We start from the raw sequence: 144,179 nt of genomic DNA on the forward strand, positions 1-144,179 counted from the left end.
AATGGAATGTTTGGTTTGGTTGGTTTTTTGTGGTACTGAGGAATAACCCAAGGGTCTTCTCATTGACTAATACTGTGTCCTGGTTTTACAATTTTATTTGGAGACAAGATGTTGCTAAGTCACTAAATTGTGCGGGGTAGGATCATGTTTTGATCCTACCCTGCCTCAGCCTCCCAGAAGACTGGGATTGAAGACATTTCCCACCACAGAAGTTTTCAATCCTATTTGCTATTCCTCTGTTCAAACACAGTTCATTGCTTTTTTTAGAATTAGAAAGTAAAAAACCAGAAATGACCCTGACCTGAACTTAGAATTTAAATGATTAAACATCATTAGACGTAATAATTCTGTCATTCTTTTGAGAGGTGTTTTGTTGTGTATTGTTTTGAGTTTGAAATTGAGAACTGACTCTAGGATCCTGGGCATGTGAGGCAACTCCTGTGCTACTGATCTGCACACCCATCACACTAAAGGGTGTTTATGTAGGAATTCCAGCACCGCTCATCAAGGCTGACTGTTGCAGAATACTCCCGAGCAGCTCCAAAGCATGTCTGGCCCTCACCTCAAATAAAAGTGGTTCTCATGCTCATGGCAAAACTTCAAGTGATAGAGTTACTGAACTTAGTGTAGCTCCTGCAAAATTCCCCAAAAAGCTCCAACATAACTGTTTCTTATCTTACGTTTCACTAGATGATGGTGCTTCTTATGTGGCCAGAATCAAAGCTCATCCTCACTTTGACAATGCTGTAGAGCATCAGGAGTGAACAAGCTTGGGAACCACTGCTTCAGACAAGACGTCCAGGGCTCACTGACCTCAGTTTGACCGAGGTATGTGACACTGCAGTGTGGAAGGCAGACATGAGTTCTGCAGAACAAAGATCAAAACCTTCCTGCCAGGCTGTTTTCCCCAGGCAAAGCCCAGCAACACAGGGCTTTTGAGCTGTCACCTTAGTGATAGCCTAGCACTATACAAGTGACTCCACAATCAGCGCAAACGTTGCCCCAGCTCCTGATCATACAATGCAGTTAGTACAATTCATAACCTTTCCTCCTTGCTGCTATGGGAACATTAAGCCTTCTAATGATTCATGTGCTCTAGGCAGTGTTATCAGAAATGAGAAAGAGGAGCCCTACCTTCTCAACATATAATCTAGTTTTTTCTAGGTTTCACCATAGCAAAACTATCTAAAAACCTAGCTCCATGCCAGACCTAGTGTCATACCTTAGAGTCCCAGTTACTCAGGAGTCTGAGACAGGATGATTATGAGTTTGATCCCAGCCTGCTCAACACAGCAAGTTCATGTCTCTTAAAAATAGGTAACTGAAGCGCATGTGTGACAAGCACAATGGTGTGAATTCAATCCCCATTACAAAAGAAAAAAGAAAAGAAAAGAAACTAATAGGAAAACATGCCTCAGTTTTTAGCTCAATAGGAGAGCAAGAATGTACACAAACACTAGTATTAAAGATGGGGCATGAGAAAATGCTTTTAGTATACTTCAGAAAGGAGTCTCTAGACTCAAAAGTAAACACCTGGCATGCTATTTGTATAACATCCTAAAAATACAATTTTAAAAAGTAGTTTTGCATCATTTAGTACAGGAAATTCTACCACTAGGTTATTCTATGACCTCATACTATAGCGTAGGAAAAAGCCCTTCAGTATGTCAGGTGTGTGGAAAGTCTTGTAAAACCAGGAGGTGACCAGAGTCTCCCATGTTCTAAGGATCTAGGGCAGGAATAGACATTTGTACAATGTCCTGACTAAATCTCAGACACTAGTGCAGTCCTGGATAATGGGATGGTGAGCAGTTCTCCCATACCCTCATGCGCAGTGCAGACACATGGGACCCTCAAAAACGATGGGAATTTTTCAGCCACTTGTGTTAAGACTCCCTCCACCATGATCTGACATATTCAGCTACTTGTAGAAGTAAGGAGATGAACATGGTCTTCTCATTACCATCTCAACAGTGTGCAGGCCACTAAAGTAAGTACCTCAACAGAGGGACCCCAGTCCTGATGTACCCCCAAGGAGCCACATATAGGTTGTGGCCACTGAAATTTGAGGATAGGAGCCAAATGAAGAGAGAAGACTCACATAATGATTTGGAAAAGATGGTCATAAGTTTGTCATAAAAGCACTGTTGCAGGATTTAAGATGTTGGAGACACCAATAGGGAAAACAAGAGGACTTTGTGTTAATTATACAGTGGCTCTACTGATCAAAGTGCCTGAGGAAAGGACAGAGGACAGGTGCCAGGTTTTACACATTTGGTCAAGAGAACTGTGGTCTTTTGCATGGAACTTGTAGACAGGCAGAAGAACAAAGGCAGTTTGTCAAGATGTGACACTTTTATTTCTTGGTGGTCCTGCTCAGACATAACAGGATTTTATGGGAAAAAGAATTTATAAAATTAGATATACAGGGACACAATTTACTGTTTTATTTCCCCCATGGATGGTTTCTCTCGATGAGGTTTAACAGAAAGCATCACCATAATTACTATTTAATTTGGTAGTGGGGGCTAGGTTCCCCATTGGGCTAATGGAGAACTATAAGAAAGAGGAAAAGAACTCATGTGGTGGTTGTAACTGCATGACAATCCTCATGTTTTTCCCGTGCCACAACTCATCAGCCTCTGGAATGACCAGAGCAGGGTTGTGGATCCTCAAACTTCTGCGGTGGGTATACTAGTCAGCTTCCGGAATGACTAAAGCAAGGCTGTCATCACTGGTGATGGTCACTCACCCACAGGATCCACAAGTTTGATCAGTCCGGATGCTGTTGGATGGTCCATTTGTCTAGTGATGTTGGTTTCAGCCAGCTGCAGTGTCCAAGGCACAAATGATGCAACTTTAACAGTAGTGTGTATAGATGAGATTACAGTGTGGGGACGAGGCTATATGGCCCAAGGGTGGTAGGATTTAATTTGTTGACTGAGTCTCTCGATTTAAAGAGGTAAATTGGGTGTGTGCAAGTTATAAGCCTGTTTTGCTCTACCCAGCCATGGATAATCTTCATAGTAATTGCCACACTTGCTTTTGTCTCTTAATTTTTATAGTTTGTGGAGATAACTTATAATTTGACTTATAATTGGGATGGCCAGACAAATAAGATTTGATAAAGGAATGTGTGATGGTTTTGTAAAGTTAAATCAGACATGGAGGAGAGCTCAGGGCAGGACTTCATCCTGTCCCTAGGGTGTTTCTTAACAATGGTTTTTTCAATATTGTTTTAGCATCTGCCTCACACATTCTACCTTTCAGAGCTGTGAGCTTGGGAAGTTGTATGTAATTTGTATTTATTTTCTGTATTTTATTTTTAAAATCTGTGTGAGCTCTTGAACTGTCTCAGCCATGAATTCTGGCCCAGTGTCTTATCCCACATTGAGGGCCAGTTCAAATCTTGGGATGACAGCCTTTTCCACTACAATTGTCAGTTTTAGTGCCTTTTCTGTCTGAGTTGGAGGCTTTGGCCTATTAGCGTCAACATACATTTAATACTGTCCCCCTTAGGGCAGTTCAGTGAGGTTCACAAGGAAGTTTTCACACTGGGTGGCACCATATTGAATACCCAGGACCTGTCTATCCCTTATTTTTCAGTGTTTTGTGCACAGGTTACACAAGCAATGTAACAGCTCCAGTCAATGGAGTGAGCCATGTCACACAAATGTGATGATTCAGTGATGTGTCTCATGTGATTTTCTTCATGTGAGACACCCCTCAGAAACCTTGGGGCTATCATTTGGGGTATAGCGAGTCTCCTGTCAGAGAGTCTCCACATCCTTGCTTGATCAAAGTCTCATGTTCCTGGGTGAACTGTTTCTTTTTAAGTGAAGTATAACTTGAGTTCTCTTGGAGTGGGGCTTCTGCGGTGAGGGGTAGTGTGGGGACCCCATTTTTTGCCTTTTGAAGCCAGCATAATACCCCATTTTGTTTCCCTGTGTGCTTTTTGGTTTTCTTAGGCCTCCATCATACCAGCCTGTGGATGTCCCCTGCATGGTACAACAGCTAGTTCTATGGGCGTTCACATAGCATTGAGGAGCTATAACATTTTCTCTTTTGTACCTTTTTTCTTCAGCAGTGAGGATCCCTCCGTCCTTGTATATATCCCATGAACATGAAGCATAGCAAAGGCAGACTTGAAATCAGTACAGACATTAACCTTCTGGTCCTTAGCTAACAACACAGCCGGTTGGCTATTAATTCAGGCCTCTTTGTAGCGGTTCTATTAGGCAAAGGGCCACTACCACAGACTCCAATGTCACCACCATAAAGCCTATTCTTTGCTCCTCTTTCAATGCAAAACTGTTTTCATCTGTAAAATATTCAACATCGGTGTCTCTCAGAAGGTGATTGGTAAAATCTCCATGGCTTGAGGTTAACTCATTCACAATTTCTACTATGAAGAAGGAAGGCTCTTGGTTGGACTGGAAGCCAAGTGGCCACGTTAATTGTGTTTCTTTTCTCTAGATTGATGTCGAAATTTCACATAATAGCTCTAAGTGTGAGCTCTATGTGGGTTTGTGAATGAATTGTGGTTGTGTAGGTGATTGCTGAGGAGCAGCCAAGGTGTTTGGGATAAGGGAGAGATGGTGAGAGAGACGTGGCTGTTGTGCAGTTAATTTGACCCATGTGTTTGCAAAGGTATCTTCCTGAGACATAGAGCCTAATGATATTTGGTGTCCCCTATAGTAAGTGATTGTTACCTGTTTTGGAAATTTTGTTGTCTCAAGCAGTTTGACAAGAGAGATGCATTAGGGATGGGGGTCCTTTGTGTATGTATTTTTTTGGTACCAGGGATTGAACTCACGACCTTATGTTTGCCAAGCAGGGACTTACGTCACAGAGCTAAATCCTGGGCCACAGTCCTTTGTGTATTAATTAGATTTTTTCTGGCAAGTGGTATGACAGTAAAGGATATTAAATGTATATCTGGAATCAGTATACATTTTTATGATTGTGTAATTATGTGAGGGCCCATGTGAAGGCAATTAGTTTTCCTTTTTGTGAAGATGTTTTAGGCGGCAGTGGGCCAATCTACAGGAAATAGGTCCTGTCTGGGGAGGTCATGTACATTGGACAATGGTTATATTACCTTAGAATCATTGATTTTAGTATGTTTTGTTGTCTTTTGAGTGTTTCTGTTGGTTATTTTGGCATCTATGAATTTGGTATCAGAAGCTGTAGGGAGAGGAGTACTGTCAGTGTGAGGGAAGAGAGTAGGAGTCATCTGTGGGACCTCAACATAATTGTGGACAGGGCGTCACATCAGTGATGGGAAGGCAGGTGGCTGGGATGGGGGAGCTGCTGGCAGAGATGGTGATTGAAGGATTTTGTATGAGTATTAAGTCAGCTTGCTGAAGTGTCTGTGTGAAATAAAGTCATGGTTTAAAGGGGTGACTGCATCATAACTGATTGTTACAGGGTGAATTTTTGGCCTCTTGCGTTAGTGTGGCTGCTGAGGCACGTGCTCAAAGGCAGCCAGGTCAGCTCTGTACTGTGTTATCCAATTGTATTGAGAGGTAGCATACTGCTTGGAAAGAAGGGCTTGTTTGTGTGTATGTATGTGTTGGTGTGAGTTTTTTAAAACTCCTACAGCATTATGATCTTGAGAGGCAGAAAACTTGGCTGGGTGAGGGAGAGTAGGGGCTGGGGCCTTTGAAAGGGCCTCTTAGTTTAGAATGTGAGGAGTGTATAGGAGTAGCAGGTTGAGAGGCTTTGATAGGGAATGTTTAGATGTCTTCCAGAGAGGTTGAGCTACTGTAGCAAAATTAGGAACTCAGAAATCAAAGAAGTTTTTTAAACCTAAAAAGAAAAAAAGTTGTTGTTTTGTAGTTGGCACCTGGAGAGCATGGATACAGGCTTTGTGGTTTGAGTTTATAAAGTGAGTGATGGGAGTGAGAGGCAGATCCAGGAATTTAACCTTTGGTGTAATTATTTGGGCTTTACTAGGGACACCCTGTGTTTGTGACTTGAGAGAAAGTTGAGAAGGGTAGGTATGTGTTGTATAGTCAGAGCACAGGATGGAGAACAGAGGAGAAACTATCTGTGTATTGGAGATGATTGTTAGGTTTAAGAGTAAGACCTGTGTGGTCAACAGCAATGGCTTGGCTGAAGAAGTGTCGGCTGTCCCTGAAGCCTTGTGGTAGGACTGTCTAGGGAAGCTGTGTAGACTGCCATGTTTGGATTCGTCCATGTAAAGGCAATCATAGTGTAAGGGAATAGTGAAAAAGTATCTTTAAGGTCTAATACAAGAAGTGAGAGGTACATGGAAGAACAGGAGCAGCGCAGTGTAAGCATTTGGAACCACTGTGTGAATTGGTGTTACCGCACTGTGAATAACTCTGGAATCCTAAACTAGATGACAGGGGTTGTTGGATTTGAAGACAGGGCGAACAGAGCTGTCATAAGGTGAGTGAGTAATTTTCAGAGGCCCATTACTTAAACAGCAAAGTATAGGTTGGAGCCCCCATTGATGTTTAGGGGCTAGTGGGTATTGGGGACAGAAGGGAAGAGTGAGTGTTTGAAGTGAATTAGCAGTGGAGTAATGTGGGTGGCATCAGTGATATTGGAGGTGACTCAGACTGCAGGGTGGAAGAGGAAGGAGGAAAGGGGAAGGGCTGAGTCAGTGGCACATGACAGTTGGGGTTGGAATAGGAGAGCCACGGGGAGACAGAGAGAGAGAGAGAGTATAAGAGAAATTGAGTTTTGGAGGGTTTTTTTTTTTTTGGATCAAAAGAAGGGTACACGACACGTTGAGATAATAAGACAGTTGTATCTAAAGAAAAGGTTTGGAATCTGCAGGGAGTAGGTCCTATCTGGGGACTTCATGGACATTGGCCATCAACTCCCACAGAAAGACTGCAGACGGGGAACATCAGACTGAAAACTCAAGAACACTATAAATTGCCTCCATGTCAAAAAAACATCTAGGGGGTTTTACCTGAGATGTCCAGCGAGAATCAGGGCTCTAAGACAGATGCCTTGGTGTGGGCCGTGGGTCCTGAGTCCCATCAATCCTAGTCAGTAGTGCTACTGAGCCGATCAGCTGGTGATAAGTCCAAGGTGACAGTGTCCTATCCTGTGAGGGCAGGGACAGTGATGACTTCCTAGATCTCTGGAGAAAGGACAGTTGCACTTCCAGAGGCCCTCTTGGTTGCAGATAGGACTGGTTCCCAGTTGTGGCTGCAGGGCAGGGCAGGCTCATGTCCAGTGTCCTTTTTCTACTGCACGTGAAGCATGGTGGTAGGGGTGGGCTGGAGTTTTTTCTCTAGCCTGTGTTTTATCTTAAGCTCTGGTTGCTGCTGCTACTGTAGCTGCTGCTGCAATTGCCAGGAATGTGCCATGGAGTTTAGCTTGGAATGCAGCCTTTTTAAGGTTGTCCTGGAATGTAACTTTTTTGAGGCTGTTTTGTTTTTGCTGTGTTTTCCTCCTGTTGAAGACATGGAAAGGCATATCTAAGAGGTCCCCCCAGGGAGACCAAGGTATGACTTTTTGAATTTAGTATGAATGTCTGTTTCTGCTTCGTAAATAAAATAGAACTGCAATAGTTTGTTGAGGGGACAAGTGGAAGTAAGAATGACATAAATATCTTTGTAGATAGGATTCAATAATGAAGTTAAGCCTTTTTATATAATTGAATGGGTCAGCAACCAAGGATTTTACATAGTGGAAAATATGTGAGATATCAAATAGGGAAAAGGGGACATGAACGGAGACTAAGCCTTGGGTTCCTGTCATCTCACAAAGGGGAAGGAGGAGTTGGGGTGAGCATCATGTGAAAGGCGGTTGGGGAAGGGATACTGCAGACAGCATGTGGAAGGGTTGCCAGGTGGCAGTGAGTGTGAGGGGCCTGGAGACCTGGCGAGAGGGAGGAGTGTGATCCGGAGGTGGAGGCAATGGGGACAGTGGAGTGGAGGAGCAGCAGGAAGCAGGGTGTGTTGGGGGAGAGAAGACAGCAATGGAGGAGTAGTGGGGGAGGCAGGAGGTGACAGTGAAGATGGCGGCAGAGCAGAACAAGGGGCGCTTGGTGGGTGTGGTGGAGGAGGGAGAGCAGAGGTGAGAGCTGTCTGTAAGGTCAGCAGGACTGTCAGGCAAGGGTTTTCACAGTGTGGAGCAGGTCAAAAGCATTTGTGCTGCCCCACATGCCTGAATGAGGAAGGGGGCTGCCCTGAGAGCAAAAAAGTTCTGAAGACAAGGAACCCAACCACTTACTTGCCTTATGATAGCCAACGTGTGTAAATCACAGGCCCATGAGCCCTGTCCCCCTTAGCTGTCTGAGAATCTTCTGCATCACTCTTTGGATACAGTCAGGTAAGCAGATGCCTCAGCTCTGTGGAGGATGGCAGAGAATGTGATGTCACATCCATGTTCTGCATGTGTGCGGCCTTTCATTTAGAAGCCTTGCATCAAGGACCCAGGGCCCAACGAAGTCACCTGTGTGTGGGCCTCAGAAAAGAGAACATGGAAGAACATCCATCCCCTCTGTCCTCCAACTGCCTGAACTTCTTGCCACTAGAAACATGTATGCGAACAAGAACCTAACCCCATGTCCTGGTAACCTCAGGCCTATGTTCAATTCTGAATGATAGGATGTAAACAGAGCTCCTGATGTCCATGTCATGATCATCAAGGCTATACATAGAGCCCTATACAACTTGACAGTAAACAGAGTGCCCCACATAAGGCACCATGTCCCAACTCACACAGCAGTGCATGCAGCCCTCCCCAAGTGAATGTGGGCAGAGCCCTGCCCTTGTCTTAAACACCATGGATGTGCACTCAGCCCTAAAGTGAATGTGAGCAGAGCCTTTCACTATCCTGAAAAACTCAGGCATGTGTGGTGCCTTCTAAGATGTGACTGTGTGCAGAACCTCCCTTGTGTCCTAATGACCTCAGGCACCGGAGGAGCCAGGAAGACTATGGATGTGGATATAGCTCTTCCATGCAACAACAATTTCATGGAAGTGTGGCCCTGCTACAAAGCAGAAGGTAAGCAGAGCCTCATGCTCGACATCAGCATCACACATGGAGCCCTCTACAGGGTGGAGGTGAGTAGAGGCACACCATTTGCTGATCAACTTTCTCAGGTAGGTGGAAACCTTCAGCCACACAGAGGTGAGCACAGCACCGTAGAGGGGTGCTCATCTCGTGCATGTGGAGCCCTTTTCAACATGCAACACACACACAGCGGCCCATTCCATCAATGCCTCAGGGCTGTGTGGAACTCTCTAACAGGAAATGGGCACTGTGTGCCCACACACACAATGACCATCTCAGGCTCCTGGGGAGCCCTGTAGAACTCTGTGGGCAATGCCCTCTCCTGTGCAGACAACCTGAGGCATGGGTGGAGCCAGCCAAGTGGTCATCACCTCTCCAAGTAATGTCAAGAACCTTAGACAAGGAGGAAGTGAACACACTTCCCCATGCAAACTTCTGCTGGAAATGTGAGCCCTCTCCAAGGTAAGTGCAAGCACAGGCCTCACAACTGCGATCCATCAGCTACGTGGGAGACTCTACATTATAGTGTGAGAAATGTCCCATCACATCCTCACAACCTCACATGTTTGTGAGCACTCTATAAAGTGACTCTGAGAACAGCCTCTACCAGTGTACCAACTATATCTCAGCTGTGAGTTGAGCTGGCTTCCATCTACATCTGGCTGGTTCAGCCAAGGATTCAACGACAGAAGAGTCCTGTCGAGAATTTACTATGCAAATGTGGACAGAGGCCTTCAAGAGACTTGAGTTACAAACAACATAGTGAAACTGTCCAGTATAAATGTGAGCCATCACGCAACCTGTCCTTACACACGCGGGCATTTGGGAACACCTGAGCGACATGAATGTGAAGAAGGGGTCTCCATGTCCTTCCAATCTGGGGTCTCCAGTCTCTCTCTGTCAGGTAAGCATAAGCAGGGCCTTTGCATCTCTGTCACCTGTGGAGCCGTGCCGCCGTGGACAGCACAGGAGCTCGACCTACTTCTGACCTTCCCAGAGGAACACAAACTGTAGCCTGCATCATTACCCCAGAGCCATTTCCTGCAGTAATGATCACACCCATGTGCAGAGGCCTCCACAATGAGGTTGTGAACAGAGCTGACAATTTCCTCCATCCCTCAGACACATGTGGAAAGATCTGCAAGGTGAGTATGTGCAAACGCGCATACGCTGACACACACACATAGGCACACACATGTGCATCCTCACCATCCCAGGCAACTGTGCATCCCGGTGCAAACACAGACATGAATAGCATCCTCCTGTGTCCTGAACAACTCAAGCCCATATAGCATGATGGGAGGAGAGCCTGCATGTCCTGCCAGCCATTCCTGTGCATAGACTCGTCTGCACCATGCATGTGAGTAGCACACTTTGCTCCTGACCTCTTGAACTGCTCCCACGTGCACATTCCAGAGTCACAAGGAGGACATGGCCTGGGACTTGCAAGACATGCATGACCACAGAGACAGCCTGGAGAGAACCCTCAAACACCCACCCAAGCAGTACCAAGCCGACTCTTCACCAGCGCTGGTAAGTAGGACTCAGTCATTTTCCTCATTGCCGCTGAGATATGCATGGGAGCAGCACACTGCATGTTCAGCAAAACATCTGCAATTCTCAGGGCATGGGGAACCAGGCTGTGAGCAGAAAACAAACTACCCGACCCACTAAGGGTGAAGACAAGTTGCAAAATACACATGTGACCAGAATCTCCACACATGTACCGAATGTCCAGGGTGGCAGTCACACTCTGGACGATGTACATTTGAGTGGGGTCTCTCACAGGCAGCCAGATTCAGGTACATGTGTGGCCTGCACGATGGGGATGTTAGGAGCACACTGCCACCCCTTGTGTTGACCATCTGTGGCATCTGCAGTGCCTGGTACACTGTGGAGGACAATGCAGCCCCACCCAATCCACATCACAGCAGGGATTTCTTTGTACAAGACCTCCCCATCATCTGTATGGTCAGATCTTCCTCCTATCTGCACCACCTCAGGAATGTGGTATGCTTTTAAATGTGCATCTTGTCTGATACCTTGAGAAAAAGAACATCGTGGGCCTCAGAAGAGTCCTGGAGAACAAGGACATGCACTTCAGTCCCTCTGTAGTGGACCTACCACTGATGCAGTTGTGATTCCTGTCCAATGTCTTGTCCCCTGAGAACCCTATGACCTCAACGGCTGGGGCCCTCTCTACTGTAAACCTGCATCCCCCTGACCTGTCAGCCCTGTCTCAAGCATGTAAAAAACCTTGTGCATTGTGAACCTGACCTCATGTTCCCATCATGTCCTCCCTACTCCCACTTGTCTGATGCTTAGTGCAATGTCACCATCATGTTAGTCACCTGTCCCATGGCATGGAGTCCAGCACAGAGTGGTGAACACACACACTCCTGTTCTGACTCTGCCATGAATGTGTGTAGCACCACACACCACAGATGTGAGCAGGGCCACTCCACCATGTCTTGATGACCTCAGGCACTGCTGGAGCCCTGCAGAATGTGGAAGTGTGTGCAGATCATCCATCTTCTGACCCGCTCTGATGTGTGTGCCCTTTGCAAAGTCAAAGAGAACACAGCACAGACATGGCATATGCATGGTCACCTTGCATGCAGCCCTGTAGGAAAAGCACATGACAAGTGGTGAACCATTTCTGGACCCAGTGCAGACTCTGTGAAAAAACTCTTTCACACAGTTACAGCCAGGGAACAACAGCCTGCCATCATCAGCCTCACTAATGTGTGGCCCTCCCCAAGTGAATGTGAGCAGAACCCTGCCATTGTCTTAAACACCACGGATGTGCACTCAGCTCTAAAGGGAACGTGAGCAGTGCCTCTCACTGTCCTGAACAACTCAGGCATGTGTGGCCCGCTGCATCATTTGACTGACAGCAGAGCCTGCCCTTTGTAGTGACAACCTCACGCCCGGGAGGAGCCCTGGATACAGGGGATTTGGACACAGCCTTTCCATACACCAAAAATCACAGGTAAGTGTGGCCCTGCTATGAAGAGAAGGCAAGCAGAGCCCCACATACTGCAGACCTCAGCATCATGCATGAAGCCTTCTGCAGGGTGGAGGCAAGAGAGGCACACCATTTGCTGACAGACTCTCTCAGGTAGGTAACAAGCCTTCAAGGACACAGAGGTGAGCAGAGCAGTGTAGAGTGGCGCTCATCTCATGCATGTGGAGCCCTTTTCAACAGGCAACACACACACAGTGGCCCATTCCATCAATGCCTCAGGCCTGTGTGGAACTCTCCACCAGGAAATGGGCACCATGTGCCCGCACACACAAAGACCATCTTAGGCTCCTGTGGAGCCGTGAACAATGCTCTATGGGCAAGGCCATCTTGTCTTGTCCAGACAAACTGAGGCACCGTTACAGCCCAGACAGGCGATGATCACCTCTGCAAGACAAGAACCTCAGAAAAAGAGGATGACAACTCACATCCCCCTTGCAAACATCTGCTGGGATTGGGAGCCCTCTCCAAGGTAAGTGGAAGCACAGGACTCATAACTTCAATCCATCAGTTACGTGGGACGCCTCTACATTATGGTGTGACAAATGTCCCATCACATTCTCACAAACTCACATGTTTGTGAGCACTCTATAAAGAGACTCTGGGAACAGCCTCTGCCAACACCTCAGGTACATCTCACCTCTGAGTTGGGCTGGCTTCCATCTGCATCTCTCTAGAGCAGTCCAGGACTCAACTACGGAAGACTCCTGGGGAGAATCTACTTCCCAAATGTGCACAGAGGCATCCAAAGACAGAGAGACTGCACTTACAAACAATATAGAGAACCTGTCCAGTATATATGTGAGCAAGGCCACCCTTCAACCTGTCCTGACACACTCAGGAATTTGGGAACACCTGAGTGACATGAATGTTAAGAAGGGGTCTCTACATCATGCCAATCGGGGTCCTCCAGTCTCTCTACATCAGGTAAGCATAAGCAGGGTCTTTGCATTACTGTCACCTGTGGAGTCCTGCCGCCGTGGACAGCACAGGAGCTCGACCTACTTCTGACCCTCCCAGAGGAATACAAACTGCAGATTGGCTGTGACCAGAGCCATTTCCTCGAGTAATGATCACACTCATGTGCAGAGGCCTCCACAATGTGGTTGTGAACAGAGCTACCGATTTCCTCTGTCACTAACCCACATGTGGAAAGATCTAAAAGGTGAGTATGTGCAAAACCACAGAGGCAGACTGGAGAGAACCCTCAAACACCCACGCAAGCAGTACCAAGCGGACTCTTCACCAGCTCTGGTAAGTAGCACTCAGGCATTTTCTTCATCACTGCTGAGATATGCATGGGAGCAGCGCACTGCATGTTCTGAACAACATCGGCAATTGTCAGGGCCTGGAGGACCAGGCTGTGAGCAGAAATCAAACTACCTGACCCCCTTAAGGGTGAAGACAACTTGGAAAATCTACATGTGACCAGAATCTGCACACATGTACCGACTCTCCAGGGAGGCAGTCAAAATCCGGTGGATGTACATGTGAGTGGGGTCTCTCACAGGCAGACAGATTCAGGTACATGTGTGGCCTGAACGATGGGGATGTTAGGAGCACACTGACAACCCTTGTGTTGACCATCTGGGGCGCCTACAGTGCCTGGTACACTATGGATGACAATGAAGCCCCACCCAATCCTCATCACAGCAGGGATTTCTTTATACAAGACCTCCACATCATCTGAATGGTCAGATCTTCGTCCCATCTGCACCACCACAGGAAAGTGGAATCCTGCAAAATGTGCATTTGTATGATACCTTGAGATAAAGAACATCGTGGGCCTCAGAAGAGTCCTGTAGAACAAGGACATGAACACCAGTCCCCCTGTAGTGGACCTACCACTGATGCAGTTGTGATTCCCGTCCAATGTCTTGTCCCCTGAGAACCCTATGACCTCAATAACCAACTGTAAATGGAGACCTCTCTATTGTAAACCTGTATCCCCCTGACCTGTCAGCCCTGCCTCAAGCATGTATAACATCTTTTGCATTGTGAACCTGACCTCAGGTCCCCATCATGTCCTCCCTACTCCCACTTGTCTGATGCTTAGTGCAATGTCACCATCATGTTAGTCCCCTGTCCCATGGCATGGAGTCCAGCACAGAGTGGTGAACACACACACTCCTGTTCTGACTATGCCATGAATGTGTGTAGCACCACACACCACATATGTGAGCGGGGCCACCACGCTGTGTCTTGATGACCTCAGGCACTGCTGGAGCCCTGCACAATGTGGAAGTGTGTGCAGATCATCCAACTCCTGACCTGCTCTGAAGTGTGTGCCCTTTGTAAAGTCAAAGTGAACACAGCACAGACATGGCATATGCATTGTCACCTTGCATGCAACCCTGTAGGAAGAGGACATGACAAGTGGTGAACCATTTCTGGACCCAGTGCAGACTCTGTGAAAAACCTCTATCACACAGTTACAGCCAGGAAACCACAGCCTGCACTCATCAGCCTCACCATTGTGTGGCCCTCCCCAAGTGAATGTGAGCAGAACCCTGCCATTGTCTTAACACCACGGATGTGCACTCAGCTCTAAAGTGAATGTGAGCAGAGCCTCTCACTGTCCTGAACAACTCAGGCATGTGTGGCCCCCTGCATGATTTGACTGAGAGCAGAGCCTCCCCTTTGTACTGACAACCTCAGGCCCTGGAAGTGCCCTGGACAGGGTGGATTTGGACACAGCCTTTCCATACTCCAAAAATCACAGGTAAGTGTGGCCCCACTATAAAGAGAAGGCAAGCAGAGCCCCACATACTGCAGACCTCAGCATCATGCATGAAGCCTTCTACAAGGTGGAGGCAAAAAGAGGCACACCATTTGCTGACCAACTCTCTCAGGTAAGTACAAGCCTTCAAGGACAGAGATGTGAGCAGAGCAGTGTAGAGTGGCACTCATCTCGGGCATGTGGAGCCCTTTTCAACATTCAACAGGCACACAGTGGCCCATTCCATCAATGCCTCAGGCCTGTGTGGAACTCTCCACCAGGAAATGGGCACCATGTGCCCGCACAAACAAAAACCATCTCAGGCTCCTTTGGAGCCCTGAATAACTCTCTGTGGGCAATGCCGTGTCTTGTCCCGACAACCTGAGGCACGGTTGGTTCCCAGACTGGCGATGATCACCTCTGCAAATCAGAACTTGCATCTCTCTGGAGCAGTCCATGACTCACCCATGGAATACTCCTGGGGAGAATCCACTTTGCAAATGTGGACAGAGGCCTCCAAAGACAGAGAGACTGCACTTACAAACAATATAGGGAACCTGTCCAGTATACATGTGAGCAAGGCCACCCCTCAACCTGTCCTGACACACTCAGGAATTTGGGAACACCTGAGTGACATGAATGTGAAGAAGGGGTCTCCACATCCTGCCAATCGGGGTCCTCCAGTCTCTCTACATCAGGTAAGCATAAGCAGGGCCTTTGCATCTCTGTCACCTGTGGAGCCCTGCCGCCATGGACAGCTCAGGAGCTTGACCTACTTCTGACCCTGCCAGAGGAATACAAACTACAACTTGGCTGTGACCAGAGCCATTTCCTGGGGTAATGATCACACTCATGTGCAGAGGCCTCCACAATGAGGTTGTGAACAGAGCTGCCAATTTCCTCCATCCCTCAGCCACATGTGCAAAGATCTGCAAGGTGAGGATGTGCAAAACCGCACCTCTATCGCAGCACAAAGGCGTACAGGCTCACACACACACACATCTGCACAGACATATGCATCCCCAGCATCCCAGACAGCTGTTCAGCCCTGTGAAAACACAGAGATGAGTAGCATCCTCCTGTGTCCTGAACAATTGAAGCCCATACAGCATGATGGGAGCAGAGTATGAATGTCCTGCCAGCCATTACTGTGCATAGACTCGTCAGCACCATGCATGTAAGTAGCACATTTTCCTCCTGACCTCTTGACCTGCTCCCACATGCACATCGCAGAGTCACAAGAAGGACATGCATGGCCTGTGGCTTGCAAGACATGCATGACCAGAGAGGCAGCCTGGAGAGACCCCTCAAACACCCAAGCAAGCAGTACCAAGCCGACTCTTCACCAGGTATGGTAAGTAGCACTCAAGTCTTTTTTCTCATCACCGCTGAGATATGCATGGGAGCAGTGCACTGCCTGTTCTGAACAACATCGGCAATTGTCAGGCCCTGGAGAACCAGGCTGTGAGAAGAATACAAACTACCCACCCCCTTGAGGGTGAAGACAACCTGCAAAATCTACATGTGACGAGAATCTGAACACATGTACGAACTGTCCAGGGTGGCATTCACACTCTGGTGGATGTACATGTGAGTTGGGTCTCTCACAGGCAGACGGATTCAGGTAAGTGTGTCGCCTGCATGATGGGGATGTTAGAAGCACACTGACAACCCTTGTGTTGACCATCTGGAGCCCTTGCAGTGCCTGGTACACTGTGGATGACAATGAAGCCCCACCCAATCCTCATCACAGCAGGGATTTCTTTATACAAGACCTCCACATCATCTAAATGGTCAGATCTTCATCCCATCTGCACCACCACAGGAAAGTGGAATCCTGCAAAATGTGCATCTTGTATGATACCTTGAGATAAAGAACATCATGGGCCTCAGAAGAGTCCTGTAGAACAAGGACATGAACACCAGTCCCCCTGTGGTGGACCTACGAGTGATGCAGTTGTGATTCCTGTCCAATGTCTTGTGCCCTGAGAACCATGTACCCTGCAACCTCAATAACCAACTGTAAATGGAGACCTCTCAATTGTAAACCTGTATCCCCTGACCTGTCAGCCCTGCCTCAAGCATGTATAAAACCTTGTGTATTGTGAACCTGACCTCATGTCTCCATCATGTCCTCCCTACTCCCACTTGTCTGATGCTTAGTGCAATGTCACCATCATGTTAGTCACCTGTCCCATGGCATGGAGTCCAGCACAGAGTGGTGAGCACACACACTCCTGTTCTGACTATGCCATGAATGTGTGTAGCACCACACACCACAGATGTGAGCAGGGCCACTCCACTGTGTCTTGATGACCTCAGGCACTGCTGGAGCCCTGCAGAATGTGGAAGTGTGTGCAGATCATCCATCTCCTGACCCGCTCTGATGTGTGTGCCCTTTGCAAAGTCAAAGAGAACACAGCACAGACACGTCACATGTATCATCACCTTGCATGCAGCCCTGTAACAAGAGGACATGAGAAGTGGTGCCCCATTTCTTGACCAAGTGTGACTCTGTGAAAAACCTCTATCACACAGTTACAGCCAGGAAACCACAGCCTGCACTCATCAGCCTCAATAATGTGTGGCCCTCCCCAAGTGAGTGTGAGCAGAACTCTGCCATTGTCTTAAACACCACAGATGTGCACTCAGATCTAAAGGGAATGTGAGTAGGGCCTCTCACTGTCCCGAACAACTCAGGCATGTGCAGCCCGCTGTATGATTTGACTGAGAGCAGAGCCTCCCCTTTGTACTGACAACCTCAGGCTCTGGAGGAGCCCTGGACAGGGTGGATGTGGACACAGCCTTTCCATACTTCCAAAATCCCAGGTAAGTGTGGCCCCACTATAAAGAGAAGGAAAGCAGAGCGCCACATACTGCAGAGCTCAGCATCATGCATGAAGCCTTCTACAGGGTGGAGGTAAGAGGAGGCACACTATTTGATGACCAACTCTCTGAGGTAGGTACAATCCTTCAACAACACAGAGGTGAGCAGAGCACTGTGGAGTGGTGCTCATCTTGTGCATGTGGAGCCTTTCAATATGCAACACACACACAGCCCCCAGTTCCATCAATGCCTTGGGACTGTGTGGAACTCTCCACCAGCAAATGGGCACTGTGTGCTCACACACACAATGACCATCTCAGGCTCCTGTGGAGCTCTGTACAACTCTCTGTGAGCAATGCCCTTTCCCGAGAACCTGAGGCATGGGTGGAGCCCAGCCAGGTGGTGATCACCTCTCCGAGTTCTGTCAAGAACCTTACACAAGGGGGACATGAACAGACTTCCCCGTTCATACTTCTGCTGGGAATGTGAGGCCTCTCCAAGGTAAGTGCAATCACAAGCCTCACAACTCCGATCTATCAGCTACGTGGAACACCTCTACATTATAGTATGAGAAATGTCCCATCACATGCTCACAACACATGTTTGTGAGTACTCTATAAAGTGGCTCTGGGAACAGCCTCTGCCAGCGTCCCAACTACATCTCACCTCTGAGTTGAGCTGGCTTCCATCTATGTGTGGCTGGAGCAGCCCAGGAGTCAACCGTGGAAGAATCCTGTCGAGAATCAACTATGCAAATGTGGACAGAGGCCTCCACAGACGAAGAGACTGGACTTACAAACAATATAGGGAACCTGTCCACTGTACATGTGAGCAAGGCCACCCCTCAACATGCCTGCGTCCTGACACGCTCAGGCATTGGCGAACATGTGAGTGACATGAATGTGAAGAAGGGGTCTCCATGTCCTGCCAGTCGGGGGTCTCCAGTCTCTCCTGCTGTAGCAGGTAAGCATAAGCCAGGTCTTTGCATCTCCTATGGAGCCCTGCTGCCATGGACAGCACAGAAGCTCTGCCTACTTCTGACCCAGTCGGAGGAGTTCAATCTGTGCAGCTTGGTTGTGACCAGAGCCATTTCCTGTGGTAATGATCACACCCATGTGTGGAGGTCTCCACAATGAAGTTGTGAACAGAGCTGCCAACATCCTACATCCCGCAGCCACATGTGCAACGATCTGCAACGTGAGTATGTGCATAACAGCACCTTGATCCCAACACAAGCACACATACGCACAACAGACAGATCCGCACACACACATATGCATCCTCACCATCCCAGGCAGCTGTGCAACTCTGTGCAAACCCACACATGAGTAACATCATCCTGTGTCCTGACCATCTCAAGCCCATGCAGCATGATGGGAGCCCAGCCTGCATGTCCTGCCAACCATTCCTGCGAGCAGACTCATCTGTACCATGCACGTGAGTACTACACTATGCTCGTGACCTCTTGACTTTCTCCCACGTGCATACCCCAGAGTCACAAGGAGAACATGGCCTGGGACTTGCAAGACATGCATGACCACAGAGGCACCCTAGAGAGACCCCTCAAACGCCCAAGTAAGCAGCACCAAGCCGAACCTTCACCACCTCTGGTAAGTAGCACCAAGTCATTTTCCTCATTGCCGCTGAGATATGCACAGGGGTAGCGCACTGCATGTTGTGAACAATGCAGGCAATTGTGAGGCCCTGTAGAACCAGGCTGTGAGCAGAAACCAAACTACTCGACCCCCTCAAGTACGAGGACACCTTGCAAATCTTACATGTGACAAGAATCACCCTCATGTTCCGACTTTCTAGGCTGGTAGTCACACTCTGGATGATGTACATGTGATTGGGGTTTCTCAAAGTCAGATGAATTCAGGTACATGTCTGGCCTGCACAATGGGGATGTCACCAACACTGCAACACCCTTTGTGCTGCCCATCTGTTGCCCCTGCAATGCCTGGTACACTGTGGATGAGAATTGAGCCACACCCCATCCCCGTTAGAGTAAGCATTTGTTTATATAAGACCTCCGCATCGACTCGATGGTGAGATCTTGTACCATCTGCATCATCTGATGCATGTGGAAAATGTGCATTTTGTATGATACTTTGAGATAAAGACTATTGTCAGTATCAGCAGAGTTTTGGCAAACAAAGACATGAACACCAGTCCCCCTTTGGTGGACCTACCTCTAATGTGTCTGTCATCCCCATACAATGTAGTTGTTCCCTGAGAGCCCCACCATCTTAGTAACTGGCTCTGTATGTTGCCCTCCAAATATTAAAGTAAGCATAGCTTTGCCTGTTACCTCAGTTGTCATTACCATGGGAGTTACATAGGGAATGTTTTACAAAGTGAAGTAGACCTGAATAGTCCCCATATCCTCATCACCTGTGTGATGCCTTAAAAGATTTGTTAATCTAGCTGCCTTTCTCCTTTGTGGGCAATTCTAGAATGTCATGATCATTAACTTCCCTGTCCTGACCTCCTCAGGAATATGTGGATATCTGCAAGGCTACAGTTCCATATCTTGATGCCCTTATGCCTTGGTGTTGCCTGGCCGATCATGGATATGAGAAGAGACCCTCCATTTCGTGACAGCATCCAGTGGGTTCTACCTTTACACGGTCAGTGTGATCAGAGCTCACATGTTATATGCATCACCATCAGATATGGAGCCCTGTGCAATGAGAAGCGCTGCAATATTCATCCGAACTCGGGCCCTTGGAAAACTTTTGCAGTTTGAATGTGACCAGTAGGACCCCATGTGGTCATTACCTCTTCAATGTGAGGAGCTCTCTTTAGTGTGAAAGGAAACCGCGCAGCCTAAGTTCTCAGGAGCTCAGGAATGTGTGAAATCCTCGGCAGGGGTATGTGACAGCAGCCCCCGTACAAATGCTAGCATCTCAGCCATGGGTGCAGTGCTAGAGAGTACATGGCCTGAGTTGTACCCTTACTATTCTGATGGCACAGATATGGGTCCTCAACATGGATATTCAACAGTTCCCTTAATATCATGGTCAGCTCCATGGTATGGGGATCCCCTATACACCTACACAATGAAAAGGTGAGCATCAGTTCCATGTGTCCCTGTATTACGGACATGTGTGGATCCCTGTGTGTGGACCTGAGGATGTGCTCAGAACCACTGTATCCAGCCCCTCTCAGGTCCTTGGAGCCCTGTCACTAGGAGGAGGTCCTCAGAGCCTTCCATTTCCTGACCATCTGAATTTCCTGACCATCCTGAAATTCTCCAAATCAGGGAACTGAGCACTGCCCCTTGTTTTGACCACATCAGGTACCTAAAGCCTTCTGTAATGCTGTTGTGAATGGAGCACCTGATTTCCCTTCCTCATCTGGCATGTGTCACAGATATAAGTAGGGACCTCAGTATCCAGACCATTTCAGAAATCAACAGAGACCTCTTAACATGGATACTCATCAGTTCCCTTAATATCATGGTCATCTCCATGGTACATGGATCCCCTATTCACCATGAATGTGACTACTGTCGCACCCATGTTCTGCACTACTCAGGTGTGGGTAGACTGCTGTATAACCATGTGTATGTGAGAAGAAACTCACTCATCCATATCCAAGTGTCCTCAGGCTTTTATATCCCGGCCAAGCACCCACTTGACCTACACATGAACAGAGCCTCCCATGTCCAAACCCCTCAGGCTGTATGTAGAGCTGTCCACAATGTAGATAGAAAATACCCACCCTTCTGCCTACTTTCTACAGGTGTGTGTGTGGAGCCATCTACAATGTAGATGAGAGTAGAACCTAACAGTGCCACGCCCCATCCCACATATGGAGCCCTATCCTGAGATGCTGTGAGTAGAGCTCTCTACCACCTCATTCTGATTCTTAGCCTTGTCTCAGCCACTTCAGCAATGCTGTATGGAGGTCACTCCTCCCCAGATAAGAGCAGCACCCCTCCATCATGACTGACCACGTCAGTTGTGTGCACAGCTTCTTCCTCATGGAAGTGAGCAGAGGCCACCCCATGTCCTGACTATCTCAGGTGTGTGAGGAACCCTCCATAATGTGGACGTTCAAAATGCCCAGTCCTGAACATTGCTTAGTGTCTGCTCTTTACAATGGGAATATAGACAAAGGCCTCATCCTGTGACCATCTGAGGTGTACGGAACCTGCTAGAAATTTAGTATAACCAGAATGTCCCCATCTTCATACTCTGGCTACTATAAACACATGTGGAGGTCTCTACAATGTGGGTGTAAGCAGTTGTGTACCACATTTCCTAACCATCCCAGGCATGAGTGTGGGAACAACCATACATTGTTGTGTGTGGATGAGCTCAGAGCTACTCTGTCCTGACCACTGCAAGTGTGTGGGTGTCTCTTGGACGTGGATGTGAGTGGAATTCCCTGTCTTCAGTATTTTACATACATGGACCTTCTCTCAGGTCAGTGTGAACAGAAGGCCCTCCCTCAACCCACATTCCTGGTCATCTCAGGTGTGGGTTGGCTCCTTTAAAATATGCCTGTGAGGAGAGTTCCCCGTGTCCTACAAGGTAGATCACAGCAGAGGTCCCCCACATCCTGACTCTCCATAGGGAAATCTAAGAGCACAACCTAAATAAAGGAAATGAAGTGCAAACGGCAAACAAAACAGAGCTAATGCCACGGCCTGAGCTCTGACTGCTTCGATACTATTGTATAACAAACTGTCTTTGTATCTTTTTAGATCACTTCAGCCAAGTAAAGGATCATCTGTCAAAGTCAACTCAGGACCAGGTGGCTTTCCTGACACACACGTGAGGCACTATAAAGTTGAGAAAAGGTCCAAAGTTTTTACCCTGAAGCTTAACTACAATTAGGCACAGCAAGGCACTGTAAGACTTTTTCAGCCACTGATACAATTTAGAAACAATCAAGTTTGAAGTAGGCTATGACACAGCCTGAATTGAAAAGCTAACTGAATATACCCTCTCTGCACTGTCATCCTGCATGGCCATAGCAGGACTGATGGGCTGCTGCTCAGGATAATGTCAATCCTGATTTCAGCAAAGCCCTCTTGGTGAAATCTTGTGGGACTTCCGGGAGAACATGGTGGACAGATAACAGCAACTACCGGAGGCTCTCTGAAAAACTAGGCTCAGAAGCCAGGTATGGTGCAGACTAAAGAGACATAAGCAGGTGGAGTTATGCTCTGCTGACTCAGGAACGAACTCGGCTGAGAGAAACCAACTTGGAATGCAGTCCTGGTGCTAAAACAGGAACAGAAAAGTCTCGCTGCTGAGGCTGGACCCTGCGCCATTGGAAGCCGCGATTTGGGTTTCCCGCCGCACGGCGGCTGGCTGCCTCTACATCGGCTCGGCAAGGAGAGAGACACGCGGAAACTCTGAGAACAGGAGTCTGCGAACGGAGTCGAAAACAGGACGGGCAAGGAGGCATGTTCTGACTTGTGGCGAGGTGAGTGAGAGAAACTGACACTCCACCACAGTTTGACTCCAGCGGACTTTCTGGGCCCGAGCAGTCCTGCGGGAGCAGGGCGCGGTGGCGACTCCAGCCACACATTCCCCTCTCGGGCAGGATTGGTGAAAAGTGCCTGGCCTGCGTGACGCTGCCGGCAGACCCCGTAGGCTGGCCCAACCCAGATCCCAGAGCCTGATGGAGGCCGGGAGGGGCGGGCCCCCGCGTAGGCTGCCTGGTGCGCAGCGGTGAGTGGGAACACCTAACCGGCGCAATTCGATCAGGCTGTGGCTGACAGGGAGAGAAGCTGGGCCTCTCATATAAGCTTGCATATATAAGGCACAGAGAATATGGAAAGAGGCAGCAACAAGAAAGGCTCCTCGGCCCCCAATTCTGAGAAACAGGCAATAGCAGACACCGCACCAATACACATAAAGCACCATATAGAGAGCCTCATAGACCAATTCAGGAATGAAGTTATCAACGACCTGAAGCTAGAAGTATGCAAAATAGTTAGAGAAATACTAAGCCCCACCCAAGAAAAAACAGATGGTGGATTGGAAGAACAGAAAAAGAGGGGAGAATTGTTTGATGGAGAAAACAGGGAAAGCATAGAATACGTGAAACAGGTTCAAAGGGACTACCAAGAAACTAAGAAGTCTATCGAAGACTGGCATAACAGCTTGAAAGAAACTAAGGACAGACTATCTGAACTGGAGGGCAGACTTGTAATATGGGAGAATGAAATGAAAAACTTCTTAAAAATAACAAAGAAACAAACATCAATAATACAAAGACAAGAAGATGATAAGAGGATCTATAACTTAAGGATTAAGAACATAAAAGAAGAAGGAGGGACACAAACAAATGAACTACAAAAGCTACTCACAGAAATAATCCAGGAGAATTTTCCTAATTTAGCAAAAGGTAAAGATACTCAGATGTATGAGGCATACAGGACCCCAGCTATCTACAACCCAAACAGAGAAACACCCAGGCATATAATAATCAAAATTCCAGAAATTCAATACAAGAACAGAATATTAAAAGCTGTCAGAGACAAGAAACAGACCACTTACAAGGGAGCACCCATCAGAATTACAGCAGATTTCTCTGCACAAACCATCAAATCACGAAGAGCGTGGAGGGAAATAATTCAAGCTTTGAAAGATAATAATCTCCAGCCAAGATTGAGATATCCTGCACAACTGTCCCTGGAAATTGATGGAAAAACAAGGTGCTTCCAAGATAAAGAGGAACTGGGGGAATTTGCAACCACCAATTCAACTCTACAGAGAGTATTGGCGGATATTCTAAAAAAAGAAAAATACAAAGAATCCAGAAATAGTGGAGGCCACAACTAATGGAGCAGAGAACAAAGTGCAGAAGACAAACTGACAGCTACTGACAGAATAAGAGCTCAACAGAAATGAGGCAGAGAAGATTGGATGATAGGAACAGCTATTTTGGAGAAAATGACATCTTAATAGGTAATACTGATTTAGTATCATCTTGTTTTGAAGTCTCATCTAGCTTTTGTCCTTCTGTCTCCAATGGTCTAAATAGGTTGTATCTTACTGGATTTTATTATGTACGATAGTATAAGCAAAAACCTTTTAAAGACAAGGAGATTATACAGAAACCATTATTCATTTTCTGTTAGTCGATTCTAAATACTCTGTAATGCTGTCATTCTCTTAAATGGTTTTACATTGTTTTGATATACTTAATGCTACAGTATACGAAGTTGTACTCAAGGATTTCAAGGAAAGAGACAATATGGTAACTACTTTTAGGTCAGGATTATCTGGTGGTGAAACACTATTCTGCTTAAATGGTTATGTTCTGATCTGCACTGTTTCGTTGTTATGCCCTCTTTTATCTCAATCTCCATTCCATTATTTACTTTTTTAACACTTTTTTAAAATTTTTATCCTTTTAATTAAAGGGAAAAAAATAGCAGGATATATTATAGTAATCCACTTTGACTTTCCATTACCTCGATTTAAAGCCCTGTATTACTCTCACCATCTGGTTTTTAACTGATGTTCCCCTATTCTGTTTTGCTGGATAGTATCAGGTTCGAAAATTTAGGCATCAGCTGTGAAGATAATGAGATTCATTATAACGCCCATTCTCGTTGACTTTTATCTACTTTTGAAGACCTACAATGTTACCAATGTTTTGGTTTTGTCGGTTTTGTTCTTTACTGTTTTGTTAAATTGTATTATAACTAATGGTATAGGCAATTCTACTAGAGATAGCGGGAGGCATTATGGTAACCATTGTTGATCACCTTGTATTATGTTTTCACATTATCTATTATGTCCACCCTTTTGACTTGACCGATTCTGTTCTGTTATGTCACATTTGGTTTTACTCTCTTCCAAAAAAGTAATAAGAACTGTGAGAGCAATGAAACCCAAAATGTGTAATAGTCATTGTACAAAAGAGAGGAAAAGAAAGTGCTCTAAACTATATAACTGCATGTATATTTAAGTATATAAGATAGAATATGGTATCACAGAGTTTTATTGGATCATTGAACAGAACTGTTTGCAGTATCATTGATGGAATGTCCACTTTACAAGCTTTAATTTTGTGACTTGAACAATTATTTCTAAGATGACAATATGTAATCCATTAACTAGTGATTTCCTACTGTTCATTTTTTTTTTGCAAATCTGTATAACTTGTACCCTTTCTCTGCTTTTTTTTTTCTTTTCTCCTTAAATAAAATTAAAAAAAAAAAAGAAATCTTGTGTAAAGGTTCCATAGTGTAGCACTCACAACTGAATGGCAAGTAGGCTGTTTACCAAACCCTCAGCATGGAACACAAGCCTGATTCTGGGCCCCATGCAGAGACAAGCTGGATGTGCTGGTCAGAGCTATACTCAGGACAGTAGGAAAGCACTGAGGCACAGTGACTGTCAGTTTTCTGCAGGGAGATCTGCCTGAGACGCATCAAGCAGCTGAAAATGCATCGATGTCACTGGTTTCAGAAATGTTTGGCATATGCACCCTCGCTTATCACCCACTCCAAACACAGAACCCAAAGCATCTCTGCAAAGTGGAGGGCCACACTATAGTGGTGGGTGCCACTCACCGAAACACAACCACAGTAGGATGTCAGGCACACAGTGACACCCTGGAACTCACTATGAGGGTGACCCCTGGATCTCCCCAACAGTACAACTCTGCTTTATTCTGACTTCACAGCTGTACTTCTCAGTTCATCATGGAGGACACACAGGGCCCATGGTGCAGAAGCTGCTTAGGGGACTCACAGGACAAATGGCATCTCTGCATCACACCGCCTTGCATCTACCTTCCAAGGCCTATCAAAGGCAATGGTAATGGGGTGAAGCTATCTGCTCAAGGTGGCTCACTGGGGGAAAACATCTGGCTTAACCATAATGCTGGCACCTCCAGAGCACTAGCCATCACCCAGTGTTGAAATATATGCACTGAAACTCTCGGGTAACTAGGAAAGCAAATCCTAGAACAGAAGGACAAGATTCAATACTGCTGTCTTTACTGAAAAGTGCATGTAGGGCTGGGGATTTAGCTCAGTGGCATAAGTGCCTGCCTTGCAAGCCTGTGGTCATGAGTTCGATACCTGATACTGGTAAAAAATTTTTAAAAAGTGCATGTAAATCTTTATGCTACACAAGGGATCTTGTACAAATTCCCTATGATGAACATGATGATTATATATCTGAAATATACCAATGAACTTAATTAAGAAATGAAAAAGCATAAAACAGTATTCTCCACAGTATCAAATTTTAAAATGTACCTGGGCTTCCTCAGTCCGTGGGCCTGCTGCAACTTGAGGCCTCCTACACCACTGGGAGCACTTTAACTCACCCATGGCAGTTCCTTCTGGCAGCTTCAACTCGTACAACTGGAAATCAATACAAATGTGGAGCAACTGCGTTTAGTAAAGGTGCACGAATTCCAAGTAAGCTGTTGCCAACTTTTCCCGAGACAAGAAAAAACAAAACCGTTAACAGGTGCTGAAAAGGGTGTGGGGCAACTGACAGAACCAGTGTGTATTTGTGGACAGCAGCTTGGTACACCACTTGCCCCTTCAGGCAACAGGAGACCTCAAAGGGGCCACAGCTGCACAAGGAGTGGGACCCACAAGGCCATGGAGCACCATGCAGCGCTCTGACCAGGCTTCTCAGACTCTAGCAAGATCCTCACAAGAGTCAGAGGGAAAATCAGGTATTGCAGAGCCAGGTGACACCTTGACTTTAAGATGTATTTTTGCCAAAACACAGAAATTTTTGGGTTCAAACACAGTATTTCCTGGACTGTGACTAAGAAGCAGACTTCTTGTGTTCCTTAACTAGACCCTTCTGAGATATCTCAATGTCTTAACCTAGTGCCTAAGGAAAAATATCAAATGAATAGAAAGATCTCAGCCAACAGCTCAGGTCCCACATTAAGAGGTTCCAGGTCAATGTGAGGAAAGAAAAAAGAACATAAGGTCAGGTGTACAATCTCCCATGTACAGTGTCATGTGAGGTGAGATAGCTGGAGCTGGGTGGTGTGGTGCATACCTATAATCCCGCAGTAGAAGGTGAGGCAAGAGGATTTAGGGGTCAGCCCTCACAATGATTGGCAGATATACCTGACAAATAAATACTTGTGTAATCAACCTGTACCATGGCATGATTCTGTAGGTGTGTAACTTATAAAATGAGTTCCACATAAAGTAGAATAACACAACTATCAACACTGCATTGTCACCATTGGATTGTAAGGGCACGTTAGGCCATGTGACACTAAAGCCGAGCTGGATGCTGGTGGCCTCCAGAATTCTCCATGTCAGGCTTCTCCTCAGCCCTCAACCTAATGTATGCACGTGTACAACTACACCTACATGCCTCACACATGCACACACCATCTCACGTCTCACTCCTCACCACCACAACTCCAGATCATCCCTCACAAAGTTCTTTTTCCTTCACTCGGGCACAGGAACACTATGCTGTTTGTAGGTGGGGCCTCAGGACCTGTTTTGGCTACCTGGATGTCGTGGCTACCAATGTTCTCATTTCCTTCACCTGCATCATCCCTCACACTCCATCTCTGTCTTGTTTTTCTCCATGGCATGAATCACTTGCTGTGTGAGCTTCTCATTCATGGGCCTGTCCCTGCTAGATGTAAGCTCACTATATCCCTGTTGCATCTTCAATTTTTTCAGTGTGATTAGAATAATGTCCATGCAAAAGAGGAACCAAGGCACATTTTCTGAATGAAGACAAGAAAGAAAAGATGAATCAAAGTGCAGAATATTCTTAGCATAGAAAGCATTGAAAATCTGCAATAGCTAGCTAGCGCTGCTAGTCCTATGCACAACCATGTAGGAAGACAAAACCTGGAGTTTCTGTCAGGATGGTGGCTGTAAGCACCTGGAGCCGGTCATCCTAAAGTCCCTCAAGCCCAGTTACCACATGTCCCCCGTGCAGACTCTTACCCGCTGCAGTGCACCCAGGAACTCCAAGCAAGGCCCCCCCGCATATCCACATAAAGAGGTGAAGACTAATCTCGGTCAGCACAAGTGGTGCAGTGGGGGCTGCTGATCTCCGTAATCCCCTGATTCCTTGCCCACACCAGTTGTGGCACCAGCACCATGCACTTGTCTGCACTCACCTGTGCTCACATGTGGGTGCCCTTGGGAGCCTCCTGTGTGGAATTCCCTCAGGTCCCACATCTCTGCAAGTGCAGGTGCTACTATTGCTCTAGGGTGCACAGCGCATCCCAATGCCAATGATTTCCTTCACCTTCCAGCTGACCAGTGACAACCAGAGAACACACCAAGGGTATACTGCACCCCTGTGCGACATGGTGGTGCTATGTCCTGGTACCACTGACTGCTGGAGATGTCTCTGATTGCCAGGGCAATTTGACAGTGAGCTGATTCTGTTGGTGTTATTGTTGGTATCCAGCTGGTGCTCAATTTTTAATAACCAAGGTTCAAAAGACAAGTGGTAAAAAACAAAACAACAAAACCAAACCAGAGGATAGGGACTGTAACAGTACAGTTTCTCCTCACTAAAAACCACACAAAGACAGTGAAGATCTGTCTGTGAGGGCACCAGCTGAGGGAAGGGTTAACTTGTCTCTACCAGCTTGTATCCTCAAGGAGGGCCTCTCCTATGTGGTGGTCTGGAGCCACTGAATGTGACTTCAGAACATGTGACAGGGAAGACCAACATTGTATTCAGCCCTTCAACACTTACAAATGATAAGCTATTGGGGTTGGTGGCACAGGCCTATAATCCCAGCCAGAGGCTAAAGCAGTAGCACGGAAACTTCAAGTTTAGCCTGGGCAGATGTGCCATCTCATATAACAATAAAAATAAGGAGTAAGGTACAAGGGCTAGGGATGGAGCTCATTCTGGCATGTGTAAGGCCCTGAGTTCCATCCTGAGCACTAGACAAGGAAATGAGTCCAATTTCCTTCCTTACACAAAAACAAGAGAAAAGGTAGCTCTAATTTATGCCATAAGCGTGGTCCTTTAGTTGTAAAATATCACAAGGCTATAAGCACAAGTAAAAAGAAGCTCAGGAATGTTAGCTTCACACTGAGGACCACTGTCACTCAGGGACCAGTGGGCTCGGAAAGAGGAAGTAGAGAAGCTGCACCCCTGGACAGGGCTCTTCTGACTTGTCTGGAGTCAGTGGACAGGAGAATGGGGGCCCATTCTTAGGTTCTGAGTAGGAAACATGGATGGGCAGGGATTGACTTCAACCAAAAATAAACCACTCTCTGAGGAAATTGATGACATTTTTCTCAATCTCTGATATCGTATTGAAAGGATTCCTTAATATCTATCACTGCTACAAATAGATGGCTGAGAGAAGAAAAATCAAATTTTAGGTGATATCCTAGGACACAAATCATAATCATTTATGGATTACATCCAGTAGCCATAGAAACTAGCTTCATACTTAACAAGACAACAGTTTTATTGGAGACAAAATTCTCACTGTAGTGTCTATGCTGGCTGTGAATTCAACATGTAGCCCAGGTCGGCTTCAAAATCTAGGTTCTCCTGCCTCAACATCCCAAGAGCCAGGACTACAGCAATGTGTCACCACCCTTTCTGAAGACAAGACAGTCAGAAGTCAAGAAAAACAAATTATATTTTCATTGCAAGGCTAGCGGTAACTTATCTACCCATCCTGAAACACTCTGCTTTCACGGGTAATCAAGGGTAGCTTCCTTCCATCACTTGCCAATGTGAGGCCCTATTCTCAGGGTCTCAGTCTCTGCAGGGCCAGTGCCATATGGCTCTCCTTGCATAGCATGAGATCCTGAATGGCAGGATTGTTTCACTCCACAACCTGGGGCTGGTGTTCACCAAGTACCTCTCTAGCATGTTGGATCTTCCAAGTGTAGGGCAGTCAGTACGACACATACGACCTGCTGCAGAGCTTGCTCTTCCATGCACCTAACTCAGAACTCAGAATCAGCTAGATGTGATGGTGCATAACTATAAAACCTGAGGTGAGGCAGGAGACAGCAATTTCAAGGCCAGTGTGGGAAACTTCACAAGAACTGTAGCTTGAGGTGCATGTCAACGCCTGGGTGGCTTCAATCCCCAGTACTGCAAACACTCAACCAATCAGGAATCCAAACTACTCAATACATTGGTGGAGGTCATATATAAGATGACATGGGTGATCTTGATATCCAAAGACACTAATTAAGCAATGCTCCTCCACATTGGTAAAAGATTGTAGTTTGTTCTATTTCTGCATCACAATGACACCAAGTCATTGGCAATCAAGAACGTTAATTTTCTCCCTACCCGTCTGTCAGGTTTAGCTGTATGCCTCTGCCTATGTATCTGCCACATGCCAAGGCATAGGCAGACTCCTATGGATACATCAGGAGCCTTATCTATGTTCACTCACACAAACTGAGTCACGTGGGTATGAGGAGAATTTATTCCTCTTTGGGCATTGACTTAAGGCTTCAGTTTCAACTGCCTGGTTACCAAGGGCTTCTCTATTGGGTGGCATAGGATACAGCAGATGGAGTCCGAGGTAGTGATCTGGAAGCGACATACGCAAGGCCCAACTATAGACTCTTTTGAATCTCCTCTCACAAATGACTTCCCACCGTTTCTGCTGTGTCCTGTTCACAAGGTCTGCTCACCTACAGTGCGCGATCAATAAAAACTGTGCACGATGAGGGACCACAAGAGAGGCATCCTGCCTCCAGGATGAAGGGTCTGACAACATATGCCAACACTGGAGAAACATTCTGTCATGACCAGAGCCTTAGACACAATTCTGGGCTCGGGCTCGTTCTCCAATGGGATACAAGATAAAAGAAAGACAGAAAAAAGTAAAATATAAAATCTGGTAACGGTATACAAGTGGTATTATAGTAGTAAAATATCCTAGGGCGTGCAATTAGGCCAAAAAGGAAACAGGAATAACATTTAGGGCCATTTTCACTCAGGCATCAGTGGATTCTGGAAGAGGCAGCTGAGAAGCCAAAATCCCAGACAGGGATTCTGACAGGTCTGAGGTTCCACAGACTTGCAATTAATGTCCCATTTTTTAAAAATTTTATTTAAGAGGAAAAAGAGAAAAACACAAAACAAAACAAAGCAGTGCAAGGGTACACATAATACAGAACTACAAAAAAAAAACATAACAGTAAGAAATCACCTGTTAATAGATTACATATTATCATCTTGGAAATAGTTGCTCAAATCACAGTATCAAAGAATACAAAGTGGACATTCAAACAGAGAGACTGCAAACAGCTGTGTTCAATGATCCAAAAACATTAATATAGTCAGCTATTTAACACCCCTAAACACACTTGCTGTTATATCCATTAGAGCTCTTTTTTTTCCCCCTCTCTTTTTTACACATTTTGGATTTTATTACTCCTTAATTCTTATTACTTTTTGGGGGGGAGAGAGAATAGACACTGCTAGTTCTCCCCCTGGAGGGGCTGCAGTGGGCTAAACTACCGCCGCTTACCAGGGAGGGGAGGTGCTGGCTTGGATTCCCAGAGTCCTAAGCTCCAACATGGCGTGGATCTCAGGAGACACTGCTAGTTCTCCCCCTGGAAGGGCTGCAGGCTGCCACCCTGCCTCCCCTTACAGGGAGGGGAGATGCTGGCTTGGCTTCCCAGAGTCCTAAGCTCCAGCATGGCGTGGATCTCAGGAGACACTGCTAGTTCTCCCCCTGGAGGGGCTGCAGTGGGCTAAACTACCGCTGCTTACCAGGGAGGGGAGGTGCTGGCTTGGATTCCCAGAGTCCTAAGTTCCAGCATGGCGTGGATCTCAGGAGACACTGCTAGTTCTCCCCCTGGAGGGGCTGCAGGCTGCCACCCTGCCTCCGCTTACAGGGAGGGGAGATGCTGGCTTGGCTTCCCAGAGTCCTAAGCTCCAGCATGGCGTGGATCTCAGGAGACACTGCTAGTTCTCCCCCTGGAGGGGCTGCAGTGGGCTAAACTACCGCTGCTTACCAGGGAGGGGAGGTGCTGGCTTGGATTCCCAGAGTCCTAAGCTCCAGCATGGCTTGGATCTCAGGAGACACTATTTCTCCCCCTGGAAGGGCTGCAGTGGGCTAAAATACCGCCGCTTACCAGGGAGGGGAGATGCTGGCTTGGCTTCCCAGAGTCCTAAGCTCCAGCATGGCTTGGATCTCAGGAGACACTGCTAGTTCTCCCCCTGGAAGGGCTGCAGGCTGCCACCCTGCCTCCGCTTACAGGGAGGGGAGATGCTGGCTTGGCTTCCCAGAGTCCTAAGCTCCAGCATGGCTTGGATCTCAGGAGACACTGCTAGTTCTCCCCCTGGAAGGGCTGCAGGCTGCCACCCTGCCTCCGCTTACAGGGAGGGGAGATGCTGGCTTGGCTTCCCAGAGTCCTAATCTCCAACATGGCGTGGATCTCAGGAGACACTGCTAGTTCTCCCCCTGGAAGGGCTGCAGGCTGCCACCCTACCTCCGCTTACAGGGAGGGGAGATGCTGGCTTGGCTTCCCAAATGTCCCATTTTTGAGAGGGACAGCGTAGCTGTAGACTAGGGGTAATTAGAAGCAGTAGTATACTACCCTCTTTGGGCACATAATGAAATTCACCTGAATATCTGAAACTCCATTTCAGTGAGCAAAGATGTATTACTAATACTGCTACTTAGGCATGACAAAAAAAAAAGGCAGATTCTAGAATGTGATATGGCTTGCTTCAAATTATAATTGCTGATGAATTACATCCAGCATCCCATAGAAATGAATTGTGTACCAAAAAAGACAACTTTTTTTGTTGGTTTTCATTTTCTTTTGAGAAAAGTCTTGCTGTATTTTCCTGGCTGGCCTTTAACTTGAGATCCTCCTACATTATCCTATTGAGGGCTGAGACAACAAAGATGTGCCACCATTCCTGGAATAAGAACACTGTCAAAAATCCGGAAAAATACCATATGGTTTTCTTGCCCAAAGCATTGGTAACTCACCCAACGCTTACTGGAAACAGTGTGATTTCATGTGACTAGAGGGGCAGCTTCAATCACTTATCAATATAAGGCCCAATGGTCAGGCTCTCAGCCAGTGCAGGGCCAGTAGCTCATGGCCTTCCTTGCATGGGCTGTCACCCTGCACAGCTGGAGGCCTGGCTTCATTCCTCAACCTGGGCCTCTTGATGTTTCATACGCAAGGCACATTGGGTCTTCCAACTGTAGGGCAGCCTGCATTATAGATCCAGTGTGCTACAGAGCCTTCTCTTGCTGGGCACTGCCCTCAGAACCCATCTTTTACATCAAGGCTGTCCATGAAGCTTGGCTCTGTACGTTTGCCACCAGGTCTGTCACAGGCCAAGACATAGGCAGAATGTCTGCCAGTGTTATGGTTTAATCTGAAGGTGGGTCCTCTGCCGTCTACTCCCAAGCTCACTCACTCAGGTAGCAGGATTCATTCCTGAGGGCAGTGCACTGGGGCCTCCGAAGTCTGGACTGCTAGGTTATCAAGGACCTCTCCATAGAGCAGTTTAAAACATATCACATGGTGTCCCTTTAAGTGAGCAGGAGAAGGCACATGCAATACACATGTACAGCCTTTTTGACCTCACCCAAAAATGACTTCCCATTACTCCTCCGTGTCCTATTCAGAAGATCAGCTCATCCAGGAAAGGGGTCAGCAGGAGGTAGGCATAACCGGGGGCCACATGAGCAGCCCCATGCCTGCAGGGGAGAAGCTGCCTTCTTGGGATCTGAGGATACAATGGAGATATTCTGTCCTGTTCATTCCACTGGGTATATAAGGTTTCATTCATGTGACTGAGCACTGAAGCTCAGGGGTTCACATCCTTGTCCCTGACACATGTGTGTCCTGCCAGGGCACACAAAGTGTTTTCCATCTCCTCTCAACCAGGTTTGAGTAGCATGATGTCATCGACATGGCGGGTCACTGGATGTGAAATCAGATGATGTTCCTTTAGACATTGCCCATATGGACATTTCTCACTTATAGAATATAACAGCCAATAGGAATCAACAGTAAACAAGGCAATAAATGTGACTTATCCCCCTCGATTCCCCTCCCTTGTGAATATACATGGCTTTGAATTCTCTTTCTTGATCTGTAGTGACATGTCAGATGTCACACAGCCTCTGATCTAACTGAACACATAGCACGTGAATAATGACTGTGGTTAGAGGCTCCTAATCAACTGGTGATAGACTTGCCATCAGTCACGCAATCCACATGAGGCCCTATCCTTCCTGTATCTGAAGTGCTCTAGATATTTTCCAGGATATCTATGACATATAGGTTTTTTTATATAGATTTTGACAGCGTGGTCAACCAGTTTGTGGGTCATTCCTTGTTTTTAATAATTACAGATCTATTGAGAAAGCAAGTACTTTAATTTTAGGGACATACATAGCCCCTTTGAGTTAGGTGCTAGGAGATCTCGTTCCCCACAATGGTATTTGGCTACCAATGTCAGTGAGTTTTGAAGGAAGGCAATGTTTTGAGCAACTTTACTAAGCTGGCTTTCACATGAGGGTTAAGGTAAAAAATCAGTTTAAGACAGTGTAAGACTGAAGAGAAAGATCTGGATTTTTCATAACAATACCCCAATATTTACTGAGTCTTATCCAGTTATCCATAAATGTGCCTCGAGTTCTAACAGAGACTTACCTTGGCGAGGAAGAAAAACAAAGAACTTTGGTCCTGCGGTTACCTTAGACTCTTTGTGGACTAAGAGTGTCGGAGCGTCTAGTGCTGACAGGCAGCTAGCCAGTGCTGTGCTACTCTGTCCAGAGACCCAGAAAGGAAGCTGGGGTTTTTGTTTGTTTGTGTTTTGACCCCGATGTTGAGTTAGCACTCCTGTGGGTACTCCTTGTCTCTCAGCCACAAAGACAGAAAAAGCCTTAGTTAGGCTGGGATTTCTAATGCAGGGATCTACACCAAGGACTCTTAAGGCCTTGAAAGAGTTTTGAATAGCTGATGTCCATTTTAATGGTTCTGTTTCTGCCTTCAAGTTGCCTCATGTAGTGGTTTAGGTATAATTCGAAACAGCGTATTTATATGCAGTAGAAGCCTGCCATGACCAAAAAAGCCATCATTTGCAGTTTAGACTCTGGGGGAGCCAGACAACAAACTGTCTCTCTGTTCCTTGAGAACAACTGTCTTTGTCTTTTAGTTAAAACATATATCAGATATGTCATCTTTTTTTGAGAAATCTGGGCTTTCTGTTGGGACATCTTACAAGACCATTTAGCTGCAAAACTGAGAGTCTTAATGGAGTTTACTACCTTTAAATGCTGAAAATTATTTTTCTCTACGCTTGGAGTCTCAAATGTCTTAAGGAGATGAGATAGACAAGGGCCATTGAAATTTGATAAAAATTGCAATATAGATATTTCTTAAGTGATTACGGTATCTACATGCAGAGTTTTATGGAAATGTTACAGACAAAAATATAGATTTCTAGTCTCATTTCTACATAGAAAAGTATATTGACTTTTTCTATCATACTTCCCAAGGACCAGTCAAAAGGACAAGGGGGAGAAAAACACAAGGGAAAGTTGCTGTGACAAGACAGCCACATGTGATAGAAGGAATTGCAATCCGTCTCATACCACATACAAAAATTAACTCAACGTACAAGAAATATCCCCATGAAGGACCTAAAACTGTGAAACTGTTAATAAAAGATATAATGGTAAATATTCACAACCCTGGCTTTGGAAAAGGTTTCTTAGAGTACATATAACAAAACAAGAACTTCACCAAAATTGAAAAAACTATTTGAGCTGGAGATTTAGTTCATTGTTAGAGTGTTGCCAAGCATGGAATCAATCATCAGAACTACAAAAACAATTTCTTGTAACCTTTGTACATCAAACTTCAATATCAAGGTCATGAAAAAACAGCTCTCTGAACAGGAAAAACATTTGAAAATAGTTTATCTGAGAAGATTCTGGTACCCAGAATATAAAGACGTGCTGCACCTCAACAACTTCCTGGCACCGTGCATGGCCACACAGAAAATCCATAAATTAATGAAGGGGAAAGAGACAAGTTCATAATGTTGAGTGTTCCAAATGGATGGAATGTCTTTTCTTGATTTTTATCTACTTTGGGGTCCTTTGTGAGTCTGGATGTTTTTCCAATACAGGTCTTGCAGATGCTTTAAGTTTATTCCTAAGGGCCTTATGGAACCAGAAATGGGGTCTTCTCTGCCATTACCCACTTCTGAGACCACTGAGCACTGCATTAGCTTCATATCCTGTTCTCATGTCACATTTTGTGATCAGTTTTCAAATACACATATTTTACTCTCTTAACAAAGAATGGCTCACTCTCTCTTTTGTTGGACACTGTTACTGATGTCCTACATACTAACTTCTCATTTTTCTTTTTCCCCAATGTTAACATTCTCTGGATCTCCATTGCACGTGGAATACTACTATTTCCTCCTCTTTGTCCATGTGTCTGTCCATCTTCTAACACCACTTTGTTACAGTAGATCACATTACCACAACGTTCAGTGAATGACAATGACACCTGTGTTCCCCCTGAACCTCAACTCTCCAGAAACTGCCAATCTGCACATCCACTCAGCTCCCTGGCTTCTCCACACTGTCACCTAACAACCTCCTCAATCTTGGCACCCCAGGAAGTAGCACTGTGAGAAGCTGGGCTCTGTCAAGAAATGTTCTATCTCTCTTCACACCCACTAGTTAACACAGGAGGGATCCTTTTCCCTGTCCAGCCACCACCTCCTCTGGGCTGCTGACCTCTCACCCAGTCACTCCAACAGCCCACAGCACTCCCCTCATTTCTACCTGCTCTCTCTGATCACTTTGCCACGTCCTACAGCAGACAGAATGGAGGTTGTACAATGTGGATAAGATCATTGTAAGCTTCATTTTGCTTTGGATTCAACAGAGGGGAAATGTTAGTGACTATCAACATTTCTCCCAATTTCTACAATTGCACCACGTGATTCCTGCATACTTACTTGAGATTTGCCAAATAGAAACTGTTACCTACATTAATAGATGAAGACATAGACTCATGGGCTGTATAAGACATTTATAACATTCAAATTCTGTAGTCATATTAATTATCAGAAAATCATTCTTTTGGCTACATAATGAATAATTTTTTGCAAGACACCATCCTACTTATCATTACTATAATGAGGTTACACGTCTATTTGTTTTCTTTTCTTTTTTCTGGTTCTGGGGATAGAACTTATGAGCTGACGCATGCCAGGGAGGCACATATTCTGCTGACCTAAATACCCGTTACACTTCTAAAAGCAAGTGGATCTTTTTTAAAATGATATTGAAATAACCGGGGCCTTGTAAATGAATATCATCCAACCTAGGTTGTGTAATTTTATTTAGAGACAGGATGTCCCTAAATCACTAGATCAAGCAGGGTGGACTCCAAGCTTTGATCTTCCTTTGCCAGCCCCCCACCCCAGAGGACTGGGCTTATAGGCATGCAACAGCAAACAAACTTTAAACACAATTAACTACCCTTCTCTTTCAACATATTTCTTCACACCTCTGAGAATTATAAAATAAAAACCAAAAGAGACATTGCTCCAGATTTACAGTCTAAATAAGTAAACTTGAATAAATAAAATAATTCTTTCATTCTTCTGAGAGGTGTTGTGCTGTGTTTTGGTTTGATTGTGGTTACTGAGGACAGAATACAGGACTTTGGGAATGTGAGCACATGCTCTGCCACTGACCTATACCGCATCACACCGAAGGGTGTTTGTGTAAGGTTTCAACCACTGCTTCTCAAGTGTGACTCTTGCAAAATCTTCCAGAACATCTCTCAAGCATGTCTGACCCTCAGGACAAATAAAGCTGATTTTCTTACTCATTAAAAACATAAAGAGAAGGAGTTAACTTCACCTACTGTTTGTCCTAGGGCCAGGGATATAGCTCAATGGCTAGCACCTAAGTTTCATTCCAAGGTATCCAAAAAACAAACTAACACAACAAAAAAGCAAAATGGAAAAAATAAACCATAGTATTTTTCCTGTAAATTTTCCCTCAAACCTCCAATGCAACTGTTCCTTACCCTGCATTCCACTAGATGGTGCATCACATGTGGCCAGAAGCAAAGCTCTTCCTTACTTCAGCATGGCGCACAACACCAGCGATGAACAAGCTTGGGAGCCACTGCTTCACACAAGATGTCCAGGGCTCAATGACCTCAGTTCGACCAAGGTATGTGATACTGCAGTGTGGAAAGCAGACATGAGTTCTGCAGAACAAAGATCAAAACCAAAGCCCAGGCAACACAGGCCTTTAGAGCTGTCGGTTTAACAGCCTAGCACTATATAATTGAATCCACAATTAGCACCATGGTTGCCCCAAGATCTGGTCACACAATGCATTTATAATGTATCCACCATCTCGCTGTGGGCACAGTAAGCCTCCTAATGACTCATGTGCTCTATGTAGTGTTATCAGAAACCAAAAAGAGGAGCCCTGATACAGGTATGACCTATTCTTAACACATATTCTAGTTTTTTTTTCTAGGACTTATCATAGCAAAACTATCCAAAATCCTACCTCCACTCTAGACATGATATCATACATTGGAATTTCAGATAGTGAGGGTCTTGAGGCAGTGATTGTAAGGTTGATCCCAGAGTGTTCAACACAGAATGACTAAAAAAATAGATAAATAAAAAGAAAATATGTCTGGGTTTCTAGCTCAATGGCAGAGCAAGCATGTGTTCACATTCAAGAAGCAGAGATGGGCATGAGAAAATGCTTTAGCACATTTCAGAAAGGAGCCTCCAGATTCTAAGTAAACAGCTGGTATGCTGTTGTTATAACTGCCTAAAAATGCTTTCTGAAGAAATATTTTATATTTTTTTATAATGCAATTCTATCACTAGGTGTACTCTAAGACCTCACACTATAGTAGAACAACAAGGCTCTGAGCACATCAGCTGTTTGCGGAGCTCTGTAAAAGCAGATAGTGACTAGAATCTCCCATGTTCTAAGATATCAGGCAGGAACAGACCCTTGTACAAAGTTCTGCCTCCCTCGGGCACTAGAGCCCTGGACAATGAGATGGTGAGCAATTCTCCTGCACCCTTATCCACTCAGATGTATGAAGCCCCACTAAAGACACGAAGTTTTTACCTACTTGTAGAGAAACTCCCCCGACCATGACCCTGATCTTTTCAGCTACTTGTGGAGACATGAAGGAGGTGAGCTCAGTCTTGACTTTACCATCTCAACACTGTACAGGTCTCTAAAACAAGTATCTGATCAGTGAGACTACATATCCTGATGTACCTCCCAAGAGCCACATAAATGTGGACACACCAGTTTCAAGTTCAAATCCATATGAAGAGAGAAGACTCATAATAATTTTAAAAACGTGACAGCGAGTCTATTATAAACATCCTCTTGTGGGACTTAAGAGATAAGAGAAACTAATGAGCAAAAACAAGGGGTCTTATTTTCAGGCACACACTGGCTCCACTGGTCAATCCAAAATGGCTGAACAAAGGACAGAGAACAGGGTCAAGTTTTTACACATTTAGTCAAGGGATTTGTGGTCATGAGTATGGAACTGATGGGCAGGCAGAAGAACAAAGGCAGTTTGTCAAGTGTCACAGCTTTGTGCCTTAGTCACCATGCTCAGAGATAACAGGATGCTATGAGAAAAGAAAGTTATAAAATTTCACTTACAGGAACAAAAAATACTGTTTTATTTCCTTCATTGATGGTTTCTATAAAACTGTTTCTGATGGCATCACTATAAGAATAATTTACTTTGTTATGGAGGATTGACTCCCTATTGGGCAGAGACAAAACTACAACAAAAATGAAAAGGGATCTTTGTGGTTGTAACTCTTTTGTCCTCAAACTTCTGCCCTATGTCAACTGGTCAGCCTCTGGAATGACCAGGGCAGGGCTGTCATCGTTGGTGAAAGCTGCATCTCCCACACAATCAGAGAGTGTGGTTGGTCTGGATCCAGTCACCTCGTCTCTTTGTCTTGAACAGTTGGAGTTAGCTGGCTACGGTAGGTCATGCCAACTCTAAAAGTAGTGAGGAAGAAAAGACTATAGTGTAAGGCCCATCCCATATGGGCACCAGGTGGTAGAATCCTGTCTTTTGACTCATCTAGAGACTCTGGGCTTAAAAGGATGAATTAGGTATATTAGACTGATGGGGACTTTTTCTTGAACCCAGCTATGGATACCTTGCATGGCTATTCTCAAAGATTAGATTTGTGGGCCCAGGATTTAGCTCAACAGCATAAGTCCCTGTCTGGCAAGTGCAAGGTCATGAGTTCAATCCCCAGTACCAAAAAACAAAACAAAAAGTTGGATTTGTATCTTAGAGTTAATTTGTCTACTTTGCAAAGATGACCAATACATTGCCTTATTTGTGGGGAATGCCAGCCAAACAAGATTTTATAAGGGAAATACTCAGATATTCAGTAGTGATACTCGACATGGAGAGAGCAATACACAGGAGTTGATCCCATTTCCAGTGCTTTTCCTGATAATATGTTTTCAGAAATTCTTTGAGCATCCATTCTTTCAATCTGCCTTTTCAGACTACTATTTTTATTTTATTTTAACACTCAATTGAACCTTTGAAATACCACAGCCATGAAAGTTACTGCACTGAACTCAGGCACATGTGCTATTTTCCACGAAAAAGATGTTAACATTTCCCTGGCCCCCTTTGTGCTGACCATCTGTGGCCTGTGTTGTGCCCAGTACACTGTGGGTGAAGGTGAAGCTCGAGCTCATCCCTATCAGACCAGGGATTTCTTTATATGAGCCCACCGTACTGTCAGTGTGGCTACATCCCCATCCCATCTGTACTACCTCAGGCCCAATGTGAAATCCTGCCCAATGTTCATCTGGGGTGATACCCTCAGATACAGAATATCGCAGGCCTGAACAGAGTTCTACAGAATAAGGACATAAACACCAGTTCCCCTGTAGTACACCTCCCTCTACTGCAATTGTGATCCCTGTTCAAAATGGTTGGTCCCTGAGAACTCCTAGCTTGACCTCACTAACTGGCTATAAACAGGGCCATCTCTATTGTAAATCAGAGCAGGGCTGCCTGCATCCCCCTAACTTGTAATCCTGCCTCAGGCATATGAAAAACCTTGTACATTGTGAACTTGACCTCAAAACCCACCATGTCCCAATTGCTCAAACTTCTCTGATGACTTGTGCAATATCACCATCAATCAGGTCACATGCCCCTTGGCATGGAGTTCACAACAGAATTCCAAGCATGCATGCTCCTCTTCTCTCTCCACCAATATGTAGTCCCACACACCACAGATCTAAGCAGGTCTTCAAGATGTGCACCAGGTCTTTATGGCTTCAGACACGGCTGGAGCCCTGGTAATGTGGACATGCATAGAGACCTTGCATCTCCTGCCCTTTGCAAAGTCAACAAGAACAGAGCACACATATTACATGTATCACAAGCCTGCATACAACCCTGTAGGAAGAGAACATGACAAGAAGTGCTCAATTTCTAGAGCAGTGCAGACCTCTGCAGAAATCTCTACCACACAGGTACAACTGAATGTAAGCAGCCCACTTATCTGTTGACTAACTCATGTGCTTGGAGCCCTCTGTCACAAGAAGGGGGTGGCCCATGTTTCCTATTTCTGCAGCCTCACAACTGATGGCAGAGAACTCGCTGGAAGCTACAAATGTGATCACTGCCTCACTTTTTGTGCACAATCGAAGTGGAATCCTCAGCTGGGTGGGGGACAACAGAGAACCATATGTCACATCCATGTTCTGCATGTGTGCAGCCCTGGATATGGAAACTGTGAGTCAAGGACCCAGATCCACACCACATCACTTGTGTAAAGAGAACACGGAAGCACAGTCATCCCCTCTGTCCTCCTCCTGTATGGAGCCTGGGTCACTAAATAAAGTATATATGAACAGGAACCCACCCCATTTCCTGGTGACCTCGGGCCTGTATTGAAACTTGTACTGTGTGGACGTAAACAGAGCTCCCCATGTCCATGTCCTGATCACCAAAGTCATACAAGGAACCCTCTGCAACTTGACTGTAAGCAGAACCACCCTCCAAAGCCTCCCAAAAGCACAATGTCCTGTCTCCCTCAGGAGTATTTGGAGCCCTGCACAATGTGAATATGACCAAAACCCTGTCCTTATCTTAGGCACCACAAATGTGCACTCAGCTCCAAAAATGAATGTGAGCAGAACCTCTTGCTGTCCTGAACAACTCAGGTACATATGTGGCGCTGCATGATGTGACTGTGAGCATAGCCTCCCCAGGGTTCCAATGACCTCAGGCACTGGTGAAGCCACTGGTCCACCTGTGGTAAGTAGCACTAAGGTGTCTCCTCACCTCCTCTAGAATATGCATGTGAGCAGGACACTCCATGCTCTGCACAATGCACACAAGTGTGGGAACCCACAGAAGCAGGTTGTGAGCAGAAACCCAGGACTTGAGCTCCTTAGGTATATGATGACACCTGGAAAAATGGAGATGTGACCAGAATCTCCCTGTATTTCCCAACTATCTGGGGTGGCACTGGTGTTCTGTAATATAATATGTACAAGTAAGTGGGGTATACAAGAAATGGAAACTCTTGGGTACATATATAGCCATATGACTAGCATTTAAGGAACACCCTGTCGCCCCTTGCAATGACCATCTGTGCCTGTGTGGTAGCCAGCACACTATGGATGAGAGTGAAGCCTAGGCCTCCATAACATCCACATGGCAGGTTCCCACCCCATCTTCACAATCTCAGGCCTGTGGAATCCTACCCAATGTGCTTTGATGTGATACCCACAGACACAGAACATCGCAGACATAAGCAGATTCCTGAAGAACAAGGACATAAATACCAGTCTCGATATAGTATACCTATTTCTAATGCTATTATGATGCCTGTCCAAGGTGGTTGCCCCTGAAGAGATTTCAAAAACTGGCTGTAGATGGGGCCCTCTTTAGTGAAAGGGATGCTTGCATCACCCTGAGCAACAGAAGTGTAGAAAACCTGTACACTATGGACTTGACCTCAACACCCAGCATGGCCCAACAACCAAGACGTGTCTCATGACTTATGCAGTGTCAACATCAATCCACCCACCTGCCAGGGGGTGGAGTCCATGAAAAGGTTGTGAACACACACACTCCTCTCCCATCCCTGCCCTGTGTGTAGCACTGGTCACCACAGTCGTGAGCAGGGACACTCCACTGTGTCTTGACAACCTTAGGCACTGCTGGAGCCCTGCAGAATGTGGAAGTGCTTACAGATGTACCATCTCCCGAGCAGCAATGTTTTGTGTGCTATTTACAAGGTGAACTACAAAAGAGCCCGCACATGACATGTATGTCGTCATCCTGCATGGAACACTATACAAAGAGGAATCAACAAGTGGCACACCATTTCAGGACCAATATAGACCTGTGGAAAATCTCTACATAGGTTTGACCAGCAAAGCTCAACACAAGGTAATCAGCTCTCAAGAGTCTGCAGCCCTCTTCCACGTCAGTGTAAACAAAGCTACCCCATGTCCTCAGTTCTGGGGGTAAACCTTTGCATCTGGACTGTGAGCAGAACCACACCGTATCTTGACAACCGTAGGCCTGTTTGAAAGTCATAACCAGCAGAAATGTGAGCAGAACCTTTCGTGGTCTCATATCCACAGGCAACTGGAAAACTCTGGACAAGGTGGATGTGAGCAGACCAATTGTCCACTGACTGTCTCAGGGACACCTCCGTCATGTGGTAAGAGAAATGCTCCATCACATCCTGACAACCTGAAATGTTTGTGATCTCTCAGGGATTTGGACACTTCAGTCACAAAGAGGGGGTGACCCAAGCTTGCTATGTCTTCAGCCTCTCAACTAGTGGCAGAGAATTCACTCTAGGAAACAAATGTGAGCACTGCTTCACTTTTTGGACACAACCAGGTAAGCGGATTCCTCAGCTGTGTGGAGACAGCAGAGCATCCCACATTCCATCCACGTTCTGCATGTGTTCAGCCCTGTATACTGAGATTGTGAGTCAAAGTCCTTGGTCCCCGTCACATCACTTGTGTGTGGGCCTCTGAAAAGAGCACATGGATACCCAGCCATCCCCTCCTCCTCCTCGCTAGAGCATGGGTCACCATAAAATACATTAATAGGTACACAACCCCATGTCCTCAGGCTTGTGTTGAATATTGTACCGTGTGACGCTCAACAGAGCTCCCCATGTCCATGTCCTGACCACCAAGGCCATACATGCAGCCCTATACAACTTAACTGTAATCAGAGGGTCCCAAACTCCCAGCAACCACAATGTGCTGACTCCCTGCAGCATATGTGGAGCATGCACAATGTGAATGTGACCAGAGCACCGCCCTTGTCTTAAACACCATGGATGTGCACTCAGGCCGTACAGTGAATGTGAGAAGAGCCTCTCACGGCCCTAAACAATTCAGACATGTGGGCACCCTGAAGGATGTGACTGTGAAACTCCCCAGTGTCCTAATGACCACACGTACCAGTGGAGCCCTGGATAGTGTGAATGTGGAAAACATACTTCCATACAATGACAATCTCAGGGAAATGGGGTTCCACTACAAAGAGAAGGCAGGTAGAGCCCAACATGCCCCAGATATCTGCAACATGCATGGGGCCCTCTATAGGGTGGAGGTGAGAAGCCCACCATTTACTGTCTGACCCTCTCAGGTGGGTGCAAACCATCTACCCTTCGAGGTCAGTGGAGCTGCGTCAGAGTGTGCTCATCTCGTACATCCAGGTCACTTTTCAACATGCAACACGGACACAGAAGTCCATTTCATCAATGCCTCAGGCCTATGTGCAACACTCTACCTAGGAATGAGCACTTTGTGCTCACACTCACAATGACTATTTCAGGCTCATGTTGAGACATTACAACACACTCTGTGGTCAGTGCCCTATGTCCAGACAACCTCAATTTGTGGCTCAGACTGGCTAGGTGGTTATCACTGCTCCACGTATATAAAGCCTTAGACGAGGGGATGTGAACACACTTCCCCTGTGGAAACATCTGTGGTGATTGTGAGCCATCTCCAAGGCCAGTACAAGAACAGATCTCATGTCTTCAATCTCTCAGCTCCAGACACCTCCGTCATGTGGTAAGAGAAATGCTCCATCACATCCTGACAACCTGAAATGTTTGTGATCTCTCAAGAGATTTTAGGAACAGCCACTTCCTGTGTCTGAACTATAACACACCTCCTGTTGAGCCACAGTCCATGTCTATTGGGCCAGAGCAGCTCAAATGTGCATGTCAGGCTCTTGTCAAGCAATTACTAGGTGAAAGTGCACAGTGCCATCCTCTTACAATATGACTGAACTTCAAAGAACATGAGGAGTCTGTATAATGCCCATGTGAGCAGGGCCACTACCCCCAAATGACCAGACAAGCTGGGGCATTTGTGAGCACCTCAGCAACATGGATTGGAAGAGCAGCTCTCCATGTCCTGCCAATCAGGGCATGTGTGGACCCTCCACAACAGGATAGCATAACTAAGGTGAGTCCATCTCTGTCATATATGGAGTACTGTCCCCCATTGACAGGACAGTAATGCTACCTTTTTATTACCATCTCAGAATTGTAGACACCCTCTGATGTGTGGTGGTGAGCAGAGCCACATGCCTGTGGTGATGATCACACACATGAGGAGGCCTCTACAATAATGATGTAAATAGAGTCGGCAATTTCCTGAATCCCCCATGCATGCATAGAACTGTCTGCAAGGTATGTGCAGCACACCCAAGATACCCCCAGATGCACACACATACACCCTTCCCCCCACCCCCACAAACACATAGAGGTTGACCATCTCAGGCAGCTGCATAGTCCTATACAAACCCAAAGGTGAGCTGCACCCTCCTGTGTCCTGACAAATTAGTGCAAATGCATCATGATGTGAGCATAGCCTGTAGGTCCTGCTGACCTTATCTATGTGCTGAACCAGAGCTCCTGCTTTTCTCTCACTTGCGCAACCCAGGGTCCCAAAGAGGATGTGGCCTGGGGTTTTCAGGATATTACCACTGAAGCCACCTGAGGAAATCTCTAAATTGACCACATGAGCAGCATCACCCCATGACTCATCACCCTCCTCACCACTTCTGAATATGGTAGAGCTGTGTACTCCTGTAATGCCCAACTCAGCCAAGTGTGGGGCCCTTAGAACCAGGCTGTGGGCAGAAACCCTGGGAGCTGACCTCCTCCAGTGCATGAGGACACCTGGGAAAATGTGGATGTGACCAGAATCTCTCTGCATGTCCCAAATTCTAGGGAGATGGTCATACTCTGTATGATGTACATGTGAGTGGGTCCCACGTAGATGGATGAACCCAGGCACAAGTGCATCCCTGCACAATGAGGATGTGAGGAGGGTACTGGCATCTCTTGTGCTGATCATCCGTGGCCCATGTGGTGCCCAGTACACTGTGGATGAGAGTGGAGCCCCATCCAGTCCCTGTTGAAACAGGGATTTATATGAAGCCTCCACAATGTCCTCACTGTCAGTTACCCACATCCTCTGTACCTTATGAAATGACTGGAATCTTGTGTATTTCATGTCCGTGGAGCCATATATGTAGATTTTACTAAGATCCACTATGTCTTCATATCAGTGATGTCTGCAGAGCCTTCCACAACACGGATATGAGCAGGTTACTGACATTTATCACATGGATGTGGATCCCCTACAACACAGAGGTGAAAAGAGCTTCAGGCAACCCCAATTATCTAAAATACACAGAGAACTCTGGGCAGTGTGGTTATGAGCCGAGAACCCCAGGGATGACCACTCAGACATGGGTGGAGCCAATTTCCAGGAGGATGTGGGCAGAGGCCCAGACTCTCTTGATCCTCTCAATCGTGTGTGGAAGCTTCTGCAAGGTAGATCATGGCAGAGCCCCCCATGTCTTGACTGTCAGTAGCAGGCCTTAAAGCACCACCTAAACAAAGGAAATGAAGTGCAAACAGCAAACAAATTCTGTGAAGAAAACTGAGCTAATGCCACAGCCTAAGCTCTGACTATTTTACTCCCCTTGCAAAACAAGTTGTCTTTGTATCTTTCTAAATCATTGCAGCCAAATACAGGATCATCTGGACAGGCAACTCAGGACTATTGTGAGATCAGCTTTCCAGTCACACACTTAACACACTGCAAATCTGAGAAAAGGTCCAAGATTTTGACACTTGAGCTGAAATGTAGAACCCTGTGTGTAAGACTGTTTCACTCACTGACTCGTTTCACAACCAAACTTTCAGGATTGAAGTAGGCTCATGGCACAGCCTGAATTTGGAAGGTGAACTGAATACAGCCCTCAATGAACTATCAACCTTCATGGCCAGAGCAGGACTGAAGAGCTGCTGCTCAGGACACCGTTAATCCTCCTGATTACAGCAAATGCCTCTTGGTGACATCTTGTGAGAAGGTTCCATAGTGCAGCCTACACAGCTGTATAGCAAATAAGCGGTCTACCAAACCCTCAGCATGGAACACAAACCTAGTTATGGGCCCTATGCAGAGATAATCTGGATGTGCCAGCCAGAGCTCAGCGCAGGACAACAGGAAAGCCCTGAGGCTTGGGTGGCTCTCAGTTTTCCCCAGAAAAATCTGCCTGAGACTGAGGACATCAAGCACTTGAAAATGCACCCATGTCCGTAGTTAGAGAAATGTTTGGCTTATGTTCCTTCCTTTATTGCCCACTTGAAACACAGATCCCTAAGTATCTCTGCAAAGTGGAGGTCAACACTATAATGCTGGGTTCCACTCACCAAAACACAACCACAGTTGGATGGCAGGCACACAGTGACACCCTGGAACTTACTATGAGGGTGACCCCTGGATCTTCCCACCAGCACAACTCTCATTCATTCTGATTTCACAGCTGTGCTTCCAGCTCTTCCTGGGGGACACACTGGGCCCATGGTACAGAAGCTCATTAGAAGACTGACAAGACAAATGGCATCTGTGTATCCTATGGCCATTCATACTATGTCCCATTGGTTACCAAATACAGACAAAAATGGGGTGAAGCTCAAGGTGATTCACTGGGGGAAAGCAGCCAGCTTAATCCTAAAGCTGCCAACTCCAGAGTGCTGCCCACCACACAGGGCTCCTCAAATATTTGCGCTGAAGCACTCAGGCCACTAGGAAGGCAAATCCTTGCTACCCAGAAAAGAAGGACAGGCTCAGTAGTACTGCCACTACTCAAAAGTTCATGTAAATCTTTAAAGCTTCACAAGCTTTCTGGTACAAATTCCCTATGCTGAATATGATTATTATATATCTGAAAAGTACCAATAAATGTAAGCATTAAAGGAAAAAATAAAAATAAAAGAGTGTTCTCCACAGTATCAAATTTTAAAATGTACCTGGGTTTCCTCTGCACGGGGGCCTGCTGCAGCCTCCAGCCTCCTGTGCCACTGGGAGCAGTTACACTGGCCCACATCAGGTGCCTCATCCATCTCCAATTCTTGGCAACACCTAAGAAGAGGACCAACTGCCTTAATTAAAGATGCCCTAATTCCAATTAAGCTGTTGCCACCTTTTCATGAGATGAGAAAACAAAACCAGTAACAGGTGCTTCAAAGTGTGAGGGGCAACTGACAGAACAGGTGTGTATTTGCAGACATCAGCGCAGCTCAACATGTGCCCCTTCAGGCACTGTAGGAACTACTGGGAGACCTCAGAGGGTCCACCCCACCAAAGGTGTGCAACCCACACAGGCCGTGCAGCACCACACAGCAGTTTGTGAGCAGACTCCCCACGCCATGGCAAGACCCTTACAATGGTCAGATGGAAAATCAGGCAGTGAAGAGCCAGGGTATGACCTTGACCTTGAAGAGACACACTCTTGCACAAGCACAGAAATTTCTTAGTTTAAAGATACCAGGACTTATTTCCTCGTCTCTGACTAAGACGCAGACTTTTATGTTCCTAACTTAAGCTCTTCTGAGCTACCTCAATGTCTTAACCAAGTGCTTCAGGAAAAATAGCAAATAATTACAACATCTCAGCAGAAAGCTCAGCTCCCACATTAAGAGGCTCCAGCTCAACATGAGAATGGACAAATCAACATGAGGTCACGTGTCGGCACCTCCATTCATAAACATCAGGTCACGTGTAGGATCCTCGATTCATGGTGTCACCTGAAATAGTACGAGCTGGCTGGCATGGTGCATACCCGTAATCCCAGCACTGAAGAGGCTGAGGCAGGATGACTCTATGGTCCTATGGCTGGTATAACTGAAAAACACTGTGTACATTCAAGGTGTACAATGCGATGATTTTGTATGCATGTATTTTGTAAACTGAGTCCACATCAAGTGAATGAACACATGTATCATTATTCGATAGTTACCACTGGAGTGTATGGGCACTTGAGAGACACAGGCACTTTAGGCCACAGGGCTCTAAAGCCCAGCCGGATGCCGGTGGCCTCCAGCACTCTCCATGGCAGGCTTCTGCTCAGCCCTTCCCTAAAGCACCCATGTGTATAGCTATACCTACATGGCTCATATATGTATGCACAGCATCTCACACCTCACTCCTCACCACACAGCTCCTGATCATCCTCCACAAATCTCTTTTTCCTTCATTGAATCACAGCTATACTGAGTTTCTTATAGGTGGTGCCCAGGAACTTGTTTTGGCTATCTGGATGCTATGAATACCAAGGTTTTGGCTCCTTTCACCTGCATCATCTCTCTGTACTCCATCCCTATCTTAGTTTTTCTCTATGGCATGAATCATCTGCTGTGTGATCTTGTTATCCATCTTCCCCTTTAAAATGCAAGCTCACTGCAACCAGGTTGGGTCTCTTATTTCATTCAGTGCTAACAGAACAATGCCCAGACCATAGGAACCCAAGGAACGTAGATGAATGAATAAAAGAAGGAAGGAATGAAAATGCAAAGCATTCTTACCATAGAAAGGAAGCACTGAAAACACACAGAGGTGACCAAGTTCCTGAGTCCAATCTGCAATTACAGAGTAAGACAGAAGTCAAGAGCTTGAGTGAGGAGAGTGGCTGTGGGTAGCTGCAGCCTAGGCATCCAGAGGTCCTCCACATTACCTGCCACGTGTATATCACCAGGACTCTCACCCTCCTCAGTGCCCACCCAAGGAACCCCTCACACCACATGGTGCAGTTTTGGCTCCTGGCTTCCAATCACCCTGGACAACCCCACAAGTACCTGAACTAGCTCTGGCACCAAGCACCTACCCCTGCACACACCTGTGCTCAAATGTGCATGCCCTTGAGAAACGCCTATGTGGAATTATCTCAGGCCTCACACATTTTGCAAGTGCTGGCACAGGCTGCCTCTATTGGCAATGCCTTCCTCTACCTTGCAGCTGACCAGTGAATGGCAATGCTAGCCTGAACCATGGCAGTACTCTGCCTTTCTGCTAGATTGTGGTGTCATCTCTTGGTGCCCTAAGTTGCTGGGCTCTCCTCTGGTTGCCATGGCAACTCGGTCACAGGCTGACTATGTGAGTGTGGCTGCTGGCATCCAGCTGGTATCTAATTGGTAAAAACCAGGGCGCAAAAGGACAAATGTTAAAAAACAAATGACACAGAGGTTAGAGATTGTTACAATGGTATTTGTCACCATGTAAGGAATCAACAGCATTACACATTTATTGACACACAGAGGCAGTGAAGATCTGTCTGCCAGGGCACCAGTTCAGGACCTTCCAGGTGGGGAAGGGCTATGGGCCAGCTCATATCCACTGACTGTGACAGCAGTGCACGGCAGCAAAGAACAACCCTCTATTTCATCTTCAGCACTTATAAATCGTACTGTGGTTGGGTTGGTGGCACCAGCCTGTAATCCTAGGTACCCTGGAGGGTGAAGCAGCAGGATAGCAAGTTCAAGCCCCGCCTGGGCAATTTACTGTGATCTTGTCTCAAAATCATAATAATAATAATGATAATGATAATATAAATAAATAAATAAATAAATAAGTAAATCAGTACAAGAGCTGGGGATGTAGCTCATGCTGGTATGTGTGAGGCCCTGACTACCACCCTCAGCAAAGGAAAAGGAAAGAATTCCTGGCTCCTTCCTCAGATAAAAAAGAAAGAAAAGAGAGAAAATCAAGGTCTGGTTTATGAGTGGTGCTTTAGTGGTAAAATATCACAAAGCCATAATCAAAGAAAAGCAAGCCTAGGACCGTCATCTTCACATTTAGGGCCATTTGCATTCAGGGATTTGCGGGTTCTGAAAGAAGCAGCTGAGAATTTGAAATCCAAGACAGAGATTGTGACTAGTTTGTGGGTCAGTGGACAGGAAAATAAGGCCCCATCCTTTGATTCATAGGAAAGGTGGATTAAGGTAGTTTAATTTCAATGGGAAGTAGACCAACCCCTGAGGAACTCACCCCAGGCTCTGAAATTACATTTCTATGAGTCAGCACTTATTAGTGGTACCAAAGCCAGCTGAGTGAAGAAAAGGCAGATTCTAGGTGATATCCCAGGCCTCAAATTCTAATTGCTTATGGATTACACCCAGGAGGCATAGAAATTAGCTGTGTATCTAGGAAGACAACACTTTTTTGAGATAAAGATCTCACTGTATGGTCCAAACTGGTTGTGATCTCAGTATGTAGGGCAGTGTGGCTTCCAGCTTAAGATCTGCCTGACTCAGCCTCTCAAGTGCTAAGAATACAGGGATGTGTCAGTTGATGAAGACAACACTATGAAAAGTAAGGAAAAAAATGTACATTAACATTGCACAGTGCATGGGTGACCCATTCACCCATTCTGAAACACTCTGCTTTTGTGCGTCATGAGGAGTAGCTTCCATTACATGGCAACATGAGGTCCAATTCTCAGGGTCTCAGTGTGTGTAGGGCCAGTGGCACATGGCTTTCATTGCACAACCTGTGATTTTGCACAGTAGGAGGCTTGGCTTCACTCTACAACCTGGGGGCTCTTGGGGTTCACCATGTACCGCTATAGCACATTTGGTCTTCTGAAAGCAGGGCCGTCAACATTACAGATATGACCTGCTCAGAACTTTCTCTTGCATGCACCTGACTCAGAGCTGAAAATCAGCTAGATGTGGTGATGCATAACCATCAATCCAAGGTGAGGCAGGAGATGGCAAGTTCAAAGCCAGTGTGGGAAACTTCACAAGAACTGTCTGCTGGAGGTGCATGTCAGTGCCCACATGGGTTCAGTCTCCAATATTGAACCCATTCAACCAATCAGATGTTTTAGCATCCCAGAAAATTGTCATGTATAGGTTTATAAGTGGTCGTGTATATAAGGTCATGTATAAGATGACATAGATGACCAACAAATTCAAAGTTACTAACCAAGGGAAGCAAAGCTCCTCTATATGATAAAACATTGCACTATGCTGCATTTCTGCACCACAAAGAAAAGCAAACCTTAGCAATCCAGAGCACTGTAACCCATTCTGGGGACAGTGGATGACGCTCAGCTCTATGCCTCTGCCTGCCTGTCTGTCTGTCACATGTCTAGGCTAGAGCTATGGATACATCTGGAGCCTTGTCTGTGACTGTCCAAACCAAAACTTGGTTACACAGGTACAAGAAGGATTCATTCCACTACAGGCACTGACTAAAGGCTCCAATCCCCACTGCCAGGTTGCCAAAGGCCTCTCTATAGGGCGGCTTAGAACGTGGCAGGTGGTGTCCCTGTGATTGAGGAAGAAGGGGCACATGCAAGACACAAGTACGTCTTCTTTTAATCTTGTCTCTCAAGTGACTTCCCATGATTTCTTCTGTGTCCTGTTCACAATCTCAGCTCATTCAGCGAGGAGATCACTTAAATATGGGCATCACCAGAGGCAACAAGAGAGGCTGCCCACCTCCAAGGTGCAAGGCGTGACAACATGACTCCAAGACACAAGGGAGATGTTCTGTCATGCCCATATCACTAAACACAAAAGGGCTCACTAATGGGATAAGCACTTAAGCCCACGGATGTAGAGCCTCCTCCTGACACACCCATGTTCTGCTAGGACACCCGGAGCCTAGCCACCTGCTCTGCACCACGTACAATTGGCATGACAACACTGAGTGTCAGGACAGCTGGTGTCCACTTAGACACTGCTCATTTACACACTGTCCATCTAGACACTGTAGGGGCTCATGCATTTCACTTCTCCTCACTCCTTCCCACCCCATCCTGATTCTTCTCCATGGTACTTACCACCTTTGTGTGATCTTACTGATTGGTCTGTCTTCTTTAGAATGGAAACTCACTAGATCAGAAGTGTGCCTCTTATTCATTCACTGCTATTAAAACAATTTCCAAATATAAAAGTCCAAAAAAATTTCTTGAAGGAACAAACAAATAGATGAATGGAAAGATGAAAGGAAAAAGCAGGGCGTGCTGACAGGACAAAGGAGGCACCAAAAACCCTCAGCAGGTAAAGAGTGCTCTGAGTTCCATTCCGCTTCTGTAGAGGGAGAGACACCACAGATCTCTGCTCTTCTGCACAGGTCTGGAACTGATTGCGATGTCCCTTACCTCCCTGAGGTAGCCAAAGCGCCACACAGCGTTCGCACAGCCACGCGGAGCTGCCACAGCCTACTGCACGCGCAGCGCCGCCTACATTTGCGGGTCCCACAACCGCCTCCACTCTACACCCGCGTGCCCAGTACTGGTCAAGGCACAAGCACCTACATGCATGCATAGGCGCGCGATTAGCTGCAGAACCAGGCCAGGAGCTTCAGGTTCTCTGGAGTCCCTCCTTCAGACACCCGGCGTATCCCATTGGGCGAGAACTGTTCCTGGTATCCTCCAACCGACCAATGGCAAGCAGCTACCCCATAGAGGCTGAGCCAAACCATCAGGAGCCAATGGGAAAGCCGCCGGTTTCCCGGGAAACGTGTCCTGAGGCAGAGTCTGGCCAGAACACAACGGAGAAGCTCTACTGTAGCCAAGGAGAGGCTGGGCTGTAGCTGTTGGTGACCTATTGCTACTGACTTTCTAAACAAGGGTACAAAGACGGGTAATTCAAAAGAAAAACAGTAGGGATTGTTATAGAAGCGCTGGTTACCATTTAAACATCCACAGTCTGACCAACACAGATAGTCAAACTGTGTCTGCAAGGGCTGCAGCACAGGTGAGAGGTGGCTTGGAGATCTGGGAGGGGAACGGAGTGGAATCAAGGCTAAGTTCAGCTCAGGTGCCAAAACCAGTGCTCTGTTTAGTCCTTCAGTTGTTAGGAATAAGAGTGTTCACTGACGCGGTGTTACATGCCTGTTAATGCTAGCTACTACAGAGGCTGTGGCAATAGGACTGTAAGTTGAGGCCCAGCCAGGGCAAGTTAGTGAGATCTTGTTTCAAAATAATAAAAATAAATAAATAGAAAATTAAAGGTTTACAGTTGTAGCTCAGTAGTAGAGCACTTACTTGCTTGGCATGTGTGAAGTCCTGAGTTCCATCCCCAGCATTCAAAAAAATAATTCTAGGCTCCTTCTCCTGTGGGACACAAGGTTCAAAAGAAAGGGGTGAAGAATAAAATCTGGTTTATAGCGTGAGAGTGATACTTTAGTAGTAAAATAGGACAATGCCAACAACCAGCAGAAAAAGGAAACTGAGGAATGTTAGTGCAACATTTAGAGTCATTTTCACTCAGGATCAGTGGGTTCTGGAAGAGGAATCTGAGAAGCTGAAATCCCAGACAGGGACTCTGACAGGTCTGTGGTTCCAGTGACTGGAGCCAGGGGTTCCATCTTTGGGGTAGGATTAGGAAAAGCAGCAGAGAAGTGGGGAATTGAAAGCAGTAGTAGACTAGCCTTTAGGGGATTTATTTAAACTCACCTGAACTTCTGAAACTGTGCTTTTGTGCCTCCGGTTTTATCACAAATCCCACTAGGGTGATGAGAGACAAAAGGGAAATTCAAGAATGTGATATTGCTTGCCTCAAATTATAATTGCTTAGGGATTATATACAGCACCCCATACAAATTCACTGTGTACCTAAAAAGAAAACACTTTTTCTTGTTTTTTCATTTGTTTGAGACAAAATTTTTGCTCTGTAGTTCAGTCTAGTCTTGATCTCAAGCTGCCTCAGCTGATTAAGGGCTGACATTACAAGTATGTGCCACCACACCTGGTGATTGGAACACTGTCAAATATTGTTTTCTTGTATAGTCATTCATAATCTACCCACTCATACCAGAAACTGTGATTGCCTGGGTCACAAGGGACAATATTAGCCACTTGTCAATGTGAGGTCCAATGGTCAGCATCTCAGTCTCTGCAGGGCTAGTGGTATAATGGGTTATCTATAAAGGGTAGAAACCTGATACTGTTACAAAAAAGCCCTTGGTTACTGTTTGGACTCTGGGGGAGCCAGACAACAAATTGTCTGTTTTCCTAAGGACAACTGTTTTAGTCTTAGACTTAAAACATGTATCAGCTAAGTCATCTTTTGAGACTTTGTATTAGGACACCTTGTATCACCATTTGGGTAAAAAATTAAGTCTTGTTGGTAGAATTTACTACTGCTAAGTGCTGAAAACTATTTTATGTTTCTTCTTCAAATCTTTTAAGCAAATGAGACAGTTGGGGTCATTGATAAAACTTGCAATACAGAAAATCCTTATGTGATTTTCATATTTATGTGTGGAGTTTTAAGGTAATAGGAGAGACAAAAATACCAAGTTTAGCAGTCTCATTTCTATACAGGAAAGTATCTTTCCTTTTTCTATCATGTTTCATGAGGATGCATCCAAAGGACCAGAAAGGGTGCTGTGATAACAGGACACCCACACATGAAAGGAGGAATTGGAATTCTTGATCTTACCATATACAAAAATGAACAGAAAGTACAATAAACATCTATATGTAGGACCGAAAACTGTGAAACTCTTGGAAAAAATATAAGGGTAAATCTTCACAATATTGATTTTTGCAGCGGTTGTTTTTAGGTTATGTGTAATGAAAGAAGAAATACATAAGAAGGATTCACCAAAATTTAAAACTGTTGTACTTGGAAATGTAGCTCAGTGGGAGAGTGCCTACCTGGCATGGGATCAATTACCAGCACAACAAACATAATTCCTTTTAACATTTGCGTATCAGCATTCACCTTCAAGGACAGGAAAAGTCAGTTCTCAGACAGGAGAAAATATTTGAGAATAATTTATCTGAGAAAGTTCAGTATAAGTAACAAGCCCTAACTGACTATGCCACTGGAGCTCCATGAGAAGGTTCTGATAACCAGGGTATAATGAAGCGATCAGTTCAACTTCCTTGGGCAATTCCTGGGCAAGTACAAGAACTATAAATTAATGCAGAGAAATTAGACAACTTTATACTGTTGAGTCCTCCAAGAGATTGCAGCATCTTTCTACATGAGGGGGTATGTTGTAAAATGTGCAGTAGATCATTATAAGGTTCATTTTGCTTTTGATTGTTGACAAGGAAAATTATTTGTAATTATTAAAATTATCTTCAGTTTGTACAACTGCATTATGTCAGTCCTGTGAATACACTGGAGATTTGCCAAAGAGAAGCTGGACGCCTGAATCAATAGGAAAACACAATGAATAACAGGCTTCATGAGGCACTTACAATGTTCAAAATATATGTTTATTTTTTATTTTATTTTGAAGGTGGTAAAATACAACAAGACAGAACAAAGCCAGTCAAAACACTGCAGTGAAACTGGTACAGAACTGCAGGGCAGGATACAGGGGAAACAATAATAGGTGCCATAGTATGTTTTGCTATCTTCTAATAGGTGTCCATCCCATAAGATACAGCAAAATCAAACCAGAAACAGAACATTATAAAACCAATCAAAACAGAATATTGAATAGAGCAAGACAACTGATCAGAACAAATAAAACAGTGAAAAAATATTTTCCTTCCAAGAGAAGATAGAAAGAAATCCCCCATATTTGCTATCTTGCATATGGTTAACCTCCCAAGAGATGCTCAGAACTCTGGCCTCTGGGCAGCATAATCAAATCAATGATAGAAACATTTAGTTGCTTTATATGCCTTAGATGCTGTCAACTCAGGCTGTCCTTGACACCTTCTAGCTGCTAAACGAGGGTGGGGGGATATATTCTTTTGGCCACATGACAAGTACTTTTATACACAATACCATCATCCTAATTATTATTATCATGGTGAGACAACGCTTGTATAAGCAAATAAAATCTTTGATTTGGTTTCTTTTTCATGGTACCTGAGGAATAACCCCAGGGTCTTCTCACTGACTAACATATATCTTGGTTTATAATTTTATTTTGAGACAAGATATCGCTAAGTCACTAAATTGTGCAAGGTAGGATCATGATCCTACCCTGCCTTAGCTTCAAGAAAGACTGGGATTACAGACATTGGGCACCACAAAGTTTTCAATGCTATTTGCTATTCCTCTGTTTTAACACAGTTCATTACTTCCTTTAGGATCAGAAAATAAAAACCAGAAATGACCCTGCCCTGAACTTAGAATTCAAATAATTAAACATCAGTAGATGTAATCATTCTGTCATTCTTCTGAGACATGTCGTATTGTGATATGTATTGTTTTGATTTAGAAACTGAGGACTGAACCCAGTATCCTGGGTATGTGAGACAACTCCTGTGCTACAGTCTGCACACCCATCACATAAAGGGTGTTTCTGTAGGAATCCCAGCACCACTCACCAAGGCTGACTCTTGCAAAATACTCCTGAGCAGCTCCAAAGCATGTCTGGCCCTCACCTCAAATAAAAGCGGTTCTCAGGCTCATGGCAAAACTTCAAGTGATAGACTTACTGAACTTAGTATTGTTCCCTGCAAGATTCCCCTCAAACCTCCAATGCATCTGTTCCTTATCTTATAATCCACTAGATGGTGCATCTTATGTGGCCAGAATCAAAGCTCATCCTCACTTTCAGAATGCTGCAGAGCATCAGGAGTGAACAAGCTTGGGAACCACTGCTTCAGACAAGACGTCCAGGGCTCACTGACCTCAGTTTGACCGAGGTATGTGACACTGCAATGTGGGAGGTAGACATGAGTTCTGCAGAACAAAGATCAAAACCTTCCTGAAGGCTGTTTTCCCTAGGCAAAGCCCAGGAACACAGGCCTTTAGAGCTGTCAGCTTAGTGACAGCCCAGCACTATAAAAGTAACTCCACAATCAGCACAAAGGTTGCTCAGCACTTGGTCACACAATGCAATGACTACAATTTATAACCTTTCCTCCTTGCTGCTGTGGGAACATTAAGCCTTCTAATGACTCATATGCTCTAGGCAGTGTTATCAAAAATCAGAGAGAGGAACCCTGATTCTTATCACATATAGGGTTCACCATAGCAAAGCTATCTAAAAACCTAACTCCATGCCAGACCTAGTGTCATGCCTTAGAATCCCAGCTACTCAGGAGTCTGAGCAGGATGATTATAACTTTGATTCCAGCAGGCTCAATACAGCAAGACCATGTCTCTTACAAAATAGTTAACTAAAGCCCTTGCCTGGCTCTTCAGTGTTACTAACAAGCACAACATATAGGTTGTGGCCACTGAAATTTGAGCATAGGATCCAAATGAAGAGAGACGACTCACATAATGGTTTTGACAGAGGATCATAACTTCGTCATAAAAGTACTGATGCAGGATTTAAGATATTGGAGACACCAATAGGGAGAACAAGAGGGCTTTATTTTCGGTATACAGTGGCACTACTGATCAAAGTGCCTGAAAGGACAGAGGACAGGTTCCAGGTTTACACATTTGGTCAAGAGAATTGTGGTCTTTTGCATGGAATTTGTAGAAAGGCAGAAGAATAAAGGCAGTTTGTCAAGATGTGACAGTTTTATTTCTTGATGGTCTTGCTCAGACACAACAGGATGTTATAGAAAAAGGAATTTATAAAATGTGACATGCAGGGAAACAAGTTACTGTTTTATTTGCCCCATGGATTGTTTCTGTCAATGAGTTTTAACAGAAAGCATCACCCTAATTATCATTTATCATTTGGTAGTAGGATGCTTGGTTCCCAATTAGGCTTATAGAGAACTATAACAAAAAGGAAAAGAGACTAATGTTGTGGTTCTAACTCCATGACAATCCTCAAGCTTTTCCTGTGCAACAACTGGGCCGCCTCTGTAGTGACCAGAGCAGGTTGGTCAACACTCAAACTTCAGCTGTGGGTATACTAGTCAGTTTCCGGTATGACTAGAACAAGGCTGTTAATACTGGTGATGGCCACTCTCCCACAGGATCAGCAAGTTTGGTCAGTCTGGACCTGCTGGCTGGTCCATTTGTCTTGGGCTGTTGGTTTCAGCCAGCTGTGGTGGATCCAAGGCACAACTCCTGCAACATTCACTGCAGTGGGGATAGATGAGATTACAGTGTGGGGACTGGGCTATATTGCACAAGGGTGGGAGGATTTACTTTTTTGACTCAGAGTCTCTGGGTTTAAAGAGGTAAATTGGGTGTGTGCAAATTATAGGCATGTTTTCCTGCAGCCAGCCATGAATAATCTTCAGGGTAATCCCCACACTTGCTTTTGTCTCTTAAGAGTTAATTTTTCTAGTTTTTGGAGATAACCTATAATTTGACTTATAATTGGGGATGGCCAGACAAACAAGATTTTATAAGGGGTTGTGTGGTTGATTTTAGGGGTAAATCAGACATGGAGGAGAGCTCAGGGCAGGACTTCATCCTGTCCCTAGGGTGTTTCTTAACAATACTTTTTTCAGTATTATTTTACTATCTGTTTCACACATTGTACCTTTCAGAGCTGTGAGGCTGGGAAGTTGTATGTAATTTGTATTGTATTTTTAACATCTGTGTGAGCTCTTGAACTGCTCAGCCATGAATGCTGGCCCAGTGTCGAACCCACATTTGGGGCCAGTTCACATCTTGTGATGACAGCCTTTACCACTACCATTGTCAGTTTCAATGCCTACTCTGTCTGAGTTGGAGGCTTTGGCCTATTAGAGTCAACATACATTAATACCTTCCCAATTATGGCAGTTAAGTGAGGTTCACAAGGAAGTTTTCACACAGGGTAGCACCATCTTGGATACCTGGGACCTGTCTATCCCTTGTTTAGCAGTGCTTTGTGCACAGCTTAGACAATGAATGTAACAGCTCTAGTCACTAGAGTGAGCCATGTCACACAAATGTGATGATTCAATAATGTCTCTCATGTCATTTTTCCCCATGTGAGACATCCCTCAGAAACCTAGGGGCTCTCATTTGGGTTATAACCAGTCTCCTGTCAGAAAATCTCCACATCCTTGCTTGATTAAAGTCTCATCTCCTGGGTGAATTGTTTTTTTTCAACTGAAGTATAACTTGAGCTCTCTAGGAGTGGGGCTTCTGGGGGGAGGGGTAGTTTGGGGACCCCATTTTTGTGTTTTGAAGCCACCATAAGAGCCCATTATGCTTCTCTGCGTGCTTTTTGGTTTTCTTAGACCTCCATCATACCACCCTGTGGATGTCCCCTGCATTGTACAACAGCTAGTTCCACTGGCGTTCACATAGCATTGAGGAACAACAAAATTTTCTCTTTTGTACCTTTTTTCTTCAGCAGTGAGGATCCCTCCATCCTTGTATATAATTCCCATGAACATGAAGTATAGCAAAGGCAGACTTAAAATCGGTATAGATGTTAACTTTCTGATCCTTAGCTAATAACATGGCCTGTTGGCTATTAATTCAGGCCTCTGAGTAGCGGTTCCATTAGGCAAAGATGGGCCACTACCACAAAGTCCAGTGTCACCACTGTGTAGCCTATATTTTGATCCTCTTCAAATACCACACTGTTTCCATCTGTGAAATATTCAACATCTGTGTCTCTCAGAAGGCAATCGGTAATACCTCCATGGCTTGAGGTTACCTCATTGACAATTTCTACTGTAAACAAGGAAGGCTCTTGGTTGGACTGGAAGCAAAGTGGCCAGGTTAATTTTGTTTTTTGTCTCTAGATTTATGTAGAAATTTTCACATAAGAGCTGCTGCTACTGAATCAACATTAGATTTGACAGCCCATGGTGTCCCTTTTAGTCCTGAGTGTGATATCTGAATGGTCAGTTGTCCAAAAGTCTATTTCTCAGCTTCCTGCATCAGTAGGGAAGTGGCATCAAGTGCCCTGAAGTGTGCAAGCCATCCTAGGCTTCCAGAGTCTGTTTTGACAAGTAACTCAGAAGACAATGCCAGGATCCCATGACCTGGGTTAAGATTCCTTTTTCTACTTATGGACATAGAGGAAGAAAGGTTTGGTTATATCTGAGAATTCTGAGCCTTGGGCTACTGTCAGAACCTCTTAGATTTGATGAAATGTTTTCTCCAGGACAGCTTTCCAAAGGAGCTGTTTTCTCTCCTTTGCTGGCTTATCTTGATATGGTGTGTATTTTTTTGTTTTTTATTTTCTTTATGGGACTGTAAGGGTTACCATCAGAGCTTTTGGTCAGGCCAGCTTCAGAGCTACATCTCCTTGTGGCCCAAGGTAAGTTGAGCTTGGAGTGTTGGAGTAAGCTTCTTCCTAAAAAGGGAATTGGACAGTTTGGCCCATATAGCAACTCATGTTGGACTTGTCATTCCCTCATGACACATTCTTTAGCTGACAAAATGGCCTATGTGCTGGAACACTTGTGGCTCCCACAAGTCACATTTTTATTAGACAATGGTGCAATGGGTTGTGGCATTACCATGTATTCAGCTCTAATGTGCACCATAAAATCCATGAGTTAGTTCCATAATTTTATTTTTTATTTTCATTGTTTAGTTCCCTATTTTTATTATGACCCTGGACTCTCTGGAGCCTAGGAAGATGGAGCCTGGTCTGGCCTAATGCTTATAGCTTTTGTTTCCATCAGTCTGGTCAGGTCTGCTTCCTGTTTTCTCTATTAACAGATGTTAGTGATGAGGCCCCTGTCTCGGTAGCTTCCACTAGCCTTTCTTTCTCTGAGCATCCACTCATTTTATGTCCTAGTTTTTTACACTACACAATTTGTTTGCTGTGTGTGTGTGCGTGCATGCGTGTGTGTGTGTCTGTGTGTGTGTGTGTGTGTGTGTGTGTGTGTGTCTTTTTAGGATGGGTCATACTATGTAGTTCAAGCTGGCTTTTAGCTCACTTTGTTCCTTAGGTTGCTCTTCAAGTCACAATCACACTCATGCCTTTGGCTCCCAAGCCTGACAAACAGGTGTGCACTATCACGCCTGGCTAGCAGTTCACACTTTGATTTCAGGCTAGCTTGCAACAGCTCTTGGGTCCCTGTCTAGTGAGATGTCGGTTTTATTTTGTTTTCTTTGACCCCCTCTCTTCATAGCCTCTGTGTTTTCCTTGTGAGTCCTGCTGCTAGCAGACCTGTCCTTTTTATAAACTTTAGGTCACCCTTGATTGAGTATTGTGTGGCACTCAATCTAAAACAGCACAGGAGAGATAAGAAATACACAAAGGAAGAAGAGGCCTTTAATGTGGACCTGGGACAGTTTTATAGGGGTACAGCAACTCTGAAGAAAAACAAAGACTTGGACTAATTTTATCAGTTTTGGCAGGGTAGGGAGGAGGTAGGGAGGTGAGCAAAATGGCATATTAACAGGTGATTTGAAGGGGCATCTGCCTGTGCAAAACAGGAGACAGAAAGACTTACTAGAGGCTGGAAGTAGAGGCTTGGCTCGTTGTGGAGTCTTGGGACTGCAGAGGACTTGGCTCAGGTGCAAAAAGGGAGTGGGAATTTCATCTCTGGAATGAGAAAGAGAACATAGAAATTCCTCTTTGAGATATGTTGTTTCTCTGGGTCTGGTACCTAGCAGGGTGGATGCCATGTTACAGATAGTTAAGCCCTAGACTAGCAGAACCTATTGTTCCCATTCGTTTTGGTTAATGGGGGAAGAGGGGCAGTGTTCATCTTAGACTGCTTCTGCTGGAGAGGGCCATGATCATGGGGCTGTTGCAGTTGTTGGGATGAAGGGTTAGGCCCACACAGAAGTTTGTGCCCGGGCTCTCAACCAGGAGAAGGAGCTCTGGAAGTGCAAGTCTGTATTGTGTATTGAAGAAAACTTGGGAGAGAAACAAAAGCTTAAAAAGAGTTATAAGTAAAAATTTGAACAGTATGAAAGGTCATGTCAAGGGGAGGACACAGGGGTCCTTCACATCAGAGAATTCCAGATGGAAAACTTTCTCAGTCACTATTAATGTTGCTGGAAAAAGTCTTGAGTGTTTGTTTAAGGGGAAAAGAAATGGAGAGTTGTGGTGTGGGGAGTCTAGGCATGCGGAGGAAGAGACAACATCAGCAAGAGTACTTAGGAGTAGGACTCTAATGGGCATCGAGTGAAATAGGAGGATTGAGAGACCCACGCCATCATGCAAGGCCTATCTCTGTGTGTTGTGTGAGGAGCACTGGTGAGAGGAGGTGTTGTGGATGATGATGTCTAAAGTAATGTTTTTGTTAGTTGTTATAGTTATGCATCATTTTTGTGGAGGGGTGAAAATGAAAGTACAGAAACAAAGAGTGACAGATGAATTGATGGCCGTATGGGTAATCATTGAATTATAATTATAATTCAGTGATTATTGAATTATAATTGATGGAGGGAAAGGTGGGGGCATTGTGGGAGCTCATACAAAGAATAGAGAGAGGTTGGGTTTGAGTTGGGGTTATTTGTTGTGTGTTATAGTACTGCAGAGTTTGGGTTTGAATTTGGGATTTTTAGGTTGGGATGTGTGTTGGAGAGGAACAGTGAGGCTGAAAATGGTGTAGCAAGCTGTCAGTAAACTTATGTGTCCTAAAAGGAGAATGAGGAGAAAGAGTGGGAGAAGAAAGATTGAGGGCTTCATTTTAGGCAGTGTAGGTGGTTTGAAACTAACACTGTAGTGAAGAGTTTAGGTGTTGTAGGGAGAGATTGTCTGAAGTATGACAGTGAAGATGAGAACCAGCAGTCAAAAATGACAAGGAAGCAAAGGGAACAACAGAACACTGGGCTATGAATGGGTGAGGCAGAGGTGTGTAGGTCTTATGATGAGGTGTGTGTGTTGTAAAAATCTATTAGTGTTTAATTGGAGTGTATCTGTGCAGTTGGTGGGTTAGGAAAGAAGCAGGTAAGTGTCACTGAGCAGAGGTTTCAGCACAAAGATGGCAGCTGTGAGTGACTTGGTGAATAGTACATTTTGGAGAAGGATGAGGAGTGACTAGAGTTAGAAGTTTATGTGTGACTGTGTACACAAAAGTAGTGATGTAAGTTAGTGATGCTGTCTATGGCTTGCTGATCTGGGAGGGTGAGCTCTAAGTGGGTTTGTGAATGAATTGTGGTTGTGTAGGTGAATGCTGAGGTGAGGGCAAGGTGTTTGGGATAAGGGAGAGATGGTGAGAGAGACGTGGCTGTTGTGTAGCTAATTTGGCCCATGTGTCTGCAAAAGTATCTTCCTGACACATAGTCTGATGATGTTTGGTGTCCCCTATAGTGAATGATTGTTACCTTTTTCGGAAGTTTCATTGTCTCAAGCAGTTTGAGAATGAAAGATGCATTATTGATGGGGGTCCCTTGAGTATTAATTACATTTTTTTTCTGCCAAGTGGTATGACAGTAAAGATGCAAAATGTATATGTGGAATCAGTATTACTGTTTATGATTTTGTGGTTAATGTGAGGGCTCATGTGAAGGAAATTAGTACTGTTTTTTGTGAACAGGTTTAGGTGGCAGTGGGCCAATCTGCAGGGAATAGGTCCACTCTGGGGAGGTCATGTACCCTGGCCAATGGTTCTATTAATTTAGAACCATTGATTATAGCATCTTTTGTTGTCTTTTAAGTGTTTGTGTTGGTTATGTTGGCATCTATGAATTGGGTATCAGAAGCTGAAGGGAGAGTAGTACTATCAGTGTGAGGGAAGGGAGTAGGAGTCATATGTGGGACCTCAATATAATTGTGGACAGGGGGTCACATCAGCGATGGGAAGTTAGGTGGCTGGGTTGGGGAGCTGCTGGCAGAGATGGTGAATATAGGATTTTGTATGAGTATTAAGTCAACTTGCTGTTGGCAAGAAGGTGTCACTAAGGCAAGAAGTGTCTGTATGAAATAAGGTCATGGTGTAATGCGGTGACTGCATCATAATTGAGATGTAGGGTGAACTTTTTGGCCTCATGCATTAGTGTGGCTGCTAAGGCAAGTGCTCGAAGGCAGGGAGGTCAGCTCTGTACTCTGTCATCCATTGTTTTGAGAGGTAGGCTACTGCTTGGAAAGAAGAGTTTGTGTGTATGTATGTGTTGGTGTGCGTTTTTTAAAAATTCCTACAGCATTATGGTCTTGAGAGGTAGAAAGTTTGGCTGGCTCAGGGAGCATAGGGGCTGGGGCGTTTGAAAGGGCCTCTTTTAGTTTAGAATGTGAGGAGTGTACAGGAGTAGCAGGTTGACAGACTTTGACAGGGAATGTTTAGATGTCTTTTAGAGAGGTTGAGCTAGTGTAGCAAAGTTAGGAATTCACAAATCAAAGAAGTTTTAAACCTAAAAAGATGAAAGTTGCTGTTTTGCAGTTGGCACCTGGAGATCATTGATGCAGGCTTTGTGATTTGAGGGTACAAAGTCAGTGATGGGGGTGAGGGAGGCCCAGGAATTTAACCTTTGGTGAAATTATTTGCGCTTTACTTGGGATATCCTGTGTTTGTGACCTGAGAGAAAGCTGAGGAAGGTAGCCATATGCTGTATGGCCAGAGCACAGGAGGCAGAACAGATGAGGAATTATCTGTTTATTGGAGAAGAGTGTTAGGTTTAAGATTGAGAGCTGTGAGGTCAACAGCAATGGCTTGGCTGAAGAAGTGTCCATTGTCCCTGAAGCCTTGTGGCAGGACTATCTAGGTACGCTATGTAGATTGCAGTGTTTGGATTTGTCCATGTAAAGGCCATCACAGTGTAAGGGAATAGTATCTTTAAGGTCTAATACAAGAAGTGAGAGGTACATGGAAGAATAGGAGACAGCGTGGTGTAAGCGTTTGGAACCACTGGGTGAACTGGTATTACCACACTGTGAATAGCTCTGGGATCCTGGACTAGGTGACAGGAGTTGTTGCATTTGAAGACAGAGGATATAGGGCTGTCATAAAGTGAGTGAGTAACTTTCAGAGACTCATTAGTTAACAAGCAGCAGATTATAGGTTGGAGCCCTCATTGATATTTAGGGGCTAGTGAGTATTGGGGAACAGAAGGGAAGACTGAGTGTGTTTGACATGAATTAGCAGTGGAGTAACGTGGGTGGCATGAGGGGGACTGGAGGGTGTCTCAGACTGTAGGGTGGAAGAGGAAGGAGGAAAGGGGAGGGGCAGAGTCAGTGGCACATGACAGTTGGGGTTGGAGTAGGAGAGCCGTGGCGAGAGAGAGAAAGTATAAGAGAAACTGAGTTTTGGAGGTTTAATTTATCAAAAAGGGGTATAGGACAGGTTGGGATAATAAGACAGTGATATCTAAAGAAAAGCTTTAGAATCTGCAGGGAGTAGGTCCTGTCTGGGGAGGTCGTGTAAATTGGCTATCAGTTCACACAAAAGAGACTGCATACTGGGAATATCAGCCTGAAAACTCAGGAAGAACACTAGCAGTGGCCTCCATGTCAACAAACAACTAAGGGGTTTACCTGAGATATCCAGTGAGACTCGGGACTCTAAGACAGATGCCTTGGTGAGGGTCGTGGGTCGCGAGCCCCATCAATCCTCTTCAGTGGTACTGCGGAGCAGATCAGCCGGTGATGAGTCCAAGGTGACAGTGTCCTATCCTGTGAGGGCAGGGAAGGTGATGACTTGCTAGTTGTCTGGCAGACAGGACAGTTGCACTTCCAGAGTCCCTCTTGGTTGCAGATAGGACTGGTTCCCAGTCGTGGCTGCAGGGTATGGCAGGCTCATTTATTTTATCGCTACACTTGAAGCTTGGTGATAGGGATGGGCTCCAGGGTTTTCTCCAGCCTGTGTTTTATCTTAAGCTCTGAGAGCTGCTGCTACTGTAGCTGCAGCTGCAATTGCCAGGAATTGGCCATGGAGGTTAGCTTGGAATGCAGCCTTTTTAAGGTTGTCCTGGAATGAGGCTGTATTGTTTTGGTTGTGTTTTTCCATTGTTGAAGACATGGAAAACCACATCTAAGGGGTCTCCCCTGGGAGATTTAGGACCTCGGTATGAAGTTTTGAATTCAGTATGAACACCTGGTGCTGCTTGGGAATAAAATAGCAGTTAAATTTTTTTGTTAAGGAGACAAGTGGAAGTGAAAATAACATAAATATCTTTGTAGATAAGATTCAATAATGAAGTAAGGCTTTTTCATATAATTGAATGGGTCAGCAGCACAGGATTTTACCTGATGGAAGACATGTGAGATCAGAGAAGGAAAAAAGGCACATGAACAGAGATTAAGATTTTGGTTCCTGTCATCTCACAAAGGGGAAGGAGGAGTTGGGGTGAGCATCATGTGAAAGGTGGCTGGGGTAGGGATAATGCAGACAGCATGTGGAAGGGTTTCCAGATGGCAGTGGGTGTGAGGGGCCTGAAGACCTGGTGAGAGAGAGGAGCATGATCTGGCAATGGAAACAATGGTGACAGTGGAGTGGAAGAGAAGCAGGAAGCAGGGTGGGTTGCGGGGAGAGAAGATAGCAATGGAGGAGTAGTGGGGGAGGAAGGATGTGAAAGTGAAGATGGTGGCAGAGGAGAACAGGGGGAGATTTGTGGGGATAGAGGAGGAGTGAGAGCAGAGGTGAGAGCTCTCTGTAAGGTCAGCAGGATTGTCAGGTAAGGCTTTTCATAGTGTGTAGCAGGCCAAAAGCATTTATGCTGCCCCACATGCCTGAATGAGGAAGGGGGCTGCCCTGAGAGCAAAAAAGGCCTGAAGATAAGGAGCCCAATCACTTGCCTTATGATAGCAAAGGTGTGTAAATCACAGGCCCACAAGCCCTGTCCCCCTTAGCTGTCTAAGAACCTTCTAACACAAGAATGTGGCTAGAACACCTTTTTCCTGATCTCCAATGGGAGTAGTACAGGGTTACATGGAGGATGTGACCTGGGGATTATAAAAAGCACCACAAAAGACACCTGTATAAATGCCTAAAATGACCATATGAGCAGCATCAACCCATGTCCTAACCACCTCTGGAAAGTAGCATTTAGGCATTTCCTCACCACCTTGGAAAATGCACATGAACAGCACACTGCATGCTGTGCACAACACATGCAAGTGTGGGGTACTCAGGGCCAGGCTGTGAGTAGAAACCCTCTGACCTGACATCTTGAGGTGTGTAAGGACAACTGGCAAAATGTAGATGTGATCAGAATCACCTTAAATGTCCAGGCTGAGAGTGGCACTCTGTAGGATGTAAATGGGAGCAGGGTCCCCCAAAGATACATGAACTCAGGCATGTGTAAAGCGTGCAAGGTGGCGATGTGAGCAGCACTTTTGTGCTGACCATCAGTGGCCTCTGTGTCACCTGGTACACAGTGGACTACATGGAGTCATACTCTGTCACAATCAAAGCAGGCATCCGTTAATATGAGACTTCTACAATATTGACATGCTCAGATATCCCTAATACTGCACCATCACATGGGTCCTTCTCAGTGACACACAGAACATGACAGGCCTGAGCAGAGTCCTGCAGAACTAGGACATGAACAGCAGTCTCCCTGTAGCACACCTACTTCCCATTCAATTGTGACTCCTATTAAATGTACTTGTTTCCTGAGAGTCCCATGACCTCACTAACTGTCTATGGACAGGGCCCTCTATGCTGGAAATGTGATCAGGGCTACCTGCAGTTCCCTCACCTGTCCTCCCTGCCTGGGGCCTGTAGAGAATCTTATGTGCTATAAACTTGACCTCACAACCCACAACCTAACACCTGCTCAGACCTGTCTGATGACTTGTGCAATGTCACCATCAATCCAGCCACCTGCACCATGGTGTGAAGTCCATCACAGGGTTATAAGCACACACACTCCTCTTCCAATCACCCCATCAATGTGTGCAGCACTGCACACCACAGATAAAAACAGCGCCAATGCACCATGTTTTGACGTCCTCAGGAACTGATGGAGCCCTGCAGCATGTGGAAGTGCATACAGACCCTCCATACTCTGACCAATGCTGTTGTGGGCACCCTTTCTAAAGTAAAACAAAAAAGATTCTGAGCATGTCATGTGCATGACCATCTTGCATGCAGCCCTACAGGAAGAGGACACAAGATTGGTACCATTTCCAGACCAATGCAGATCTGTGGAAAATCTCTCCCACACTGCTTTGATGAGCACTATCCAGCATGCTGTCATCAGCTTGCATGAATGTGCAGCCTTCCTGCAAGTGAATGTGGACAGAGACACGCCCTATCCTTGGGAGCTCAGTGCTAAGTAGAAATCTGTTCATCAGGAATGCGAGGAGAGCCTTGCTGTGACAGAACCACCCCAGGCTGACATGGAACATTCTATGAGTACATTGTGAGCAGAGCCTCCTTGTGGCCTGAAAACTGCAGGCATGAGTGGAAAATTGGCAAGGTGGATATGATCAGTCCAACTCTATGGGCACCATCTGAGAGGGGGGTGACCCCTATTTGGGGGCAGTGAACTATATCAGGAGGAGGTGACCAGAGCTTTCTATGTGTTCCACCTCTCCTCTGGTGGCACAGAATTCACGACATGTCACAAATATGAGCACTGCCTCACTCGTTAATACAATCAGTTAATTGGATGCCTCTGCTCTGTGGAGGATGGCAGAGAACTCAGTGTCCCATCCATACTCTGCTGTGTGTGGCCCGTCATTTTGAAGCTATGCATCAAGGACCCAGGGCCCAACCAAATCGCTGGTGTGTGGGCCTCTGAAAAGAAACATGGAAGCACAGCCATCCCCTCTGTCCTCCACCTGTCGGACTCTGGGCCACTAGAAAAGTGTATGTGAACAAGAACCTAACCCCATGTCCTGGTTACCTCCAGCCTGTGTTCAACTGTGAACTGTATGGATGTAAATAGAGCTCCCCATGTCCATGTCATGATCATGAAGGCTGTACATGGAGCCCGGTACAACTTGACTATAAGCAGAGCACTCCACATACAGTGCCAAGTCCTAGGAGTATATGGAGCCCTCCCCAAGTGAATGTGAACAGAGCCCTGACCTTGTCTTAAGCACTACGGATGTGTACTCAGACCTACAGTGAATGTGAGCAGAGCCTCTCACTGTCCTGAACAACTCAGGCATGTGTGGCGACCTGCATGATGTGACTGTGACCAAAGCCTCCCCTGTGTCCTGATGACCTGTGGCACTGGTGGAGTCCTGTAAAATGTGAATGTGGACTCAGCCCTTCCAAACACCAACAATCCCAGGAAAGTGCAGTCCCACTACAAAGAGAAGGCAAGTAGAGCCCCACATGTCCCAGACATAAGCATCATGCATGGAGCGGTCTACAGGGTGGAGGTGAGAAGGAGCCTACTACTTGCTGACTGACCCTTTTAGGTAGCTGCAAATCTTTTATGAGATGTATTTCAACGGAGCCACAGTGGTGCTCATCTTGTGCATGTGGAGCCCTTTTCAACACGCAGCATGTACAGAGCAGGTCATTCTGTCAATGCCTCAGGCTTGTGTGGAACCCTCTACCAGGAAATGGGCACTGTGGCCCCACACTCACAATGCCCAGCTCAGGCTCACATAGAGCCCTGTACAACTATCTGTGGGCAGTGCCCTCTCCTGTCCAGACAATATGAGGTAGCACTGGAGCCCAGCCAGGTGATCTCAATGCTTCAAGTATAGAGCCTTAACTTGCTATGATTGTGAGCCCTGCCATTTATAGATGACCAGGGCCATCCCCCATGTGTCCTGACACACTCAGGCATTTGTAAAAGGCTGAGCAACATGGATGTGAAGAGCAGCTCTCCATTTCCTGCCAATCAGAGCATCTGTGAACCCTCCACAATAGGAAAGCACAATCAAGGCAGCTCCATCTCTGTTACCTATGCAACCCAGGGCCCATTCATAGAGCAAGAGCCCTATCTATTTCTGACCATCTCAGAAATGTGGAAAACCTCTGCTGTGGGGTTGTCCACAGAGACATTTGCCTGTGACGAAGTACAGAGCCTTCCACAATGACCTTGTGAACAGATCCACCAAAGAGACACCAATATCCTAAGTCCCCCAGGCATGTGTGGAAATATCTGTGAGGAGGGTATGCACACAACATTCGCTCTACCCTATGGCACACATACTCACACGCACACACATGTATGCTCACCATTGCAGGTAGTTGTGCTGCCCTGTGGAAAACTAGACAACACCGCCCTCTGGTGTCCTGACCAAGTCAGGCACATGCGGCATGATGTGAGCAAAGCCTGCATGTCCTACCTACCATCTCAGTGTGGAGAATCATCTATAACAAGGATTTAAGCAGCACATCTTCCTCCTGTTATTGTCATGACCTTCTCCACCTGCATCGACCAGGGGTACAAGGAGGAAGTGACTTAGGGACCTGCAGGACAACTGGAGTCCCCTGTAGAGATCCCTCAAACACCCATGTGACAGAACTAATCCATGTCCTCACCACCTCTGGTAAGCAATGCTAGGGCATTTTCCCACCCGCTCTGGAGGACGCATGCACTGGAGCAGTGCACAGCATGTTCCCAACAATGCAGGCAAGTGTGGGCCCTGTAGAATCAGGCTGTGACTGGAAACACCAGGACCAGACCTCCTCAGTAGCTGAGGTCACCTGGCAAAATGTACACGTGGTAAGAATCCTCACACATGTTCCTATAGTCTGGGGTGGTGGTCAAGTGCTGTACGATGTATACATGAGTTGTGTCACCCTGAGGCATATGAGCTCAGGCCCTCTACAGTCTTTCAAAATGAGGATGTGAACAGTGGCCTGGCACACCTTGTGCTGACCGTCTGCGGCCTATGAAGTGCCCGGTACACCATAGATGAGAGTGGAGCCCCATCCCAACCAAACTAGAGGAAGAATTTCTTATATGAGACCAGCACGCCATCTGTATGGTCAGATCTTCCTCCCATTTGCACCACCGCAGGAATGTGGAATCCTGTAAAATGTGCATCTTGTATGATACTTTGAGATGAAGAACATTGTGGACCTCAGCAGAGTCCTGCAGAAGAAGCACATGAATAGCAGTCCACTTGTAGTGGACCTACCGTAAATGAAGTTGTGCTTCTTGTCCCATGTGTCATCCCCTAAGAACCACTATGATTGCAATAACCAACTGTAAATTGGGCCTTCTCTAATGTAAATCAGAACAGGGCTGCCTGCATCCCCCTGACTTATCATCCCTGCCTCAAGCATGTATAAAACCTTGTACATTGTGAACCAGATCATGTCCCCATCATGTCCTACCTACTCCAACTTGTCAGATGATTAGTGCAATGTCACCATCAATCTACTCACCTGCCCCATGGCATGGAGTCCAGCACAGGGTGGTGAGCACATGCACTCCGGTTCCAACCATGCCATCAATGTGTGTAGCACCATACACCACAGATGTGAGCAGGGCCACACCACCATGTCTTGATAACCTAAGGCACTGTTGGAGCCCTGCAGAATGTGGAAGTGTGTGCAAATCATCCATCACCTGACCAGCTCTGATGTGTGTGCCCTTCGCAAAGTCAAAGAGAACAGAAGACACTTATGTCATATGCATCATCACCTTGCATGCGGCCATGTAGGAAGAGGACACGACAAGAGGTGCACCATATCTGGACCAAGTGCAGACGCCTTGGAAAAGCTCTACCCCTCAGGTACAGCCAGGGAAACACAGCCTGTGATCATCAGCCTCACGAGTGTGTGGACCTCCACGAATGTAAGGGAGACAGCCCACATGCTTAGAAGCTGGGTGCTGCAAGGGAGCCTGTACATCTGGAATAAGAGGAGAGCCATGTCAGGTCCTGACTACCACAGGCTGGTGTGGAGCCGTCTACCACAAGAATGCCACTAAGGCCTAATTGTGGGCTGACCACTGCATGCACGTGCGGAGGACTAGACATGGTGGATGTGAATAGCCCAAGTGTCTGCTGCTCAACTCATGAATTCTGAGCCCACTATAACAAGCATGGGGTGACCTGAGCTTTTTCTGCCAGCAACCTCTCAATGGAACAGAACTTGCTGTAGGCCACAAATATAAGCACTGCCTCATCTTTGGACACAACTGGTTATGTAACTGGATTCCTCAACTGTGTAAGGAATGACAGAGGACCCTGAGTCCCATCGATGTTCTCCATGTGTAAAGCCCTGTATATGAAAGCTGCCTGTCAGGGCCCCAGGTTCGAAAGACATCAACATGTGTGTGGAGCTATGGAAAGAGAACATGAGCTATGGAAAGAGAACAAACAAAAGATGCAAAACACAGCCATCTCCTGTCTCCTTCTCCTTCCTGCAGTGTGAGTCCCTAGAAACTATATGCGAACAGGAACCCAACCCCATGTGCTGGTGACCTCATGCCTGTGCTGAACCTGTGCCCTGTGGTTGTAAACAATGCTCCCTATGACCTTCCAACCAAGGCCATACATGAAGCCCTGTACAACTTGACTGGAAGCAGAGCGCCCCACATACAGCACCATGTCCCAAGTCCCACAGCAGTGCAACGAGCCCTCCCCAAGTGAATGTGAGTAGAGCCCTGCCCTTGTCTTCAACACCATGGATGTGCACTCAGCTCTAAAGTGAATGTAAGCAGAGCCTGTCTCTGTGCTGAACAACTCAGGCATGTGTGGCAGCCTGCATGATGTGACTGTGAGCAGAGCCTTTGCTGTGTCCTGACACCAGAGGAGCCCTGGACAGTGTGGATGTGGACTCAGCCCTTCCATACTCCAACAATCCTGGGGAAGTGCAGCCCCACTACAAAGAGAAGGCAAGCAGAGCCACACATGTTCCAGACATCAGCATCATGCATGGAGCCGTCTACAATGTGGAGGTGAGAAGAGGCCCATCATTTGCTGACGGATTCTCACAGGTAGGTACAATTATTCAACGACACAGAGGAGTGCAGAGCAGTGTAGAGTGGTGCTCATCTTGAAAATGTGGAGCCCTTTTAAACATGCAACAGGGACACAACAGCCCATTCCATCAATGCCTCAGGCCTGTGTGGAACTTTCTACCAGGAAATAGGCACTGTGTACCCACACTCACAATGACCATCTAGGGCTCCTGTGGAGCCCTGTACACCTTTCTGTGGCCAGGGCCCTCTCCTGTCCAGAAAACCTGAAGTGGAGCGAAGCCAGGTGATGATCACCTCTCCAAGTCAAGCACCTTAGAAAAGGAGGATGTGAACACACTTACCCTGTGCAAATATCTGCTGGGATTGTCAGTCCTCTCCGAGGTAAGTAAAAGGACTGACCTCACAAATCCAACCCATCAGCTACGTGGGACGCCCCTACATTATGGTGTAAGAAATATCCCATCACATCCTCACAACCTCACATGTTTTTGAGCACTCCTTAAAGTGACTCTGGGAACAGCCTCTGCCAATGTCCCATCTACATCTCACCTCTGAGTTGAGCTGGCTTCCACCTGCATCTGGCTGGAGCAGCCCAGGGCTAAACCATGGAAGACTCCTGTTGAGAATCTACTATGCGAATGTGGACTGAGGCCTCCACAGACAAAGAGACTGGACTTACAAACAATACAGAGAACCTGTTCAATGTATATGTGAGCAAGACCACCGCTCAACAGTTCCTGACACAGTCAGGCATTGGGGAACACCGGAGGGACATAAATGTAAAGAAGGGGTCTCCACTTCCTGCCAATCGGGAGTCTCCAGTCTCTTTACAGTAAGCATAAGCAGGGCCTCTGCATCTCTGTCACCTATGGAGCCCTGCCGCCATGAACCACACAGGAGCTCTACCTAATTCTGACCGTCGCGGAAGAGTACAAACAGTGCAGCTTGGTTGTGACCAGAGCGGTTTGCCTGTGGTAATGATCACACCCATGTGGAAAGGCCTCCACAATGAGGCTGTGAACAGAGCTGCCAATATCCTACATCCCGCAGCCATGTGTGGAATGAACTACAAGGGAAGTATGTGCGTAACAGCCCCTCTATACCAGCACAAAAACATGCACACACACACACATAGACATCCGCACACACATATGCATCCTCACCATCCCAGGCAGATGTGTAGCGCTGTACAAACCCAGATATGAGTAGCATCCACCTGTGTCCTAACCAACTCAAGCACATACAGCATGATGGGAGCAGAGCCTGCATGTCCTGCCAACTATTGCTGTGCACAAACTCGTCTGCACCATGCATATCAGTAACACCCTCTGTTCCTGACCTCTTGATGTTCTCCCACGTGCACACCCCAGAGTCACAAGGATGACTGGCCTGAGACTTGCAAGACATGCGTAACTATAGAGGCATCCTGGACAGAACCCTCAGACACCCACATAAGCAGCACCAAGCCTAATCTTCACCACCTCTGGTAAGTAGCACCAAGTCATTTTCCTCATCGCCGCTCAGATATGCACGGCAGCAGTGCACTGCATGTTTCAAACAATGTAGGCAGTTGTGAGGCCCTCTAGAACCAGGCTGTGGGAAGGAACAAAGCTACCTGATCCCTCAAGTGTGACAAAACATTGCAAAATCTATAGGTGACCAAATCTCCCCACATGTACCGAATGTCCAGGGTGGCAGTCACATTCTGGAGAATGTACAAGTGAGTGGTTTCTCTCACAGGCAGAAGAATTACGTACATGTGTGGTCTGGACGATGGGGATGTGAGGAGCACTCTGACACCCCTTATGCTAACTATCTGTGGCCTCTGTAGTGCCTGGTACACTATGTATGAAAATAAAACCCCACACAATCCCCATCAGAGCAGAGATTTCTTTATATAAGACCTATATTGTCTGGCAGCGCTTCGTCAGACTCCAGAGCTGAATGGCGGGGCAGGAATGAGAGTCGCTGAAGCTCGGTGAGCAGCTCGCATCAGCAGAGGACCCGTAGGTCTGCAGAGGAGGAGCTGGGCAGATCTGGGGTGCCCTCACCGGCCTCTCTGTGTGTCTGGAGGACTCTGGATATCTCCGCCCAGACTGCTGGAGTTCCCCCAGACTTCCAGGTGCAGTAAATGGGAGAGGTGGGTTTGAGGCTTCCACATCAGCCTCCCCATTCCGCCTTCACTTGGAGACCTGCTGAGCTCCCGATAGGTGGGCTGGCCCACACTACCAGCCTAGCCCAGCCTGTTTAGCTGCCGCGCCTGGCCATAGGTCTGCAGAGGAGGAGCTGGGCAGATCTGGGGTACCCTCACCGGCCTCTCTGCGTGTCTGGAGGACTCTGGATATCTCCGCCCAGACTGCTGGAATTCACCCAGACTTCCAGGTGCAGTGAAGGGGAGAGGTGGGTTTGAGGCTTCCACATCAGCCTCCCCATTCCGCCTTCACTTGGAGACCTGCTGAGCTCCCGATAGGTGGGCTGGCCCACACTACCAGCCTAGCCCAGCCTATTTAGCTGCCGCGCCTGGCCATAGGTCTGCAGAGGAGGAGCTGGGCAGATCTGGGGTGCCCTCACTGGCCTCTCTGCGTGTCTGGAGGACTCTGGATATCTCCGCCCAGACTGCTGGAGTTCCCCCAGGCTTCCAGGTGCAGTGAAGGAGAGAGGTGGGTTTGAGGCTTCCACATCAGCCTCCCCATTCCGCCTTCACTTGGAGACCTGCTGAGCTGGCGACAGATGGGCGGGCCCACACTATCAGCCTAGCCCAGCCTGTTTAGCTGCCACGCCTGGCCATAGGTCTGCAGAGGAGGAGCTGGGCAGATCTGGGGTGCCCTCACCGGCCTCTCTGCGTGTCTGGAGGACTCTGGATATCTCCGCCCAGACTGCTGGAATTCACCCAGACTTCCAGGTGCAGTGAAGGGGAGAGGTGGGTTTGAGGCTTCCACATCAGCCTCCCCATTCCGCCTTCACTTGGAGACCTGCTGAGCTCCCGATAGGTGGGCTGGCCCACACTACCAGCCTAGCCCAGCCTATTTAGCTGCCGCGCCTGGCCATAGGTCTGCAGAGGAGGAGCTGGGCAGATCTGGGGTGCCCTCACTGGCCTCTCTGCGTGTCTGGAGGACTCTGGATATCTCCGCCCAGACTGCTGGAGTTCCCCCAGGCTTCCAGGTGCAGTGAAGGAGAGAGGTGGGTTTGAGGCTTCCACATCAGCCTCCCCATTCCGCCTTCACTTGGAGACCTGCTGAGCTGGCGACAGATGGGCGGGCCCACACTATCAGCCTAGCCCAGCCTGTTTAGCTGCCACGCCTGGCCATAGGTCTGCAGAGGAGGAGCTGGGCAGATCTGGGGTGCCCTCACCGGCCTCTCTACGTGTCTGGAGGACTCTGGATATCTCTGCAACCAGGGAGGGTCCACAGGTTCCTGAAGCACTGCGGCCTGTGGTGAGTACCCTAACCCGGCTGCGATTGAAGAACTGTGGAGCTTCCAAGGGGCAGGTGGGCACACAGTGTCCCTGAGGCCCAGCTTGTCTGGAACTGCGGAGTTCTGAGCAGGCAGAGGAGAGACACTGGTTCTGTAGGCCCAATGACTTGGGGTAGCGCGGTGCCAGAGTCTCACTAGCTCCAAACATAGAAGGGGATTTTCAACAGATCCTGAGGAAGCTTTCAAATAACACTTGAAACACAGAAATATAGGAAAATGACAAAACGAAAGACCAAATTACAACCTCAAACCTCCAGCCCATCTCAAGAAACCCTAGGAGCGATGTATATAGAAGAAAATATATCCCATCCACCTCATATATCGGACAAAATAGCCACTGAAATTGACAAGCAACTCCAGGAAGCTTTAAAGAAATTCAAATTCGAAATAATCTCCCAGATAAAAGAAGAAATGATAAAAGAAATGAAAGAGATTCTAAATATATCTAAAGAAAACACAGATAAAAAATTGGAGGAACTAAACAAAAAGATAGAATCCCTAGACGAGCAATATAAGAAACAAACAGAATACATAATGCAGATGCACAGAGATATACAGGAAATAAAAAACTCCACTGAAAGTTGTAAAAACCGCCTTAATGAAAGTGAAGATAGAATTTCAGACCTTGAAGACAGCATTGCAGCTAGTGAACAGGAAAGGAAAGATCTTTTGAAAATAACAAGGAACCAGGAAACAACAATTCAACAACTGCAAGACGATGCAAAGAAGAATAACATAAGAATGATAGGGATTAATGAAAGAGAGGGAGACAACATGAAGGATGTCAGGAGGATATTTAGAGAAGTAATAGCCGAAAATTTCCCAAGCATGAGATCAGAAACTGACATCAGGATCAGTGAAGCACATAGAACTCCAAATAGTCATAACCAAAATAAAACTACACCCAGACATATAATAATCACCATCCCAGAAATCCAACACAAGAATAGATTATTAAGAGCTGTCAGAGAGAAAAGACAGATCACTTATAAAGGAAAACCTATCAGAATCACAGCAGACTTCTCAGCACAAACGATAAAGTCAAGAAGAGCATGGAGTGAAGTATTCCAGATCCTAAAGCAAAATGATTTCCAACCGAGACTGATATATCCTGCAAAACTATCATTCAAAATAGATGGTGCAATACGATACTTCCATGACAAAGAACAGCTGAAGAACTTCATGAACACCAAACCAACCCTGCAAAAAATATTGAAAGACAGTTTAGATACACAAAGGAAAAAACCACTAAGCAAAGCAAATAATTAAACAGAACAGAAAGATAAAGATGCAACAGCAGAGAGATAACATTCCTACAATTAACAAGCATTTAACAGTAATAACCATTAATGTAAATGGTCTCAATGCACCAATCAAAAGAAACAGACTAGCAGAATGGATCAAGAAACAAAATCCAACCATATGCTGTTTACAGGAAACCCATCTAACCCAGAAGGATACTCACAGACTGAAAGTCAAAGGATGGAAAACAATTCTCCATGCAGCAGGAATCCAAAAAAAGGCAGGAGTAGCCATTCTGTTTGCAGACAACGTGAACTTTAAACCAACAATGACCATAAAGGACAAAGAAGGTCACTACATACTCGTAAGGGGAAAACTCCAAGAGGAAGAGATAACCATCTTAAATATATATGCACCAAACTCCAGAGCACCCAGTTATATAAAATAATTATTAACAGAAATGAAAACGCAAATTATCAGTAACACAATTGTAACAGGAGACCTTAATAAACCACTGACACCAAGGGACAGATCAACCAGACAGAAAATGAGCAAAGAAATAACAGAACTGAATCACACCTGTGAACAAATGGGTTTGATAGACATATACAGAATGTTCCACCCAACAACATCAGAATACACATTCTTCTCAGCAGTACATGGATCATTTTCTAAAATAGACCATATATTAGCTCACAGAACATATTTAAGCAAATGCAAAAAAGTTGAAATCATCCCTTGCATATTATCGGATCATAGCGCTCTGAAATTAGAAATTAATGACAAAAGATACTGCAAAAATCCCACAAACACATGGAAACTAAATAACACACTCTTGAGTAATCAGTGGGTCACAGAAGAAATTAAAGAAGAAATTAAACAATACCTAAAAGAAAATGAAAATGCAGATACAACTTACTGGAATCTGTGGGATGCAATGAAAGCCGTTCTGAGAGGAAAATTTATTGCACTGAGTTCCCACATCAGGAAAACAGAACGAATACAAATAAATAACTTGATGCTACACCTCAAACAGCTAGAAAAAGAAGAGCAAGTCAAGCCCAAAGCCAAAAGAAGAGAGGAAATTATAAAAATCAGAGCAGAAATCAATGCAATAGAGACTAAGAAAACAATCCAAAGAATCAACGAATCAAAGAGTTGGTTCTTTGAAAGAATAAATAAAATCGATAAGCCCCTAGCCAACCTTATTAAAAAAAGGAAAGAAAAAGCTCAAATTCATGCAATAAGAAATGAAAAAGGAGAAATCACTACAGACCCAATAGAAATACAGAGGATCATCAACACCTATTTCGAAAACCTCTACTCTCAAAAGTTTGATAACACAGAAGAAATAGACAGATTCTTAGAAGCATATGAAGTACCAAAGCTAGATCAAGAGGATATAAAACTGTTGAATAACCCAATCTCTGCTAATGAAATTGAAAATGTAATTGGGTCCTTGCCCACCAAGAAGAGCCCAGGCCCAGATGGATTCACTGCAGAATTCTACAAGAAATATAAAGAAGACCTAATGCCGACACACCTCAAACTATTAAATGAAATTGAAAGGGAAGCAATCCTCCTAAGTCATTCCTGGAAGCAAATATTACTCTAGTACCAAAACCTGAGAAAGACCCAACTATAAAAGAGAACTATAGACCGATCTCCCTAATGAACATAGATGCAAAAATCCTCAGTAAAATATTGGCAAATAGGATCCAGCAAATCATCAAGAAGATTATACACCATGACCAAGTGGGATTCATCCCAGGAATGCAAGGATGGTTCAACATACGCAAATCAATAAATGTAATCCACCATATCAATAAAGCCAAAAATAAGAATCACATGATCATTTCTATAGATGCAGAAAAAGCCTTCCATAAGGTCCAACACTTATTCATGATAAGAACTTTACAGAAAATTGGAATAAATGGTCTTTACCTCAATATAATAAAGGCCATTTATGACAAACCAACAGCCAGCATCATACTAAATGGCCAAAAATTGAAAGCCTTTACTTTAAAATCGGGCACAAGACAAGGATGTCCTTTATCACCACTCCTATTTAATATAGTACTGGAAGTACTAGCCAGAGCAATTAGGCAAGAAAGAGAAATAAAAGGGGTAAAGATAGGAAAAGAAGAAGTTAAATTATCATTGTTTGCAGATGACATGATACTCTACATAGAAGACCCCCTAAACTCCATTGAAATACTCTTAGATACAATAAATAAATTCAGTAATGTGGCTGGATACAAAATCAATACTCAGAAATCAATAGCATTCCTATACACGAACAACAAAATCACAGAGAGGGAAATAAGAGAAACTGGACTATTCACATTAGCAAGCAAAAAAATGAAATATTTAGGAATTACTCTTATGAAAGAAGTGAAAGACTTATACAGTGAAAATTATAATACACTGAAAAAGGAAATTGAAGATGATCTCAGAAAATGGAAAGACATCCCTTGCTCATGGATAGGAAGAACAAACATTGTGAAAATGGCCATTCTCCCAAAACTGTTATACAGATTCAATGCAATCCCAATAGAAATTCCATCAACATACCTTATAGATCTAGAGAAATCACTCCTAAATTTCATCTGGAACCAGAAGAGACCTAGAATCGCAAAGGCAATTCTAAGCAGCAAAGACAAAGCAGGAGGCATCACAATCCCTGACTTGAAGTTATACTACAAAGCAACAGTAGTAAAATCAACATGGTATTGGAATCAAAACAGAGCCGAAGATCAGTGGAATAGATTAGAAGATACAACCACAACTACAAACACACTCAACCACCTTATCTTTGATAAAGGAGCCAAGCAGGTTCACTGGAAGAACGACAGTCTCTTTAATAAATGGTGCTGGAAAAACTGGCTCTCCATTTGCCGAAAACTAAAGCTAGACCCATGTCTATCACCATGTACTAAATTAAAATCTAAATGGGTCAAAGATCTGAATATTAAAACAGAAACACTAAATCTATTGGAAGACAAATTAGGTAGAAACCTTGGAGACATAGGAGTAGGTAAAGAATTCATGAACAGGACTCAAACTGCACGGGAAATACTTCCCAGAATCAATAACTGGGACCACTTCTTATTAAAAAGTTTCTTCATGTCAAAAGAAATCTCCAGCATAGTGAAAAGAAAACCCACAAACTGGGAAAAGATTTTAGTGAACTCTCTCTCAGACAAGGGCCTCTTGTCTAAAACATATAAAGAATTAAAGAAACTCAGACCTCCAAAATTCAAAGATCCAATCCAAAAATGGGCATCTGAGATGAATACGCAATTCTCAGATGAAGAAATGCAAATGGCAAATAAATACATGAAAAAATGCTCATCATCATTGGTCATTAGAGAAATGCAAATTAAAACCACACTGAGATACCATCTCACTCCTGAAAGAATGGCCAGGATCAAGAAAACCGACAACAAATGCTGGAGAGGCTGTGGGGAAAAAGGAACTCTCCTGCACTGCTGGTGGGAGTGTAGACTGGTACAGCCTTTGTGGAGATCTGTCTGGAGATTTCTCAAAAAGTTGGGACTGGAAATCCCATTTATTCCAGCTATTCCACTTCTAGGCATATTCCCAGAAGAACTGAAAGCATCATACCACAGTGATATATGTGCACCTATGTTTATAGCAGCACAATTTGTAATCGCCAGATCTTGGAAACAACCCAAGTGTCCATCAACTGAGGAATGGATAAAAAAGTTGTGGTATTTCTATACAATGGAGTATTATTCAGCTATAAAGAAGGATCACATTGAGATATTTATCAATAAATGGGCGCAGCTTGAGACCATACTCATAAGTGAAATAAATCAATCTCGCATGTGTGAATACCGAATAGTTTCCCTAATGTAAGTAATGATTCAAATATATAAAAATATGTGGTAATCATGATTCCCCATTAGGTGGCCTTGGAGCCTTATAAAGTTTTCACTCATTAATTAGAAAGGCTTTATTCTGGGCTTCTTGATTTGAAAATATTTGAAGCTAGAGTATATGAAGTTTTATCCAAATATTTCAAGGAAAAAGACACTATGGTAACTACTATTAAGTCAGGTTATATGGTGGTGAAGTACTAGGTTGTTGAGACAGTCATGCTGGGACCTCTATTGTTATATTGTTATGTCCTGTTTTATCTCAATCTCCCCCTTATTGTTTAAAAAAATTATTTAGTCGGGACTTCCTGAGAACATGGCGGACAGACAGCAGCAGCTACTGAAGGCTCTCTAAAGGCTCGGCTCAGAGGCCAGGAATGATGCGGACTAAGGAGATACGAACCAGTAGAGATATGCTCTGCTGACTCAGGAACGAACTGGGCTGAGAGAATCTAACTTAGAATACAGTCCTGGCGCTAAAATAGGAACAGAAAAATCTCGGTGTGGAGGCTCGACCCCGCGCCATTGGAAACCGCGGTTTGGATTTCCCGCCGCCCGGCGGCTGGCTGCCTCCACAGCGGCTCGGCAAGGAGAGACGCGCAGAAGCTCGGGAACGGGAGTCTGCGAATGGAGTCGGAAACAGGACGGACAAGGAGGAAAACTGACTGGTGGCGAGGTGAGCAAGAAACTGATCCCCTACCACAGTTTGATTCCAGCGGAGGTTTTTCTGGGCTCGGGCAGTCCTGTAAGAGCAGGGCGCGGTGACAACTCCAGCCACACATTCCCCTCTCGGACGGGATTGGTGAAAGGTGCCTGGTCTGAGTGACGCTGCTGGCGGACTCCCTAGGCTGGCCTAACCCAGATCCCAGAGCCTGACGGTGGCCTGGAGGAGCAACCGACTCCCGCGTAGGCTGCCTCCTCCGCGGCTCCCTGGGGCGCAGCGGAGGGCGGGAACAACTAGCCAGCGCAATTTGATCAGGCTGTGGCTGACAGGCAGGGAAGCCGGGCCTCCTGTGTAAGATTGCATTTTATAAGGAACAGAAAATATGGGGAAGGGAAGCAACAAAAAAGGCTCCTCGGCCCCCAATCCTGAGAATCAGGCAATAGTGGACACTGCACCAATATACATTAAGCGCCATTTAGAGAGCCTCATAGACCAATTCAGGAATGAAGTTATCAATGACCTGAAGCTAGAAGTATGCAGAATAGTTAGAGAAATGCTAAGCACCACCCAGGAAAAAGCAGATGGTGGAATGGAAGAACAGAAAAAGAGGGGAGAATTGCTTGATGGAGAAAACAGAGAAAGCATTGAGTATGTGAAGCAGGTGCAAAGGGACTATCAAGAAATTAAGAAGTCTACCCAAGACTGGCATAACAGCTTGAAAGAAACTAAGGACAGACTATCTGAATTGGAGGGCAGACTTGAAACATGGGAGAATGAAATGAAAAACTACTTAAAAATAACAAAGAAACACACAGCAATAATACAAAGACAAGAAGATGATAAGAGGAGCCATAACTTAAGGATTAAGAACATAAAAGAAGAAGTAGGGACACAAACAAGTGAACTACAAAAGCTACTCACAGAAATAATCCAGGAGAATTTTCCTAATTTAGCAAAAGGTAAAGATACTCAGATGTATGAGGCATACAGGACCCCAGCTACCTACAACCCTAACAGAGAAACACCCAGGCATATAATAATCAAAATTCCAGAAATTCAATACAAGAACAGAATATTAAAAGCTGTAAGAGACAAGAAACAGATCACTTACAAGGGAATACCCATCAGAAATACAGCAGATTTCTCTTCACAAACCATCAAATCACGAAGAGCATGGGGAGAAATAATTCAAGCTTTGAAAGATAATAATCTCCAGCCAAGATTGAGATATCCTGCACAACTGTCCCTGGAAATTGATGGAAAAACGAGGTGCTTCCAGGATAAAGAGGAACTGGGGGAATTTGCAACCACCAATTCAACCCTACAGAAAGTATTGCAGGATATTCTAAAAAAAGAAAAATACAAAGAACCCAGAAATAGTGGCGGGGAGGCCACAAAGAATGGAGCAGAGAACAAAATGAAGAAGACAAACTGACAGCTACTGACAGAAAAAGAGCTCAACAGAAATGAGACAGAGAAGATTGGATGATAGGAACAGCTTTTTTTGGAGAAAATGACATCTTAATAGGTAATGCTGATTTAGTACCATCTTGTTTTAAAGTCTCATCTAGCTTTTGTTCTTCTGTCTCCAATGGTCTAAACAGGTTGTATCTTATTGGATTTTGTTATGTACGATAGTATAAGCAAAAACCTTTTAAAGACAAGGAGATTATACAGAGACCATTTTTCATTTTCTGTTAGTCGATTCTAAATACTCTATAATGCTGTCATTCTCTTAAATGGTTTTACATTGTTTTGATATACTTAATGCTACAGTATATGAAGTTGTACTCAAGGACTTCAGGGAGGGAGTCAATATGGTAACTATTTTTGGGTCAGGATTATCTGGTGGTGAAACACTATTCTGCTTAAATGGTTATGTTTTGATCTGCCCTGTTTCGCTGTTATGCCCTCTTTTTTCTCAATCTCCACTCCATTATTTACTTTTTTATTTTTATCCATTTAATTAAAGGGAAAAATATAGCAGGATATAATATAGTAACCCACTTTGACTTTCTATTATCTCGATTTGAAGCCCTGTATTACTCTCACCATCTTGTTTTTGACTGAGGTTCCTCTATTCTGTTTTGCTGGATAGTATCAGGTTCGAAAGTTTAGGCATCATCTGAGAAGATAATGAGATTCATTATAACACCCATTCTCGTTGACTTTTATCTACTTTTGAAGACCTACAATATCTCCAATGTTTTGGTTTTGCCGGTTTTATTCTTTACGGTTTTGTTCAATTGTATAACAACTAATGATATAGGCAATTCTATTAGAAATAGCGGGAGGCATTATGGTAACCATTGTTGATCACCTTGTATTATGTTTTTATATTATCTATTATGTCCACCCTTTTGACTTGACCGATTCTGTTCTGTTATGTCACATTTGGTTTTACTCTCTTCCAATAAAGCAATAAGAACCGTGGGAGCAATGAAACCCAAAATGTGTAATAGTCATTGTACAAAAGAGAGGAAAAGAAAGTGCTCTAAACTGTATAACTGCATGTATATTTAAATGTATAAGATAGAAAATGATATCACAGAGTTTTATTGGATCATTGAACAGAACTGTTTGCAGTATTATTGTTGGAATGTCCACTCTACAAGCTTTGATTTTGTGACTTGAACAATTATTTCTAAGATGGCAATATGTAATCCATTAACTAGTGATTTCCTACTGCGCATTTTTTTCTCCTGTAAATCTGTATAACTTGTACCCCTTCACTGTTTTTTTTTCTTTCTTTTCTTTTCTCCTTAAATAAAATAAAAAAAAAATTATTTAGTCATTTCTTATGTTTGTCTTAATTAAAGAAAAAATTCAAAAAATTAGGATATATAAACAGTAACTCTTTTTGATTTCCTATTAACTTGTTTTGAAGTCCTGTAGTACTCCCACAATCTTGTTTTGACTGATTAGACTCTGTTCCATTCTATATGGTAGTATCAAGTTTGAAGACATAGGCAACTACTTTGAAGACAATAAGATTCACTAAGATACCCATTCTGGTTTGACTATTGTCTTCTTTGGAAGTCCTGTAATGTTTACAATGCCTAAGTTTTATTGGTCTTGTTCTCTACTGTTTTGTCCAACTTTATAATATCTAATGAGATAGACAATTCTTTTTAAGGAAACAAGGGACAACGTTGATAACCATTGTTGATAAACTTGTACTCTGTTCTACACCATGTGCTATGTCTATCCTTGGTATTGACTGACAGCTTTGTTTTGCCATATTTGACTGTATTCTCCCCCCCCCCCAAAAAAAGTAATAAGCACTAAGGAGTAATGAAATCCAAAGTGTGTGAATTTTGTTGTAAAAAAGAGAGGGAAAAAAAAAAAAAAGACCTCTAACGGATATAACAGCAAGTGTGTTTAGGGGTGTTAAATAGCTGACTGTATCAATGTTTTTGGATCATTGAACACAGCTGTTTGCAGTCTACCTGTTTGAATGTCCACCTTGTATTCTTTGATACTGTGATTTGAGGAACTATTTTCAAGATGATAATATGTAATATACTAACAGGTGATTTCTTACTGTTATGTTTTTTTTTTGTTTGTTTTGTTTTTTTGGTTTTGTTTTGTTGTTTTTTGTAGTTCTGTATTACGTGTACCCTTACACCGCTTTGGTTTGTTTTGTGTTTTTCTCTTTTTCCTCTTAAATTAAAAAAAAAAAAAAAATGGATGTTCAGCAGTTCTGCTTGTTTGTTTTTTGTCTTTTTCAAACAAAGTCTCACTACACAGTTCAGGCTGGCCTTCAATTCACTTTGTAGCCCAGGCTGGCCTCAAACTCACAGCAATTCACCTGTCTGCCTTAAAATCATGATCACCCTCACGGTATGGGGATCCCTATACACCATGGAGGTGAGTATTGTCTCACCCATGTCCTGAAATACTTGGGTGTGGATGGACTGATGTATACCATGTGGATTGAAGCAGACACTAACCCATCCATATCCAAGCATCCAAAGTCCTTATCCTATATCCTGGCCATGCACCCAGGACCTGGACATGAGCAGAGCCTCCCATGTCCTGACCCTCTCAGGCTATATGTGGAGCTGTCTACCATGTAGATGAGAGCAGAGCTTCACTATCAGGTGTGTGGAGCCCTCTACTAAGATGACAGGAGTAGAGCTCTCTACCATCAAATTCTGATCCTAGCTGGAGATTTAGCTCAGTGCCTACCTGGCAAACTTGAGGTCGTAAGTTCAATCTCCAGTACAAAAACAAGTAAACAAACAAACAAACAAAAAAAAAGACTGGGTTCACATCTGGATCCTCTTAGTCCTGGCCCTTCAGCTTCAGCTACCTTGCATGGAGGTCACTCCCTGGTGGCTGACCACTTCAGTTATGTGTGCAGCTTCTACATCATGGATGTGAGCAGATGCACACACCATGTCCTATCTCAGGTGTGGGGGAGCCGTCTGTCATGTGAATGTCCTAGATGGCCAGTCCTAACCATCACTTTGTGTAGGGCTCTTTGCAATATGAATATAGACACAGGCCTCATGCCTTGGCCATCTGAGGTATGTGGAACCCTCTAGAAACTTAGTATAACCAGAATGTCCCCATCCTCAAACTCTGACTAGTTTAAGCATACATGGAAATCTCTAGAATGTGGGTATAAGCAGTCATGTACCCTATTTTCAGACCATCCCATGCACCAGTGTGGGAACAACCATACATTGATGTGCATGGATAAGCTCAGAGCTACTCTGTCCTGCCATCTCAGGGATAGATGGTGCTTCTCGGACATGGATGTGATTGGAACATCATTTCCTCAATATTCAGATACGTGGACCCTTCCCTAAGGTCAGTGTGAATAGAAGACCCTCAACCCACATTTCTGGCCATCTCAGGTATGTACTGATGCCTCTAAAACATGGATGTGAGCAGAGTTCCCCATGTTCTGACTATCACAGGCATGTGTGGAGCCCTCTACAACACAGATGTGAGCAGACTTCCACTCACTAAGTTTACCACCTCATGCTCCACATATATGTGGATCTCAGCAGAATCCACCCATGTTCTCATTATCACTCGTGTCTGCAGAGCCTCCTACCACATGAATAGATGTCCTGACTTTTGTCACATGGACGTAAATCCCCTACAACACAGAAGTGAGCAGAGCTCCACTCACCCCCAGCTATCTAAAGTACACAGAGAACACTGTGCAGTGTGGTTATGAGCTGAGATCTACAGGGATGACCATTCAGACATGGGTGGAGCCCTCTGCCAGGAGGATGTGGGCAGAGTCCCCTAACTCTCCTAATATTCAATCATTTGTGGAAGCTTCTGCAAGGTAATTCATGGCAGAGGCCTGCATGTCCTGATTCTCACTAGAGAGATCTGTAAGCACCACCTAAACAAAGGAAATGAAAGACAAATAGCAAACAACTTCTGCAAACAAAATTGAGCTATTGCCACAGCCTAAGCTCTGACTGTTTTACTACCCTTGTATAACAAACTGTCTTTGTATCTTTTTAGATCGTTTCAGCCAACTAAAGGATCATCTGTCAAAATCAACATAGGAGGGGCTGGGAAGTGGCATAAGCGCCTGCCTTGCAAGCAGGCAGTCGTGAGTTCGATCCCTGGTACCGATAAAAACAAAAAAGACCAAAAAAAAAAAAAAAATCAACACAGGATCACAGTGAAATCAGCTTTCCTTGTAACACACTTAATACACTGCAAAGCTGAGAAAAGGTCCAAAATTTTGACTCTGGGTCTTAAATGTAGGTAGAGACCATAAGACTGTTTTAGTGGCTGACCCATTTCAGAACCAATCTCTCAAGTTTGAAATAGGCACAGACTGAATCTTGAAGGTGAACTAATACAGCCTCTGTGCACTGTCAACCCTATAGGTTGCTGCTCAGGACACTGTCAATCCTCCTGATTTCAGCAAAGCCCTCTTAGTGACATCTTATACAAAGTTCCATAGTGGAGCCCACATATCCAAAGAGCAAGTAGGCTGTTTACCAAACCCTCAGCAGGGAACACAAGCTTGATTCCAGGCCCTATGCAGAGACAAGCTGGATGTGCCAGTCAGAGCTATACTCGGGACAACAGGAAAGCACTGAGGCACAGTGACTGCCAGTTTTCTCCAGTGAAATCTGCCTGAAATTGAAGACATCAAGCAACTGAAAATTCATCAGTGTCACTGGTTTGAGAAATGTTTGGCTTATGTAGCTTTATCTCCCACTCCAAACACAGATCCCAAAGTATCTCTGCAAAGTGGAGGTCAACACTATAATGGTGGATGCCACTCACCAAAACACAACCTCAGTGGGATGGCAGGCACAGAGTGACATCTTGGAACTCACTATGAGGGTGACCTCTGGATCTCCCCACCAGTACAACTGTGCTTTATTCTGACTTCACATCTGTGCTTCTTAGTTCATCATGGAGGACACAGAGGGCCCATGGTGCAGAAGCTCATTAGAGAACTCATAGGACAAATGGCATCTGTACATCATACAGCCTTTCATACCACCTCCCACTGGCTACCAAATGCAGACAAAGATGAAGCGAAGCTATCTGCTCAAGGTGACTCACTGGTGGAAAACACCTGGATTATTAATCCTAAAGCTGGCAACTCCACAGTGCTGTCCACCATCCAGTGTTAAAATATTTGTGCTAAAGCACTTACTGAAAAGTGCGTGTAAATCTTTAAATGCTACATAATGGTTCTCATAAAAATTCCCTATGAAGAATATGATTATTATGTATCTAAAATATACCAATCAACTTTAAGTACAAAAGGAAAAAATAAAAATAAAAAAGTGTCCTCCACAGTATTAAGTTTTAAAATGTACCTGGGCTTCCTCTGCTCTTAGGCCTGCTGCAAACTGTGGCCTTATGGCACTGGGAGCAATTACACTCACCTAGATCAACTGGCTCACCTATCTTCAATTCTTGCCACTGGCAACTGCTAGGAATGCAGAGCAATTATGTTTAGTAAAGATGCACTACTTTAAGTTAAGCTGTTCCCACCTTTTCATTAGAAAAGAAAAAAAGAAAATGATTAACAGTTGCTGATAAGTGTATGTGGCAACTTATAAAACGAGTGTGTATTTGTAGACAGCAGCTTGGTACAACTCAGGCACCATGGAGCAACAGGGAGACCTTAGACGGTACACCCCACCAAAGGAGTAGGACCTACACAGTGTATGGAGCAGTTTTAAGCAGTCTCCCCAGATCAGGGTGAGCACTCTAAAAGGGTAACAGGGAAAAGCAGCCAATGGAGACCCAAGGTGTAACCTTGACCCTTGAGACCCACAGCCACTGTCCTCATTTAAGCTCTGAAGTCTTTACTCTGTAGTTGCAGATTGGACTAGGAACCCTGATTACCTGCTGTATGTTTCCACTGCTTGCTTTCTGTGGTAAGAATGCTCTGCATTTTCATTCATTCATTCATTCATAAATGTTCCTTGGGTTCCTCTTGTGTGGGCATTGTCCTAAATAGCAGTAAACACAATAGGAGACACAAGTGGGATGTAGTGAGCTTATGTTTTAGAGGAGACAGGCAGATGAATAAGAAGATCACACAGCACATGATACATGCCATGGAGAAAAGCCAAGACAAGAATGAAACATAGAGGTGACATGGGCAAAAGGAGAGAGAACCTTGGTAGCCACAACATCAAACGCTGTTTGGCTCCAAAGGTAGCCAAAACAGGTACTAAGGTCCCACATACAAGAAGCTCAGTGTTCCTGTGCCTAAGTAAAGGAAAAAGACCTTGGTGGAGGATGATTGGTGGCTGTGTTGATGAGATGTGAGATGATGTGTGCATGTGTGAGGCATTTAGGTATAGCTGTACACGTGGGTACCTTAGGGAAAAGGCCACCAGCATCCTGCTGGGCTTTAGAGCCCTGTTGCCTAAAGTGCCTGTACACTCCAGTAGCAACCATCGAATAGTGATGGATGTGTTCATTCACTTCATGCACATCTCAGTTTACAAGGTAAATGCATACAAAATCATCACATGGTACACCTTGAATGTACACAGTTTGTTTATTTGTCAGATATTCCAGCCAAAACATTGTGAGAGCTGACCTCAAAATCCTCCTGCCTCAGCCTCTTGGGTTTTCCAAATGTAGGGCAGTTAACATTACAGACACAACCTGCTGCAAAATTTTCTCTTGCGTGCACCCGACTCAGAACTCAAAATCAGCTACATGTGTTGGTGCATAGCTATAAATGCAAGGTGAGGGAAGAGATAGCAATTTCAAGGCTAATGTGGGAAACTTCACAAGAACTGTAGCTTGAGGTACATGTCAGCATCCCCGCAGGTTCAATTCCCAGTACTGCAACCACTCAACCAATCAGGTATCCAAACTACTCAATACATTGGTAGAGGTCATATATAAGATGACATAGGCGACCTCGAAATCCAAAGGCACTAACCAAGCAATGCTCCCCCAAAGTGGTAAAAGATTGTACTTTGTTCCATTTCTGATTCACAATGAGACCAAAACATTGGCAACCCAGAACATTTTTTCCCTTTCATGAACACTAGGCTCACTAGCTAGCTGGATGTGAAGTCCTTTGTAATCTAAGTGTGAATAGAACTTCCCCTCCCATGACATTCATTACTATCTGAGACATGTATCTTTCCCCAAAATGAACTCCATGAGAGCATCCCCAAAATTTCCCCTCTCCTCAGATGTGTGAAGAATTCTACTAGGTGACTGTTAAATGAAATCCCCTGTCCAATGTCAAGAACTCTATCACAAGGCTTGACCATAAACTCCCATGCCCTGACCACCTCAGATGGTTGTGAGCCCTTCAGTGATGTAGACCTCAATAGGATTCTGTCTTCTTTTTTTTTGTTGTTGTCTTTCTCTGTCTCCTTGCAAAAGTACTCACAAGACATCTTAAAGGCATGTAGTACTAATTAAATGATTATGGGTAACTCAATCTTTGTCCCCAAACTGTCACCTTTAAAGTTATATTTTACAAACTTTGAGTCAATTGAAGATGGAAGATTTTAAATTTTTCTCCAAATATAATTTAAACAGAAAAGAGCTCAAACTTGGTTTTATAATAAGAAAGGAAAAATAAGCAAAGATCCCAGGAATAATCCACATCTCTTCTTCCTCCCTTCTAACTCATACTGGTTATAAATCTGTGACATTAACAAAAAAAGGTACTCAAAATAGCTTAAAGTACGAAGCTATTTTAACTGTTATAGCTTACATTAAAAAATTAGCACCAAATTGATAAATTCTGAGCAGGAAAAATTCTGAGCAGTCTAGTTATTCCTAAAAAAAAGAAAAAAAAATTGTAGTTCAACATGGCCAGTGCATCTAACAGTGAACTTTGATTTAATGTAACTCTTTTATGTGTAATTCTCTGTAATTCTAATGTAATTCTTTATATGTAACTCTTATATGTTTTATCTGTTAATCTGTTGTAATAACTGCTTAACTGAAACTACTTCCTAAAAAATTGGGCTAATATCAATTTATTTTTATTTATATTTTTACCCTTATAGATTTCTAGCTCTATTATGGCTTTCCTTTTTCAAAATATCAACAAAAACAAAAAAGTAATTATACAAATATTCAAGGATAACCAACTCACAACACTAAAGGGTAAAAAGTTTATAAAGACTTGCAAATAAAAATGCAAAAGTTTCACATTAAAAGTTATATCACTCAGGCTGGGGATTTAGCTCAGTGGCATAAGCACCTGCCTTGCAAGCAGACAGTTGTGAGTTCGATCCCCGGTACCGATAAAAAGGAAAAAGACCAACAAAAAAAAAAAAAAAAAGTTGTATGATTTAGGTTGATACAAGTTTCTGTGTGTTAACTTTTGGGTATGTTACCCTCTAAAAATTCTATTTAAATTGCCTTATAAATTAGACACTGTAATATTAGCCCAAATGCTTTTTGTTTACATGGCTTACAGGGGGCTAATTTAAATTGGAAAATTAAAAATAAAGATGCTTTTAAAGTTAGCATCTTTATTTTTATTTTGGCATACTTTCATCCAGTTATTACTCAGTCAAGATGAGTTTTATCTTAAAAGTTGGTTTTATAATTTCCATTGTTTTATGTATATAATAAGTTTTTCCTTAGTTAAGGATATATATATCCTTGAGAATAGTAGCTATGCTTTGATTTTCATGAGTCATCTAAAGTAATTGTGTAAATGAATAAAAATAGGATTAAGTGCTTATAAATACAATAATATTTGAGTCATCAGCTGCTAGATATAAATTCAAATGTTGGAACTATTAACTATATGTTTAGTCTATATAAGGGATTCAGATTGCTTCCTTAAATCAACCTTGTTGAAGTTCCCACATGTGCCTTTGGTGGTCAGGACCTGTGCTGCTGTGTACACATCCACATTGTTGACAGCTCCCCATGTGTACAGGATGATCACTACATGGGCATGGCTGCGATCCTACCCGTGTTGTAGAGGGTTCCCATACTTCTGGTCAGGATCATGTGGGGCTACTGTCCCATCTTCAAGGTTGAGGGCTCCATATGTGAGATACTTCAGGTGTGTGGCGTCCTTTACAAGGTGAATGTGAGCAGAGGACCGCCACCCCACATGTCTAGCCATCTCAGGTGTGTGCTGACTCCTCTAAAATATAAATGTGAGTCTCCCATATCCTGACCATCAGAGGCCAAGTGTAGAGCCCTCTATAACACAGATGAGCAGAAACGCATCTCCCCATCTCGTGTGTGAATTTAAGTAGAATCCACTGCATCCTCACCTATCACTCATGTCTCCAGAGCCTTCTACAACATGGATGTGAGGAGAGGGCCTGACCATCACATCTGTGACTCCTCTACAATATGGAAGTGAACAGAGCGTCTCTGCTCCATCTCCTGGCTATGAAAGGTACACGAGGAAGTGGATATGGGCCAATTCCCCATGGCTGACCATCTCTGGCATGGGCAGATATCTCTGTAAGGTGGATGTGAGCACAGTCTCTAAATCCTGACTATCCACACAAAAATATGTAAGGATGGTATAAACTAAGTAAAAAGCAAACAACCTCTGTGAACAAAATTTGCTTAAGTTCTAACTGCTTTATTCTTCCTGTGTAACAAGTTGTGTTTGTATGTTTTATATCATTTCAGCAAAATAAAGGAAATTAATACTCATCTGGGCAAATTCCACATAGGACCAGAGTGAGACCAGCTTTCCTGTTCTTATACCCCTCTTAAAACAGTGCAGAGCTGAGCAAATGTCCAAGATCCTGACTCTTGACCTTGAACCTGGAAAACTAAGCCATTGACCTATTGTGTAACCAATCTTTTTGTGTTTGGACTAGGCTTATAGCACAAAAGGAATTTGGAGCTGGGCGGTGGCACATGCCTTTAATCCCAACACTCAGGAAACTGAGACAGGAGAATCATTGCAAGTTTGAGGCCAGCATGAGTTACATAGTGAGTTCAAGATCAGCCTGAACTGGATAACAAAGACCCTAGGGGAGAGGGAGAATTTGGAAGGTTAATTAAAAACACTTCTTTACACACTGTCAACCTTCCACAGCTAAAGCAGGACTGATGGGCTAGTTGGATACACTCTGCCCACGACACTTTCAATCCTGATTCTAGAAAAGGCCTCTGGTGACATCTTGTGAAAACATTTGATACTGCAGCCCACATGCCTGAAGTGCACGCTGGTTATCTCTTAGACCCTGGATGTGGAACTCAAACCTGGTTCTGGGCCTATTCAGAGTCAAGCTGGATATTCCAGCCAAAGTTCAGCTCTAAAAAGAGGAAAGCACCAAGGCAGGGAAAGATGCCCTTTCCATGCCTGACTTTCTGCTTGCTGCAGGGAGGTGTTGCTTAAGCTTAGGACAGCAATCAAATGCCTGAAAATATGCACTGCAGAGAGGCAACACCTGTTGATAAGAGGCTGGGGCAACTGACAGAGGACAGTGTGATTTTTTGGACAGCAACTTGGCAGAATGTGTTGCCTCCCAGCACAGTGATAGCAACTGGGAGAAAACACAGGATCCATCATCTCAGCAAAAAAGATTAGGTCACTTGCATGCCATAGAACACCATATTAGCAATCTGTAATCAGAATTTTTTTTTTGTATGGGGGATTGAACTCATGATCTAGCGCTTGCCAGGCAGGTGTTTACGCCACTGAGCTAAATCCCTGGCCCTATAAACAGACGTTTCAGGCCAGTGGAAGATCTCACAGGAAACAGAGGAAAAGCAGACAGTGGAGAGACGTTGACCTTGATGTTAAAAACACATTCTTAAAAATGCACAGAAATTTCTGGGTTCTAAAGACAGTAGGACTTATTTCCAATGAGCAGGACTGAGAATGTCTACTAGCTGTGTGCCTAAGGAAAAACAGCAAGTGATTTGATATTCTCAGCAGAATGCTCAAGTAGCACACTATAAGATTTCAGTTAAATGTGTGGATGGAAAAAATGAACATGGGGTCAGCTGTGGAATCTTCAACTTACAGTGTCACATGAGAAGTCTGAGCCAGGCGTCATGGTACATGCCCATCATCCCAGCACTCAGGAAGCTGAAGCAAGAGGATTTTTGAGTTTGAGGTCAGCCTGGACACATAATTAAGAACCTGTCTCTAAAAGGACCTCCCTCCAAAAAAAGTTTTAGATTTTTGGAGCATTTCAGATTAGGGATGTTCCATCGGTAATGCTTTGTTCTTTAAGTTAGAACCTTCTGAATGGTACTATGCAGCACAAATGTAATAGAAGCCATCCCTCTGGCTTTTAATCTCGAGAAGCTGCAGTTACATAAAAAAAAAAAAAAAAAGTGAAATTAATTTTTGTATTAATTTATCTCAAATAGTATCATTTCAACATGTAAACAATATTCTAACAATTCTATTCACTTTTTTAGTATTGTCTGAAAATTCTGTTATGTTTTTGACTTGTAATTTGGATACATCTCAATTTGGACATTACACTTTCATCAGAAATGCCTGATCTATAACTAGATTTCACAAAATTTAGTTATAGAGCTGGTGTAGCTCAGTATATACGTGCTCAAAATATACAAGGCTGGGTTCCATCCCCAGCACCAAAAACAAAAATTAACTGTTACAAATAGATTCATACACTCAGGTTCCTAAAATACTTAGAAGTATTCTAACAACTGAACCCAGCAATTTTTAAACATGTAAAATTAAAGATTTAGTTGTCACCAGGCGTGGTGGCCCATGCCTGTAATCCCAGCACTCAGGAGGCTGAGGCAGAAGGATGGTTGCGAATTCGAGACCAGCCTGGGCTACAAAGTGAGCTCAAGGCCATCCTGAACTGCATAAACGAGACCCTGTCTCAAAAAGACAAAAAAAAAAAAAAGATTTAGTTGTCCTAGCTGTATCTCAAGGACTTTACTGTCTAAATGGCTAATGGCAGCTGTGCTGGACAGATGTACAGAGCAGTGGTCTCCCCAAGGGTGCCCCAGACCTGTGGCACAGTATCGCACTACTTCCAAAGGCAAATCTGAGTCCACACAGATCTGTGTCAGAAATGCAGGGGTGGGCCCAGCATTCTGGGAAAAGCCTAATGTTGCTCTGATACGAGCTAATGCCTGAGGACCACCAGCCTAGATCAAGCACCACTAAATGAAACAGCATGGGGGCTGGGGATTTAGCTCAGCGGCATAAGCGCCTGCCTTGCAAGCAGGCAGTCGTGAGTTCGATCCCCGGTACCGATAAAAAGGAAAAAGACATAGGGTCTGGGGGTTTAGCTCAGCGGCCTAAGCGCCTGCCTTGCAAGCAGGCAGTCCTGAGTTCGATCCCTGGTACCCATAAAAAGGAAAAAGACAAAAAAAAAAAAAAAAAAAAAAAAAAAAAAGGAAAAAGACAAAAAAAAATAATAATAAAAATAAAAAAAATAAATGAAACAGCATGGAAAGTCTCAACCACCTTTGTATGGAATGTAACCGAGCCCCTTACTCCCATTATAATTAGAGGCTATGAAACCAGAAGAAAAGACAGTTTGCTAGGACTTTTAGTCCAGATGCAGTGAACTATCTCAATGGGAAGTCTAGACAGTGTGGCTGGACTGTGGGATTAAGATCAGAACTTCCCCTCAGCCCTGACCTCCAAGGATCTGGGAAATGAGAGAACTTAACTCATACTGAATATAATGCTCATGTCTGCATCATCAGGGTCCCTAGAATAGTCCTTCCTGATGAAGCCATAGTCAGTGACAGCAATAGGATCATCATCCAACTTTAAGACCCGGGGATGGGGATTTAGCTCAGCAGCATAAGCGTCTGCCTTGCCAAGTGTGCAGTCGTGAATTCAATCCCCAGTACCAATAAAAAAAGAAAAAGACACAAAAAAAAAAAAAAAAAAAAAAAACGCAACTTCAAGACTGTGGGCTACACTTTGACTTTCTATTATCTCGATTTGAAGCCCTGTATTACTCTCACCATCTTGTTTTTGACTGAGGTTCCTCTATTCTGTTTTGCTGGATAGTATCAGGTTCGAAAGTTTAGGCATCAGCTGAGAAGATAATGAGATTCATTATAACGCCCATTCTCGTTGACTTTTATCTACTTTTGAAGACCTACAATATCTCCAATGTTTTGGTTTTGACGGTTTTATTCTTTACTGTTTTGTTCAATTGTATTACAACTAATGATATAGGCAATTCTATTAGAAATAGCGGGAGGCATTATGGTAACCATTGTTGATCACCTTGTATTATGTTTTTATATTATCTATTATGTCCACCCTTTTGACTTGACCGATTCTGTTCTGTTATGTCACATTTGGTTTTACTCTCTTCCAAAAAAGCAATAAGAACCGTGGGAGCAATGAAACCCAAAATGTGTAATAGTCACTGTACAAAAAGAGAGGAAAAGAAAGTACTCTAAACTATATAACTGCATGTATATTTAAATGTATAAGATAGAAAATGATATCACAGAGTTTTATTGGATCATTGAACAGAACTGTTTGCAGTATCATTGTTGGAATGTCCACTCTACAAGCTTTAATTTTGTGACTTGAACAATTATTTCTAAGATGGCAATATGTAATCCATTAACTAGTGATTTCCTACTGCGCATTTTTTTCTTCTGTAAATCTGTATAACTTGTACCCCTTCACTGTTTTGTTTTTTTTTTCTTTCTTTTCTTTTCTCCTTAAATAAAAATAAAATAAAATTAAATTAAATTAAAAAAAAAAAAAAAAAAGACTGTGGGCTACGCATCCCAGCTTGCCCTTCACCACCACCCCTCACTCCCCATTTCTCGGGTGTTCTGCTCTTTCAAACCATCAAACCAGCCCCATGCCTTCTGCCTCCTGCATGGTTACTTCTGGAAGTTTCCATCATTTCAACACCAGATAGGGCTTCATCCTGAACTGGTTTCTTACAACTTTCTTCTTAGAGTTGAAACCAAAGCCAGACATAATAGACTGTCTCAGGGCCAGTTCTAGCAGCTATTATGGTAGAAGCATCTTGCAGCAGTCCTAACACACACCTACCTCAAGAGTGGAATCAGAAATGAACTGGCTAAGTCCAGACAGCTGTTGCTGATCTGGCTCACTTAGATCCTCTGCTCTTGAAGTGACTTGATTTCATCATTATGCTAATAAGCCATTTGGAGTATCACTTAAAATCCCCCTCAAGTTTGCATGCACCATTGAAAAGTTCACTGCTCCCCAGGAGAAGAAAGTACTAGGGCATCAGTCACCTGCAAGACTGGCACAGTGCAGAAACAAGTTGATATCCCTTGTGAATAAAGTTCCCTCAATGCTTTACTTTCCACCTGGAAGAAACAGAATGTGCCAACTGTTTAGATGCATCTTGATTACCTACAAGTAGCTCAACATACAAAAGGATCCTGAAGGCCACAAGACACATTTCAGAAGCAGCTGACAGTGCCGAGTTGGAATGCACTGCACTTGGAATCTGAGAGTCCTACATTGTAATTCCACCACACAGATACAAAGGGCACAACTTCTGGGCACAATGCCTCAACCAAATAACCTCAGCTACACTCATTCATGCATGCCCCTTGGACTCACCCAAGTCGTTGGGCCAGCCAGCTGGAAGACAGGGCATTTAGAGGTCCCAATGGCTTAGACTTGGAGGATTTTTCAGCCTGACACCTGCACAGAAAGGTCAGTGTTCAGTTAGTCACACCATATACATTAAGAAAAGCCATCTGATCTACACAGCCAGGCAGCTGACCCCAGTCTGGTTCAGATGTGAACAACACAAGAAACAACAGGAAGCAATTAAAAAAAGCTAACTCACCTTTCCATTTTTATACAAGAGTAAATTTAGACAAATATTTCTACTGCATGTTAAAGGTATTAGAGTTATGGGCTGAATCAAGTCCTACCAAAAGTCATGCTAGAGTTCTGACCCCTGGGCCTAAGAATGGACCTGATCTGGAGCCGTGGTCTTCAAAAGTGATCAAGCTTCAAAGAAATCATCAGAAGGGGTCTCCACAACAGGATGTGAAAAGAGGGCACAGAGGCACCTACCAGGTGACTTCCCTATTCTTCCAGGAAGGAGAAGGGACACAGAGGGGAGGCTGTGGGAAGATGATGGCAAAGATCAGGGGCTGTGTCCACAAGTTGATGGTAAAACATCCAACAAACCACAAAAAGCAGTGGTGGCTGAGCAGACCCCTTCCGACTTTACCCTCCAGTTCCATGAAAGAAAAGGCTAAGTCCTCTTGTTGAAGGTACTTTCTATGGTACTCTGTCACAGCAGCTATAAGAAACTAACACAAGTAGACTCCAACTTAAACTTAGAATCCAGTTTTATTATATCCCCAACTCTACAGCAAACACTTAGGATCAATAACTTTGCTTGAATGCTTGAAGTTGGCCCCCCACCCCAGCCCTGAGTTAAAGCTGGTTCTCCTTGTACATGGCACTGTCTGCCAGCTCAGCCACAGCCAAGAGCTAGCCTCACCGTGCTTTGCTGGCAGCACAGCTTCCAGCCCTGCAGCCATGGTCCAGAGGGTGTCTGTGCTGAATGCAGAAGTTGCCATGACACTGTACACAAGCCAGCTGCAGCATCTCCTTCTTCCTGCATCCCTCTTTGGCACACCGGTATGTGAAGACCTGAGAGGGCAGTCACATCAGTAGGCATTCTTTACCAGCCCCAGCCAGACCACATGAATTTAAGCCAGACACAGGTGTTAGGTACACGGAATAAGGCTGTCAGGGTTCCATTCAGACATCTTACTGCCAGAGGAAGAGATGTTGATTAAGACAGCAAGTTTGGGGACTCACAGGAAGGTAGACTGGAGGTTATCCTGAAGACTAAGAAGAAAATGACCTCAGAGGAGGGAGGCCAGGCAGGGGCATAACAAGCCCATACCACAGAGGGCAGCTGGCTCCGGGAACATCTGAAGCCTACCACCAGGGGCAAGGGAGCTAGAACGTCTGTCCCCTACAAACTCTAGTCATGGACATTTCTGGAGGGAGGAGCAGATGTTGAATTCCAGGCTCTATCAACTTCCTGTCAGAGGCAAGTATGTTAGCGGGGGAGGGCATCATACAGCAACCTGGGAACAGCATGGTAGCACAAAGCCCAGGGGGAACAGTAACAGAAGATGGAAGTGGTGGTTCTGGGCTGAGTCAAGAGGATCATACTTCCAAGAAGGTAAAGGGTGCAGGCCAGGGGTGCTACCTGGTAGGAGTGTCCAGAGTGCGCTAGATACACTTCCCCACTGAAAGGATGAATAGGGATTCCCTCCTTTGAGTATGAAGTTGGAAAGAGAGTTAATGGGTCCTACACTTAGGGTAATTTATGCTACTAATGTGATTACTACGGCATTTTAATGAACCTACTGGTTAAAATAGTTGATAACTACAAAGCAGGATCTGTGACTAGAAACTGATCTTAAATGTGACAAACATCAATTCCCTCAAAGAAAAGATTTTTTTTCTTATTTTCTTGTTTTGCTTTCTGCAATACTAGGGATGGAACCCTGGGTCGCATGCACAGTGGCAAACACCCATCACTGAGCCACCTCCCCCATGCTATGCAGTTATTTCAATGAATTAGACCAGGGAAAAAGAAAGACACACAAATGCAGCTAGCCTGAGAAAAATAGCCTGAATAAACCTCCCAATGGAAAGGCAACAGCTCTGAGGGCTGCCACCTGTAGAGGGCACCCCTTAGACACATGGCTGAGAAAAGGATGTGTATATATGTGCTGGTTTTGCCCCCAGAAACATAAAAGTGACATAAGAAATTTTCTGGTGGGATAAATGCACAAAAGCAAACAATAATAAAAAAAAAAAAACATAACTACAGCCACAAGATTTTAGCAGATAAAAAGCACACAGACAAGTGATAACGAAGTGGGCAACCAAATGTCACAACTTGGGAGTGGCCAACACCTTCTACCCAGCGCTGGCAGAGGCAGGTTTTGAAAGGCTGTTGTGCTGACCTGGGGAGCAAGGCTGGGGCCAGGAGGAGTACTCTACAGTTGAGGTAGTGGGTAGAGCGGCAGGCTTGGGTGCCATGCAGACCTCAGACTGCTCTTTCTGCTTGGCCAGGACAAGAGCAGGTATCTGGGTAGGGGGAGGGACATGTTCTGAGGAATCTCAGCCCCGAAGAAATGGGCCTTAACAGCCTCCTGAGGAAGTGGACTGGGAAGATGACCCACAGAGCAGGCTGAGTCTACTTTCTGGGAGGCCAGCTCCAGAGCAGGCATAGAACATTTTACTAAGACACCTCAAAAAAAGACAGGTAAGGAGACAGCCTGGGGCAGATTCTACTGGACAGGGAAGAAAAATAAGAATCTAGAGAGTAGTAGAAGAAGTGAGGAAACTAGAAATGGAGAAAACATTCCAGAACCCCAGAGCTCGAGTTTCCAGTGGGAGAATCCATTATATACCCAGCATGCACAAGATCCTCCAAGGTACCAAGAGAAAAACTGGTCCTGAGGAAAGGCCAGGATGGAAATTCCCTAAAGCAAGAGCAATTGGAGGAAGTGAGCCATGCCCTCCAACACTGAGGACAGCACAGTGAAAACTTTACACCGGGCTGCTAAGTCTAGTCTGGGGGAAGCAGAGAACAAAGACCTTGAAAAACACATGTTCTCCATTTATCTCCTAGCCTACCTCGGGAAGCAATCATGGGTGTGTTCCCAACAAAATACAGAATAAGCTAAGAAAAACACAAGATGAGGAAAAGCTAGACCTATAGTAAGAGAATGTGTGAAACCTGGATCCACCAGAACAGCAGCAAAGGGACTCTCAGGGTAATTCTCCACATGATGAATGTGCTGGGCACTCATCCCTGCACACTCCAACTCAGCTGCCGGAGAGGGCTAGGAGAGTTTGTGAGGGGACAGCAGTGAGACAGTGACAAAACACTAGGTAATAACTACATCTTCAGTGCACACTATGGCAGTCAACAGAGTAACAAGACATAGGATGGGACACACATTTTCAGATAAACAAGACAGGGCGGGCATGGTTACTCGGGGAATAGGGACCTAACACATTTTACTCCAAATGAACAGATAAACAACTCTGATTAAAAATACAGATATTACCAACACAAGAAATGGAGTGTCTGAATTTTATATCCCCTCACCTGCTCCTTGGAGCTTAGAAAATAAATGTATATTAAGGGAAGGGGTTCTGCAAAGCCTCTCTATCTCAGGAGAAACACTGATGTATTACAGTAAAAAGACCCTATCCCAAGAGTCTCATGTGTAGGGACTCTAAACTTATGCTATTCAACATAAAGGAAAACACTTATCATTAAGGATTTTACTATCAGAGCTAATTTTCACAGTTAGAAAATTGACCTTTTTTTTTTTCCCCTGGGGGGGTGGGGGGGAAACCAACATTCACTTCTGTGACCTGAAACATATCCTTACCTTTTCCTTCTTCTTCCCAGGATGATTTGTGCAGTCTCTATCCATGTGCTCACCAACCACCACATCTGGTATTGCTCCCTTTTTTATAGGTATGGGGACATTACAAAGTGGACACACGGGGACCTGGACGTCCTAAAAATAATGAATATAACACAGTATGTAAGATTTAGACAATGCAACTGCACACATGGAAAAAGTGAGAACATACAAATTGATGTCCCAGCCACCAGGAGAATGTGGCAGGTAGGCCAGTGGAGCAACAAGAGAAAGTGTCCTCCAGAGGAACCAAGTGGAATCTAATTATACAGCACTACTGGCAGCTGTGGAAAGCGAGGTGGCAGCTGACATGGTAGTTATCACAGAACTGTGGGCTATCTGTGGGTGGTGCTCTTTCAGGTGACAAGTCCACTCTTTAAAAAAGAAAGCATTGCTAGGTGTTCTTCAGTCAGACTCCACCCAGAAACAGTGCAGCTGACAGCCATTAGGGCTAGTAAAATGTGAGGAATGTGATTCATTCTTCCCAATCACCCTGATGACCTAAATGAGGCAAAAGGCCATACCATACCCAGTGCTGATCAGAGCATGTGATGCTAAGTTACCAGATAAAGTATCACATGTTGAAGTTCACCGAAATAATCTGTGAACTATCCAGAAACAAAGTGAGAGCAAGGGCTAAGAGACCACCTGAAAAGCCAACAGAGGAAGTGAAACTTGAGAGTAGTTTTCTTACTGGCGCCATCCAGTTGCTACTTATTACAATCCACATCACCACAGATGTACTGAGGCTACACAGCACTTTTAACGCCTTCCTGACTAGTCCTGAAACATTCCTTACACCCCATAAAGATACAGCTGTGTTTTCCTTGGTGTAGATGGATCAAAGGAATCAAGAATGTAATAGGCAAAGAGACCTCTGAAGGTTATGTTGTACAGGAATAAAAGTGAAGACAGCTTTTTGGGAGCCAAGAGGAAGCAAAATTTCTCTGTGCACCTCACATCCTATAGCTGCTACAGTCCGCCACCCAGACACAACTCCAATCTCTAATTTCCAGACAAAAGACACCATCTGGAAAGAACATGCTAACAAGACCACTGACTGTGTCGATTTCCATCCTGTGGGGTGGGGGATTCCTGCTGACTTGTTGACAGTTCCAGAAGACTTACGGCTTCCTGATGACCCCTGGCAAACTATCAGGGACAGCTTAATGTAGGAACAGACCCTGGCACCAATCTAAATTCATTCCAAACAACTTGTGTAGTTAACAGGGCCAAATGAAAAATTTAGAGCAAGTTATTTCACCTTGCCCCATCTCCCCACTTTTTCTCTTTAAAAACTCAGTCCTCTTACCCTTTCCAGAACACTTGTCTCGTTTCTAACTAAACCTGTCTCCTGATATGCAAATCCATTCTGCTCCTAAATACTCTTTAACCAATTATGATCTCATGATTCACAGTCACAATTCGATTCTACAAGTCCTAAAAATAAAATCTCAATAGTTGGAGAGCAGCACTGTCTAACAGAATATCCTGAGATGGTAGAAATGCTCCTTAATCATCCTGTTCAGTATACAGTGGTGAGTGATTAACATAACACTAGAAATGTGGCTAGTCCAGCTAAGAGATAGGACTTTAAATTTTACTTAATTCTCATTAAGTAGCCAGCTGTGGCTAGCATCTATTCTAGTGGTTGATGCAGCTTTATAGATTGGAACCCTCTGAACAGAACATAATGAATTACCTTTTTGAATGCAAAGGGACACTTATGGCGAGCATAGGTAAAGTGATCTTTACAGAAATCTTGTTCACATGCATCACATTTTATTGGAAGAAAATCTAAAAAAAAAAATCTCTTAAGGATTAGGGAAAAAACATTATAAATCATACTAAGCAAGTCTTTATACTAAGTGCTTCATCACAGATATAAAAACAACTTTGGGCTTATGAATTTAACAATACCCCATCTATAAAGCTATCTTTTCAAGAGAAATCTCACTTTATACTGCATCAAAATCATTTAAGCAGTACAGTTGTATCCAGTTGGCCCAGGAGGTCAGCCTGTTGCCTAGCCTAAGGTGGATACTAAATAACAACAAATGTGATTGCAGATGCCTGTAATCCCAGCACTTGGGAGGCTCAGGCAACTGCAAATGAGAGTCCCCCTGGGCTACATACTGAATGCAAGACCAGCCTGAACTACACAGTGAGACCTTTTCTCAAAAAAAAAGGCTATGAACAGGCATGTGCCCTACACCACTGAAGATCTAGACATGTCAAGACAAAATTATCAGCTCATTAATGGAATAGCCATTTCTCCCCTATAAAATATCCAGCAAAACATGATTTCCTATTTATATTCTGTTAAACATACTTACCTAGTTGCTTGCAAGTTTTTTCTGAACAATGCTTCCCCAAATCAGGGAACTCCATTATGAAAACAGGGCTCACAACACAGGCGGCAGTTAAATATCACCTATGAGAATTAGAAGAATTAAGAAGAGACTCTGCAATGACAGCCCCAAGTTAGTCCGCAAGACTTATAACAAGACTAATAACCTACACAGATAATGAGAGCAATCAGACACTGTCCACTAAGTCATCCTGGGCCCTTGCACAAGGCTGAGGTACAAGTTCTTGTTGACAATCTTTTTCTTTTTTTTTTTAATCGGTATCTTGTTGACTTTCAGTAAACACAAAAATGGGAGTTTTAACACAAACACCAGGTCTCAGCCTAAGAATAAACTCCAATTTAAAAGATGGGTTACTTTTTTTATTGTTTTTAACAATAAAAACTAGTTAGTTTATTAAACTCCCTCTGACTTCTGGGTTTTCATTAAACCACATTTCAACTTCTACTAAAAGGGGTTTCCCATATTCAATTCACTGAGCTATCAGGAAAAATTACTATCTACATAAATTTCAATTCACAATTTCATTTACTGAATATACTTGTCGACACAAACAAAATTCCATTGCCAGGTGTGAAATCACATTAGCTGACTACACTATTCAGAATAGATTTAGCTCTAACCCTTGCCTCCCTCCTTCCCCTTATGTATTGAGTTTTGAGTTTATTCCTTAATGACATCAGCTCAGAGTTGATCAGGACAAGGTGCCAGCCATTAACTAATTTATAATGGAAAACACATGAACCACAGTGACACTGCTGCACCGGAGAGAGCACTCAAATTCATTGCAGGGCTTATAAGGTCCCCATCATGACCTGGCACCCACCAAACCTCTCAGAACTCCGACCCTTTCCAAAGTTCAAGTAACGGAGGTGTTTTCCAGATTTGCCCATCAGGGCCTTCTCCCCTGGAGCGCCCCTCCCTCCCAAGCCATCCTATTCCAGGAACACTCTTACCCCAGTTAACATCTACGCACCCCGTCAGGGCCTAAGTTTAAAGTGCTACTTCCTCAAAGGAATCTTTCTTCGCTAGCTCCCAGTCAGGCGCCCTCTACTCCTCCTCCGCCAGCGGCACTCACAGCTCCAAAGGGCAGCTAGCTCTTGCTGGGTATGCCCATTGTCCAGCCGAGGAGCATGACACAGTACACAAGACACAGCAGGCATTCCGAAGGCTTTTCCTTAGCCAAAACCTTGTATCAGCCTCAAAATGACCTGGACCACAGCACTGGTCAAAAGACGCCTGACGCGGGGCTGGAGTGTCTGAGGGACACTGAGTTACTCTGTTCATACAGGCCGGGGGGCCGACAGCAAGGAAACGCCCCCTCGGGCCACTGTGGTAACCCTGCGCCCCCAGGCCGGCGTCGGGCTCTGACCGAGGGCAAATCTCGACCCGGCAACCACTCAGACCCGATACCTTGCTCTCTTCGAGGGGCAGGGCTGCTGAGGGAGCCAGGAAAAGGTCGCGAAGATGAAAAGGGTGACTCTCGCCTCTGTCAGCCAAGGTAGCAAGACTTCCCCCAACACCAACGCAGTCACAGAAATGCAGCATCACCCTACCTACAACTCCAGCTATTTATCTACAACCGCCCTCCGTCAGCCTCACCGGCCCGGCTTGCCCACCGCGCCCCAATGGCGTCATCCTCAGGCCGACCAATCCTGCGGCTCAGTGGCCTGAAAGGTTTGGCGCGTTCCGATAACGTCATCGGCCAGTTAACCAATCCCGCAGCGCCGCGGTCTACTGGCTGCCCATTCCGCGTGTCCGCTCGCGTCTTTTCTCGAACAGTCTAGAGGAGTCTGGCGGCTCGCTGCTGAGTCACGATGAAGTAGCTCTTCGCACGCGCGCTCAGCTGGACGCCACAAAACTAAGTCACAATCCTGTCTCTGCGACGTTACAGCGTGTCCCTCGCGGGGTTCCTGGGAAAGAGCGGCCACAGGCGTCTGGAGAGGGAGCAGCTGAGAGACCACCGCAGCGTTGGGCCACCTGGAGGGCCGAGAGCTGTGGTTCTGGACTAGCATTGCTTAGAAGTCACTTCCAGCCCAAAGAAAGATGCCAGGAGCAGTGGGAAGGCACTGTTATCTTCCACTAGCCTCATTCGCACCCTTGCATCCTGTGCATCTTCTGTTCCTGCTAGAAGTGCCCCTGTGACTGGCTCTCTTAAGTTACCTCTCCTTCCCTCTTCTCTGTAGACTTTCCCCTCCCAGGTTCTCTGGATGAAAAAAACTTGTCCCTCCTGCCAGGTCTTCTGGAGGAAGAAAAGAATCTTCTAAATTTAACTACCAAACCTTTGTTTAGTGTCACAGGACCTAAGTGGCCTTTGTCACTTTCCATAGTAACTAGCCACAAGAGACGAGAGAAGTCACACTTGCTGAAGAAGACCTTGCCCAGACTGCAGCCCTACTGATGTAAAGGAACAAACTCCCAACCTACTAGATGTTTGGTAGAAGTTTGTGTTCTATAAAATTGGAGAATGAATTTTAGGAACGACAGAGGTTAAGCAGACTATATTTATTGAGAGAAAGCTTGTCTGAAGGAGACAGAAGGGGTCCCAAGTGGGTTGCCAAAGATTGTCTTTTCTAGGGACCTTATTATAGTGTAAAACCACAGGAGGTGAGAAGGGTCCACAGTGGGGAAAACTGGGAACCTGCAAGGCAGATGGGCATAATATGTGGACAGAACCATGGTCAGCCAATAAGATTAATTGTTCAAGTAAAACTGACCAAACCAGGAACTAATGGGGAAGCGTATCACGTAGTAAGCAGGCATTCTTAACAGAGCAATGACTCTTCCTGTAGGAAGTTGGGATGGTGGTTCCTGGCTTCCTCAAGGTGCCCCCTACCTGTTTAAGAATATCAGTGTTTAATGTGTATACTTACAGTGTGGTTACATTTGTTTTGCCTTTTGTCTTGAGATCTGACTCACAGTGGGAGGTGTCTGTCTCCTCCACGGCCACAAGACATTTGGTCCCCTGTTGCTGGCTCCCTATAGTATTTCCATCTAATTTAGCTTCTGTAACACTATTCCATCCTTCCCCATAAAAACACTCCAGCCCCTGTAGTTGAGGACACAAAGCATGGAGGACTTCTGCCTTCAGGGCCAACCTTGAGTGAACCTGACTCCTTCCTACCAATAACTTGTCTCCTGGATGTTGACTCTAACACCAACAAACACTGCAAGTCTACCTGCACTACTGTGCAGGTAGACTTAATACAAGAGTGCTCCTGGGGAGTTGTTACCAAGAGAATACATGGTTAAGTTCCTAACTCTCTAGACACAACTGTTTAGTTAACTGATCCATTGTTTACCTTTGTGTTTTATGAAGTGAAAGGTTTCTGCGCTAGTATAAATTACTGGACATTATGGCAGTGGTCTAACATGGTGAAAGTCCAAAGCAAAAAACAACAGTTACCCTGATGACTACTTCTTCCTCCTCCCCCTTTGGCTCTGATTACAACTTCCTCTTTTCTTACCTGTGCATGTGAAGAGAATTGCAATCAATGCCTGCCCCAAGCACCGCTTCCAATTTTCATTGTCTCTGGACTTCTTCTGAGATAGCCTATGTCATTGTTCAAGACATTGTTGCTTTATATTATTTGTAGCCAAATACATTCTTATTGATAAATGGGGAAAGTTTCAATTTGACATGCCACATATGAGACAAATGAGAATAGTTAGAAAATAATTAGATTCATGAATGTGGAGCTCAAATAAAGATATCTGGACTCAAGAAATAAAAATCATCAAAAAAAAGTATGAAATTACACCATAAAGTTCTTGAGATTACCCAGGGCAAGGAGATATTGTGGAGAAGAGGTCCCAGGTCCCTAGCTGTGGGGAAATCCAATAAGTAAAGATCAAGATTGAACTGGTTCAGTCAGTAGAAAATGAGCAACCAAAGAAGTGAAGAGGGGAAATAAGAGAGGGGTCCTTGTTTCCAAGAGGGAGAAGTGAGGAACTTCCCAGATCCAGGTGGTGATGAATCCATTAAATTTAAAGTAGGGAGGACACCAGTGCCTAGAGAATGGCCCCAGATGTAGAGGCAGGAGTCAGACAAATGAGGGAAGAGCAAATATGAGATAAGAGAATATAACTGAGTGGAAGATGTTAGGCATAATTGCACATCTAAAGAAAGGCAATGAATATGTGTCTCTGTCCAGCCTGGATAAACAGGCGACTTCCCACTGGCCACTTCCCATAGGACAGTCTCTTCTGCTTGGACACTTAGTCAATATTACCTTTACATTTATAATTCATATGCTCCACAAATATTTATCGGGTGGCTGCTGTGTGCACAGCACTCTGTTAGGCCTCAAGAAAACAAGATAAGATTATGTTGGGTCCCTCTTTCCCCAGGAACACGGTGTGTTGTTCTTGGAAGAAAAAAAAATCCCTGAAACAATTGGGCAGTAAATGTACACATTGTGCTTATGAGATTGTACTGCAGAGGCTATCATTGTTATAAGAATTCAGAGAATAAATTTTCCAAAGCAGGCCTGAAAAGTTGAGCAAAGTGTCTAAGGCTACCCAGAGAAGGATGGACCCAATGGACCTTGAAGATGGGGACTTTGACTGGGTAAGGGACTCAAGGAGACTGTTGAAGCTAAGGTTGTATGTGGTCCAGGACTTTTATGTGATGAAAACCCCAGATCAGATTTCTCCAAAAGGGGAATATTGGCTCCCAAATTTCAGATACACTTGGATGCAGGAACCCAAATAAGGTCCTTGCCACGCTAAATGGTGGTCAGTGAATGCTGCAGAACTGCTCTCCATATGTAGGGGAACAGTTGCCTATAATCTGGGCTACAGCCATAACAAAGGAGTATCTCACCAGAACCTGTGCCAAATCCACAGGTGGGCTCTAATGGCTTTCTTGAGCTGTGTTTTTAGTTGTTTTTTTGAAACAGGGTCTCACTGTGTGGCACATGAACCTCATAGTTTTGGCTTCCCAAGTGCTGGGATTATGGGTATATGCCACCAGGCAGGTCTTAAACCCGGTTTACAGTATGGGAGGTTAGAGGGTGATAGGATTGCATGTGATCCTAATTGGTATATTCTGAGAATGAAAATAGGTGCTATTAATTTATTAGAATAATGGGCATAAACTAGGGCTCTAGTTTATGCCCATTATTCTAATAAATTAATAGCACCTATTTTCATTAACATCACTGTAACCACAATCTACTCAATGTGGGCACAGATGTTACATAAAATGGGGGAGGGATATGGTGTTACTAACAGATGAAGGAGGGTCAGGAATGCTGGAGTAATAAAATTAACAGATGTCCACTGTCTGGAGTGAGTTGGTGTTTTAAGGGAAGAATGAGAAAAACACTAAAGGATAAAACACAGAATCTAAGGTCAAGGCAAGACCTAAAACGTCAGAGAAATTTGAGTTTCATTTGATTTGTAGAGGAGATAGTTTATTGTGTAAGGCTGGTGTCTGGGGAGACAAGTCTGGGAGTGAGTTGTGGAATATAAGGGGAAGGTTTATAGGATCTATGACTGTATTACTCAGAGTACTAGTGAGATGGAGGTAGAAAGAAAGGACTAGATACAGGAAGAGCTAGAAAAATCATCAGTAGAATTTGTCTGACTGGGTCTGAAGGAAAGCGCAAAGGATGGCATAAGTAATGTCAGATCTGGAGACCAAAATGGACAAAGGTAGAGGGGTGTTATGGTTCAAATCTGGAATGTTCCCCAAAGGTCTCATGTGCTCAGAAGTAGGGCTTTTAGAAGGTGATTGGATCATGGGGTGCTAAGCTAAATCTATTATTATGAGGTGGGGCTTGGGTGGAGGTAGGCTAGTAGGGGTGTGGCCTGGAAGAGTATATGTCCCTCCCTGGCTCTTCCCTTCTTTCTCTGCTTCCTGATTGCCATGAGGTGAGCAGTTGTCCTCAGCTCAGGCCCTGCCATCATACCATTTCTGCCTTGGAGCTAGCCAGCTACTGACTGAAAGAGAACCAAAATAAACCTCTCCTCCCTTATTTTGTGAGTGTCAGATATTGGTCTAAACAGTGAAAAAAGTGACTAAAAGGAAGGTAACCAAGGGCAGCACTCAGAGATGATGTCACTTTGTCTGAGGTCATGTTAAATTTTGCAGGTATATGAAAAGGAAAAAAAAACTAGAATGGAATAAGTTAAAACTATAATGATGGATAAGGTCTCCAAGAAAGAGATTATGATCCAGGCAGACTGGAACCTAAGGACCTCTGCAGGTAGGGGAGGGGAGGAAGAAAAGTCCCAAAAAAGATCCCCAGAGAGATTGGAAGGCAGGAGAGTGACCAACAATAGTCAGTACTATGCTGAATTTATGAGAAAGTAGGCCTGCCAATCCATCAAAACGTTTGACTGTAGGAAATTTGTTACTTTTGGGAAACTCATTTCCTTCCAGCAGGGTGTTGCTCAGGATAGGCTGAGTCACAGCAGTTGAAAACAACGAGGGTCAATTCTCACTCCCACTCCATGGCTCTGATCAGCAAGTGAGCTCAGATCTGCATCATCCTTTCCTCCAAGGCCTTAGACAATGGAGAAGCCACCCTTGGGAGCATTACCAACTGCCATGATTCTGAAGGCCTCACACTAGCAATGACACTCTTTCCCCCTAGCTTCCATATGTGGCTTCTGCTCCTAGCTCATTGGCCACAGCCTGTCATTATGACCCTAATCTACTCTCCTACTATGTGTCCAGAAAGGAAGGACTGGAGATAATTTTTGTTTTGTTTTTTCTTTCTTTGTTTTTTGAGTCAGAGTCTTACTATATAGTTTAGGCTGGCTCAAACTTATTGGGAGAACAAGTTGGCCTCGAACACATGGTAATAATCCTGCCTCCGCCTTCTAAGTGCAGAGATTACAAGCATGGATTACTATGCCCAGCTCAGAAATATTTTTTGAAAAGTAAAAATGACTACTACATAATGTAGCAGTGAAAACTGGAGGAAAGTAAATGGTAGAATGTGCTTGCCTCGTGATCCCTCATGGTATCTGCCCTATCTCAGGGATATTGTTCTTGGAATTAGACCACAGGCCCCTAAAAGTGAGGGGCCTTTTGAACTCTGTATGATTCTTACGCATTTCAGGTGGCAAAAATTGGTGGCCTTGGGGGTCTATTACAAGATCTGAGGGAAACAATAAGATAGGACATATCTCAGGCATTGCCTAATGGTGAAGCAATGTGTCTTTACATTTTGAGTGGCCATTCCATATGTTTGCACATTATGGCCCATAAAAGCAATCTCAAACTTAGATCAATTCCCTCCTGGAACACTTGCTGATCAGAGCAGGGTGGCCAGCCCTGCTAGTCCTGTCTGCACTCTGGCCTGGAGAGATACCCTGTCCTTTCTCAGGCATCTTCCTCTGGCCGTAGTTGGAGGCTCCAGCACTATGAATCTGGCAGTCACTGAGTGAGATGTGACACTCAGAGTAAAAATCACCAACAGAAATCAAATTCTGTGTTCCCCTAGACATGTGATGCAGAGCGTAAATATTTCATAGACACAAAGACAGCTAGACAGAGATTTTAATTCCAGAAAGTAATTATAAGATAAACTACAGGAGATGCAGAGTATGAATTTGCCTCATGACACATTTTTTAGTAAGCAAAAGCTCTGTGGAATGAAAAACAAACTTGTTCACGGTCCCAAGTGAATAGAAAGCAGCTGAATAGGATAGGGATGACCTAATGGTTTCTTGTTCTATCTCTTAATTTTGTGATGTGATGTTATCCAGCATACAGCACCCTTTTATCACAGAATCTGGGTCACATGACACCTTTGATAATAAGCCAGCACAAGAGCTTCTGTTTCAATATCCTTCTAAATATTGTCAGAAAAGACCTAGCTTGGAGAACTTTTGTTTAACATTCCTTGAGTCCCCAGTGATGGGGGATGTATAGCTGATGCTTGTTTATGACTGTCCATATAAAATTCTATGTATGAATTGAAATGCAAATACAGCGTTAGAAAAAAATGAGACACCACAGCAGATGTGATGAAAGTACTAACTCTTGCAAGAACTTTTTAAACCTCCTATAAGAAGAATTCCTTTGGGTCAGGGATATAGCTCAGAGGCACCATGCCTGGCTGGCAGTATGAAGTTGTAAGTTCGACTCCTGGTACAAAAAAATTTCCTTTATTAATGCTGAGCAGCCTAGGCTGTGCAGTGATTTTCTTTACTCTCAGGGATTTCATCCTTTTCCAATGCAGATCACCCACTGGTGTGAAATAAACCCAGCTGCTCCACTTCCCACTGGGAGAATCTTTGGCCCATGGGTGGCCAGAGTCAAGACCTCCAGAAAAGACATTCCATCCCTTATAGACTGCTCAGTGGATGGTGTATCTCCTGTTTGAAGGGGTTTTGGCCCTGGCCGGATACTATAGCCGTTAAAGCCAAGGAGCTCCTATCTCCCCCACCCTTAGGAATTGCCTCTGGCGCCAAACTAAGACCTACCTGTGCATCCCCAATGCCCCCTTAGGTTCCACCCCAGCCTAAGGCTACTTATGTGCCTCACTCCAGGTGATCCATGCAGAGATCCCCGACCTGGGGTGGAGATGCCATGCCCCAGTGGGTCGGGGGTGTCTCTCCCCGCATTCCCAAAATAAAGGCTATTTATATTTTATACTTCTTATCTTTTCAGCTGCCGCAGGTCCTCCTCCTCCTCTTCCTCCCCTCCACAGTTCTATCACTGTTCAGGAAAGAGTCAAAGATGAATGGCCTGATACAGGGCCAGCCTGGGGCCTGGCAGTGCATGTATATGAGTGGAAAAACTGAAGAATTAAAAAAATCCACAGTCTAGTTGATGGTGCTGTACCAATGTTGATTTCTTAATTTTCAGAGATGCTGACATCAAAGGAATCTGGGGGAAGACGGGAAGCGGGGAGTCATTGGGGCAGTTTCTGTCAACCTGATATATTTCCGTGTGAAAGGTGAGCTGTGCAGGGGTCATTTTGCTAGGTAACATTTTTGTTTTTATTATTGACAGTCGGCTGTCAAAAAAATAATAACTCGAAAGGACTGGGACTGAACTCTTCCTTATTTTCTTGAATAACTTCCTGAGTAGGAAGCATATTGAGTTTTATGCATTCACCCAAAACTTTAACAATCATGTAACTACCAGATGAAGACATTGTATTCACAGAAGTATTTGCATCCAGGCTGATGATCAGTTCTGTTGAGGCACCAGATGGTCATCTGAAGCAGAAAGGCAGGAGACATACTTGTTCTGAGTTTAAAATCTGTGCTGTGCTTTTGGGGAGAAATAGGAAAACTTTTTGGATCAACTTGAGACGCTCATGGCCACACCTCTGCCTTTGTCCAGGATGGGCCGATACTCTTGCTGTGGCTTGGAAAGCCATTTGCCCTTCTTACTAAGCAGTGATTCTACTCACCCTGTACCATTTATGGCATTTCTGCACCAGAAATGTCATTCTTGATTCCATATGTTGTTCTGACCCAACCCCTGCTGGTCCCACCTCAACGATCCCAAACTTCTGTACGCAGGAACTCAGAGTAAAGCGCCTCATCTTGTTTGAGTAACAATGGCATCAAGTTATGAGTTTGTTCCCAACTTTGTTTTGGTCCCTCAGTGGGTTCTAAATAAGTAATATTCCTCCTGAGTTCCTGATGACTGGATATGCATTCCCGGCCAGGCCCCTTTGCTACCTCTCCAATCTCAGCGTTAAATATTAAAGCCCTGAGCCCTGGTGGCTCTGTTCAGAGGCTGCAGCCACATTTTTGTAAAATATCACCCATTGTCTGGCTGCTATGTTTGTTCATTATTTTAATCTATGCATATTGGCTAACAGTGCAGCATTGCTTTTCTCCACCAATATTAGTTTGGAATTGATAGGGAATCAGTTCCCACGCAGCCCAGAGGGGGAAGACTCATTGCTTCTGGCAGCCACACCTAGTAGTGCTGACCCTCCCTCTTCAGATCTGCCTTGTTGTCCATAATCTAGGGGAGACATTAATGAGTGGAAGGGTCTAGGGAATATCTGCTTCATACAAGGTACTTTTCGAGGTACTTCCGGAGAAGACAAAGCATAAGATTATAGTTTATAAGCTGCCCAAAGAATGAAAACATGTCTAATGAAAAAAGACAGCTCAGCCCAAAGCAGTGCTGGATGCAGGCAGGTGTAGGGCAATAGAGAGAGCCAGGGTACTGAGCTCTGCAGGGAACAGGTCCGTGACTGGCTGGAGCTGTCTGGGGAAACTGCTCACAGGCCATGGATGGGATACAGCAGGTCCTGGTCAAGGGTACGGGATGGGAAAATGGGTGGGGTCCTCTAAAAATGATCAGGCTTTTTAGAAAGTTCAGCCCTCTCCGTGGTCAATGGTACCATGAGGGCCTGCTGCTGAGATGTGTCTGGCCCTGGAATCTTTGAGGAAGGCACAGCACCCACAATCTTTAAGAGTGTGAAATTCTAATGAAAGGTCTGATACGAGGGGTTCCCCAGAGGGACTCCTGTTCATCCCGGGGTTACACACACACAGTTCTTTCTGGACCAGAAGGCATGTGGTCTTCTGTTGCTGACAGTCAAGCCCCGTGCTAATCTGAGCCAGGCTGATCTGGTTTTCCAAAATTGCCATGATTAAATCTTGAGTTCTGCGCAACAGGGAGGATGAAGCAAAGGGAGGAGGCTGAGGCTGGTACCAGAGGAAGGGCAGTGGGAGGCAGGTGCAGACCTCCCAGGCAGCAGCCCCTGCCAGTCCCCTCGGCCCCGCAGCACCAGTGGTTCCCTGGATGGGGCTTTGGAAAGGGCTCTTGTGTCCTTCTCTGCCAACAACTGAAATCATAAAAGCAGACAGTAATTGTGACGATCAATTACTAGGCCTCCCTGATGGGCCTGTGGGTCAGGGGCGGCCAAAAGCACTGAAACGGTTCAGCTACCAGGAAGGGCTCCTCTTATCTTGCTTGGCTCTGCCTCACTTTGTACCTGGCCACCGCCCTGAATTTGAGACAAAGCCCAATTACTTGACAGCAATTCCCTGGCTCCTCAGCAGCTCCTGGAAAGAGCTGGGACAAAAGTGCTAGGATTCTGTGTATATGTGTGAAACACTGTTGATATGGTGAGGCCTACAGTATTCTCCACAATTCAGGATCCACTGGACACCAGACTTGCAGCAAGGCTTTGATTCCATTCCCTGAGGTTGGCAGGAGCAGGTGGGGGGAACTAGTTTGCCAGCAGCACCCAGAAGTCTTCCTGCTGCAGTGTGGAGCCAATGATTTGGGGCTTACAGAGAAGATGCTTGGCCCTCCCCACAAGAAACAAATGCACTCAATTAGCATATGAAATTCTGTACTGTAATGGCTCTAGTTTGAGCTAAAGAGGAAGTCACAGCATCTCAAATTCTGTGCCTTCTTTTTTTTTGTTTTGTTTTGTTTTTTGTTTGTTTTGTTTTGTTTTGAGGCAATTCTCCTGGCTCAGCCTCCAAGTAACTGTGACTAGAGGCAACACCACCACACTTGGCGTCTGTGCCACTTCTTTTGAAAGAGTAAGTAGACTAAAGGATTGGAAAGCATCTGGCCTGACCCTAGTCCTTTGTGGGAGGCTGCATAGTTGGAGCTCATTTTCTCTCCTATTATCTTCAGCCTTCTGTACTTTCTCAGAGAGTACAGGGCAAGGCTTCCCTGCAAGCTTAGAGCCTAAGCCATGAGTGTGAAGTGACAGCACTACAAATGTGAGGTTTGAAGGGACTAGTGTTGTGTGGTGAGCAGCCACCCAAGGAAGGCTGGGCACCACAACGGCTGTCCATTATCAGCAGTGGTACATGGACTCTACTGGGTTCCCTGGGGCTGAGTTCTTCTGGCATAGGGTGGTGCTTACAAGCTAACTGCAAGTCCAGGCCACCAGGGTTGGACAATTCAGCCACTTTGGATCAACATGGTCACAGCATTCTCTAACCATCTGCAGAGGAACCTCATGCCCGGGCACTCTGCTCTCAGCTTGCACCTGTGGCATTGACACTTGTCTTTAGGAGTACAGAGTGCTCAAGGTGCCTGCCCTCCCTTAGGTCATGGAAGTTGTCCCAGGCAGTGTATTAAATGCTCCCCATCAGCTTCTCAGAGCCATCATCAGAGCCCCAGGATTACATCCATTCCTGTTAAGTCCAACAAGGACAGAGACAGGCAATGCCAGGATGACTTAAGTCGGCACATAAAGAACCCAGCACCACAGCAGTTACAACACATAAGCAGGCCCAGAAACTGGGAAGCAGAGTCTAATCAAGACAACCACAAATGAGGTAAATGAGTAATTATGCCTCCCTGGCTTCAGGAGCAGGCGCAGTGGATCGGCAGGCGCTGTGGGCACAGGCTCAGTGCTGAGGGTGCACAGCGAGGAGCTGCAGCCGCCTGCCTGCGAAGACGATTCCTTCCCATTTGCCTGATGTTCTCCTTCGAAGTAAAGGCATAAACCACATTTAAGGTACCTTACCTTCTTCCCCGCAGTAATAATTGGTGGTTACTCACCTCCCACGGGTGCTGTAAATAAGCACACCTGGAGCCGAGGCTGGCGTCATTAGTGGTACTGACTGGTTCTAGCTGGATTGAGCTACTGCTGACTCGCAGACAGGTGGCAAATACCACAGGATGTCTTCTGCACAGCCACCCGCTTGCCCCAACTTTGTCACACAGTGGAAAGGCCACTGTCCTCTGACTGAGCAACTGGAGCACAGAGCCCACTTATCCTGGGGAAACCATCTAAGGCCCCCAGCCGATAGCCGAAACCAAGAATAAAACACAGGTACGGACCTGTGATAAAGTTTAATTTGTAAAATAGGCACAGGAATAGATTAATAGCAGTAATGAATGATAAAGTAGAACAACCATAACAATGTACTGTAAATAAAAGTTATGCAGATGTGTGCTCCCTTTCTCATATTGTCTTATTGTTGAAATGTGGATGTCCACAACAGAGCCCTTAGCCCATATGTCTTTTTAGTATTTAGGACAGATATGATCAATATTTGCTCCTTTAAAAGAAAAAAAAAAAAACTCTTCTTGTACTTCACCTTTTCACCTACAGGAAGCACTTAATGACTTCCCCCTGGCACACCAGGACCACCCGCATCACTACTGTCGTGCCTTGGGGCCACTATCAAATACAATTAGAGTCACTTAGACACAAGCCCTGTGGTGCAGTGACAGTCGATCTGATAACCAAGAGGGCTCCAAAGTGACAGGTGGGTGGAGAGCCTGTGGACCCACCAGACAAAGGGATGCTTCACATCCTGGGCGGAGCAGAGTGGGGGAGAGAGAGTTATTCAGAACAGAATGCAATTTTGTTTTTGTGTTTGGTTTTTGGTGCTAGGGATGGTGTGCAATTTGAAACTCCTGAATCATTTATTTCTGGAATTTTCCATTCAGTGATCTTGGACTTTGTTGACCTTGGGTGACTAAAACATTGAAAAGGCCTGCCTGAAGGGGAGATTACTGTATGTGTTTCTACATGTAGTGTCCAGAGGACTCTTATGACTTATTAATCTTGTCATTCAGACCAAGTGACATACATGCTTCTCTGACTTCTCGAGTGTTGCTGAGAATTCAAAAGTGCCATGTCACAGGAATCGGCTCCATGTACAGTTGCTGGCATTTACATCAACAGTTCACAATTGCTTTTTTGCCCCATTTTGACCATGTTTAAGTGTGAGCATGGGGTAATTACAGGCGAGTGCCAGACAACACATTTCTAGAATTTTTTCACCCTTGTACTCTGTCTCCATTAGCTACTACTCCTCCAACAGCCCCTGACAACCACCTACCACTTTGTGTCTAAGATATTTGTTTGTATGGGGGGACTGAACCCAGTGCCTTTGCACTGAACTACATTAATAGTCCTTTTTTACCTTTTCAGACAAAGCCTTGCTAAGTTGCCTAGGCTGGTTCAAACTTGCAGCCCTCCTGCCTCAGTCTCACAGAGTGGTGGGATTACACCTGGCTTTCTTCGACTTTTAACAAGTGCTATGTCCACCTCTGCGGTATTACAAAGAATAGTTTCACTATCCTAAGAGTTCTTTATACACTCCTTATTCACCCCTCTCCCAATCCCAGGCCACCTCGATCTTGTTACTGTCTCCACAGGTTCACTTTTCTGGAATGGAATGGAATGGAATGGAAATCTTACAGTCTGTCACATACTCAGATTTGCTTCTTTCATTTAGCAAAGTACATTTGAGATTTCTATAGTCTTTTCTTGACCTGACAGCTTATTTCTTTTTACTGTTGGTCAGTATTCCTCTATGAATGTGCTGGGGTTTCTGTGTCCACCTGCTTACCAGACTACTGAAGGACAACTTGGTTGCTTCCAAATTTAAGAAATATTTTGTTTTACTTTTCTTCTCTCCTCTTCTCTTCTCTTGTCTCCTCTCCCCACCTCCTCTTTCCCCTGCCCTCTTCTCTCTATCCCTCCTTTTCCCTTTGCTTCTTTTCTCTGATTGACTCCCCCCAACTCTCTCTGTTTCTTTCCCTCCTCCTTCCTCTTCTTCCCTCCCCTCCTCTTTTCTCTCTTCCCCTCTCTTTTCTCTTTGGTGCTGGGGATGGGTCCCCAGGCCTTGTGCATGCTAAGCCATACCACTGAGCCACAGCCTCAGCCCTTGGCATTATTAACAAAGCTTCTAGGGGCTGGAGATTTAGCTCAGCGGCATAAGCACCTGCCTTGCAAGCAGGCGGTCGTGAGTTCGATCCCTGGTACCGATAAAAACTGAAAAAGACAAAAAAAAAAAAAAAAAAAAAACAAAGCTTCTATAACATGCATGTGCAGATACATTTTATGTGCACATACATTTTCAGCACATTTGGTTAAATGCCAAGGGACATCATTGCTACATCCTATTGTAAAAGCATGTTTAGTTGTGTAAGAAACTGCCAAGCTGTTGTCCAGAATGGTTGTACCTTCCTGCATGCCCACCAGTGAGGAGAGGGGATCCCTGTCGCTCCACAGCCATGCCAGCATGTAGTGTTTCAGTGCTCTGAACTCCAATCAGTCTGATAATCATGAAATAGCATGTTTTTTATCTTTCTTTCTTTGTGATTCTGGGCACAGAACCCAGGACCGTGTGCTTGGCAAGCAAGCACTCATCACTGAGCCACATCCCTGGCCCTTCGTGGTTGTTTTAATTGGTAGTTCTCTAATGACACAAAATGTTGATCATCTTGATCTGCTATTTGCCATCTGCATATCTTCCTTGGTGTCTGATGTCTTTTATAAAGTCCATTTTATCAATCTTTTCTTTCATAGATCATGCTTTTTCACAAAAGTTTAGAAAGTCTGTGTTTACTTTTTTATAGATAACCAGCACTGTTTGTTGAAGAAAGTATTCTTCCTCCATTAAATTGCTTTTGTTCTTTTGTGTTCCTGTGGCTCTATTTCTGAGCTCTGTTCTTTTCCACTGATTTCCTTGTCTGTATCTTTGCTAATACCACACTGCATGATCACAGTAGCCTGATACCCAGTCCTGAAGCCAGGAAGCATTAACGCTTTATCCATTGTTATCTACGTGTGCTGGGGTCATCAGAGCTCAATCTACAACCACTCCCAGCTGGCAGGTGACCCAGTTCCAAAACTATGCTTTTGAGTTTACTTCTGGGGGCCACTCATGGTACCAGCTGCGATAGGCTGGGTTCCCTGGGATAGAGAGCTGCATGCAGTGGGGAGGTAGTGAGGGGTGCATTCATGAGCAACTCCACGAGGCCATGAGGGAAGTAGCATAGGTGAAGGGTGAAGTCCCAGTGCAGTCCACTTGCATCAGAGAGCATGGCCAGGGTCCCTACAGGCTCCATGGAAAAGGAGCATAACTTCCTGTGAGCAGGTCCCAGAGGCCAAAGGAAGTCCCGCTGCCACTGTAGGAGGTTTGTAGCTGGGGGTGAGCACCTCCAGTTGAGGATCCACTACACAGTTCTTAAGCCAGGAACAAGATCTGGAGGCCAATCTCTATACCACACAGTGCTGACAATGGGGAATATAAAGTTATTCTGTATGTTAAGTATTTTTAGTTTTTTCCTAACAAGAGGAATCAAAAGGGAAGAAGGAAAATTTAAAAACTTAGTTACCTGAAGGGTTTTCTCTGGCTAAGCTTCAGTGGGCCTTGTAGGCAAAAGTCCCTTCTGGCCTGGTGTTTCCAGCCAGGCTTGGTCACACTGTCAACAATCAAATTGTCAGGAAAAGATTATAATTGCTTAATCAGGCAAGGACAAAGGCTAAGAGATGAACTTCCCATCTGTCAATAGTAACAGAAGTGAGGATTAGAAATTAGTGGGTGGCTTAACTGATATTTTTAGAATTCCACTAGAAAGGGATAAGGATTCTAAAAACAGCAAAGTGATAAATGCTGCACAATTTGGTAAAGATCACAGTTAGCTTAATGTCCTTTGTAAAGAAACTATCACAGATGACGTGGGAGGATTTAGCTATAAAATTGCTTGAAAAGCGGAATTTGATCCAGGACAGGCAGCCTAGATTTATGAGAGGAAACATGCCCACAAGTCATGTTGGAGATTTTCAAACATACTTTATTTGTAATGGGCAATTATCTTGCTTTGTGTTGCATGTATCTGTGAAGAATCTGATAATACTGTACATAGAAATATATCCCAAAGGTAAAGAGTGGGAAAAAAGTAGGAAGAAATGCCACATTTCCAAAACCCAGAACTTTATGCTGACACTCATTCAAACAACACTGGTGCCAAATGGTGAAGGCTTCCTGGTCACACACCCAGCCTCCCATGGGGCGAGCTTGGTCACAGATTACCATGTATATGAGTAAATACCCCGCTATCCAGGAAGTTCACAGAGCACTGACTCCTACATAGGCTAAAACAACCTTCCTTACCCTTTCTTTTATGGAAAAGGGCAAGGACTTTGTCCATGAAGGTGGACAGCTTCAATGAGCACTTGAAACCCTTAGCCCAAACAAGCATCAGTCAAGAAATGTCCTTGAAGGGGACACCTGGTAAGTGTCCCTTGAGCCGGGGTGGGTGATGGGAATCCTCTCCTGGGGCATGTGAAGATCCTCATAGGCAGGGATGAAGCAGAAGGAGACAGGATGGCAGATGAGTAGGGACAGTAGCTGGTACCCCAGATTGTAGGAACTGGGACACTCAGCAGGCAGTCAGGGTCCCTATGTATAGAAATGAGGGCAGTGCCAGCAGGAAGACAGGTACTGTGGGAGGTGCTGTGGCTACCTGAGTGACCTGTGGCTTCTCTTAGAGGGAGTGGTGTGGAGACAGGCGGAGGTACAAGTCTCTAAGTATCACATTGGGTACAGCTGCAGGAACTGGGGGACTAATTCCCGTGCTCAGCAACAAGACAAAGATGCCCCTCGGATTACTCCTATTCAGTAGCGTCCTGGAAGTCCTGGATTATGCAATAAAACAGGAACAGAAAATGAAAAGTTTATGGACTGGGGAAGGAGAAATAAAACTGTCTGTTCACAGATAACATAATTGCAGAAAATCTCAAAAAACTGACAGACAAAGAACACCCTTGGAACGAATAAGTGATTATAGCAAGGTTGCAGGAAACAAGGCTACTATTAAAAAGCCATTTGCTCTTCAGTATGCCAGCAATGAACAATTCAAACGTGCAATTAAAAGTGTAGCATTACTACGTGGTGAGCTGTGCAGCTGAACCAAGAGCTCACCTTGGCTTTGCATTTGCTGTTTTCTCCACCTGGAAGCCCTTTTTGGAAGGTGTCTATATGGCTCACCCCTCTCAGCCTCCAGGTCTTCTCCCAAAAACTGATTTCTTGGAGAAGGTCGCCTACCTGGGCTCCTCTTTCTGGCCTATTTATGCCCTATTTGCCTTGTGTTTTTTTTTTTCTTTGTTCTGAGGATCGATTCCAAGTCTTTTCCACTACATCCTTCACCCTTTTTATTTTTTAATTTTGAACCAGAGTTACGCTAATTTGCTAATTTTTCCAGACTAAGTTGGAACTAGTAATCCTCCTGTTTCAGACTCCCAGAGTGTACCACAACAGACAACTTTCCTCTGTTCTTATCTCCAATACTGCTCACATTGAACTATGTACATCCTTCACTTATTTATCTTATGTATTGGGTCTGTTTTTCACTAGAATGTGGGGCAAGGATTATTCGTTTTGTTTGCAGTTTATATTTTCTGCCCTATGAAACTGCTGTTTAATGATTTCTTTTAGCAGCTTTATTGAGATAATTCACATATATCAAGTGATAATTTAGTGATTTTTAGTATGCTCGCTCACAAGGTGATACAACTATCACAATTCTGTACTTCTGCAGAAATTTCATTATCTCAGAAAGGCCCCAACTGACAGTGAGTCACTGTCCACTCACCCTGAGGTTCCTAGCTCCAGCAACCACTAAGCCACTTTCTGTCTCTATGAATAGACTCCTATAAATGGAATCACACAATATGTGTGTATTTTTGTGACTGGCTTCTTTCACTTAGCACAATATTTTCCAAGTGTCATCCAAGTAACATGTGTTGATATTAAGTTCCTTCTTTTCTTCATCTTCTTTTTTTTTTTTTTTTTTTTTTTGCATTGGGAATCAAACTCAGCATCTTGCACTCACCAGGCAGGTACTATGTGACTAAGCTATACCCGGTCTTTTTTTTTTTTTTCCTTTTTCTTTTGAGACAGGGTCTTTCTCTATAGTTCAGGCTTGCCTTGAACTCACTATATAACCTGCACTGATCTGAAACTCAAGGTAAACCTCCTGCCTCAGCCTCTCTCGGGTTGGGATTACAGGGCTGTGCCATCATACCCAGCACTTAATTTCTCTTGACTGCCAAGTAACATTTCATTGTACAAATGTGTCACATTTTATTTATGCTCCATGGATGAGCATCTGGGTTCTTTCTATATTCTAGTTAATGTGGAAAATGCTGCTATGAATTAATAAACTTTAAATGAATTAATGCATTTGGCTAAAAATAGAGTCAAAAGTAGTAGCATATGCTTGTAATTCCAGCACTCTAAGGGGATGAAAGCTAAAAAAATAGGATCTCAAGTTCAAGCCCAGTCTGGGATACTTAGTGAGACCCTGTCTCAAAGTAAAATATAAAGAAAGGACTGGGTTATAGTTCAGCGTGAAAGCCCTAAGTTCAGTCCCCAGCAATGGGTGTAAAAAAGCCATGATCAGAATATTCAGCCAGAGTTTGATTTGTCTCCTACAGTATAGGCAAGTTTGCTTAAGGCAGTGTTGTAGTCAGGGATTGCAAGAAGCATTACATACAGGACACAAAATTTATAATACTATTTTATGATGGTTACCCAGAGTTAAATACAAGAAAATGTAGGACATTTGTCCACAACACTAAAGACACAGAATACTCAGCCAAGGGCCTGAATCTCACAGCAATGTCCTGCATGGGTCCAACTGAAAACCTAGAGTCCATGACAGTGCCTCCCAGGAGTACAACTGGAGGTCTAGAGCCCACGACGATGACTCATGCCAGTCTGTTTTATGCATCTGCACTGGGAAGACCCAAAGATCATTGATGAAAGCTGAAAAGTCTGTGCCAGCAGGATGGAGCTGTGCTGGTAGGTTGAGGGTTCTACACTAGAGCCAAGAAGCCATGCTCAAAATAAGGACCAGGTTTGCCCTGAAAAGTACCATAGCCACCTCAGCAACATGAAGGTCCCAAGCTCCTCCAACAATAAGCACAGTCAATTACACGCCAGGAAGACAGCATGACAAGTTTTTCCTGGAAATTAAATAATACACATCTCTCCCTCCGGAGCCAGGAATCGATGCTCAGCATCAGGACCAAAGATCCCCCAAAGTGAACCACAATCACCCTCACTGACAAGGTCCTGCGCTCCTCCGATGATAATGGCCAAATTCATATCAGGGAAAGCTAGCCACGCCAAGCTCCTCCAGAACCAACAGCTCAAACCAGCAACCCACAATGCCTCACTGTTCTTCTCCACGTCTCTATTTATGTTGGCAACCTTCCTCAGGTGGGCCATCTACACTCAGCACCATACTAATTTAATTCAGCTGGTGTTAAATTGACTACCAGTTTTTAATTCGTAAGAGACAGGAAATAAGCCACTCTCCTTATCAGTCAGACCACACTGAAACCCAGGCCTGAGGTCAGGCCAGTTCTGTGGTTCTGCATTCCATTCCTTATTAACTCTGCTCAGATAGTACATCCTTTGTCAGCTCTTCCAGGACATAGTAGGGCCACTGGAACTCAAGGTGCTCAGCGTCGAGAGCTGGTATAGTGGTATGTACCTGTGATCTCAGTTACTCAAGATACTCAGGCAGGAGGATGGTAAATTCAGTCCTGCCTGGGAAACTTAGCAAGACCCTATCTCAAAAATAAAATAATAAAAAGGACTGAAGATGTGGCTCAGTGCCAGTGGCAGAGCATTGGAATGCACAAAGCTACAGATTTAATCCCCAGAATTGCAAAAAAAGAAAGAGACAAGACCCATGGCAAATTTGTTGATGCCTGATTTTGTGAATGAATCTCAAGGACTAACCTGCTTACACTCTGGGAACTATCAGTCCTTTTCCTTTACTAAGCTTGGTTTCCTGAAAAACTCGGAAATAGGTCTCATTTTCTCTTCTGAGAACTGAAGAAGCATTTTTCTTCAGTCAGCGCAGTCAAACCCATTTGACTTCTGCCACCCAGTGGCAAAAGGCAAGCACGACACCCAGGCGCAAGGACTGAGCTGACCTCACAGGCGCAGGAAACTGAACCAGGCTCTGCTATTCCTGGGTACAAAGTGTGAGAACTTAGCTTCACCTGCAGCATGAGAGTGCCTGCCCTGCCCACAGCTGTGTCAGAGCGCAGAGCAGGCTTTTTATGGCATGGCCAGAGGTCAACTCAACCCTTATGGCTGGTGACCGGAACTCCTTGTGAATAGCTGGGCATGGGGCTACACACCTGTGATCCCAGCAGTCTGGAAGGCTGAGGCCGAGGATGGAAAGTTCCAGCCCAGCTGAGGAAATTTAGATACAGTACTTAGTGAGACCCTGTCTCAAAAAGTATATAAAGAGGTGGTGTGGTGGCAAACACCTGTAATCCCAGAACTCAGGAGGCTGAAGCAGGAAGATCTCCTGGAGCTCAAGGCCAGCCTGGCCTACATAGTGACGTCAAGGTCAGCCTAAACCACAAAGTGAGACCCTGCTTCAAAAAATAAATATACTAAAAGGGCTAGGATACATCTCAGTGTGAAAGCTCTGGGTTCAAACCTCAGTACCACCAAAAAAAAAAAAAATTACCTGTGAATATCTAGGAAATGCAGGTGCTGTGCACCTCTGCCTTCTGAATCAGGTTTCTTCCCTGGAACCTGGTTTCCCTTATCTTTAGAAGCCCCAGCAGCTTGAGAACTCCTGATGAACTTGCTCCTCCAGGGAAGAAACCCTGGGGTTCTCCCTCCTGCTGGACTCCAGCTCCTGTTATACAGGTAGAACCAAAAATAACACATAAAAGGAGTGAGTGAAGTCAGCCAGTGAAAGAACGGATAGGAATTGTAAAAATCCTTGCAGAGCATGCTTTTCCACTGTGGCAAAATGCACATACCATAAAGCATTTAGTCCTTTCACAGGGTGTGCGACCACCACCTCTATCTAATTCCCAAACACTTCTATCTCCCTTAGACAGCCCTGTGCCCATTTGGGGATCACACTCCACCCACCCTCCCCCAGCCCCTGGCTGATACTAATCTGTCTTCTGCCACCAAGGATTTGTTTAATCTGGACACTCCACATAGAGTCACATAGGAGGTGGCTTCTGCATCAGTCAGCATCATGTTTCCAGGTGCATCCACGTTGCTGTGTGTATGTCAGTGTTTTACTCCTCCCCCTCTCATCTCTGTAATAGTACTGAGGATTAAACCCAGGGCCTTCACTCTGAGCTACATTCCCAGCCTCTTTTTTATTTTTATTATTTTTTTATTTTGAGACAAGCAGTCTCAATAAGCCATCAAGTTGCCAAGTCATGGGCCAGGCAGCATGGGAAGGGGCAGGGTAGAGGGAGGAGCCAAATAAGGCCTGTCCTAGGCATAGTGGGGCTGAGCTGGTCAGCAGGAATGGAACTAATGTCTCTGGGCTGCAGGAGAGGGGAAGCCAGTGGTGTGCTGTGAATGATTAGCCCAGGGTGAGTGTCACAGGCTCCAGAGAGCTGGCCATGCACCTGGCACCTGCTCCTTCCATGGGTACCTACAAAAGCCCTTGCAACTGAAATGGAAACCATGTCTTCTGGTATCCCTGGCCTTCAGAGAAAGGCTGAAACCAAATGTCTTCTCCCTAATACCTCCGTGTTTCTCTGGTGCTTTACATTTCAGACTGATTTCTTTCTTGAGAATAACTTCCCAAAATAAGTCTTTCAAATTCCCAAGTAAGCTGAAAAACTATTCTTGCAAATCTCATATAAGCATAATTTAAGGTGTAAACCAATAAAGGCCATATATTATAGCAGTAGCACAATAAAAAACAAGCCAATATAAGAGACAAATGGGCAGCGTTTTAGTCAAGGGAGAAAGAAAATAAAATAGAAATAATATTTAAGTTACATCCTGCACATAAATAACTTTAAAGAGAAATAATAAAGATGACTTCTCTAACTTTTAATATATTGGGGGAGACTACTTAATTGCAGTAAAATAAGAGGTGATAAGTTTTGCTGAAGTTTTGCATGCTCAGGATTAACTTTGTTTTACAGAAAAACACCATTGAAAATGCAATCTTGCAGGATTTTTAAGCTTGTGGAGATATGCAGGGAAACTCTCTGTCTGGAAGAAGCCAGTGATCTTTAAAACTGTTCTCCTCTTAAAGTCTCATGAGATGGAGTGCTGTTTAGCAATCAAAAGGCCTGGAGTGTTGATATATAACAACTCGGATGAATCTCCAGAGAATGATGTCGAGTAAAGAAAAGCTAATCCCAGGAGGTTGTATACCACACGGTCCCTTTATGCAACATTCTTGAAATGACAAAGTTATAGAAACAGAAAGAAGGGTAATGATCCTGGGGCTCAGGAATTGGAAAGGGGCATGCCGTGGTTACTGACCATGTTGGTGGATGCATGATGTCACATGCCACAGTGCTTCAGGAGACTATGGTAGGGAAAACTGAGCAAAGAGCCTGGAGTCTCTCCGTGTTGCTGCTTAAAACTGGATGTGAATCCATAATTCTCTCACAATTTAAGGCTCTAATTTTTGCTGGGCATGGTGGTAATCCTAGCGACTGGGGAGACTGAGGCAGGAGGATCACAAGTTTGAGTACTGCCTGGTAATAGTTGATACTGTCTCAAAATTTTAAAACAGGGGGTACACAGTAGAACAGTGCTAGAGCACCCCTGGATTGTATCCCTGGTACCACAAAAGAAAAAAACAAAAACATCTACATCTGCAGCCTTTTTTATTTTTTATTTCGAGACAGGGCCTGAACTAAGCTGCCCAGGCTAGGCTTGAATTTGTGGTCCTTGGTCTCAGAGTCCTGAGATTATAGTATCAGTAGTTTTTTGTCTGCTGATTTTATTCTTCTGTAGTCTTTTACTGGGGATTGAACTCAACACCTTGTGCTTGCCAGGCAAGCACTTCAGCCGCTGAGCTAAATCCCTGGCCCTGTTACTGCTGATTTTAGAACTCTACCATTTTGGAGGATTCTACTATCTTTTTCTTTTCTATCAAACATGTACGGTGCTATGAAGACAAATTGACTAAGAAAATTACTCTTTCCTGTCTTTATGAAGTATGATCAAAAAAATCAGTGAACGGTGCCACCAAATGTCATCTAATACAAAGGCAGGCTTGTAAAGACACGGCAGGGTGTCCTCATCCACCTCACTCCCCAGATCTGGCACTGTGTGACTTCCGGCTCCTCCCCAAAGTCAAAATGACTATGAAAGGGAAATATGCAGAATAAATTCAGGTTATCAGGGCAGCCACGACAGCACAACTAAAAGACACTCACTAAAGAAGTCTTCCAACAAGTACTGGAGAAAGTGGCAAGAAGGGGGTTCAAAAATAGGGGGAGGATTTTGAGGCATATCCATGGCAATGTGTCTTTTACTATAGTGGGTTTTTAAAAAATATTCACTGTATTTTTGATCATGTGTCATACTACTTCAAATGAAAATATGAGTGACAGCCCCTTGTCTCAGCTTGTGGGGCCACAAGGACACAGGTCCATTCTCCCTTCACAGCACGTATTTCTCTTTGATTCAAAGGAAGGAGCTCAGAGTTTCTGCCAGAGGAAGAAGGTGCTTGTGGACTCCTTTGAGAAGCACTATCACCCCTTTCCCGTCCTGGGTGGCACCCGGGGAGCAGAGGCCTCCTCAAGATCCAAGTAGATGTTGTGCCCAGAGGACCACATGCTCTCCAGATGAAGCAAGAGAATGACTTCCACAGGAAAAGGCTTACTTTCAGGTAGGATGTGTTCAATTAAGGCTTTTCTCTAGGAGTGTTAAAAAAAAAATCAGACCCTGGCTGCAGTGGGGACCGGAGGACGCTCAGTGCCAGCCACTACCACCCCAGGCTTTGCTCAGGGTCCTCCTCAAACCTCACACATGTTGGCTCACACATGAAATTAGTAAGTAGGTTGAAAGGTTTCATTTCTGGCTGGCTGATAAGTGATTTCAAATACTACTGCTGTTATTATTACTGCAGTTGTTTTGCCAAGGTCCCACGCCTGCCAGTCAAGGGCTTTGCCACTGACCACATTCCCAGCCCTTTTTATATTTTATTTTGAGATGGTCTTGCTAAAATGCCAGGCTTTAGTCCCAGACAAAACTGAGATGTAAACTGCCTCCTCCTTCCCTCTGCTTGGAGTGTCAAGAGCTCTGAAGGTCCAGCTGCTTTTGTGGCATCTCAGACTAAAAGTGTCCAAACCCTGAACCCAGAACCTTGCACACGCTGAGCAAGTGCTCTTTCACTGAGCTACAGCCCTAACTCTTTTTTAAAATTTTATTTTGAGCTGGGTGTGGTGATGTATACCTGTAATCCCAGCACTCAGAAGGCCGAGGCAGGAGTATTGCCACAACTTTGAGGCCAGTCTGAACTATATAGAGAGTTCAAGCCCAGCTTGAACTACATAGCAAGACTCTGTCTTAAAAAAAATAAATACATAAATTGTATTTTGAGACAGAATCTCATTAAGCTGCCCAAAATGACCTTAAATTTATGATTTGCCTGCCTCAGCCTCTCAAATAGCTGAATCACGGGCATGTGCTACCACACCCAGCTTGCTAGGTAGGTTCTTGATTCTCCTCTGAAAGAAGCTCTCCTTGGTTGGATCAGGAGGTGGGTCACTGCCTCTTCCTCCTACGCCCCAGCTCCACACATCACTGTGTCCCCAGTGGATCCCCAAATTTTCTGCTCTGTGTCTGTGGTCACCTTCTCCAGGACACACTCCTATCATCAGAATGGCATAACAGCTTTCTGATTGGACTTACTGCTTCCACTTTGACCCTAGTAAAATCACCTCTCACATCAGCCAGAGTAATTAAGAAACATGATGATGTCATTCATCTGTTTAAAATTTGCTGGTGGCTGTAGGATAGTCACAGTCTAAACAGAAAAACAAAAGCGACACAGTGAGCCAAGGGAGTTTAAGTGGGGAATTGTTTGCACAGGGATGAGGCAATCTGGAGCAACTCCGGCAGCACCAGCGAGAAGCCTGTGTCACCTTTGGGTCACATGAGGCTTCCTTGCCATGGACTACAGCTCCAGCGCTTGGCACAGTGCCTGCATTAAATGTCCTGTGGATATTTGCAGTAGGTGGAGGGGTAAAGAGTGACAGTGGCCTTTCCGTTGGGCATGTCCCTTCCTGCACATGGTAGGCCCAAGGTGGTGCTCACCTGTGACCTGCCTTCCTTCTGCAACAGCCCTTCCCACCTGGGCCTCTGTCTGAGAGCTCCATGTCCCAGCCATATATGCTGGACAGCTTCCAACTCTGCCAGCAGAAGACAGACAGTGATAACTGAAGCTACCTTACTTTGCTATGAAAGGTCCTAGAGGTGCCCACGTACATTACCGGATGGGGCTGTGCCAAAGCCTTAGAACAAGAAGAGTAAACTGGAAGAGAGTGGGAGGGTTCCTTGGATGGCACTGCAGTGGCCTGGGCTCCTTTGTAAGAACCGTGGGTGCTCTGGTGAGCTCTGCTGCAGGACCTCAGGCTTTGCAGTCCCGTATGAGCCTTTCAGAGCTGTGCGCCATGGGGTGGCACTGTTCGCTAGTCATTGGCCTCCACTTCACTGACAGTGATGTGGGAACCCTCAGCTTTCCGAGTGCCCCTCTCCGCTCTCCCTACTGCAACTGCACCAGCAGGGACCAGGGAGCCCATACTGGATGACCCCGCGTTTTAGATGCAAAAGCCACATTGTTGTGGTTTTGACTACATGCTTAGATATTCGTTCCAGCAGCCAGAGTGGCTGCAGAAGAAATCAGTGAGAATTCTGTCTTTCATCTAGTTGGTTTCATCAATCTATGTTTTGGAAATGCAGAGAATAGGATAAAAAAAAAGTTGCAAGCTAAGTATGGCAGTGCAGCATTGTAAAACCAGCACTCTGGGTGCCTGAGGCAGGAGGATCTCAAATTTGAGTTCTGTCTGGGTAACTTAGCAAAATACTGTCTCAAAATAAAAAACGGCTGAATTAAGATACATTATGTACATATATCAATTCTCCATAATGAAGGCAATCAGTATGTACTGCAAACATGGATGAATAAAAGTAAAAATAAGATAATAAAAAATATAAAAAGGGCTGAAGATGTAACTCAGTAATAGAGTACTCCTGAGTTTGGTAGCCAGTGTCCAAAAATGAAATTTTAAAAGATAAAAAATAAAATGGGGTGAGAATGTGACTTGGTTCAAAGGCCCTGTGTTCAATTACAATACCACAAAACGTAAAACTTAACAAGTAAAATTAGCATTGATGGTATATTTTATTTAACCTGATGTATTTAAAAAATTACCATCTTAAAATATAATTAACATAAAAGTTATTAATATCTCACTTTCTTTTTTCTTAGTATATGTCAGAAATTAGTGTTTGTTTTACACTCACTGCAGATCTCTGTTAGGATTCATCACATCTGAAGTCAGTCATGTGGCTGTCGGCCACCAGACTGTACCTCCCAAATTTAGACTGCATCCAGTAAGGAAGGCCAGCTAGAGCAATCACAAAAAAATAAACAAAATAGCTGAAAATAAGCCGAACAAAATCAATATGGGCTTGTTTGTTTGTTGCTTTGTTTGTTTTAATATGGGCTTCTCTGAAAAGACCTTGAAAGAAGAAATTAACTGAGAATTAAAGGAGGGGGCTGAGATGTGGCCCAGTGCAAAGGCCCTGGGTTCAAAGCCCAGCACCACACAAACGCAAAAACGTGTTGCACCCGTGGACGTTTCCCAAGTGAGTTGGGTGTCCTGGGCAGCAAGTGCCTCAGCTTTTATGTTAGATGCATTTGGGGGAAGAGACATGTCTGACTGGGGAACCGTTTATTTAAATATTGGTGCACAGCTAATAAAAACAATCTCTACCTTCAGCGAACCTCACCCTCCTTCCTGCCTGGCTCCCAAGCACCTCCCTCAGCCCAGCCTTCAGGGTCACTCTGCCAGGTGGGTGTGGGCTGACCTTAAAGAAGCAGAGGCCCACAGTTGCTGGGACACTTGCCAGGGTGTCCACCTAAAAGGGAGCAGGGACAGATTCCACCTCAGCTGCCCGTCCTTGCAGCCAGCATTTCACAGTGCACACAGACGAGTTCCGGATATCCTCACCACTGCAGGAAATGTGTCTCCTTTGCAGCACACAGCACGTATTTCTGGATGGTAGAACTGGATCTAGGTGAGCTTTGTATCTAGTTACCATTTTCCACATCCTCCAAAGGGCTTGGGCTGACATTGCCTGGCTCCCTCTTCCTCTAGGAACTTCTCCTCCTGAGGTGGGGAACCAATGAGGGTGGGGGTGTGGGTGATAAAATTCCACAGAACCCTTCACAGCACACAGGGCTTCATAGCAGTGACGGAATCCTCCCTCCTGCCTCCCACACACAGTCCTGCTGCTGCCTTGATGGGGTCTAAGTGCATCTCACATGACTGCTTCCTTCGTGGCACAGACATCAGAGCAGAACCACTCCGGGGTGAGGTCTATGCTTGTACCAAGATACCAGGACCTACACTCCCCTTTTTGAAGGAGGACACCCTATTTTAATTCAAGTGACTATTTTTATTCTGTCTCCCTCTAAAACATTAAGTGCTCTGTAACCAGAAGGGTTGTCCTATTCCTTAGCCAATCGATAGTCATTAAATTAACCATTAAACTAGCTATTCTCAAATCAATGAAAGAAAAATATAGCAAAGACCTCCCAGCTTGCAAAGAAGAGAGTGCACACTGATTATTTTAAAGAAATGTCCAAAATACAAGTGCATACATAAATCCCTTTAAAGACAGAGGGAGACTATATAAATAGCTCAATTTTTCCCCTGCAGTCCTACTTGCAGGGCCAATTTGGATGGAACCAAAAATCCCAAATTGTCTTCAAATTTCACCAACAAAGGAAGGTCCATTAGATAACTTTCTTCAGGTACCAGCTTGACATGGGCTGAGTCAGACAGCATTGCTGGCACCATCTGCCCGAGGGAACCAGGCCAGAGGTGGCAATCTCCACTGCCACCCTCCTCTTGCCAAAGCTCTTCATCTGGAGAAAGGGTAACAGGACCAGGCTTTCTTGAATGCTGGAAAGGCATTTTGAGGAGATGACTTCAAGCCCAACACAGAGCACCAACTAAGGTTGTAAAATGAGCACCGCAATCCTTGTAATGAGGGAGGATTACAGTCACCCATAAATATTTATGGACTAACAGCAGCTTACACCTTATGTATGCAAAATACACAAAACATCTGCCACCAAGGCCGAAACACAGATCCACAGTGCAATCGCAAATGTGCCTTAACACGTTTATTTCTTAGCAAAGTCATATTTTGGGGGCTGGGGATTTAGCTTAGTGGCATAAGCGCCTGCCTTGCAAGCAGGCAGTCGCGAGTTCGATCCCTGGTACCGATAAAAAGACAAAAAAAAAAAAAAGAAAAGTCGTATTTTTAAAGAAAAGTTGGGTCTGAGGACTATCTTCTTCTAAATGCCTCATTTCCCCAAACTGTCTTGCTGGAAGAGCTTAGATGAAGCCCCTGGCCCCACAAATCCTAAATGTGCCATCTCCTATTAGATACAGTGGCTAGACTAGCATTTTTCCCTGGCATCCTGGGTGGTAGCCCCCCAACCGTGGCCCTGAGAGAGTGTTGAGCTCCATGGCCCTCGCCCACCCTGGCGTCTGCTTGGCCTTAAGCCCCAGAAAGCTCCTCGCTGGCTTCTGGAGTGTGGCTGGCAGTGTTCCCACCTGCCACAGGATTCCCATCGGAAGTGCGTCTCCCTCCTGTTGTTTTGAGTTGTTGTCTACAAAGCACTCCAGATACATATGGCTGAGGGAAGCAATTAGGGAAAGACGCCTGCCGGTCTCCCATCCCAGGGAGCCCAAGACTCTAGCTGCACATGGGCACATGTGCAAGGAGGAGGACTCTTCCGGGGAGTTTCGCTTTGTGGCTTTTTAAGATTGATTTTTAATACCAGCTAACAAAAGCCAGGAGACTTCCAAGCAGAGCTGCAGTGGAAGATTTTCGACTGATACCACCAAACGCGATGTTGCCCGGTAAGCCTCAATATTTGCTGCCTGTTGTCTGCAAACACCCTGTGCCACATTGCTCAGTGCATCTTTACTGGTGCGAAAGCAAGAGGGAAGCCAGGTAGAGTGGCACAAGCCAGTGACCCCAGCATTCTGAAAGGTGGAGGCACGAGGATTTGGAGTTCAAGTCCAACCTGGACAATTTAGCAACTCAGCAAGACTCTGTCTCAAAATAAAAAAAAATAAAGAGGTTTGAGACCATCATCAGTGGCTTCTCCATATTCCTGCTTGTCACTGTGTCCACCTGGAAGTGGCCAGGAGGCATGACTCAGGACCCTGCAGGCATGCTCTTTGCATCCATGATTTGCTATCATGGTCACCATCCAACTCCACTGGCCATTTGCATTGTGGCAATGTATCTGGGTGGACTGTGTGTGCCCAGTGGCTGCTAGAAGTTAACAAATTCTTTCTCTCCTGCTCCTGCCAGCATCCATGAGCACTGTGCAAATGTAGTTAATACATGGGAGACCCTAGTTTTCTTATTTTCACCCCTGCTGCAAAAAGAACAGAATTCTGCTGATGTGAATTTGTAGAAAAGCAGAGTCTAGGGCTGGGGATTTAGCTCAGCGGCATAAGCACCTACTTTGCAAGCAGACAGTCGTGAGTTCGATCCCTGGTACCGATAAAAAGGAAAAAGACCAAAAAAAAAAAAAAAGAAAAAAAAGAAAAGAAAAGAAAAGAAAAGAAAAGCAGAGTCTATACCAGGCCATGATCAAAGTAAGATGGTCTTTATATACTGAAAGTGGCTCTGTAGACCACTGAATGTGGTTAATTAATTTGTGAAAATTCAAGTGGGACATATTTGTGCAGCAGGGGTTGTACAACGGTAAAGAAGTGAGGTCATGCTTAGCCCTAAGTGCCAGCAAAGTAGCCTGTGCAAGGTGTGAAGACCCATAGAGGCCTCGGAGGGCCAGGAAATGTGTGGAATTTACAGTTGCAAAGAGCAGGAAGTAGAAAATCCTGCCAAATTCAGATTGGAGCGCTGATAACACAGGTTTAAGGATAGAGAGCACTTGATACAATTCTGGTAGAAATTCAGGCTAAGTGTCAGAGAATTCTTAATATTTGGCTTTTTCAAGTTATTTGCTCTGACTTCCCAAGTGATAAAAACAAATATAAAGTAAACAGCATCAAGCTGACCGGAAGCCCCAGAAGAATGGGACTCTGCTTAGTTTTTTGTCTAAGTCTCCCAGTCTTCTCAGCCAGAAATGGCTGGACAAGAGCCTCAGGACAGGACTTGAGCATTATTACAACTCCATCCAGCAGCTGCTGGGCTGAGTTGAGCCTATGTGTGTGGCTACAGATGGGAGAGAACAACACTGACCTCTAACTCATTATCAGGGTGTTTTTTCTAGGCCTTGTGATGATCTGAGCACTTATTTTGGCAAATTCCAAAAGTAGTCAATACGATCAGGAATTGCCTTGATTGCCGGGTTCAGTGGGACTGGGTGCTAGCCCAGGGCTTCAGTCCTCATTGCATGATGATTTGGGGTTGGGTTGTAGCTCAGTGGTAGCCAGCTTGCCTACCATGCCTGAGGCCCTGCATTCAGTCCTTACCATGTGAAACATAATATTTAAAAAAAAATGGAAGGTGTTATGGTGGCCATACGCCTATAATCCCAGCACTCAGGAACCTGAGGCAAGAGCATTGCCTTGAAGTCAAGGCCAGCCTGAACTATATAGTGAGAACCTGTCTCCAAAAAACCCCCAAAACAAATAAAAAGATTTGCAGAATCTACCAGAGACAGCACAGTAGCAGGAATACTCAGCTGTGCGCTGTGAGGAAAGATACACTGACGCAGCCTTACCTTAAACACCAGTGCCAGGACCTGGCACCACCTGAACATCTGAGATGACTACCAGCCCTCGTAGCACAGGTGGACTAGGGTTCAAAGGCAGATCCCAAGGTTTGCCCAGGAAAAGTCCCAAACAGTGGAACAAATGTGTTGTTCTCTTTCAGCTAATGCCAGGCTTTGTAGAGGAGCATTTATCTAGCCAACGTGTGCCAGGCTCCTGGGTTCCATCCCCAGCACCACAAAAATGTCAAAAATAAGTAACATAAACCAGGTTCTGTGTCTTACCAGCATGGGGCGTCTCCCGAAGTCACTGCTTCATACCCTGCTCACAGCCATGGCCATGGCTCCAGCCACCTGCCCCTTCCTTCCTTCCTTCCTTCCTTCCTTCCTTCCTTCCTTTCTCTCTCTTTTTTCACAGTACTGGGGATTGAATCCAGGACCTTTAAACTGAACTACATCTCAGCTCTTTTTTCATTTTCTATTTTGAGACAGAGTTTTGCTAAGTTGCTAAATTACTCAGACCCAGTTTGAGTTTGTGATCCTCCTGTCTCAGCCTCCCAGAGTGTTGGAATTACAGACTGTGTCACCAGATTTGCATGTGTTTCTCCAAGCCAATGTGTTTTATTAGACTAAATAAATTTATTTTAAATGAAAATGTACACTAAATAATTACATCTTTAGTCTTTCTGGGGTACTCTGAATTTTTATCAGGTGGACTTTGAATTAACAAAGTCTGAACTCACCAGTCTTTGCCAGCTCCTAAGCTAGTCATTTTGTTTCCATCTTGGTGGGTTTTGGGGGGTGTACATATGTGTGTGTGTGTGTGTGTGTGTGTGTGTGTGTGTGTGTGTGTGTGTGTTTCTGTGGTACTGGGGATTGAATCCAGAGCCTCATGCATGCTACATAGGCACTTGACCACTGAGCCACATCCCCAGCCCTTTTTATTTTAAAACAGGGTATCATTAGGTTGCTAAATTGCCCATTCTCAGCTCAAACTTGTGATCCTCCTCCCCAGTACCTGAGACTGAAACACTGACAGGCTGCAACACTGCTCCCATCTGGGTTTTATGATTGTTGTTGTTGTCATTGTTAACTTTTAAAAAAAATGTTTTGGTCCTGGTGTGTTGGTGCATGCGTATAATCCCAGCACCCTGGAGCCTGAGGCAGGAGGATGGTTGTGAATTCAGGCCAGCCTGGCTACATAGTGAGTTCGAGGCCAGCCTGAATACATAGCAAAATTCTGTCTCAAAACAAATTAAAAAATTACACATGTGTATAGTACCTGGGATTGCACGCTAAGTACACACTCTACCATAGGCTGTCTCCAAGCCACCCATCTTGTTTTCAAATCCTGCAAACAATTTGTTTCTGTTGTATTTTGTATGATCAGTTCATTCCCCTTTGCCTTCTTTTCTGATTCTCACCAGTGCTTTCTGTACTGTGTATCTATTCCAGAATGTTAGCAGTCATTTCAGTCAGGGTTCTAAGAGCAAACGCTCCAGCACATGGAAAATATTCAGGAGAGAAAATTCCCCAGAGTGAAACTTGATGTTGCCACGCCAGAGCACTAGGCTGAGTCCACTGGAGGGCCACGGTGTGTGGCTGCCTTGTGTGGCCTCCACCTCTCCTGCGTCCTCTCCCTCGTCCAGTGCTGGGTGACCTCAAGCCCCATTCCACTCTCTGTGTGCAGGCTCATACCAGCTGTGGTGACACTGAACCTGTGCAACCTTCTGCCACTGTCCTTACTCTCCAGACAGGAGAGCAGATCACCGCCGGCAAGGACAGGCCTTGCAGTGCATATGACAAGGAAAGCTGGAGATGACCTAAAGGACAAGGGTGGAAGGAGAGGCACAGGCTGCATGCAAACCAGGGCCTCCCTGGAGCTGCTCCTCCAGGTCACTGAGGATGGAGGGTGCTTCTGTGTTTTGGGGGTCCCAGACTCTGTGCTTCCAGTTTCTACATCACAGTGGGGGAATCTGCAGGTGCCCTGTGCCTTGTCTGAGATCCTCTGCTTCTTCCTAACAGCTAGCAAATCACTATGGTCCCCTTGGTGACCTGGGATTCACCAGAGTGTGTTTAAAATGGGCTACTCTGTATAAACTGCTCAGGACTTACCTTCCCTGAATCTGAAAAAACCTACAGCTCATTAGTTCTGTGAAATCCTCAGGCTCACACTCTACATCCTGCTACCCCCATGTCATGCCCCGTGTGGTGGGCACAGGCTCTCAGCCCCTCATGTGACCCTACAGTTGCCTCCTAATTTATTCCCTTCCTCTGTCTCTCTCCCCCCATGTTGGCCTCACACACAGGAGTCACTGGGACCCTTTGCTCTCCCTTGTTGTCCCTATTCTTTCCCTGCCCTGAGGGCACCCCCAAAAAGATGCCTTACTCACTCGATGACAGAGTTGCCATTTATTGATTTAGTTTGGTTTTTAAAAATATCAGGAAAAGCATCCAGAATTCCACTCGAAAAAGCTTTCCCTGAAGAACCTCAGAAAAACAAACCAGACCCCATTTATAGCGATCTCTTTTAAGCGGCCTGTATTTTCAGTTGGCTCTGAGCCTGTTTCTGTTAGGCCTCTCTCGATTTATTTTTGGCTCCATGCATATGAGCTATGCTTATTTTGATAACTGCATTATGCTTTCAAGCTTTGACAGTCAAATCATCACCCTGGCTTCCTGGTGGGCATGGGCATCAGTTCACCTCCAACCCAGAGGAGCAGCTCACCCTCCAGACGGCTGTGATTTCTCCTCTGCAGTTAGCAGCCAGCAGCAGAGCCCCTTGGGGTGGCTGTCTCTCAAAAGAGAGAAAGAAAGTGGGGGGAAAGCTGCACACGATGGGGCAAGCCTATAATCTCTGGGTGGCTGAGGCAGGAGGGTTGCAAGTACAAGCCCAACCTGGGAAACTTAGCAAGACATTGTCTTGAAATAAAAAATAAATGAAAATAAGGGCTGGGGATGTAGCGCAATATGAAGGCCTTGGGTTCGAGTCCTAGAACCTAAAGAGAAAAAGAGAGAGAAACAGAGAAAGAGCGCTTTGTGACTGGTAAGACGTGGCATTTACAGCCTGTAAGGATTTAGAGGGCAAGAGACTCCTTCCTCATGCTTCTCTAGCCAGCAGGAGTATTCCTGTGGCTTTTCTTCACAAAGTCGCTGAGGAACCTCCTCTTCTGGCATCACTCTCTGTGGGGTCTGGACACCTCCCATTTTCAGATGCTGACAACAGGGAGGCGTGACCTCAGGGCGTGGGTCCCCTCCCCCTGGTCAGCGGTCTCTCCACCCTGAGCCAAGGAGGCCGAGGCGAGGAAGTGGAGGCCCGCCAGGCCGCCAGGCTTGTGCCTGTGGACAGGCGCATTTGGCTGCATTTGGCTTCTTCGAACTCTGGCAGCAGCTCCAGATCATTCCTTGGGCAGCATCGAGCACAGGAAGTTCGGAGGAAGGGGTGAGAGGGATTCCTGCTGCTGGCTGGCTGCCCGGTGGAGCCCGCACCTGGGTGCCAGATGTGCAGGGGGCACATGGGAGCTGCTGTGCCCATTCACACAAGGCTGGCTTTCCTTTCCACCACCCTCCTCCCTTCATTTCCACTGCGCCCTTTCCTGCCTGCTGCCACACAGGGCCGACATGGGCTCTCGATCACTGACTTAGGCCTGGACATTTTTGTGTACACTCCGAGGGGGGAAGTGTCACACTGGGAGAAGATGAAGTCCCTGGCTAGAAACAGAGCGTGGCCATGTGCCCTGCCACCATCAGATGCCTCACCTCATGGGCCCTGGACACAGACATCTTCCCAGGACAGAGGGCTGTGCAGTGACAGTACACCCACACTCAGCATCATCACTGACCAGAACAGTGGGGTGACAGGCTGCCACAGCCAGGGCAGTAAAAAGTCAGGGCTTTGATCACTCGGGCCAGGACAACCAGCCACATCTGGGACGAGTCAGGCCACACACGGGAAGAGGTCAGGGGATGAATTCCCACCGGGAGGAAAGCAGAAGCCCGTGGGGCCTCACGATGGAGAGGGCTCCATTGGGCCCCTTCCTTCTCAGTGGGGTGCCTCAGTGGGATGTAGAGGGAAGACAGGCAGCTCAATCCCACCCGCAGCCCACTGCTGGCTTCCTCTGGGCTAGCCCCTTTGCGCTCCGGCTTCCAGGGTGTCCACCCTGTCCTTGCCTGGGCTTAGAATGAGCCAGTGCTTCATGTGGTAGAGCATTGCTGGTGTTTTCTTCTCTGTTTTCTGCAAAGGAATTTTGGAAGATTTTCCCCTATTTCAGTTCAAAACATGAAGCAGTGAGGATGGTGGTACACGCCTGTAATCCAAGCACTCTGGGAAGCGGAGAGGAGGATCTCAATCTCAGCCCAGTCTGGACAATTTAGTGACTTACTGTGATTCTACCTCAAAATAAAAAACTAAAAAGGGCTGTGGATGTAGCTTAATGTGAAGGCCCTGGGTTCAATCTCTAGTACTTAAAAAGAACAACATTTACTCCAAAATGATGAATTTTATGTGCATTTCAACTCTATTTAAAAAGCTCATAAAACTATACGCTCTCCCTCCTCACAAAGACCTAAACCAAAAGAGTAAAACCTTATGTGTTTATTTATGAGAATCCGCAGGCTCAGAATCCTCCCCACAGTATGCCATGAACTTTTCCAAGATAGAGGGGAAACTTTTCCTCCCCCAAGATCCAACCCTGCCAACTTCCTCCCGCCCCTGCAAACCGCTTCCTAATCTGAGTTGCTCTTGCCGAACTGTGCTTTCCTGACTTGGCGTGTTTCAGACTCGAGGTAATTTGGGATCAGCTCTAATATTTTCTTGCTTTAGAAAAGTAGTAAAAATTAATTAATCCACAACTGTACTGATAGCAAAAGTTAATAGAAATTTTAATAAAAATACAACCTCAATAAGCTTCCCTATTGTTCTAATAAATGCAATAGTAGTTTAGAATTGTAGATAAAAAAAATTAATAAAACAACGGAGGGCAGGGACCACAAAGCTCCAACAAAGGGACACGGTCTCCCCAGCTCCCACAGCCGGCGGGGTGAGAAGCTGACCTCCAAGTGTGTTTCTGGGTTCACACTGTGCATCAGAAATTTTTTGAACCTCTAACTAATACTCCCTATTTGGTGGCTTACTTTTAATTATTTGGATATTTTCATGTAATACAAAACTAAGCAAAAGCTTGGAGGTGACGATCATCACCAAATGTCAGAAATGTGGTGGTGGATTCCCAGAGGGAGTAGACAGGGAAAGATTTTTATGGAAACCAAAAGGCTGACCAACTTCTCGTGCAGGATATCCAGGAGGCCCTCATCTCAGGGTGTGGTTCCCAGAGGCTAACGGGTGTTTGTCTCATTAGTTTTTCTCTCCAAGGCTGTGACAGAATCTTGGAGGACCAGGTGCCCCACCCTGGAGGAGACAGAGACACACCCTGAGGCACCCCCCACCAAGAGGCCATGGAACACTCCCAATGGGAGGTGTAGACAAATGAAACTCCAACTCCTCACAATGCCTGGTCTCCTCAGGATGTGCCTTGAGGTGCTTTCTAGAAGCTGCTTGGGTCAGTACTAGAATTCTGAAAGATCTGTTCTCAGTGTTAAGATTCTTCACAGCCCAGCCTCTGGTGGAATAGCAATGTTTATTTTGGAGAGAATGTTTTTTCAGTACCAAGAATTGAACTCAACCCTTTTTATTTTAAAACAGAAACTTGCTAAGTTGCTAAATTGCCAGGGTTGAGCTGCAGCTAGCAATCCTCCTGCCTCAGCCTCCCACAGTGCTGGGATGACAAGTGTTCCCCACGAGGCTCAGCTAAAAATCAATATTTTAAAAGGTGAGGGAAGCAGAGAGATGAAAGCAATAGAGTAAAGAGAGACGTCTTTAGTTGGCCTTCACTCAATGCTAGACCTAGAGTGGACAGGAATTTAAACTTTGCCAGAAGTCAGCACCCTGTTCTGGCCCTAGTTAGGGGAGACAAGCAGATAGTGTGATCTGAAGGCCTACGTCTCCAGAGGGAGTCCCTGGGAGGGCTGACACCACCAGGATGCTATTCCTGTGGTGTGCTGTCCATTCACAAAGGAATATTAACTCAAACAGCCTTAGAGTGAAGGCCAGCATGGTCCACGAAGGAAAAAAGACCACTGAAGCCCAGGGTAATAATGCAAACCTGCAGTTCCAGTACTTTGGGAGGCTGAGGTAGGAAAGTTTGAGTCCAGCTTGGGCGACTTGTGAGACCTTGTCTCAGAAAGGAGGAGGAGCTGAGGATGTAGCTCTGAGTGAAATCCCTGGGTTCATTTCCCAGTAACACACACATGCACACGCACACATACACATACACTCACTCACTACCTGAGCATGAAAGGAGGTTCAGGTCCAAGGGCACAGCAAAAACACAGCAGGGCCCCCATGCCCAGGGCTGCTCATGCGGGACTCTGCTCCCCAGGGCAGTCCCGCCTGCTAGACCTCAGTAGTCATCAGAGATTCTGGTCCTGGAAGGCCCTTAGGAGAGAGCCAAGAGCAGCTGCTGGCAGAAATGGGGAGACGGGGTGGGCAAGAACTCCTTTTGAAAATCATGGAAAATTCCAACCATGAGGAAGAAAGCAGAGAGATTCATGGCATAAATCCCTACCTATCTGTGGCATGTGTTCATTTCTTCCTCATTTTTTTTTCTAATCGTGGTAAAACATGCGTCACATGAAATCTCCCCTCTGTCTTACTCTCCTTATTGCTGGGACAGTTTACCCGACACC

General features: G+C 45.0%; 1 protein-coding gene across 22 annotated transcripts; it reads right to left on the reverse strand.

The window, feature by feature from the left end:
* Positions 1–26,952: 26,952 nt before the first annotated feature.
* On the reverse strand, positions 26,953–107,750 carry Zfand2a (zinc finger AN1-type containing 2A). Of its 22 annotated transcripts, XR_010042314.1 has the most exons (11): positions 107,393–107,623; positions 105,947–106,044; positions 105,313–105,407; positions 103,575–103,706; positions 100,643–100,794; positions 99,742–99,825; positions 99,408–99,482; positions 98,139–98,211; positions 96,194–96,258; positions 67,144–67,281; positions 62,973–63,267 (listed from the first exon to the last, which is right to left on the reverse strand). XR_010042314.1 is itself a non-coding variant. In XM_063234005.1 (10 exons), the coding sequence occupies exon 10, from the start codon at positions 47,146–47,148 to the stop codon at positions 46,168–46,170; it is 981 nt and encodes a 326-aa protein (XP_063090075.1). In that variant the 5' UTR covers positions 47,149–47,275; positions 48,957–49,068; positions 50,511–50,564; positions 54,980–55,048; positions 55,391–55,441; positions 63,176–63,267; positions 67,144–67,281; positions 103,575–103,706; positions 105,947–106,044; positions 107,393–107,750; the 3' UTR covers positions 26,953–46,167. The 22 variants fall into 22 exon arrangements, 6 of the variants coding, with proteins under 6 accessions (XP_063090075.1, XP_063090074.1, XP_063090076.1 ...); XM_063234005.1 differs by lacking the exons at positions 96,194–96,258; positions 98,139–98,211; positions 99,408–99,482; ... (1 more) ...; positions 100,643–100,794; positions 105,313–105,407 and adding exons at positions 26,953–47,275; positions 48,957–49,068; positions 50,511–50,564; positions 54,980–55,048; positions 55,391–55,441 and having other exon boundaries at positions 63,176–63,267; positions 107,393–107,750; XM_063234004.1 differs by lacking the exons at positions 96,194–96,258; positions 98,139–98,211; positions 99,408–99,482; ... (1 more) ...; positions 100,643–100,794; positions 105,313–105,407 and adding exons at positions 26,953–47,530; positions 48,957–49,068; positions 50,511–50,564; positions 54,980–55,048; positions 55,391–55,441 and having other exon boundaries at positions 63,176–63,267; positions 107,393–107,750.
* Positions 107,751–144,179: the final 36,429 nt, after the last annotated feature.

This window comes from Cavia porcellus, unplaced genomic scaffold (genome assembly GCF_034190915.1).
Source record: "Cavia porcellus strain 051 isolate PalLab524CR breed Dunkin Hartley unplaced genomic scaffold, mCavPor4.1 scaffold_23, whole genome shotgun sequence".
Taxonomy (NCBI): Eukaryota; Metazoa; Chordata; class Mammalia; order Rodentia; family Caviidae; genus Cavia; species Cavia porcellus.

Excerpts from the sequence above, each read along its gene's own strand:
- Zfand2a (XM_063234005.1), bottom strand. The coding sequence starts at position 47,148 with ATGAAATACACAAGATTCCAGTCATTTCATAAGGTACAGAGGATGTGG.